Genomic DNA, 144179 nt, shown 5'->3' on the forward strand with positions numbered 1-144179 from the left:
TTGTAGGAATGGGTAATGGCTGCAACAAACCACCTGGCTTATAGTCATTGTCCTTATTCTGTTGACAAGGCATACACGTCATGACAAAGTCCTTGACATCTTTCCACAACGCTTTCCACTAAAAGCTTTTACTAATCCTGTCATAGGTCTTGATAACTCCAAGATGTCCAGCTAAAGGCAAAGAATGTAGTTCCTCCATAATTTTCCGTGTAAAAGAAGAGGTAAAAGGAATGACAATCTTGCCATTTAACCAAAAAATGCCATTTTTAAGCTAATAATGCAAGTTTTCTTCCATGAGACCTTGCTGTAATTTCTGAAAAATATGGCTGAGCTCTTCATCCAAAAGATAAGTCTCTTGTAATTCTTCAATCTAATCACTATGTAGTTCAGCCATTGCTGAAACTTTGCAAGCCCACATACAAGAAAGAGAATCAATCACTATATTGTCTTTACCCCTTGTATGAGTGATGTCAAAATCATAATTTTGCAGTGTAGCTACCTACCTATGCTGCTTAGAAGTGAGATTGGACTGAGTAAGAAAATACTTAAGAACCCTGTGATCACTTTGGACTCTGAATCGGCTGCCATATAAGTAATGGTGCCATTTCTTTACTGCATACAAAATAGCCAACATCTCCTGGTCATAAACATTCATGGTCATTTCTTTATTTGTAAGCTTACGGCTCTCAAAGGCAATCACTCCATGCTTCTGTAACAAAACAGCCCCAATGCCTCTACTACTGGCATCACACCGTATGGTAAATTCTTTCGAGAAATCTAGCATACCAAAATAGGAGCAAAAGTAAGGAGTTTCTTTAACTGGTTGAAACTACTATCTACAAGAGCATCCCAAAAGAAAGCTTCCTTCTTCAACCTGTCAGTCAAAGGAGCTACAATAGCCGCATAATGCTTGATGAATCGGCGGTAGAATGAAGATAGACCAAGAAATCCTCTAAGAGATGTAGTAGTAGTAGGTGTTGGCCAATCTTTTATACATTACACCTTATTAGGGTCAGTCTGTATCCCTTTCTCACTGACAATATGTCCCAAGTATTCCACTTCAATCTACATGAAAGAACATTTCTTCTCCTTAGCAAAAGGCTTTTGATATCTCAAATACATCAAAAACCCTCCTCATGTGTGATAAGTGATCCTATAGAGTCTTGCTGTAAATCAAAATGTCTTCAAAGAAGGCTAAGACAAACTGAAAGAGGAAAGGATACAAAATCTTATTCATCAGGCTCTGGAAGGTAACTGGAGCATTTGTAAGCCCAAATGGCATCGCTAAGAAATGATTGAGCCCGCGATTAGTCCTAAAAGAAGTCATGATTTCGTCACCCTCTCTCATGCGAATCTGATGATACCCTGACCTCAAATCAATCTTCGTAAAGAATCGATCCCCCTTGAGCTCATCAAGCAAATCATCAATCTTGGGTGTTGGATACATGTTCTTCACTGTGATCTTATTAAGATCCCTGTAGTCAATGCACATCTTGAAAGATCCATTTTTCTTTTTAAGTAACAAAAGTGGAGATGCATAAGATGAAGAACTTGATTCTATGAATCCCATCTCAAGAAGTTCCTTGATTTGCTTGGCTACTTCCTCCCACTCACATTTGGATAATCTGTAAGGTGGCTTATTGATTGTCTTTGAGTTGGGCTCCAAATCAATAGGGTGATCTACTGTTCTCTTGGGAGGCAATGAAGTAGGCACCTCAAACAAATCCCTATACTCCTCAAGAAGAGCTATCAAGGCTAGATGACTTACTGAATTATTAGGCTGATCTTCCATCTCTTTATTCAAATGCAAAACAAATATTTGTGAACGCCTCTTATACTCCCTTTTGAGTTGTTGAATAATGATAAGCTGAAAATCTGATCTACTAGGAATTCCCTGCAAAGAGATGAGTTGTCCATTGCAGATAAACTCCATATACAGTTATGAGAAATCCATAATGATTTTACCTAATGTCATCAACCAATCACAACCGAGTACAATATCTATAGGCCCCATTTCCAAGGTAATCATGTTTACTTTTGCTTCAAAATTTTCAGCCAACTGTAAAGAAACCCATGGGCATATTTGTGTGATGATTTCTTTTTCACCATTGGCCACTTGAACTCGTATGGGATGTTGTAAATCAGTGGAAAGACAGTTTAGCTTGTCCATAATGGACTTATTCACAAAACTATGGATACTGCCACTATCTATTAGGATGAACATAACCTTTCCATGAATGTTACCCTTCATATGGAGTGTATTAGGGCTCTTAGAACATATCCAAGCATCCATGAAAATAGAGCAACTAGTGGCAGCAAGTGGCTCATGATCAAAAGGAAAAGAGTCAGTTGGATCATAAAAATACTCTTGCCCAACTTCTTCCTCAAGATTTTCATTTTCAACATTAGGTGTAATTGCATTAGCTTCATCAATCTCATCTTTAGGATCCTCAAAGACTAATATACTCTGAAGTTTGGCTTTGGCATTTTTGTATGCATACTTTGCAGTATGATCAGGTGTATACTTTTTCCCACACTTGAAACATAAGCCTTTTTTCTTTCTTTCCTTATAGAGGTCCATAGGCATAGACTTAGGATTCATGTTGGCTGAAATGGATTTAGGCCTGCTATCCCCTTGTTTAAAATCAACTCTAGGACTGCTTGTTGTCCTAAACTTACTTTGAGGTCTTGAAGCATTGAATGGTGGATAAGTTGGCACCCTTAAGCCTTTAGTTGACACATGATTGCTGCCATAAATGTTACCAACTTGTCCATGTTTTAAAACAGTCCTTGGCTATCCAAAACCAAGCTGAAATGAAGATTCTCTTCTATATTTCATTCCATAGCGCTCTGCAAGCTCAATAGCTTTCAAAAGAGAAGTAGTGTTTTATACCATGACATCAGCCCCGATAAAGATGGCTCTAATCCATACATATACTTGTGGAGCTTAGCCTCATCACTAATGCTCTCTACATACATGGTTAGGTTGATAAATTGATCGGTGTACTCTCTTACACTTAGGCCTCTTTGCTCCAAACCATACCATCTCCGTGCCAAATTCTCTTTTTCAATAGGAGAGACAAAGACTTCAGCCATAAGTGTCTTGAAAGTTTCCCAATTCTCTACAAGTATGTTCTTCTTTTTAATATACCTCCATCAAGTATGTGCAAATCCCTCCGAGTGCAAGGAAGCAAAAATGAATCTTCATGTCATCAGTTCTAGGAAATATGCCAAAGTAAGATTCCATTTTGGAGATCCACTCCTCTAAATCAGATGGTAAAGATGACTGACCATTGAACTTGGCCAAAATGATATTGTCTTTCAGTTCTCTTTCATGAAATGGTTGTTGTCCCAAAATAGAATGATCATGAGTGCCAAGCATTAAACCCCCAAAGTGAGATGGAAATATCCCAATAGGTGGCTGAGAGCCACTATGCAATCTTCCTGTTGGTAGAGGGCCTCTAGGAAGTTGAGTATTCAGCCCAAAAGCTTGTGAGTTGGCTCCATTCAAACTACCCAAATAGTCATCATGCCTTTGTGAAGTCTCACCTACTTCATATTGCCTATTTGGGATACCTCTTCTTCCAATAATTCCATGACCTTGACCATTTTGGTTAGGTGGTTGAAGTGGGACTGAATGCTCACTGTTTGAATAAGCTTTCTCATTTACTTCTTTAGATCCCATTTGCATTTGCATTTGCATCCATTGGGAGAATTTAGCCATTATTTGAGCATTGGATTCCACTAACTTGTCAATAGAAGCCTTTGTTTGAGTCGTTAAATCCACTAATTTCTCAATAGAAGATTTCATTTTATCAGTAGATAAAACAATCTGCTCCACTCTTGATAATATGTCCATATGACATTATTGATGCCTTTGTTCATGTGCACACAAGGTATTATTAAGTACATTGATTTCTTGATGTTGCTGAGGCTCTTCAGTGCTCTCTTGGGGTGTATTCTCCAACATAGAATCTCTGATTTGCTGAGCATAATCATCCTCGACCTTATTTTTACCTTTATGTCCTACCATAATAGTGTAGTCTTGCAGTATCCCCTGACAGAAAAATAGCTATAACTTGGGTTAGAGAACTCCAATTCCAAAACTTTTTAGTTCAAATCGACGCCAAGAATGCCCTCTTTGAGATAAGCTATAGTACGCTATAACAGGTTTAGGGCAAAAAAATTTGCAACTCAATCTTTAAGTTTGAATTGTCCAAGCCTGCACCCTGTTTTAACCAGTGAATGCCCTGTTTCTACCCTGTAAGGTAAAATAGTAACCCCAAATAACTACTAGACCCTATAAAAGAGTGAAGAGGACCTGTGGGTACCCTATAGTACTTGAACCTGTACTTCAGTAATGAAGTTTGTACCTGTAAGAACCTGTAAATGCCCTAAAGTGTCCTGTAAAGTCCCTGTTTTACCCTGTTTTGCTCCTAAAGGTACTTGAGCCTTTGGAAACTCTTGAATCTTCAATTCTCCACTCCATGTATCTGTGTGAGGGATAAAACGGCAGGACAAACTCCCTTCACGTGCTCTAAATCACCAAGAGGTGGGCAAAGTTCCCCTCGGGTTGGTTGGTTGCACCCCTTCGGGATCTTCGATAGTGAGGGAGGGTCACCTCTCTTTTGTCCCACTATCTCCCCCGGAATCCACCTTTTTCCTCGGTGGGTACATCAACATGGCAATGGCATTCTATTCTAATCAACCTGCATGAAATGCATTTTTGAAATATTCATTCAACCCCTTTCATGAGATGCAATTTGGATGAAATATTGAAAAATTGGCTAGAAATAGGGTCTTACCAATGCAATTCAGTGACTCACTAATTGCTAATACTTACCATTTTACAATATTTTAGCTTGGGCAAAAGAATTTCAACCAAACAAGTCAAGGTTATGCATCAAACTTGGTAAATGATATCTATAATGAGATATGATTGAATCAATGTTGAAATTCAACAAAATGGGCTGAGATTAATAGGAATGATACTAATCTCTGATTTATTGATCAATTCAGAGAATTAATTGAACAATAATCTCTCATTAACAAGTGGAAAGAGCATTAGCAAGTGGATTATTGAGAGATTTCAGATATTAAGAAAGAGAAATACCTTGATTACGCTTGTATTGAATGGATGTCAACTCCAATCCCATTAATGAAAGAATTCTCTAACCAAGACAATATATTGCTTTCCAACTGCAATGTCAAGTACCCATGTAACATTTGCTTCAAGAAACATGTGCATTACTGATCCAATTCATCTGAGTCATAGACTAAGTCAATATATCATATTTTCATGATCTCTAATCATATATGATTCCCATAACCTCCACCTACTTCGATGACAAGTTCCACACAAGATTCTTGCCAATCTAACATGAGATGTAATGGATAGGAATTGAAAAGCTTTACATGAAGTGTGTTGCTGAAAAGGGTGAATAATATGAAAGAGGAATGGGATAGGGCAATACTCATAGCAGTAACTCACTGCTCATTACAATTCCAAGGTTAGGCAAGTGAGAATAAAGCATTACAATGAATTTAGGTGATTAGAGCTGAGAGGTAATACTCAATTGAAGCAAGGGAAGCTTTAGATATTAAAGATAGGCTTCAAGATCAGTGAATTAGAATTGAAACACACTCTTCCTCCTCCATTTCATCATGATAGTAATGGTTCAACAAAAGGTAATCAATAGGAGACCAAAAATGATCAAGAAGTACCTTGAATGGTTGATGAAGTGGAGAAGAGCATTGGTGGATGCTTTGGATGCTTCAAACCTTTCACATAGACTTGTGGAAGGTGTCTTCAGCTTGCAAACGTCCAAAAATCTCCAAAATCTATAGAAGAATCCAATAATTACTCTTCTTCAAATGGCAATGGCTACCCCTTCCATAATACCTTCAAGAATCCACATTATTCTTCCAATGTGATGAAGATTCCATGCAATGTTGGTTCTATCCTTTGTGTAAAGGCTTCAGGGAGTGATAATGATCAAAAGCCCCATGATCTTGATAAGAAATTTGCCAAAATTTTCTTGTTGTTCATAACAGTCCCTGTTAGGTTTTGTTGGAGATAGAAGAAGGCTCCATCCATGAAATTTCTTAAAGAAGATGAAGTTAGAGTTTTATGATCTAACTTTGTGGCCTCCAATGGTTGCCTAAGAGCTCAATAAGCCCTTCAAATCCCTATTATACTTTAGTATGTACTGCAGGTGCAAATCGCGGCAACTCAGACTAAAGTCCTACGTGATCAAATGGTGGCATATGAGCCATAAGAGTACTCTTTAGAAAGCTTGGAGCATGAAGACTTAAGTTCTCAAGTCCATTTAGGCAGTAGAACTCATGGGAGAGAGAGAGGATGGAGGTTTTGGCTATCAAGGTTGAAAAAAACTTGAAACTGAAGAGAGAAAGACTGTGTCTGAAAAGCAAAACCCTTTCCTCTCAAAAGTAACCCCCACTAAACTCAACCTCAACCCAAGTTACCAACATTGTGTCCGTCTCTCTTCATTTTTGGACCAAATTTGAACCATGACCTGCTAAAATTGACTGGAGCCCGCCATTGCTCACTGGATAGTGCCAAGATCCATAATCTTTAACACAATTTGAAGTAGTCACAATAGATCTAACCATAGTTTTCCCTATGCTAGTTACCCCAGCTAACTAGGCACAGACAAACATTGTTCTAAATCCAAACCAAACATATTGTAACCAAGTTTTTTATGACTGTGACCTCCCCAACAAGATCTAAATCATGAAAATGATGTTGCACAAGGATCAAAGACTCAAGCTCTAATACCACTTGTCAAGAAGTGGACTAGAGAGAGAGAATGAGAGAGAAGACTGCAGAAGAGAGAAGTGAACGCAAAAGAGAGAGAAATAGAGTGACGAGAAAGAGAGACTAAAATAGGAGAGAAAGAGAGGAAAGAGAAAAAAGCCATTCAAGCTGTGAACAAGGAGAGGAGAAAGACAGTAATTGTATTAATGTGTCAAAAGATAGGAAAAATTACATGTCCTCCTTTCATACCAATGTCAATGTAACATGGCATATCATCAATATTATTCACACACTAAATCCTTATTCTTCCCAGCTTCTTACATATGAGCTATGCATTTAGAAATATTAGATACATGTATAAGAAATGGATAATGCAAACACGTGGAATTAGTTGGTGTTGCTTTTCTTGAATAGTATTTTTTAAGTGTATATAGATGAAAAGAAGATATGCATTATGATAGAAAATCTTTGCATGTATTAGCAATATGATTGTGGATAGGAAATTGAATTCACAACATCTAAATGCATATATAAGTATTGCTTTAAGAGAATAATCAATTATATGAGTGGTAGAGCCTTGCAAATAAACAATGTAATATACATAAGGGGAATTAATATGTACCTACATAATATCAATAATAAGTCATACTTAAAAGTAAAACAATATGTTTGGTTGTATAATAGTCACAAAAGGATATTTAGCACTTGCAAGAAATCATTAGAGAGACAAGGGCTTAGATAAATTGGACATTCATGCATAGATCCAAATAATAATATTATAAGCATAAATTCTATATGAAAAGTCAAGGAAAACAAATAATTGCTTGTGTTTTCTTCATAAAAGTATTGATGACAATTTGTACAATAAAGGTACTAGAGAAATGATTACTTTCATGAGAACTAAAAATGTATACTCCTCTTTCAAGTCAAACATGAATGCAATTAATGAATGCATATGAAAATACGTGCATGTAGAGAAGAGGGAAAATACCATACCCATGAAACCTCTTGTGCTCAAGTGATACATGCACAAGAAAAGGAACACACATGTACATGGATAGCCAAATCTAGTTTATCTAAAGGATCATCTAACTTACAAGAAGAAATGAGATAGGGACTAATGGTGACCTAACAATCCCAAGTGAAATCCATCAAAATCTCTCCATCCTTGAGATGTCCACACACTTATTTCCTTTGTTACAATACTTTCTTTGCTCTTTGCAATATATATTAAACTAAATGTTATTCATTCTAGAGCTTTCAACTCCTATAGAACTTTCATAAGTCTACATTCCATAAAAACTAGCCATTACATTCTCCAAGACTTCTAGCTATACCATGAGAATTAGTGACTTTTGCACAACTCTTCAACATCTTCATCCACCCATTGTCATAATCAAATTATATTACTTATCATTTTTATATCATAACCAACTCCATACTCTAATATAAATGATGAATCCAAAGTATTATCTAACACCATCGATGCATTAAAACCAAAGGCAAGCAACACATAATTTACAAGGCTTATGATATGCATAAAAACTAACCAGCATCCAACATATCCTAACTACAACTACATGTGTAGTTAACATGTACATTATAGCCTTAAGGCTCCTAAGAATAACACTATTATATACATATTCGTCCTTCTTGTTTTTGTTTTTTGAGCCGTGTGCCTAATCAGACTCAAAGGTGGAACCCTGCGCCACTAGCTTATGATTTCACTACTTCCTTCAAGACCAAGATCCTTGGAAGACTCCTCCCAAGGGGTGGAGCGTGGATAGGCACCTAGCACCCCCGTTCAAAGGTCCAAGTAGTGCTACACTCTCACCAGCTAAAACCGTCAATCTCGACGGGTTTTCTTTTAGGGATGCCATATCCCAAGGTTAGGCGTCGGCTCAAAGGTGATGTCTTGTCGCACTCAAGCAAACACTGCCTCCCGATAGCATTCACTTGCTTGAGCAAGGCGATGCCATCATTGGTATGAGTACGAGCTTACTCACAAGTTCGCAAAGGGAGAATATTCGTCATTTCTTATGCATCAAGGTTTTTAACTTGCAAGCAACATATGGTTCTTGTTTCTTATTACCTTGGCATGAAGTGAAGCTTGTCCACCTCCATGTTGAGAACTAGGGCACATGAGCTGTCTTCTTTTTAATTGTGCTAGAGTTTGCTACTTGTTTTTAAATTATGAGTAAACTAGTAGCAAGCTATAATATTCCTAAGAAAAAGTGGTAATATTGCACAACCTTAGAAAGTATCTCAATATGCTTCACTTTAGGTGTGGCAATAGATATTGATACTATAGTTTCTCATTCTTCGAAGCAAAGTCTTACTAAATCTTAATGTGATTTTTTCAAACACACCATAGAGTGTTGAGAGATCATGAGATGAATAATCACCCACTCTCAAGTAAAAACATATACGAGTTAAGAAGCCCAATGGTGCCTACAAGGCTAGATCTCAAACATGCTCCCAATCGTTGTGTAAACCAACACCAACAATTGATCTTATAATCTTACAAGTTTTTGCAACCTAAATCTTTGGCAGTATTTTAAAACAAGATCTTTGCAAGCAACAAGTGGTAGCTTTACAAACATAGCAGGCCAACTATGTGTTAGTTAAAGAAATAATAGTTTTCCCAACTTCTTTCTAGAAATAATGAAATTTTTTAGATGGTTAGCATGGTAGAAATTTATGAAAGCTTGCAAGAAAATCAAGAGACCTTGTACATGGTTTAAATAGTCTGAAACAAATGACATCAATGCTGATCATACTGGCCTTAGCCAAAGTCACACCCTCCTTCAAAACTAGTTGACCATCCTAGAAGCGTCCACCTTCATCCTCAATCACCAACGTAATAGCACCTCACTTTCGTGAATTGCTAGCACCATATTATCCAAACAGACAAACATGAAGGATGTTCCTTACCAGCATCTCCAATATAATGCATGTGCTACTATTTGCACCATAGTTCCAACTAAAGCATCTAGAAGGCCAATTACGATGACAAGGTTGAACAAGCAGCCACAATTTGTAAAGACAGATATACCTTTTGTGCAACACAAGCTTCTTGGGTTCAGACCTAGTGCTTTGTATGAAGACATTCGTCAGTCCATTCCCAAATAATGAACAGCTTATAAAGTATTATGGTGCTTTATGTTCTAAGCCGAGCTCAAGTTCTTTCACACTTTTTCCTGTCCTAATAATTTTATGCTCCAGTAAGCTGCATGTAAACTGCCAGAATTTCCTAGTGCTTAGTAAATTTACTGGTCAAATAGCTATGCCCTTGAGTTCACAATAGAAACATAAGGACTGTAAAAAGCTACTTGTCAGGAGCTTGTTAATAACCCATCCTTCTACCTCCTACATTTGAGAGATACCGTTACTGAGTCAGCTGAATTGGTGGTAGCTAGTAACTATGAACACCTCAAATTTAGTCCTGATTATTATGAAAGGACTTTGTGCATCATGAAAAGAGATGCAAATTCTTTGAAACTTCAAAATGATTTCAAAGATGCTTAAAGAGGATATGGGCTCATCCAGAATTCTGAAAATCATCATAACAGCATGAAAAGAGGCAAGAGAAATTAAGACTCGGGGCAAACCCTGACAGGAGGAATGTATAGAATCTCTTCTTTAAGGTCAACACCAAATTTAAGCTTCACTTCCTCTTTGACAAGAGAGATCAAGTTGGTGATATCTGAGGATTGGGAGGTTCCTGTATTAACCAGGAAATTAGCATGCAGCTCTGATACCTTCGCTCCCCCGATCATGGTCCCTTTTAACCCTGCCTGATCAATTAAAAATGCTGCAGATGGCACATCTCCTCCAGGATTTTTAAAAACACAACCTGCTGTTCTCTCGCTGACAGGTTGTGTCCTTTTCCTCCTGCAACGTCAAAACATTACTGCATAGCAGTGATCTTGGTGTAAACTGAAAACAACTCTCCCTGTACTTTCTTAGTATGGCATTACTGAAGTGAGAATACAGGCAGACAAATGTGATATTAGAAGACTGCAGATGGCTAATAAAGAGCAAATCAGTACCTGTCCAAGTAATCTTTTTGTCGCTCTTTGCAAACTGATGATGGTCTTAACTCAAATGTGGCCGCTGCAATTGCTGCATGTGGTTGAGCTGCCTGGAATGGCGAAGTCCGGTAACTGAATGAAAGCTGATCCCGTGAAAACAAATATTTACTTCCACCTGTGCTGACTATCTCCACCGTCTTTAACGAGCCTGCAGTTTCCTAAACCAAAGAGCAATGAACTTCTAAAGTACAGCTTATGATAGGGGGATTATCATTTTATAGCTCCTGAACTTTTGAAGTACAGTTCTGAATTGCTGAAAAGTGGCATGGTTAAAAAGATAGTCTCAAATCATATATTGGGCCCCTTGAAACTCCCTTGAAACTCCCTCACTTTTAGGGGACATATTAGTACATTAGAAACACATATAAAAGTGTATGTTCCATTACACTAGGAAAACACTTTGATTTTAAAATTAAAGTCCTCTTAAACTAGAATACATTGCTTGTTTCAGCCTGAGACATTTCAGTGCTAGGCACGTCCCTACAGAAACACCAAGTGACATCACTAAATTTTCATGTATTTTCAGACATTCCCTTTTTTTTTTCTGCGAGGTGTTCAGGCCGGAGGTGAAACATTTTAGTCATAAACATGTTTTGCATTTTACCAGGCTGTGGGCACGCTTCATGGTTGACATGATTCTTGTGCATGTTATGGACCTCTATGATCTACCATAGAGACAGTTCCTGGACAAAATCTTGGGGGTAAACTGGCATGCTAATGTAAAAATCTTAGACTGGTGTGTTAAGCTTGATAGGACATGTGACATGGTATGTTCATGTGGTCTTACATGAAGGGTCCTCAAGGGCATGGTTATGCTCCAATGGAGAAACCCGCTTGTCACAACAACTATCCATTGAGCTTGTGTAGCTACAAGTTGTGCACTGACGGCTATTCTGACTACTACCACTTACAAAGGGATTGTGACATTAGAGAACTTCACTTAGATTGACAAGGCACGTCAAGTCTTGTAACACTAATATATCCATAGCACATCCTTGCCATTCCCGTTTCTCAACTCACTTGTGCTTTGAGAGATGTTGGAAGTCATTTCACTAAGTCACAACCACCCAAAGCTAATATATGGCTGGCTTCTTTATTGTTTATTTGACTTTCGCCCAATGTATTTTTGATAGGTTCTCCAGTTTTATATGAATCTCCTCCATCAAAGTACACATGGGCAATGATTTGCCAAGTTGCCCTTTCCTAAATCTTTGGACCCCTCAAAGTTCACAAAAAAGTGAGTTCTCCTCTAGTGGATTATTCTTGGAGAATATCGAAGGTCATTATCCTTTTCTAGTTTACCTTTCTTTGAGATTTATATAACCCCGCCCCCCCAATTAGTAGTCTAGTCAGCTCATGTACGAGTCTAGCTCATGTTTGATATTTCGAGGCATTTTAGGCATTTTATTATGGTCATTATGATGTGTATTTGGGCATTTATTGCTGGCCGACCTGCTACCATTTATGGCATATTTTGATCCTCCATATTCAGGCTCCTCCTCAGTCACACATCATCACCTACAAGTTCTGTGGAGAGAGGGAGCCGGTGCCATTTCTTGCGAGCCAATGACTCACTGTTGTACGAAACATTCTCATGTTCGGTATGTGGATTCAACTTCCCGAGCATTCCATATATGTTTGGGAGCCGGTGCCATTGCTTGCGACCCAATGACTCACTATTGTACGCAACATTCTCATGTTCAGTATGTGGATTCAATTTCCCGAGCATTCCATATACCAAACATTCTCATGTTTGGTATATGGATTCAATTTCCCGAGCATTCTTCTAAATTCGCTTATTTGCAGTGTTCTTCTATGTGTGCTCTTTCACTCTATTTCTGTATTGTGTTCAGCAGTCTATTTCAGCATTCTTTCATGCTTACATATACTTCTGACATGGTATCAGATTTCAAGATCTCCGTTTTGCATGTTGATTTCTGCTGATAACAAATCTGTGAATTCCATCCATTGATCAGGTGACTCTCTACTACTGCTGGGCAACCCATTTCTGGGCTTATCTTGTGGGGACTATGCTCTACAAGCTCCCTCCGGGGTTTGATGGAGTGGCCAATGCTTTGAGGGCTTAGATGTCATCAACACTTGTCATTTTTCTACAAATCTCCTCAATGTTGCTTGAGCATGAGACGTCTTTGTGTTGACAAGAGAGGCTTCCCTCATCGACTCGTGGGTCCAGTGAGGCCTTTACAGCTTCAGATAGGGGTGCAAGGAAGAGGGGTCAAAGGCCTAATGTTATCATTGTAGTAAGAAGGGACATTTACACAAGGATTGCAGAGAGTTAGTGGCTTGGAGGAAGAAGGAGAAGAAAAAGAAGCAAGATCGGGACACTCCTCTCTTGAGTCATCTTCTTCCTTAAACTTTAACTCAGATCCTTCGACCAAGGCCAAGGCACGGATAGGGACATCTTTTGTTGATCGCAAGAAGTGCTTGGCTGCCCCTTCCTCTATTGCTTTCTAGTAGAGGTGATGCGGTCATCCCTAACAACTCTCTGGTGCCAAAGGGAGTGTGAGAAGATGATGAGATGGGGTAAGTGAGCCTCATCTATACAAGTATACATGTGCACAAGTTCCAAAGAGGGACTTCCCTAACATATTGATCGAATTGGCAGGTTCAAATCTTGGACTAGGCTGACATCCAAATTCGTGATGAGCTATTACTTGACAAAGAGCAGGATAGGCTCCTAGTCTGAGCTCACATGAGAGGATACTTTGGCAGTCTTGGCCAAAGGCGGAGAATCCATGGTCATGTATGTTCAAAGACATTTTTGACAAGATGGTCTTGTATGCTACTGCGAGACATTGTTGACAAACACAGAGATCTATTATGGCTCTTTTCTATTTTTCAAGTTCCAATGCGATCAACATCGGCATCATGTCCTCTCCGAGGCACCTTGGTGATGCCTTGATCACCCACAGCTTGGATCTCCATGGTCCTATTCTAGTGGTTCTGTATTGTATGGACTATTATAAATTATTATTATCATATCATTGTATTGTATCAAATCACCCATGATCTGAGATAGGGTGTTAGCAGTCTGGTCAACTCATGTGTGAGTCTAACTCATGCCTCATTTTGATAGCTGCATGTACCAACAATGTTACTTATACAGTCAAAGGCATTGGAAAAATCCTTATCAATGCAATGAATGGGGATGTTGTCACCTTAAAGGATGTTTTGTTTGTATCTACCATATTCAAAATAACTTGTTATTTGTGTCAATCATTGCTACTAGTGGCTTGAAGTTCGCTTCATTCGGCCACAATGTGTGGTAAAGGACACACATGATGATGATATGATTGCCATCACTGGTACTTTATACCGTGGCTTGTACAAACTTAATAGTTATGACAGGCAACCTCATTCAGAAGCTATGGTTTGTTGAGCTCTTCATTACCCACTGATTAGCTCTTTAAAACACTCCCAAATTAAAAAATTACCAAAAGTTTCATTAAATGGAAAGTGGTTCTAGAGAGTTTCTGTGTCCCAGATGCAAAACCTTAATTTGGGAGGATACTTCCACATTTATAAATAGACAAGCTGCCCACTATTCAACCCCATCCTTGTCTTGCAGGTTTCAACTATTATCCCTCTTCCACTAGCTGTCTAGCTCCCAATAACCGCTGCCACGTGGTCTAGAGCTATCGTCCAATCTCCCATTGTTGTCAGTGATCAGCTTCCATCATCTATATCAAGTTGTTTTTGCATTTTCAGCACTTTTCTTCATCACTCTCTACTCCAACTAGTGGTTGCTGCACTCAGGATACATCTTCAGTGGGATATACATCGACACCCCCCTCAATCCACTCCCATGAGAGCCATCAGCTATTGGACAACTTTGCCCTTGAGCATTCCGTACATTCTCTCATTCATTTACAATATTCACTCATTCACTTCACAACTCTCTTTCTCCTCTATTTGTGTTTGTGTTTTTGGATTTTGCACTTTGCGTTTTGCGCTTGAGTTTTGCACGTCACTGTCTGAGTCTTTGTGTTTCGCTTATGATCGCTACTTTTTGTGTTTCCTCCATACAAACCCTAGCATATCTTCACATGGTATCAAAGCTGGTGCTCTTGTAAAGAGTATCCTGCAGATATTATGGAGACTTGGTTTTGTGTAAGGTACACGAACGACATGTAACTAATTCATAATGTCACAAACACCTTCTCAGGATCCCACAATGTCTTATCGAGCTTCTCCGTCATTGGAAACTATCACAAAGACGTGAAATTTTATTGTTTTGCTTAGATTTGATTAAAAGTTTTAAAAGTGTGCTAATGTGACTTGCACATCTGAGCTACAAATTAATTATTTCACAGTGTGGGACCCAAGACCTCAACATATTAGTTCATGCCAAAGACAAAAGTTATAAGTTATTCTTGATAGGTACTAGGTGGTACTCAATGTCAGATTTGAGCTTAGATCAATTTATTGGCCACTAATATCAGTGGTGACATTAGAGACTAGGCATAACTAATTAATAAATGCCATTCTAGGGATCAATAACTGCTTGTAACTCAAGGATACTTTAAACATAAAACAACCTAGTCAATTTAATTATTTGCTAGTGAAATTACTTTTTTGAGCACTAGACTAATCATTAAATTAATGTTCAGAATATTAAATAAGCTAGATAATGTCAGAATTAATATTTTAAAAATTAATTTAATAAGCTAGATAATGCTGAAAAATGGGATTAGAAGGATACTGCTTGGCAAAACTTGCCCGTGCAATTGGAAAAAACGTTTTTTAGGACTAATGGAAGTCTATTTCAACCATTTTGAGAGAAAAGGAGGTAGTTAGAGAGCAAGAATATGCTACTAATGTGATTTGTAACCGCCCAAGGACCATTCCTATCACAAGTGACAACATTTTGGAGCCCGCCAAGAGCAAGTCCTTACAGTACAAGTGACAACAAATAAGAGGGGGCAGTAGTCTTTTTGGTGGTTCTAAGCTGTAGGTAATAGCTTCCATGCCTCTTTCAGTAAGGAAACAATAGTTTATTAACATTTCTCACAATGAAAATCTGAAATTTCTCTCTCTACAGCATTCTCTCTCATTTCCCAACCATCTCTCAAGTTATCTCAACAGAATCCAAACATTTGAGTCATCAAACGTGAAGATATTGAAAATCCTCTCCTATAAACTCTAATTTACAACAAAATTTAGGGTTTGATAGCCACCTTGAGATATGTGCTTAAAATTAAGAAATTCTAGGGAGATTCAAGAGGCCAGCCAATATCAAATTTGGGGCTGAATCTATCTTTTAAGGAGCAAGGTAAAGATCAATCCCCAAGCAAACCAAGATGCAAATTGGTTTGAAAACTTACTAGTCAGTTTGATAGCAAGAGGTGCACTTGGATTAGTGGAGGAGATCAAAGAATCTCAATTGTACTCCATCCACTTGCAATAAAAGTTAAGCAAATACCACAAGGGACGCCAATTTTGGAGCCAACAAGCTGTCCATTGTCCAAGATTTAAGTGGTAACCTTTGTATTTTCAATTTATGTGAATTTTATGCTTACTGTAATTAGTGTCAAATTAGCTTATTTACCACTCTATTCGAGGAGGAAGGCTAGTTTCATGGTTCCATTGCCAAGATACCAGTGAATCCCTTGATTTGATGGGCTTGAGGCACCTGATTGCAAGTCAAAGCTTTGTGCTAGTGCTGATCTTTGTGCTTAATTGAGCCATTACAGCAACATGTCTTCATACAATGAGATGGAATCAAGCAATGATGATGCCTCTCAATATGGACATTCACATGGGAAAGAAGAAAATGCAATACCTAATCTTTGACAAGGTTCTCATGGACAGCAAGCTGAAAATGTTGTTGCGCAAGATACAAGGCCTTCAAGGCATAATGAGGTCGATTGTTGCAAGAGAGTGCTATGGAGTGCAAGACCATAGCAGCCAGAAATGTCAAAAACGTTTAGAAATGAAACGTTAGAAACATGTTTCGTAAGTTTCTTTCAAAAGGGGGTAAAATAAGAAACGCGGGTTTTTTTATATAGGGATTCTTAATAGTTTTGACTAGGGAAAGAGGTCCTAAACCCCTATGGAACTCTTTCTTAAACAAAGAATGGCTAATTGAGCTTGAGTGATAATAGAGTCAATTGAGAATAATACATTATACGTTACATATCCATGATCCATTATTGACTTGTCACTTATGTCAAAGTTAGTCTTTGGACAAGCTATACTATGGTTTATAACTCAAACATTATGATTCATACATATCATCATAGAGACAGGGAATGCCCGTTCCCGCACATAGGAACGGATTAACGCGTTCCAGGAGGTACGAGCCCAGGAAACGCTGGCGAAACGTTCCCTCCCGTTCCCTGTTCCCCGTTCCTTGGCCATTCCCTATTTGGAACGGCCATTCCAACAACAAAATTTTTAAATTTAAAAAAAACGAGTCACCCGCTACTCCCGCGCCTACTCCCGTCCACCTGTCGCCCGGCTATGTTGCGACTCACCTGCTTCTCCCACCTGTCGCCCACCTGTTTCTCCTGCTTGTCGCCCGCCTACTCCCACATCTCCTCGATTATTACCTGCTGCTCTACTTGTCACCCGCTGCTCCTGCTTCACTCACCTGCTCCGCCTGACACACCTACCTCGCCTGGGCCGTGCCTACTTCCGCCCGCCTATCTCTCCCACCTGCCTCTCCCGTCTCTCCCACCTACCTCTCCCGCCTACCTCACGTGCGGCCCACCTCTCTTGCTCGCTTGGCCTGATTCCCACCCGCGATTAGGTGAGGTCCGAGGAATCTTGATTCTCGACGCTCGTGTTGAAATTTTGGCTGAAATTTCTGCAATTTCATTGAACTTTCAACTTTGGTTGAAATTTCTGCAATTTCATTGAACTTTGACACATGGATGTTGAAATGTTGGCTGCAAATTTCTGTAATTTCATTGAAGTTTATTGATTATTTGTCACTTCTATATAGATGGCAGCATTGACATCTATGGGATCTTCATCATCCTCAGCGAGTACTTCGTCAACAACTGGACGAAGTCGAAGTACTACTTGGTCATGGTGGGATGAGGTAGATGCAAGGGTGCCATTGAGAGGTGGAGGGACTCACCTTGGAAATGCAAACTTTGCTCTTATGCTCACACTAGTGGGGGTGATAAAGTGAGGGCCCATCTTCTACATGAGGAGGGGAAAGAGGTGCGTTTTTGCACCAATGTATCAATTGAGAAAAGGCAGGAGTTACTTAACCGCATAGCCACTTCTATGGGGAATTCACATGCCAGGAGGACGCCAAATATAGCAGTGGATCCAACAACATGGACTCCAAGGCCAGCAGGGTATGGTGCTTCATGCAGAAGACCACCAAGATTAGTGGCTACGCAGCCTTCTCGTGGGCCATCAATGGCAACAGGTCGTGGTGTTAAACAGAGTTCATTGCATACTTCATGGGAACCAAAGAAAAAAGAGGAAACAGATGCAGTAGTGGCACGCTTTTTTTACTATGACCATATTGCATTCAAATCAACAAGGTTACCTTATTTTTTAAATATAGTGACAAAGATTGCAGAGTATGGACCCACATATAAGCCCCCTTCATCAAAAAATATCAAGACTACATTGCTTGAGAAGGAGAAAGCAACCATAGAGATTGCAACAGCAAATATTCGCAATCAATGGGCAAGAAATGGAGTGACATTGATAGCAGATGGATGGAGTGATACACGCCATAGATCCATACATGGTATTGTCGCATATTCTCGTGAGGATGTATACTTCATTGGTAGTCATGATGCTTCAGAGACTGAAAAGAGTCTAGATGTATTGGCATCCGGGTGGTGTGAGGCAGTGCAGGCTATTGGTGTGAGATGGAAGGATCGAGGTGCAGCTAAGAGTGCACTAGACAGTGTGAGAGTGAGAGAGACAGAGTGAAGTACGACACCCAATCCAATTGACTGAAAGAGTGTAACTAGAAAGTACAAAGTACAACCCTTAAACCTTAGGGTTGTAGGGGGTGTTCACACCCGACACACACTAAGTGCCCATAAGTGTGTAACATAAGCACATAAGCACATACGACAATAAGACTATAAGTATGGGGGAAAAAACCTCTCCTATCGAGAGTAAAAAGTGCCCCAGTATCCTACTAATCACCGACACTCCCATATGAGCGTAGGCGTAAGTGAGGCGTGAGTCAAATACCCAACAAACCTCCCTAGAGTGAAGAGTGATCAAGAGTACAATGATCATCCGCCACCAAAGGATATCAAATTTAAAGCATCGCGAAATGCTTTAAATTTGTCACGAGTAAGAGCTTTGGTAAAGATGTATGCCACATTACTGGTGGTAGGACAATAGACAAGGCTGATATCACCTGCATGTAGCCTCTCTCTGATAAAGTGATAATGAATCTCAATGTGTTTCATGCGGGCATGAAACACTGGGTTCCGTGCCACTGCAATGGCACTCTAACTGTCAGTGAACAAAGGAGTAGGCTCCGTAACAGATACATCCAGATCAGCTAGCAAGCGTCTAAGCCATACACATTCAACTGTGGTAGTGAAAGCTGCCTTGTATTCAGCTTCACATGACGATGTGGCAACAGTGGATTGTTTCTTGCTAAGCCAAGAAATGCAAGAAGAGCCAAGAAAGAAACAATTGCCACTAGTGGAGTGACGTGTATCATAATCACCAGCCTAATCAGAATCACTGTAAGCATGTAACTGCAGTGGTCCCCCCTTGGCATAAAGCAACCCAAGAGATCAAGTACCTTGCAAGTAACGAAAAACACACTTGACAGCTTGCCAATGTGACATACGTGGCTGATGCATATACCTGCTCAAAGCTGAAACTGCAAACTGTATGTCCGGCCTAGTGTTGCATAGGTAGATAAGGCATCCAACTACACGAGCATATGTATGTATATCAAACAAATCACTGTCATCATGTAATGACAGTTTTAGTCCACGTTCCATGGGGGTACAAACTGGCTTGCAATCTTGTAAGCCAAACTTCTCAAGAAGCTGCCCAATATACCTTGACTGTAATAGCCCAATACCTCGAGCATCATGTATGAACTGGATGCCCAAGAAGTAATGCAAAACTCCCAAGTCCCACATGTCAAAAGTTTGCTGCAAATTTTGTTTACACGTTTTTGCTGGGTCTACTGTTTGAAAAAGAAGTTAGAAGTGTATGATGCATTTTTGGCTTTCAGTGCACTTGTTGAAAATCAATCTGGATGCAAAATTAAGACTCTCCGTTCGGACCGAGGGGGGGAATACATGTCCTCTATGCTGAATTTTGTTTGAATGCTGAAATCTGATCAACATGTGTTCCAGTGAGCAAAAGGTCATCAACATAAAGACATATAATCAGCATAGATCCCCTTCTTTACATACGTAAAGGATAGACTCAGATGAGCTATTTAGAAACCCCTGACCAAGCAAGAAAGCATCTATTTTTGCATACCAAGCTCTAAGAGCTTGTTTCAAACCATATAGTGTCTTTTTGAGCTTGCATACCAAATGTTCTGAGCCTTCAACTGCAAAACCAATGGGCTGCTGTACATAAACTTCCTCCTGAAGTTCCCCATGTAAAAATGCAGTCTTGAGATCTAGCTGATGCACTGTCCAACCATAATGTGCAGCCAAAGCAATCATAGACCTAATGGTCGTCATACGGGAAGTAGGAGCAAATGTCTCCTCATAGTCAATGCCCTTTTTCTGTGCGTAGCCTTTAGCTACAAGCCGTGCCTTGTATTTATCAATGGATCCATCTGCTTTCCTTTTCAGTTTGTAGACCCATTTCGTTCCAATGGCTTTCTTCCCAAATGGCAAGGACACCAAATCCCAAGTTTGATTCTTAGTAATAGAATCTAATTCAGCTTGCACTGCTGCCATCCAATGCACACTGTGTTGTGCATCCTCAAAACATTCAGGCTCTTCATTATCAAAAGTACTTGCTGCCATAACAAACTCCATGGTATGTGCTGAATCATGTAAACGAGTTTGCCTTCTAGTACGACCAGCCATGGGTGCATCCAAAGGACTATCTTGCATAGTTTGCAAATACCATCTAGGTAACTGTCTAGCTTCCTGACTGTGTGCAAGCTCTTGCTGAATTTCAGTTTCAGCATTATGCTGAATATTCCGATCAGCCAATGGCTGAATTTCTGCACTTTCCATAGGAGCAGCTGGCTGAACATTAGGTTCATTTTCTGAAGCTCCAGCTGAATCACCAAAAGTAATGGGCAGCAGCCCTTCAAAAACATCACGGGCAGCCTGATATGTGTCCAAACCAGCCAAGGATAATTCTGATTCTTCATCAAAAAAAACATCCCTGCTGACAAAAACCTTCTTTGTAACGGGATCATAGAGTCTGTAGCCTTTGCTTTCATTGCTATATCCCATAAAAATGGACTTAACAGCCTTGTTGTCCAACTTTTTTCTAAGTACCTGTGGAATATGGGCATAGGCAAGACACCCAAAGGTACAGAAGTGACCAACAAAAGGTTTACGGCTGTTCCAAGCCTCAAAAGGTGTGATGGTCTTCAAGGCTTTGGTAGGGCATCTGTTCAAAATATGGCAAGCACACATGACTGCTTCCATCCAAAAACTATGAGGCAAGCTCTTTGCCTTCAACATACATCTGGCCATCTCCTTGAGTGACCGATTCTTCCTCTTTGCTACCCCATTCTGCTGTGGAGTATAGGCAGTAGTGTACTGTGGGACTATGCCTTTCTGCTTCAAAAAACAATTCAGCATAGAGGACATGTATTCCCCCCCTCGGTCCGAACAGAGAGTCTTAATTTTGTATCCAGATTGATTTTCAACAAGTGCACTGAAAGCCAAAAATGCATCATACACTTCTGACTTCTTTTTCAAACAGTAGACCCGGCAAAAACGTGTAAAGTCATCAACGAATGTCACAAAATAATAACAACCGCCCAATGACATGGTTTGCATAGGCCCACAAACATCTGAAAGCACCAACTGCAATCTGGTTGTTGCTCTGAAAGCAACATCACAGGGAAATGAGAAACGATGCATTTTCCCCAAAATGCATCCCTCGCATAAGTGCTCAGGAGGTCTCTTCAAGAGAGGTAAGCCATCCAGCATCTGAGTACGCTGCAAAAGCATCAAGCTGCCAAAGTTTACATGCCCCAAACGAGCATGCCATAACTCCGCCTGTATCATAGAAGAGTAAGAGTGGATGTCAAGTATGCCGTTTGATCTACTGAAAGAGCATCCAACTCATATAAACCATGACACAAAGATCCTGTCAAGACCAAAGTCATGCGTTCTTTATCTCTAACCATGCAACGGTCATCATCAAATGTGACCTGCAACCCACAACGTGCCAAAGAAGAAGTAGAAAGCAAATTATTCTTGATTCCAAGCACAAACAAAGCCTCCTGCAGGTGGAGAATAGAGTCATCAATGGCTGTGAGCTGAATCTCCCCAATACCACGAACAAGGTATGATGCATTATTGGCACACTGTACAGATTTCCCAACGGGAGGTGCACTAACTGAAGCAAACAGATTTTTGCGAGATGTAATATGTCTAGAAGCACCACTGTCAAAGAACCAAGTGTCACCATCCTCTGTAGAGCTAAGTGCTCTATCGGCCCAAGAGATGTCATAACTGCAAGTGTAAAAACAATAGTCCCTATCCACAACAAAGGACGCGGACTCACTAGCAGTGGAAGGAGTAGTAGAAACAGACATTCCTGACTCCTTCTTCTTCTCTTTCGCAATGCGCTTCCTGCACTCAGTGATATAGTGGCCTGGCTTCTTACAATAATGACATTTTCCTTTTTTAGCTTACGTCTCCCCTTGTGTCTGATTCTGCGATGTGCCCGAAGTACCAGAACTCTGTGGAGCATTTTTCACCTTGCTGTTTTTGCCTTTCTGTTTTGCCACAAAAGCCTGCTCAGAGACTATAGCATCCACACCACTATTTTTCCTTGTTTGCTCCTCCTCTAGAAGCAAACTAACCAACTGAATAAAAGTGAATGGGTGCTCAACAATCCTCATGGTGAGGTTCAATGCAGTATGAAAAGACAAGTATGAAGGAGGTAAGGAATTCAAGGTGGTGGATATCAACTGTGCATCCGAAAAGTACTCATCTACATTCATGAGCTGCTCCCTCAAGTCCTGAATCTTATTCAAGTGATCCTGCATAGAATCACCCTCATTCATCTTCAAAGTCTCTAACTCTTTCTTCAAGAAAGAGATTCGAGTCTCATTCTTTCCTGCAAACATATGCTCCAAAGTCAGCCATGCATCTCGTGAAGAAGATGCTGAACGAATGTGAGGGATGATGGACCGCTGAACTGCCAAAGCAATCAGCGACAAGGCCTGTGCATCACGTGTATCCCAAGCTTTTTGAGCTACAGTTCTTGGAGGAAGTGGCTGAGGTGGAGCGGACTGAGGTCCCCGTTGTCCACGTGCTCCTTGAGGAGGAGGAGTAACGGGAGCTACAACTCCCGGTCGAGTTTCCTCTCCACTGACATAATCCCATAAATTCTTGGCCACTAATACATTCTTCATCATGAATGACCATAGCGAGTAATTGTTTCCGTCCAATCTGTCTTCCTTGGATACATACGTAAATATATCACCTCCCTGATTTGCCATGATGACAAATTTCCAAAGACAAATAAGCAATGTCAAAGCAGTAAGGACTAGAAATCTGCAAATTTTCAGAAATTGCAGCAAGCACACTTCTACAATTAATGTGCAAGGGCGTACTCTGTCAAAAAATGTCTTTTAATGCATGCTTCCCAAGGTGCAAACAGTGCTCAGCAACACTGTAATATCAAAATCCCCAAAAAAAATTGCCAAAAATTTGTTCAAAACAGTCTTTCTGTGACTGTAACAACAGTTCATATGCAACTGTCCTCAAAATACATAAAAGCCCCAAAATTTCTGATGAATGTGCCCAGAAATTTGCATCAAATTTAGCCCACACTGGTATCCTGTTTGCGGTGCCTGCAACATATGAACCTCCTCTGCCAAAAATTTATTCTGGAATAAAATGATATATTTTTTTTGTTAAAAAAAACAAAAAAATATATATACCTGACGTGGTCAAGGCGGACGATAGTCTAGTCGCTGGTAGACAGTCAAACAACGGATTGCTGACGTGGATTACAGGCGGACGATCAAATGTCAGGTCGCAGTCTGACGGGGCAGTTGGGCGGGCGTTTGGAGCGGACGAACAGGACGGCGCAGCAGTTGTGAGGCGTCGCCCAAGTCTGGTGGCGACTGCGCCTGCAGCTGGCGTGCCACAAGCAGGCGGCCACAGGCAAGCGGCGTGCCAAACCTGGTGACAGACGTGTTGGAGCTGTCGAATAGGAGTAGGTAGACAAGCTGCACGCTGGGCTGAACTGTCAGCTGGGGCAGAACTGGCGTGAGCTGCAAACAGTGAAGGCTACAGTCTGCAGACTGCAGACCGCTCTGATACCAAATGTGAGATGGAAGGATCAAGGTGCAACTAAGACTGCAGTAGACAGTGTGAGAGTGAGAGAGACAGAGTGAAGCACGACACCCAATCCAATTGACTGAAAGAGTGTAACTAGAAAGTACAAAGTACAACCCTTAAACCTTAGGGTTGTAGGGGGTGTTCACACCCGACACACACTAAGTGCCCATAAGTGTGTAACATAAGCACATACGACAATAAGACTATAAGTCCGGGGGAAAGAACCTCTCCTACCAAGAGTAAAAAGTGCCCAGTGTCCTACTGATCACCAACACTCCCATATGAGCGTAGGCATAAGTGAGGCGTGAGTCAAATACCCAACAGTTGGGACAAAAAATGTAGTGCAATTTGTGGCAGATGGTGAACCTACAAACAGGGCAGCATGAAACATTTTAATGGCAATGTATCCACATATCACCTTTAGTCCATGCATGGCGCATTGCTTGAATAACTTGTTGAAGGATATTGGGGACTTGCCATGGATTGCATCTCTTGTTGCGAAAGGCAACAAGATTATCACATTTATATCTAATCATCAGTACTTGCATGCTGAGTTTCGCAAGAGAAGTAACAAAGAACTTCTTAAATACTCAGATACACAATTTGCATATAACTTTCTTATGCTTGGTCCATTGCACTATTACAAAGGCGCAATTAGGAAGCTATTTGCTAGTGATGAGTATGAAAATTGGACTGGGGCTGCCAATGCTACTGCTGTGTTATGTAATGCATATGTCTGTGATAGAGATTTTTGGGATAAGGTCAATCGCACCAACCAAATGGTTGATCCTATTATGCACATATTGAGGCTTGCAGATGGCTTGGATCCATGCATTGGGAAGATCTATGAAGGTATGGATCGCATGATTGAGAGGTTGGAGAGTTTGGAACCAAATGCAGATAGGTATGAGCAGATCAAGGAGTTATGCATAAGCAGATGGAATGAGTATGACTCTCCTATGCATGTTGTACCATATGTGCTTGATCTTGAGTTTTAAGGAAAGATGCAAGAAAGAGACCTTGAGGTGGTCAAGGCTTGGAACACATTGCTTGCAAGGCTTTATCCTAGCTGTGAAATGCAACGCAAAATTAAAAATCAGCTCTCTATATATCGGCAAACATTAGGGATGTTTGGTACAGAGGATGCACTAGAGAACATGACAAATATTGGGGCTGCTTTATGGTGGGAGGACTACGGGGCAAAAGCTCCAGAGTTGCAGAGTTTGGCTATTCGTATTCTTAGCCGAACAATTAGCTCTTCTTGTTTAGAGCAACTATGGAGCTCATTCAATCACATTCACTCAAAGAAGAGAAATCGTCTTGGTAGAATGAAGACGAATGACCTAGTTTATGTGAGCTCCAATCTTCGCTTGCTAGCTCGTGCATCAGTTACAAAGGCTGATTCTTTTATATGTTGGAAAAAAGATGATGATGATGATGATGATGATGGTGGTGGTGGTGGTGATGGTGATGGTGATGGGTAGGATGTTGTTCAGCAGGATGAGTATTCAAGCACAGTGGAGCCATCTTCCATGAATCAGAGCACTTAGTAGCTAGCCTTTTGGAACTTTAGAGTATTGACTTGGAAATTGGAGCTCTTGTAACTTGGATCTTTACTATTTAGGCTTTAAAGTTTAGTGCATATTTTGTGTTTTTGCAATGCACACTTGTTGCCAGTTGGACTTATGCAACATTGTTGATTACAATGTTGAATTATGAATGCGACAATCCATTGTTGGTTACAATGTTTTGAATCTTTATTATTGTTGAAACTTGATTATTCTCTCTCTCTCTCTCTCTCTCTCTCTCTCTCTCTCTCTCTCTCTCTCTCTATATATATATATATATATATATATATATATATATATATATATATATATATATATATATATATAGAATCTCTCTCTCTAGATTCTAAGACAAGTGTTGACTCTCTCTCTCTCTCTCTCTCTTTTTTTCGTAAAAGGTAATTGTATTAATTACGAAAAAAGTACTCTCTCTCTCTCTCTCTCTCTCTCTCTCTCTCTCTCTCTCTCTCTCTCTCTCTCTATATATATATATATATATATATATATATATATATATATATATATAGAATCTCTCTCTTTAGATTCTAAGACAAGTGTTGACTCTCTCTCTCTCTCTCTTTTTTTTTTTTCGTAAAAGGTAATTGTATTAATTATGAAAAAAGCACACACACACACACACACACACTCTCTCTCTCTCTCTCTACACACACACACACACACCCCGTTCCCTCACTTTGGGCATTCCCCCCATTCCAAGGGGTCCTGTTCCCATTCCCGTTCCTCGTTCTTGGTAACTATGCATATCATACAAAGAAAATTGAAATTAACATGTAAATAGCCTATCTATATTATGGACTGCGTGAAGTTGCAACATCACGATTCTCATTTCAAAACAAACTGACAAAATATCAAAATCGAGAATGAATTGTGTTATATCATAAATAACTCATAAATGAGACTAAAGTTGTATAATATTCAAATCTTAAGACAAGAATAGATACTAGATTGACAAAGTCCAATAACTAAACAAAATCACAAAAAAATCAATCCCTCGTCCAAAATCTTGAGCCATCACAAGTCATTACACATCATCATCATAATATTTAACATTGCCCAATAGTTTTTGTTTAAAAAACCATGTTTTGGGTTCCAACTCACCAAAAATATAAAATAAAATAAAAACGCCCACGTTTTTTACTCTAAAAAACGTTTCATACTTTAAGAAACGGTTGATAAGTTTCAAATTCAAAAAAACGTGTTTCTTAGCTACTATGTGCGAGACAAGAATGAGCAAAGATAGAACTGAGAGTTGAGAGTGAGGGAATCGAATGTGAGTGTACCAATGTGTTGCACGGTACACAAAAAAATAAAAATGTATTTATATGTTAGGGTACAAGTAAAGGGTGTATTCACACTCATAAGTTTGTACACACAAGATTAATGGGGGCTTACATCCAAAGGAGCTTTACACCCAACAACCTCCTAGAGGCTCGAAGTGGTACCTTTAAACTATCCAACTTCCACTAGTCGAATGCAATGCTCATGCTGAGCCTTTGCAAGACTTTTAATGAGAACATCTACAGGATTGTCTTCTGTTTTGATCTTAGTGTGTGTGACAAGGCCATCATCCAAGACCTGTCGAATGAAGTAATACCGAATATCTATGTGTTTGGTACATGCATAAAACATGGCATTCTTAGCCAAACATACTGCACTCTGACTATCACAACCAAGCACTGAAGTATGTGAAAAAAAACCAAAATCCTTGACCAAACGGCAAGCCAAATAGCTTCCTTAGAAGCTTTTGTGGCTGAAATATATTCAGCCTCTATAGTACTCAATGCTACAATTTTCCACAACCTTGAACACCAAGAAATAGCCCCACTAGCCAAAGTAAAGGCATGCCCATTGGTAGATTTTCTGGTGTCAAGATCTCTTGCCATGTCCGAATCACAGAATCCCCGTAACTCTAGTGTACCCTTTCCATAGCATATACACTTGTCTTATGTACCTTTTAAGTATCTAAAGATAAATTTCACCGCTTCCCAATGTGGTTTGCCAAGGTTAGACATGAATCTACTAACAACTCCCACTGCATGAGCAATGTCTGGACAAGTTGCAACCATGGCGTACATCAAAGAACCACAAGTTGATACATAAGGCATGCCTTTCATAGCAATAGCAATTGCAGCATCTTTTAAGCAATCAACTTTACTAAGCGTTGTATATGGTGGTAAAGGCACACCAAGAGACTTAGCGTCAACCATATTAAATTTGTCAAGTACTTTGCTGATGTACTTTTCTTGTGAGAGAAACAACAAGTGTTGTTCTCTATCTCTTTTAATGTGCATCCCCACAATGTGTTCAACTGCTCCTAAATCTTTCATTGAGAAAACTGAACTCAGCTACCCTTTAAGAGTATGTAAAGTACTCTTATGCTTTTCCACAATCAGCATGATATGCACATATAAAACCAGCACAATAAGGCTTCCATTATCAACCTTTTTAGTCTATAAGCATTGATTTGCATGACTACGTTTGAATCCATAGCTGAGCATAAAAGTATCAAACTTTTATACCACTGTCTAGGGGCTTGCTTTAACCCATACAAGCTCTATTTCAGCCTACAAACTAAATGCTCTTTCCCTAGAATAGTAAAACCTTCGGGTTGTTTCACGTACAACTCTTCGTCCAAGTCACCATGAAGAAAAGCAGTCTTCACATCCATCTGATCCAACTCTAAATCCAAGGATGCAATGAGAGCAAACCAAACACGGAGCATAGTCAACTTCACCACCGATGAAAACCCTCCTGGAAGTCTAAGCCTTTCTTTTGTATATAGCCCTTAGCAACCAAACATGCCTTGTATTTAGGCTTCCCATCAATACATTTCACCTTATAAACCCACTTATTAGGAATAGCTTTCTTATCCTCGAGCAAAGGTACAAGCTCCCATATGTTATTCGCATATAGAGACTTCATCTCTTCCTACATACCAAGCTCCCACTTTCTCTTGTTTTCACATGACTGTGCCTTTTTAAATGTCAAAGGCTCACCTTCATCAGTCAATAAAATACAATCCAAAGATGGCTGAAACCTTTGTGGCTGCCTACTGACACATGTAGACCTTATCCAATGATCTATATTCTTAGGCAATGGGCCTACATCCTCAAGTATGTGCACGCCATCGCTTGGTGGCTGATTTTCAGCATTTTCTTGCTGTTGTAACCTGTTTTCAACATGTTCTTCTTGCTGTCCTATTCCATCATGTGCATCAATTTGATGTCCATTATCTTCTGGCTGTAGCACAATAGGTTGTTGCTTATTTTCAGTATCGAAAGGGACAAAATGTTCGGCTAATGGTTTCTGAATGGCTGGCTATTCATGCTGAAATTTGACCTTCTTCTAGTCAAGGTCACCATGTATACCATTTTTCAGTAACTTTTCCTCATTAAATACTACGTCTCAACTGTGTACTATCTTCCTATCCTGAGGAAGCCAAACTCTATATCCCATCTCTCCCTCATCTCCATATCCCACGAAGATGCCCTTGATGGATTTCATGTCTAGTTTAGTACTCTGATTTATTGCAGTATGCACAAAGGCATCACAACCAAAGACACGCAAATGATCATATGAAGCAGGTTTACCTAACCAAACCTCTTGAGGAATGCCATTTTCCAATGCACGATTGAGAGAGTGATTGCACACATGAACTATATTTTTAAGAGCCTCTCCCCAAAACTGTTGCATGAGATTAGTTGTGGATAGCATACATCTAACTCTCTCACAAAGTGTGTGATTATATCTTTCAACCACGCCATTTGATGCAGGATTGTAAGGAGTTGTCAACTCCCTCTTAATGTCATGCATCTCACAAAATTTTTTGAATTCATTTGAAGCATACTTGCCCCCATTATCCGTTCTTATAGCTTTTAACTTGAGACTTTTCTATGTGGTAACAAAAGCATGAAATCTTTTAAAAGCGTCCAACACTTCCCTTTTGTTCTTTAATATATATACCCATGACTTTCTACTAAAATCATCAATAAAAGTGACAAAGTACCGTACAACCCCATGTGAATTAACATGGCATAGTGCACACATCAGAATGTACTAAGTCAAGAGCATTGAACTTCTTAACAACACCAAAGTAATAAGGAGACTTCACATGTTTTCCATATATGTAATCATTACAAATGTCGCATACATCAGAATATACTAAGTCAAGAGCATTGGACTTCTTAACGACACCAAAGTAATAAGGAGACTTCGCATGTTTTCCATATACGCAATCATTACAAATGTCGAGTCCAAAGCCTTTTACATCAAATCTCCCTAAAGAGGAGAGAACCTGAAGGCCTTTCTAGCTCATATGGCCAAGTCTTTTGTGCCAAAGTTCCATCTGTGAATGAACTTTAGCCACAACCAAAAACTTGCCAGGTAATGCTTTACAATGTAAATAATACAAAGTCCTCCTTTTACTGCCTTTAACAATCAACATGGAGTCCTTGTGGACCTTCCAAGATCCACCACCAAAGGTAGTAAAATACCCTCTTGCATCAAGCTGTCCAACTAATAGTAGACTTTTCTTTATGCTAGGTACATATCTAACATCTTGCAAAATCAGCTTGTAACCAGTTTCAAGGGCCAAGTGAATGATACCTACACCCTCTATTTCACATGCATAATTGTTGCCCAAGTAAACCTTGCCTAGGCAACTTGCATTGTATTCAGAAAATGACTCCAAAGAGGGAGTAACATGAAAAGAGGCACCCCTATCCACTATCCATGATTGAGACATCCCATCATGAGCTAAAAGTAAAGCATCAATTACCTCATTTTTAGTGATGTGCATATCACCTACTGCTCCCATAGCATCTACATCATTACATGAGGCTGCAATAAGTATCTCTCTAGTGTCAAAGAGCTCTTCAATGACCACACTAGATGTAGCATTTGCCTTTGCAACTTCTTTTGAGGGAGAGTTGTCTCATCTTTCTTGTCATCCTTTTTTTTCTTTCCTTGCTGTTTCTTTCTTTCTTGTTATTTCTTGCAATAGTAACAATTGGGCTTTTTATGCCCTTTACGTCCACACTAATAGCAAGTAACATATTGTTGTTTGCCCTTGCTTTTGCCTTTATTTCTTCCATTACCCCTCTTTTCTCACCTGCCTCTAAGATGATAGGCTAAACCACTGCTTTCTCCATTGAACTTTCTTCTAATCTTCTCATTGAGAACAGAGCCCTTGACACCATCGAAGGTTAAAGTAGGGTTGTTGCTCAATGAAACAACCAGAGACTCCTAGCTATCAGGCAAAGTCATCAACGAGAAAAAAGCCTTCAATTTATCATTGAAGGGCTATAAACCAGAGTCCTACCAATTGGTTCAAAGTCCCTATGAAAGCACTCAAATGCTGCAATGCTAACTTAGGCTCATCTAACTCCATGCATACCAGAGTCCTGCCAACTACCTCAAAATCCCTGTGAAAGCACTCAAAAGCTCTGATATTGGCTTAGGCTCATCCAACTCCATGTTTACAAGCTTGCCCATGAGATGCACTTGATTTACTAGAGTTATATTTTCATAAGTGTCCATCAACTTTTTCCATATGGCATAAGCTATATCAAGATGCTTAATGTCTGTAAGTACATCTTCAAATACAACCATTTTAATGTATGCAATGGCCTTCTTGTTGAGTCTAACCCAATCCTCATCTGTCATAGCTGCATGCTTTACTTCCAAAAGAGCATCATCACAATCCTTGAGAAACAAAATGCCTTGCAACCTGTTCTTCCACAAGTCGAAACTAGTGCTATCAAACCTCTTGATTTCAAGAGAATTTGACTCAGCTAAGCAAAATTTAATTGATATAAAAAAAGCCCCAAAACTTTCGGAGTCAATGTGCACAATTTCTGCAATTTCTTGGTCAGATTGTGTTGTTCTGGATCACCGTTCCCAAATCCAAGAAAAGCCCCAAAATTTTCGGCCAAGAAGGCACACTATGCTTGTACACGTGAACACCCGATAGAAAAAGAAGATAAAAATTGAAGATTTTTTTAAAAAAATTGGCTTGTCAAATCATTGACCTGTCCCGTCTGCCCAGTCAACCCCCCGGCCTGTCGCCCGCAGTTTGCCTAGCCCATCGCCCGTCAGAGCCGCCTCTGGCCTAGTCGCCTACTGTCCAACCCCGTCGCCTTGTCACATGCAACCAATGTCAATCATTAGGCCTGGTCATCTCGTTTTGGTCACTCACTGGTCAACTAACTTCGACCTGATCCATCTACTGCACGCGTCCTGTACTGGTTGTCTTCTCAACTGCTACCTAGTCGTCTTCTTGACTGCTGCCAGTCCCACGATCTGGCACACTCCTAGGAAGCGCGTACTCTTTAACCTAACCAATGCTCTGACACTAGTTTGTTGCGAGAGAGTATTATGGAGTGCGAGACAGGAATGAGCAGAGATAGAACTGAGAGCTGAGAGAAAGGGAAACGAATATGAGGGTACCAGTGTGTTGCACGGTACACAAAGAATAAAAATGTATTTATATGTTAGGGTACAAGTAAAGGGTGTGTTCACACCCGTAAGTTTATACACATGAGATTAATGGGAGTTTACATCCAAAGGGGCGTTACACCCAACATTGATGACCAACAAAGTGAAGAGGAATTTGATCACCAGTTCAAGAGTCGAATAAGGACAACATCAAATCTTTTTTATGACCAGTTCACCCAACTTTTGAATGCTCAGAAGAAGGACAATAAGAGCAAGAAAAGTTCATCTTCTACACCTTCAGGACAACAAGGTGCACCAAGGGTAGTGCCAAAGCCTTCATTTGAAGCTCCCAAAGAGACCAATGAAGCAAAATAGTTGGTACCTATGGGGCAAGGAATGCAAATATGAGGCCATCATGGAAGTGCCAATCCAATGGATTTTGAATAGCAAGGCATATATGCAATTATGGGACAGCCAGGTTACTTTGGTGGTGGCACTAGTTTCCATGCTATAGTGGGTCGTGGACAGCATACGAGGATGTCTAGCACAAATCCTTATGGTATGCAACAACTAATGTGTGGTGTGTAAGGCCCAATGTATCAAGGTATGGTTGGTAATATGCATAACCCCGTCTATAACAATGTTGGCATAGTGCTGGGCACAAAGTGGCAAGTTTGCTAATGCATAAATGTAACCCATTGTATTTGGGAATCATGATATTAATGATGGTCATGCAAATGCTACATTTAGTGTTGGTCATGAGAAAAACTGCAGCTAGTAATGCTTGCATGAGGAAAAATGCAGCTATTCATGCATGCAATGTATAGGAAAATGTATCTTGGTATGTCTGATAGTATGCAAATTCCCATGCAGAGTCACATTGCAATGGTTCAAAGTATGCAAATTTAAGTTGAAATTGCAACAATATGAAAGTTTAAATCATTGCAATGCTAAGGAGAAAAATAGGCCTAGAACCTAGTGGAGGTTTTGAGGCAAGTAAAGTTAGAGGTAAAGTTTCAATGATGCACTTTACCTATATGTGTTTTAGTTGAAGCTGACTTTGGATTGGGCTCCTTTAGACTCGGAAATTCTCCCTCATTTTTCAAAAAGCAACTTCACAAACATGGCAAATAAGGATGGATGGGGCTGAATCAACATCACAAACAGTGATGGCTGGGGTGAAATCAATAGGGATAGCTGGGGCAGAATCAACACCACGAATGGAGATGGCTGGGGTGGAATCAACATCACAAAAGGGAGATGGCAGTGTGTCTGAATCATCATCAAAGAGATATAGGAGAGAACCATATCATCTCCATGTTGAGCTTGATCTCACAAGTATGAGCCATTAAGGAAGAAAAACAAACCATGACTCATGTTTTCTACATCGAAAGAACTTTCTAGGTTGCAAGGAAAGAGGACTATAGATCTATGGACTAATGAAAAACTGTATCCAAAAGATCCTTTGCATAACTCTGTGGCTTTGTTCAGGGATATCACATCCTTAGTAAGCTTCATTGGAAATGGTTATAATGGCCTTTTAGGATACACTCAGCATTTGGATGCCATTAGCAATGTCCACAAGTTAGAAAGAGATTTGTCAGAGAAGGAGAATGTCTCTTTGAGGCAAACATTAGAGAAATGTAAGCACCAATGATTCCAAGACAAGGAGACTATTTTAGAGCTGGAGAATTAGAGAGATCAATTGAGGCCTAAAGAAATAATATTGGGGGTTCACAAGCATAGAAGGTCCAGATTATTGCCTAATGCTCAAAGGGGAGGTTGCACCTCCAATCCCCAAGTGATGGACAGCCCAATTATGTAGTGGATCTCAGATTTACTCGGTTTGCATCCAAGGCATTGTATGCTGACAGTATTTCTGCCATTGGGATCCCTATTCAATGTATTAGTCAGTTGAGTTGATACGCAAATGTATATGGTTTGCATCTAGGCTCTGAAACTATACATTTGCAAGGTTGCTAGCATGTGTGGAATACATGGAATGTACATTTGGATGTGATATGCATTTGCAAGTCATATATGAGATACATGGATAGCATGCAATATACATTTGTAGGTGATGCAAGAGACGTGCAATTGCATGAGTTACATGTGGTTTGCCCTTCTTGTATGTCTTACATGAGTATCATGTAGTACATCATTGCGATAAGGCATTGGTTATGTTTAGTTTATGCATTACAATGCCTTGGTGGCCAAAACAACATTGGATTTTGGCATGCGGATACATCCCTTATGGTTTTGACAATGGTTATTATACATGTGTGTGGAGCATAACCAATTTAAGTGACTGGAATTTTAGGTGTACAGAGGGCATGAGCCTAGTTGCGCAATAGGTACACACGTTGTTTGACTACAATGCCAACATATATTTCCAACAGTGACAACAGATACTTTGACACATTGCAGTGGAATCAATAATGATTACAAGGATTTCAAGGGGGCGGTCTATCACGAGGATATGAAATTGTATTGCTTTGCTTAGCATTTGATTAAAAGTTAATTAAACGTGCTAATATGACTTGTACATGTGAGGTGCAAGTTATTTATTTCACAGTGTGGGACATAGGACCTCGATATATCAGTTGATGCCAAAGGCAAAAGTTATAATAAGTTATGTCTGATAGGTACTAGGTGGTACCTAGTGTCAGATTTGGTCCTAGACCAATTTATTGGCCCTACTAATATCAGTGTGACATTATAGACTAGGCATTAACTAATTAATCAATGTCAGTCTAGGGATCAATAGCTAGTCAAGCATACTTGGAAGACAAATTGGCCTAGCCAATTTACATATTGGCTGATGGAAGTATTTTTTTTAGTACTAAAATAATTATGATATTTATTTGTGAATATTATTTTAATAAGCTAAATAATGCTGAAAAATGAGATTAGAAGACTGCCACTTGGCAGAACTTGCCTATGCAAGTGGAAAAAACGTTTTTAAGGATTGGTGGAAATCTATTTCAGCCATTGTGAGAGAAAACGAGCCTATTAGAGAGCAAGGAGATGCTGTTGATGTGATTTGCAACCGCCACGAAACATTCCTACAACAAGTGACAACAGTTTGGAGCCCTCTAAGAGCAGGTAACAACAACCCAAGGTCTTTTTGGCACAAGTGACAGTAGATAGGAGGAGGCAATAGCCTTTTTGGTAGTCTTAAGTTGTAGATGACAGCTTACATGACTATTTCAGCAAGGCAACAACAATTTTTCAACATTTCCCACAATGAAACTCTGAAATTTCTCTATAGCATTCTCTCTTATCCCCTAGTCATCTCTCAAGTTATCTCAAGCCTGCGTTTTTAGTCTTTCTCTCTCCTCACTGCTGTCTGCATCAAATCCAGCTTTTCACTACTGCGTTTGCTAGTGTTCGACATCCGGAGGCTACCTTGCTGCGATTCAGGATCCGTTCAGAGTACGACACACTCTCCTGCTCATTACCCCTGTCCTGATCCTTGAGATACATGAGTTCGAGGTTCAGTATTGATTCACTGCATAGTGTGTTTGCTACATGAGCATCGTATTATTAGTAGTCATATCATTTCATTAATTAACTATGTTCATTGTCTCTGAGTTACCCTAACCCTAACCCTAACTGTATTCATTTATCAGTCTATGCTTTATCGTACAGTTTCTGTTTATGGTTCTGTGTTAGGGTATTTTCTTTACATGGTATCAGAGCCTGGTACTCTCTGAGAAACCTAGGCCTTTGATTTGAGAGCTATTCGCAAGAAGCAAGAACAATAGTAGATTCAAATGACTTCGAACACATCAACACCGATTCTATCTCCACAACAGCCTATGCCGAGAACCGAGCGAGAGTGGACCCATCAGCTTGCTCCACAAAGTTCCGACATGGTGGAAGACACATCTGAGTACATGAAAGAAAAGATAGGCAAGCTAACCTCTGAAGAATATAAACTAATCATAGCCGATCGACGAAAAAAAATTGAGGAGCTCGATCGAAAAATTTCCCTTCAAGAAAAGCTTCTGAATGAAGATATACATGATTTTCACTCTTCAGATGTTGTGCATAAGTCTGATGATGTTGAAGGGCCGTCAAGACCTCCATCAAGGATAGGCCCCTCTCTTGGAGAGCAAGATCCAGAGTATTTTCCATTTTTTAGACTCTTCCGTCCTCTCCGATGCAAGGTACTTTTGATTCGTCTTTTGTGCCTTCTTTTATCTCTTCTGTTTTGCAATATACTGGTAAAGATCATGTGGAAGAAAGAGTCTAGTCTGTTGACTACGGAAAAGGTCCTCTTGAGAACCAATTCTTATATGTTAACACACATCGCGGGGATTATAAAAAAAAGTCAAGTACCTCTTCTTTTGCCCTTCCTTCTTTTCCGTCTACTTCACATAATCAGAATGAATTTGGTGTTCCTTTCACTTCATTACATGGTGCATCAATATCTTCACAGTTTCATTTTCAGTCTTTAAATGATACAAATGAACAAAAAGAATCTGCACCTCATACACCTCACTTTCAAAACCTACCCATCCCACCACATTCTTCCGCTGCTTCACCACTTCCATTTACACCATTTACATTTCCATTTCAAACACCTCATGTCGCACCGCACATCACATCGGGAGGTTATGGAAACATAGGCACATCCTTTAGGACCTCATCATTTCCTCAACCCGATGGTATTCCACCTACCTCATACACACTTTCAGAATCATTGCAACCTGGGTATCCCACTCAGTCTCTCCCAAGTGTGGATCAGTTGCCTCCACAGTTTGTCTCCATGACATTGCCCAGTGGACCTTCTGGTCATCTTGTTGTGTCCCAACCTCACTTTGGACAAGGCTACCGTGTCTCAGTGTCTCCACCTACACCGACATCTTATAGAAACATTCATGTTCCAGTGCCTCTGTATCAATCGGCACTCATTGGACACTCACAGCCTCCTTCTACCTTCTCTTATCAAACACACCCACCTCCATCATCTTTCCCACCATCATCTTACACCACCTACCCGACACCTCATGGTTCTAGCTCATCTTTTGCTAAGAATGCATTTAATGGCAAGACTCGTTTTAACGGGTCAAAATTTACTACTTGGTCGAATTTGATGAGACATGTCCTTGACTCACAGAACCTATGGGATCTTATGCAAGGGTTGGAACCCCAACCCGATCCCGCATTTGTTCCATACGAGGTCCTCCACTCATGGAAGGCTAGAAATGCCTCTGCTATTGTCGAGTTGATATAGGGCTTATTGCTTGAGTTTCATTCTCAGCTTCAACATTTTGACTTAGCGTTTGAGCGATAGGCACACTTGACTGACCGCTATGCGGCTCGGGATAGGACCCGTCGTATTAATCTTGACCATGAGCTTCAGCTTTTCAAAATCACTGACTAAGATGACTTGAAAGTCAAGTTGGTTGAGTATCGGCGTCTCCTCACTGAATTCTCCACTATGGGGACTCCCAAGTCCTCTGACGATCAGGCCGCATTGTTCCTCAATAAACTCCCCAAGAAATACTTCAATTTTGTGGAAGGAATAGTTTCAAAGCCTACCATGCCTACATTCTATGAATTTGAGTGACAACTATTGCATTACGCACGGTTGTTCGATTAGTTTCGTATGAATTTCTCTTCAGAGGGGGCTCTTCTTGCTCATTCTCAGAAAGGGCAACAAGAGAAGGGCAAACCAAACCAAACCTTCACTCAAAATCAAAATCAAACTCAAAAGCTAAATCAATCTGGGGATTCTCAAGGAAACTCCCAATCACAACTTAAACCAGGGTGGTAGAATGTACCTACAAAGAATAGGTATTGTCAACATTGTCAAAAGGTAACCATTTTGACGACAAGTGTCGATCAAAGGGACGAGGCACAGCACCAAAACCTAAGTCTCAGACCCCCGCCCCTCAATCGGGCAACCCCCAGCAAGGGAGGCAAGGTGATGGCAAGGGGCAATTTAAGGATTGGACTCACACTACCACCGCACACCCATCTTAGTCGACAACGTTCTCAACTCCAGAGGGCTTGTCTGACTGGTCTGCAGAGGCCTACATCGTCTCCGTAGAGAGATCCGATGCGAGTCTCATTCACATCTGTGAGTTGCCTCTTGGCGAGGTTACTACAGAGGCCGCAGCCGAGCACTTCAGCTCCAATTTGGATTGTGGACAGTGAAGCTACACATCACATGACTCCTATAGAGGACATTTTCCGTAGCCGAGCCCCTGCAACTGGGCGGGTCCGCATAGGAAACAACTCCTCGGTCAAGATTCACACTCAAGGTTGCGTCAGTTTTGCCACTGACAAGGATCCAAATCTGGCTTCGCTAAACAATGTATATCATGTCCCTCAGCTTGGGGTGAACTTGTTATCTGTTCAGCAACTTTGCCGGTTGGGGCGAGTATTTTTCTTTACAGCGACCACAGTCAAGGTCCTTGACTCTCAGACTGGTTTAGTGATTGCTCGCGGTGAGGCATAGCTTAATGGCCTATACCACATGACTCATTTTCTCACCGAGCCGACTGCCAAGGGCTCATGTTCCATAGCTTCCAGGCCTTAGCCACATCTTAGGAGCCTATGCACAATGAGCATCTTTGGCATTTTCGCTTAGGGCATCTTGGTTATGACTCACTTTTTGAGTTGTCACGCCTTGAGCTAGTTAAGGGCTTTCCACGCCTGAAGCTAGCTTGAGATGTTTGTAAAGCCTGTCAACTTGGCAAGCAACACCGTACCCCATTTCCTCAGCAATCTACACATAGAGCTGAGAAGCCTCTTAGATTGATTCACGTTGATCTTTACGGGCCGACATCCACTGCTACTTTGAGCGGCATGCTATATTTCTTTTTAATAGTGGATGATCATTCTCGATACATATGGGTGTACTTCCTCAAGCATAAGTCAGATGCTTTCACATATTTTTTTGCTTGGGTGTTGTTGGTTCATAACCAAACTGGTCATCGCGTCGGGTGCATGATGAGTGATAGCAGTGGTGAGTTTATCTCCCACAAGTTTTCCGAGTTTCTACAAAAGCATGTCATTTCTCGCCAACTCCCCCTCTCAAAATGAAGTCGTAGAGCATAGGAACCACACAGTCATGGAAATGGCACGCTCTATACTATTCGCAGCAGAGCTTCCTGAGCGCTTTTGGGTCGAGACTGTTAACACTTTGATGTACATCCTCAACCGGTGCCCGACTGCGGCTCTTCCTCAGAAGACCTCCTATGAGGCATTTTTTAGCTCTCGGCCTGTTATTTACCATTTCAAAGTCTTCGAGTGTCGTACATACACACACACGCCTGATGACAAGATAGGTAAGCTTACCACTTCGGATCAAACACGGCCAATGGCCTCGTCTCTTGATCCTACTGTCCACTTGTCGAAGGATACCCTAGGACAGCCCTTCGATGCACACACCTATCGTTCGGTTGTAGGAAAAGTTATTTGGTTAATTCACACTAGGCCAGATTTAGCTTACTCAGTTAGCATACTCAATCAATATTTCACAGCACCTAGGATGTCACATTGGATTGCACATCTTCGTGTATTGAGTTATTTGCGGTGTACTTTTTCTTATGGCCTGACATATGATTCTAATTTATGTTTGCAGGGTTACACTGATTCTGATTGGGCAGGAGATCCTGACACCCGGCGTTTCCATGGCGGCTACATTTTTACCTTGGGCACGGCTCTCATTTCTTGGTCCAGTCATAAGCAAGAGACAGTGGCAGCTTCCACGGCCAAGGCTGAGTACCGGGCTCTCTTCGATGGCACCATTGAGGTCATCTATCTGAGGAGTTTACTGGCGGCGCTTCATTTTCCATGTGACTCTCCCACAATTGTCTACTGCGACAACCAGAGTGCCATTGCTCTTGCGGGCAATCTGATCATCACACCACGGACACCCATGTGGGAGTCCACTTCCATTTTTCCAGAGAGCAGGTTGAGCTAGGCACTATTCGCCTAGAGTTTGTGCCTTCATCAGATAATTTTGCAGATATCTTGACCAAAGCGGTCAACCGGCCCGTTCTTCAATACATGCTACCTAGGATCAGCTTGGATACACCCTCCCCTACTTCTTCAGCTTGACGGGGAGAGGGTGCTTTTCTCTTGCTTTCCCTTCCACTTTGAGAGGGGGTGGTTTCTACTCTTGATCGTGACAGTGATGATGTTTACAGTTTTTAGACATTACATTCACTTACTCTTTTGTATTGTATTATGGGCATTTGTAACTTCATCCGCACTGTCAGGATAACCTGATTGTAAAAGGAAACTTGGACAAGTGAACAATTCCCTTGCGAGGGCACTGTCACAGTGGCACTGTTGCATAGCATATTACATGAGCATGACATCTTGTATCTCCCTTTGCATTATCCCATGCATTGGCATTCTGTTCATGTAAACATGCATATGTGCGCATTTATCCCTTTTTGGTCTTTTGGAGTGGTCGACTCTAGGATCCACCATATTCATAGCATAACACATGGTAGTTCTCCTAACGGTAGTTTCCCTATCCTTGCTTGCTTGCTTGTTTTACTTGTCTTGCTAAGCCCACCATCTTTTTTTTGCCTTTTCACATATTCACCACATGATTGGCACATACACACACTTATTCTCGTCCTTAGGCACTTATCCTAGTCGATGCGAGGGATTGGTCTACTAGTTTGGTGCTTGACTTGGGTTTAAAACTCTCTTTATCTTTTCCTATTTGTCACTTAATCGGCCATTGCCCCTATATTACTTATGTATTTTCAAAATATTTTCCCAAAAAAAAAAAAAAAAAAAAAAACATTGATTCTATCCACCTTTGTAGGACTCGGTAGGCCCTTGGGCAGCCGTCGAGCACCCTTAGTCCGATACCCTAGCCTCTCTGGGGTGATCACTTGGGCTCCCTTGGTAAGATAACCATCGCCTCTATAGTCTTGGTAGGCCACTAGGCAGTTAACGTGCACCCTTTGTCCGATGCCCTGGCTGTTTTGGGGTGGGACGCCTTGGGGTAAATCAAAATTTAGGTAGGCCTTCTTTTCTCGCCCTATTTTGGGCCTAAGAGGGGATATTGTGCTAAGAATTGCTCTTAGCCACTTAAACAGCCCCAAAACATGCTTATTTTAGGCTTATTTTAGCCAAAACCCTAAAGCAGGGAGCAGATCGAGAGAGTTAAATGGAAGAAGATCTAGAATCCTAAATTTCTATAAATTGGCAGCCAGCCCTCCACTCTTCCCCGAATCTCGTTTATGCAAGTTTCAAGTGTTATCAGCTTGTTGCCCACACCCCATTCGCAGAGGACGTCTCAGCCCTTGTTGTCCATCACTGTTCCCTACAGTCTGGCGCCTGTTTCCAGCCCTCCACACGCTGATCGGTGCTGTTTTTGCCTGGTGACTGACTGCTGATCATCTGCACTGCTGTCGTACAGCCTGCCACGTCAGCAAACTGCTGTGTTTGCAGGCCCCAGCTGCCGCCCTGATTGTTGTCTCTTTCCTACTGCAGTCACTACAGTTTTTCTCTCTCCTGTAGATTATCCTGCCTGCGTTTTTAGTCTTTCTCTCTCCTGCAAGCTGTCCTGCCTGCGTTTTTAGTCTTTCTCTCTCCTCACTACTGTCTGCATCAGATCCAGCATCTCACTGCTGCGTTTACTGGTATTCGACATCCAGAGGCTACCTTGCTATAATTGGGGATCCGTTCGGAGTGCAACACACTCTCCTGCTCATTACCCCTGCCCTGATCCTTGAGATACAGGAGTTCGAGGTTCAGCATTCATTCATTGCATAGTGTGTTTGCTGCATGAGCATCGTATTATTAGTAGTCATATAATTTCATTTATTAACTGTGTTCATTGTCTCTGAGTTACCCTAACCCTAACCTTAACTGTGTTCTTTTATCAGTCTGTGCTTTGTCATACATTTTCTGTTTATGCTTCTGTGTTAGGATATTTTCTTTACACATACAACCCCTTTGAGTCGTATGAATCAAAACCCTCTCCTATTTATCCTTTTGCTCTGCAAGATCCAGATGATTTTCTATATGAAAACTTCAATAAAGGGGGTTGTCGAAGCATACATCATTCATTAGGTATATCTACATCTTCTGTTTCATTTGAGCATGTAAACAACTCTTCTCAAATCCCTTTCATCCCATCCTCTTCTAATCCACACCTCGAATTTCTCTCTTCTTCATTCCAAAACCTTGGATTGCACTTCACTTCCGCATCCAGTACACTAGGAGTTGGATTCTCCATCTCCGCTCCTAGCACTTTCTCTTTCTCCACACCATCTTCTACTTACCCTCACTTCACTACTCTTTTGCACCCTAGTATATCATAAGGAGGAAAGGCTACCCTTTAACACTATGCCTTTCACATACCCACAAGTAAGCACTTCTTTTCAACCTAGGATGGTTGGGATGGGAATATTCCCCTCACTACCCCCGATTACTCACCTCCCCATTCATTGACCTTCTCAATGCACGGATTCCCATCCTCTAGACACTTCATGGGTCACTTCTATATAGGGCTTTCCATCCTCTACTCCATGTGTTCTTATTTCTCCTCCATGGGCTACTCATGCAATCACCATATCCATGCCTAGTCATCCCATTTCCACCTTTGGATCCACTATGCACACTTTCCACACACATGGTGGATACTCTAGGATTAATTCCCAAGTATACTCCACTTCCCCACCCTACCCACCTTTTCCCTCCTATAGCACTACCACTCCTGTTGCCAAGGCCAAGAATGCCTTCACAAATAAGACTCGTTTCAACAGGTCAAATTTCACCACTTGGTTGAACTTCAAGCAACAAGTGCTTGAATCTCAAGGACTTTGGGACCTGGTAATCTTGAGCCTATGATGGACCCTCAACTGGATCACCTTAAGCACATCAGTCAATCGAAAGCCCATAATGCAACGATAAATATTGAGCTTATACAAGGGTTCCTTTCTGAGTCCACTCTCGCTTGCAGCATTTTCCCCTCGAATTTGAGGGTTGAAGTCATCTCATTGACTGTTATGCACCACGAGATCACAGTGGCGTATCAATCTCAACTTTGAGCTTCAATAGTTTTCCATTAAGAAAACAGATGATCTAAAAGTCATGTTGACTGAATATCGGCAGTTACTCACTCAGTTTGCCACTACTGGCTCTACGAAATCAGACAACGATCAAGTTACATTCTTTTTAATAAGCTTGCTGGAAAATGCTTCCACTTCATTCAACACATTACCTCGTTGCCCCAATTGCCGACCTTCATGAGTTTGAATGTTAGTTTTTGCGTTACGCAAGGCTACACAATCAAGTCTGCAAGAAGTCCTCCATATACTCTTATTTAAAGAGAGGTTTGGTTGCCTCTTCTTCACAAGGGAAAACTAGTAGTGACACAAACTCACAAGATGCGAAGGCAAGTCAAAACAAGGGTGAGATCCCTTCTTCTAATAGAACCAAAGAAACAAAACCCATCTGGCAACAACTCCCTAAGAAAAATAGGTTTTGCACACTCTCGCAAAGATTGGGCCATATAGATGAGAAGTATCGTACCACAGCCCGTGGTCTTTGTCCTAAGAAACCCCAACAAATCGTTGCAGCTACCTCCACTCCTACTGGACAATCCAATGGGATTATGTCTCCCACATCTGCCCCATCAGCTCCATCTATCCCAGGGGCTACTGGACATGTGTCACGCAAATAGCCTCAACGTCCTATATCTTTCAGTGATCCTGAAGGATAGCTAATTGTTCTGCTAGTTCCCTACCCATCGTACTCTTTGCATTCATTCCTAGGTTATCCTCTACATCTTCATCTAGGATCACTTCTCCATCTTATCAGGCATCTCATTAACAAAGACCTGCTAATGGATGTACATGATGATGGCCTTGTCCTTAGTTTTTCCTTCTTCACTCTTCTTTTTGCATTCACTCACACATACACCCTCATTACATACTTTTCATTTAGCTTCACTTTCTGTTTTGTTTTTACTTTGGAGAATCTCACTACTGACCTCTATTTTGTAGATTCTCATCTCTTTTGTAGGATTTTGTATTTCAATATCAAGCTAACATGCAAGCTTGCATTGGTCCTTCTTGGATTTGAGACATGGAGTGCACATGTAACCAGCCTTTCTTCCGTGGATGGATGGTAAATCTGTGATTACAACTTAATTACAACACCAAATAATTAATGCAAATCTGAAAATACAAATTTACCTACTGATCTTGGACAATGCACACTCAATTGGCCCCAAAATTGATGCCCCTTTTGGTATTTCTTTAGCTTTATTGAAGAAGAAGTTGATTTACACTAGGATTCTCCCGATCCCCTTTGCAATCAAGACTTCCCTTGCTGTCCCAAGCGTCCAACAAGTCTTCAATCTATTTTGCCTCTTGATTCGGGCACTTAATTGGCCTTCACTCACTTCATAGACGATAGAAATGCCCCAAATTCAATGGTTGACTAGTCCTCCACCTGAATTTAGCTGTAATTCACCTTCAGCCTTGAAAAATCCAAGTCTTGGAGCCTCCAATTTTTGGCACGCTTCTCGAGGCTGCTACTTAACCCTAATTTCTGCTGTAAATTAGAGTTTATAGCAAAGAAATTCGCAATTTCTCAGCCTCCAAGGGTCCAAATGCTGAGATCTATGGAAGAAGGCTGTGAAATGGCAGGAAGATAAGAGAGAAAGCTGTAGAGAGAGAACATCAAAGTTTTGTCATGAAGAATGACTGAAAATCAGTCAAATGCAACTGCTGCCCTGTCACAACAGCTTGTAGATGCAAAGAACTGAAGAAAATCAGTCATTTACTCCTACTGCCCTGTCTTAGCAGCCTGTAGATGCTATCACCTATTGTTGATTGGTCTTCTCTTGCCCCTGGCTGCCTCTGAAAGTCCTCCAATGGCTGCAAATTAGACCAGTAGCATCTCCTCTCTCTCTCTTATAGGTTGAATACACTAAAAAATGCCCCTCTCCAACCTTTAAAGACGTTTTTCAGTCTTGCATGGGCATTTTTGACAGTGGCAACTTCCCAAATAGTTTTTCCAACACTATCCATATTTAAATATTAATTTTCAGTTTTTAAATACTGAAAATTAATCTAATAACTATTTCGGTGACCTGAAAAATAATCTGACTGGCCAATAATTAAATTGGCTAGGTAACTTCCATTCCCAAGTGTCTTTGTGCCATCTTTGACCATCAGATTGGCGCTAGGTACCAATAAATGCGACTTCTCTAGTGTCACCAACTCACACTTATGGCCAAATGAATTTCCTAGGCCAATAACTAGCACCAGATACCACCAAGTACCTGTGCGGCATAACTTACAGCAACTTTTGCCTTTGATATCCTGTGATTTCCTCGGGTAAAATGTGCAACATTTACTTAACCATGTGATTAAAAATTAATCCACATGTTAAGTGAGGTTTCAAAAATACATGTCCTCATAACAGCACACCATCCTTTTCATGGTTTCATAATCCTAGGAGATTTGCTCTTCTACTAACATGGAGGCCTCTCTACCCAAGGTGGATCATGCAACACATCTCTTGATGCTAATGGCCTATACCTTGCTCTTCCAGTCAGGGTGCTTTATCCTCATCTTCATCTTCATGGTTCTCGACACCACACAAAGGCCAACATCAAGCTCCTCTTCCACCTTCGACATCAACATCCAACGTTGAGAGAGGATTGCTACCCTTTCATGGTATTCTACAAGATTCGGCATTCGTCTTCGACATTAGCCTCCCCCCCCCCCTTATTGTACCTTCTTCTTAGCATTGCATGATCTCATTATCTTTGTAAAGGGTGCTTGGACAAGAGAAGAACTTTTCCACGAGGGACACTATTCAAGTGGCACTTGTTGCATGCACATCCTCATCATGTAGCATACTCCTTAGCATCTCATTGTACAGAGCACCCTTGAGCGGATCTTGAGCTATCTTCACTAGCGATTATTCGCATGATTTACCTAAAATGTCTCAAACTCGTAAGCACATACGTGAGAGGTGTTTGCTTGGTGAAATGCATAGATCCAACTTTCTCTAGGATGGAAGTATAGATGCCACATGGAAAATACAGCTCATGCATAGTGATGAATGCGGTCCTATGCATACTCCCTCTCTTACTAGATCCGTCTACTTTATTACCTTCATTGATGACTACACACGTTACACTTGGGTGGATGGCTTGAAGGCCAACTCAAAGATATTCCCATGCTTTCAGCAATTTATTGTCATGGCTGAAAACTCTAATGGCTGCAAATTGGTTACTCTCTACACTAACAACGGAGGGGAGTATATGTCAAAGGAATTTGCAGCATTTCTTTCTTCTAGGGGCACTATTCATCAGTGCACTACGCCTTCTACTCTACAACAAAATGGTATTGCTAAGTGCAAGAATAGATCACTTATGGAGATGGCCAAATGTATGCTTAAAGAAAAGTCTTTGCCAGATAAGTTTTGGTTGGATGCGATTCATACAACTTGCTATGTGCTGAACCATCTACCTTTTCAAGCATTAAAGACTCTCACACCTTATGAGGCATTGAATGGCAAAAAGCCAATGGTTGCACGCATGTGTACTTTTGGATGTCTTGCCTATACTCATGTTCCATCTCAAAAGAGAGACAAGTTGCAAGACAAAGAGATTAAATGCATTTTGATTGGCTACAATATTCAGAGCAAAGGATATCAATTGTATCAACCGGTTACAAGCAAAGTGTTTATGAGTAAGAGATGTTGACTTTGCTGAAAATTCAGAAATGTCTTCAGATAATTGCAAAAAATCAGCCCACTGTTGTTGAGCATGCACCCACTCAATTTCATGCACCATCACAGCAAATTCAGCAACCTGTCCATGCTGATTTTCAACCTAATTTTCTCTCCATTGAGTAGATCAGGATGATGCATAGACCACAAAGAGGGCTGCTATTCAGGCAGCAAAGATTGTGCCTAGATGGCTGTTGGATACCTTATGGGACAGCAAACAGGCTGCCCCTCTTTCTAGATGTAATAGAGCAGCTTCTCATCAAGTACCAGGGCTGCTATTCAAGAAGCAAAGACAATGTCTAGATGGCTGTTGGATACCTTATGGGACAGCAAACAGGCTGTCCCTCTTCCTAGACATACTAGAGCAGTTTCTCATCAAGTATCACGGAACTTTATAGATTGTGCTTTATTAGCCACTGCTTGTGGTGAAGAGCCTCTTTGTGTTGAGGATGCTTTGGAGGATACACATTGGCTGGATGCTATGCAATTATAGTTGTAGAGCATTGAAGATAATAGTACTTCCGAGTTATGTGACTTACCTAAAGGTGCCATTGGCACTAAGTGGGCCCTTAGGCTTAAATGTCATGCAAACAGTAGCATTGATCGCTACAAAGCTAGACTTGTGGCAAAGGGTTAACCATCCATACATTCGTTGCTTTGGCTGAACATCATGGCTGGAGTGTACATCAGCTTGACATTAAGACTACTTTCTTACATGGTGACTTGAAATGAGGAAGTCTATGTCAGCCACCAAGGTTTATAAAGAGAGGGTATGGAAAAGAAAGTATGCCATCTGTAGAAAGCCCTATGTAGGCTAAAATAGGCACCACGGGCATGGTACAAGAAGATTCGTTCTTACTTGATTGGCCTTGGATTTTAGAATGGCCTGATTGAGCGCGCCTTTTATCAGATCTACATATTGCACTTCTGTCAACTACATGTATCTACACTGACAATCACAACTCATTGGCAATTGCACGAAATCTAGTATTTCAAGCACAAACAAAGCACATTGAGGTGCATTATCACTATATCAAAGAGAGACTCCATGCAAGGGGGATTGATTTGATCTATGTGCCTACACAAGACAACATACCACACAGTGGTTCGTGCATCATTCTTACAAATTGCCCTAGCCTCAATACATTTAGTCATGTAATCCATGGCTACGATAATGTATCGAGCCTATGCAATTGGCCTGATGGGTCAGATAAAGTCTATACCCCATTTTTCAAAAGATTGGCATACAATCATTGGTGTGAGTTCCATTTTATCCTTTCGGATGGGCAACTTTGTTCGTTGGCACCCATCACAATTTTTGAAAAACCTAGCTACATCCTTAAAGCTAGTGGGCCACTAGAATTGGGCTTGAAGCACTTTTCAAACTATGGTATTCATGTCAAAGTATCCTCCAACAATGCCACCATATACTACTTGTAGCATATCCTCAATTTCATGATTGGAGGTGCACAGCTGAAGAGGACCGTCTTGCCCTAGGCAATACAACTGGCCAACCATCAATTGATAGGGTCGGGCCTTAATCAGGAGGCGTGTTAGTCGAGGCTTTTCAATTGGTTGTTCTAGTAGGTCTTGCTCGAGAATATGGACAATTTCATCGGCCCAATGAGACAAGCAAACATGTTTGCCAAGGCTCTAGCCAAAGAAAAGTTTGAAGCTTTTCACAAGGCTTCAGACTTACTTCCATTTGGGGATTGATCTATGACATCCCTATTTCGTTCACATCATTCACTCTGGGGAAGTTTGTCATATACACCTTGTATTTTCCTCTGAGTCATTCTAGTGTGAATGCAACCTATCCATGGACACTTTTTATCCTCCTGCAGAGGAAGGGTCTTTTCCTTGTGTGAACACGCTTCAGTGTGTAGGTCTATATAACCTTAGAGTTGTACCTTGTATTCTCATTCTTGTGATTCATTTTAGTGAAGGTACTCTTCCACGCTTCTGTCTGTCTATGCTCACTCTCACTCTCTACTCCATTTCTTGTCCATTGAAACATGCATCTCATGACGTGCTGATATAAAATCTATATATTCCACTGTTCTTAGTCTGCCCCTGCTCTCATTGCACAAAAAGTCCATGTCCCAAATCCTAGCCAACAATGATTCATACCCACTGGTCACTACTACAGGAACTGCAAGGACACCTAACAGCTCAGAACTAAGGTTGCCCATTAGTAGGCACCATAGAGTGACTGATTTAGATGATAGAAAGACAATGCTGAAAGTCAAATTGGACTAGACTAACTGGCCAGACAAATGGATACAAAGTATGATGAAGGCTTAGAGCAACAAATCAAAATGCCATGTTGTCAGCAGCATTTCCATAAAAGTCTTCGTTTCAAAGGGGTATAAATCATGTATACCTTAACATATAACATGAAGACCATCATTAGCATACAATATGAGAGTCTTCTAAGCAATACGAGCACATATACCAGAACATGCTAACACAGATTCACTTTGACCCTTGAACAGTAAGTTATAAGATTCACCAAACTCCACGAGAAATGTTATGGATTGTGAAAGAAGACTACACCTAGTGATTCTTGAATGATAAGAATTTCCTTTCACCTGTCCATCGGCTCCAGCATTCATAAAAATTGCCCCTCCAACAGTTCCAGGTATGCCAGATGCAAATTCAAGACCAGTAAACCCATCTTTTGAACACTGCATTCCAAAAGTATTGTAAGGATAGCCACTACCCACACGGTATAAACCAGGAGCAGTTTTTTCAAGAAAACATATCTGATTAAGGATAATACAGCCATCAAACCCACGATCATCAAATAAACAATTTGATCCCTTGCCAATAACAAGAAAGTGAATGCCATGCTGGGTGCAGTATCTGTAGAAGAAAAGTCCAAATAATGTATTTTGAGCTTTTACCCATTTGTTTACAGACCATGTAGACTAGAAAAAGGGCAACTTGACTGAGTTTATTTCTTTAGGCAGCCACAAAAAAAGAAATAAACTATCAATAGCCATAGTTCAGAAAGTACAGAATCCAGAAGGCCTCACTTCATATATCATAATTTAACTATAAAATAACTAAACAATGTGCTTTATTTAGCATACAATGATTCTGTTTTGTTGTCTTCTTTGTGCATACTAGACAAGAAGTGTTCCTTTCGGTTAGCTTGAACACTGGTTAGATTTACCAGTGCTAATTCAGAAAAAACATGATACTCCATAAATCTTACTGTTGCTAATGTTTCTCAAACAATCACAGCTTGACATTTATGTTTAACTGAATTTTCATTGGCTTAGGGCTGAGCTTGTTTTGCTCTATCATATATGAAGAGTAGACTACCTTTAGGTTGAGGAGGGCCTCCTCCACACCTTGGTTTACTATGTCAATCATATGGTAAGTTTATGGTGTTCCATCCAGTTCCAAGGACATGTTCAGCTCATACACATCCTTTACAATGGGCTCTAAGAATCAACTCTCCCTCAATCTATGCTGATGATGCCAAGTGAAATGATGTGATTCTCTGGAAAAAAAAAAAGAGTGAAATGATGTGCTGCAAATATCCCTCATTGTATAAAATACACTTATTTTCACAATTTGACGTAGTTCCCTGAAAGAATCTTCAACTAGAAGGGTTTGTGAGAGTGCACAACAAAAAGAGGAAAGTGCACACAGAGAGGAGACAGAGAGAGAACGCAAGCAAGAGAAGGAACAATGTGACTGCAATGGCCGAAGGTACAAGGCTGTAACAATCAGCCCCAACATGCAGCTCTACGCGCCAATGTGGGCACCAAACGGTAGTACTGATCACGAAGGATGAATGATGGATAATGAGAATGGGAGGGCAAGCCGCCTATATATAGGAAAACTAGGGCCAAATGTAGCCAAGCCCTAAAGCATATAAAATGACAAACAAATACAATGTCAGAGCTCCTAATGTCCTTGTCTGACTCAAACTGAGGTTCACAGGTAGGAGATGACCACACAAGAAACACAACTACTAACACCCCCTCTTAGATCTTGGATGTGGCAGAATGGCAAAGGAAATGTGGATCCGAGAGTGGCAAGAAGAGTGCCAATGCCGATGAAGTCCATCAATGAAGAAAGCCAGTCAAGAAGCAAGACCCCCTCTCTAGATAAAAATCTGATCAAACAAAAGGCCACCAAAGGGCTAAAGAAACTTAGAGGCCTCAAATGGATCACTCTTTAAAAATACAGTTGGGCATGGGTGAGACAAGTCTCTAACCCAACTCGGAGATGATAATGAGGAACTATCCAAGGCACCATAAGTTGCATTGAAACAATAGGAACCAAAGGCCAAGCAACAAAGCATGGTGGCTCAATGATAAAAAACAAAGATAGATGCATAAGGAAAAGGCCCAAAGGAGAGTGCAAAACTTAAAGGATCTCCTCACAATCCTAGAAAGTTCCCCTCTAAAACACAATGGGCCAAGAAATCCACACCTGTATCATCGATATCGTCTCCCTTTGAAAGGAATGGGAGGTATGAGGAAATCACCAAAGGAGAGGATGGGGGATGGGATGCAACCTATGAGATAAATGGTGAAGAATCAAAAACAAATGCAACTATAAAAAGTTGCCTCGGAGAGCCCTACCCAAGGGAAGGGAAATGGAGCATAGATAGTCCCCCTCTCTTGCCAACCTGTCACAAAAGTGGCTCCTATAGAAGACTCCTCAGCAAAGACAGGTCACAGCATGCTTAGTGAAGACTATGTGGGTCCCAAGACTAGGAAGGCCATGAAATGAAAAAAGAGAGAAGCCCAAGTCTAGAATATGTAGGGCCTCAAAAATAGAGCTCAAGGACGGTAAGACAATAGAGGCAAGGTACCAACACCACTAATCAGCACCGAAGAGATGTCACTAGCAGTGACGATACCCTCTGACATACAAAGATCCTTCAACAAATCAACTGGGGGAGTCATAGGACTCAAGGCACCACTCAATGAGCCAAGGTTGCTCAAAAGACGAGACACTCATAGAAGGCTCCTCCACCTAATAAATGTGTAGAAATGAAACCATCCTTTCTTTTCGGAAAGGGTGGTAATTACTGATCAAGCGCTTAATTACAGCAATCAACAAATAAACATAAACTGAAAGTGCACAATTTACCTTAAAATTCTTAGACAATAGACACCCTGTTCGCCCCAAAACTAGCTCCCCTTTCGGTATTTCTTTAACTTTATTGACTAATGGATTGGGTACAAGCTGAGATTCCACAATCTCCTTGGCTGATCCAAAAGCACCTTGATATAGATGCAATCAACACACAAAATGGGCAAATTGCCCCCTGAATTTCACTCAAGACTTGCTCTAATTGGACCCCAAAAGGCCAAATGTTGCCCCAAATTCACAATGGATGGGCTAGCATTTGAATTCCCTAGTAGTTCCACAAATGTCAGGTACTCAATTCAGCATTCAATGCCTTCTACTGATGGTATGGGTACTGGGGTGGCTGTTAAACCCTAATTTTTGTAGAAAAGTAGCTATAAAAATTAGGATTCACAGCAGACTTCCCTTTGCTGTCCGCCAAATCTGGCTGAGATAAGCTAAGATCTTTTAAGAATTGATTGAAGGAGGTGAGAGAATGCAAGAGAGAGAGAGAGAAAAAAAAAATTTTCAGAGACTTCTCACAAAGAAACCCTCCAATCTACCTGCTGCCTATTTCAACCAACAAGAAAAGTAATCGCCTATAGCCTGGGAGCATCAAAATGCTGTCACCAGCCAGCTAATGATGCCATCAGCCCTTGATGGGCCTTCTCTTGCTATGGACTTCCTAATGGACAGACAAGATAGTAAGAAATGACAAAAAGCAATGCTATTAGAGATGGAATCTCTCATGAAGAATGGCACTTAGGATTTGGTACATTTGCCAAAAGGACAAAAAGTGCTACCCTGCAAATGGGTTTACAAAATGAAAGTCACCTTTGGTTCTTTGCCCAAGTACAAGGCATGCTTGGTTGCTAAAGGGTACAAGCAAGAACACAGAATTGATTTTGATGAAATCTTTTCTCCTGTAGTCAAAATGACTACTTTGCAAACCATCTTGGACTTGGTTGCATCTAAGGATATGGAACTCATATAAATGGATGTAAAAAATGTCTTCTTACATGGTGATCTGCATGAGGAAATCTATATGCAACAACCTAAAGGTTTGCAACAACCTAAAGGTTTTGTTGCAAAGGGAAAAGAACACATGGAAATCTTTTCTCCTGTAGTCAAAATGACTACTTTGCAAACCATCTTGGACTTGGTTGCATCTAAGGACATGGAACTCATATAAATGGATGTAAAAAATGTCTTCTTACATGGTGATCTGCATGGGGAAATCTATATGCAACAACGTAAAGGTTTTGTTGCAAAGGGAAAAGAACACGTGCTATGTAAACTCAACAAAAGTCTGTATGGGCTAAAGCAGGCACCACGAGAATGATATCACAAATTCGATACATTTATGCAATCTCAAGGATTTCATCGTTCTCAAGTTAAAATCACATAGACTTAGATGATTCTTTCCTCCACCTTTAGGCACATTGCCTTTAGGTGGGAGGTTGTTGGGAATAAAGGCTTACCATGCCTTTTACCATGTTCGAGTGTGAATGCACCCTTTCACTTTTTGTACCTTATATATTCAAAACCTAAAAGGTGGTACACAGGTCTTTGTACCAAACATCAAGTGTCGTACTCACTCTCTCACTATACTGCTCTCAACTTTTTGCACCTTTACTCTCAGCTCACGAACAACCTTCTCAACAACTTCCTCTTCTCTTTCTGTTGCATGGCTTTGAAGGACGCAAGAGGAACTACTCAAGTAGAGTGCACATCAATCAAGATATATTCAGCTATGCAATGCAGAGAGAGAGAGAGAGAGAATGAACAGTCAAGAATGTGTACCAATGTGGTACACACAAAGAACAAAACAATGTATTTATACTTAGGGTACGGTACACTTACACCCACAAGCTTGTATTCACATGTGTAAATAAATATATACATGGGAGTAGCATAAGGACATTTACACCCAACAACCTCCCACTTAAAGGTCCTCAACAAACCTTTATTCAGCTCCCACTAGCTGAATGCAATGCTCATATTGAGCCTTTGCAAGACTTTTAGTGAGAATATCTGTAGGGTTATCTTGTCTTTTGATCTTAGTTCGTGTGACTAGACCATCATCTAGAACCTGTCTGATGAAGTGATATCACACATCAATACATTTGGTATGTGCATGAAACATGGCATTCTTAGCCAAGCATACAGCACTCTGACTATCACATCCAAGTACAAGTGTTCTGGTGGACAGCCCAAAATCCTTGACCAAACGACCAAGCCAAACAGCTTCTTTCGAACCTTTAGTGGCTGAAATATATTCAGCCTCAGTGGTAGAAAGTGCTACTATCTTTTGCAATCTAGAGCACCAAGAAATGGCCCCACTAGTAGTAATCAAGGTAAATATGTACCCACTAGTAGACTTGCGAGTATCCAAGTCACCTACAATATCTGCATCTACCTCTGCAGATCTAACGTACCCTTTCCATAGCAAATACATTTTCTTTACGTGCCCTTAAGGTACCAGAAGATGCATTTCGTTGTCTCCCAATGTGCTTTGCCAAGATTTTACATAAACTTGCTCACAACTCCCACTGCATGAGCAATGTCAAGTCTAGTGGCAACCATAGCATACATGAGTGACCCACAAGCTGAAGCATAAGGAACACCCTTCATAGAGTTGGGTGCCTTATCATCTTTTGGGCAATCTGCTTTGCTAAGCTTAAGGTATGGCAGTAAAGGAATACCAAGCGGCTTAGTATCTGTCATAGAAAAACGATCGAGTACTTTGCTGATATACTTTGCTTGTGAGAGAAATAAGAGTTGCTGCTCTCTATCTCTTGCCACACGCATGCCCAAAATGTGCTCAACTCCACCCAAGTCCTTCATGGAAAAGGCTGAATTCAGCTCTCTTTTCAATGCATTAGCCTGGCTTTTATGCTTACCAACAATAAGCATATTATCCACATAAAGCACAAGTATTACAAGCCTTCCATCATCAGCCTTCTTTATATATAAACAATGATCTGCATTGCTGTGAGAGGGTTGAGAGGATCGAAGCTCAACTGAGAGTGCAGCAGACAATGTGAAGAGTAAAGCATGACACCCAATGCAATAGACTGAAAGAGTGTAAGATAAAAGTACAAGGTACAACCCTTAAATCTTAGGGTTATAAGAGGGTGTTCACACCCGAAAGTGTGTGCAACATGATAAGTACCCGTAAATGTGTAACATAGGCACATACAATAAAGAGAATGAATCTAGGGGAAAAACCCTCTCGTACTGAGAGTAAAAAGTGCCCCAATGTCCTACTGATCACCGACACTCCTCTGTGAGCGTAGGCGTGAGTGAAACCCAACAAATCCCCCTGGAGCAAAGAGTGATCAAGATACAAGGGTCATCCTCCACCAAAGGATATCAAACTTAAAGCATTGCGAAATGCTTCAAATATCTCAGGAGGAAGAGCTTTGGTGAAGATGTCTACCACATTACTGGTGGCAGGGCAATAGACAAGGCTGATATCTCCTGCATGTAGCCTCTCTCTGACAAAGTGATAATGCATCTCAATGTGTTTCGTGCATGCATGAAACACTGGGTTTCGTGCCACTGCAATGGCACTCTGACTATCAATAGACAAAAAAGTAGGCTCTGTGACAGATACATCCAGATCGTGTAGCAAGCGTTTAAGCCATACACATTCAACTATGGTAGTGAAAGCTGCCTTGTATTCAACTTCACATGACAATGTGGAAATAGTGGACTGTTTCTTGCTAAGCCAAGATATGCAAGATGAGCCTAGAAAGAAACAATTGCCACTAGTAAAGTGACGTGAGAATCATAATCACCAGCCCAATCAGAATCACTGTAAGCATGTAAGTACAATGGTCCCCCTCTTGGTATAAAGCAATCCAAGAGATATAGTACCCTACAAGTAATGGAAAACACACTTGACAACTTGCTAATGTGACATGCGTGGCTGATGCATATATCTACTCAGGGTTGAAACTGCAAACTATATGTCCGGCCTAGTGTTGCATAGGTAGATTGTTGGAGCGCGCGGGTAGCAGAAGCGTGAAGATTTGCAGCAGAGGAAGTGAACAGGTGAGTGAGAGTGAGAGTAAGAGTGACGAACAGATTTAGGTGTACCAACAATGTGTTGGTACACAAAGAATAAAATGTATTTATACTTAGGGCCCGTAAGGGTACATTCACATGTACAACATAACAATACACGTGTAAAATACACAGAGGTGAATAAAGGACCTTTACATCCCAACAACCTCCCACTTAAAGGTCCGGAGTGAACCTTTAACCAACTCCCACTAGTCGTATGCAATGCTTATGCTGAGCCTTGCCTAGACTTTTAGTGAGAACATCTACAAGATTGTCCTGTGTTTTGATCTTGGTCAATGTGATTAGACCGTCCTCCAGAATCTATCTGATAAAGTGATATCGCACATCAATATGCTTTGTGCGTGAATGATACATGGCATTTTTAGCCAGATACACAGCACTCTGGCTATCACATCCCAACACTAGAGTACTCATAGACATGCCGAGATCCTCTGCGAGTCTGCTCAACCATATAGCTTCCTTAGAAGCTTCAATAGCTGATATGTATTCAGCTTCAGTAGTACTCAGTGCGACAATGTTCTGCAACCTGGAGCACCAAGAGACGGCCCCTCCAGCAACTGTAAAGACATACCCGCTAGTGGACCTGCGAGTGTCTAAGTCACCTGCCATGTCTGCATCACAATAACCCTACAAATTAAGTGCACCCTGCCCATAGCAAATACACTTTCTTTGTGTACCCTTCAGATATCTAAGAATACTCTTGACAACCCCCCAATGTGGTTTGCCAGGATTTGACATAAACCTGCTAACAACTCCCACTGCATGAGCAATGTCTGGACGAGTAGCCACCATAGCATACATAAGAGAGCCACAAGCTGATGCATAAGGGACTCCCTTCATAGCATTGGCTTCCATGTCATCTTTTGGGCTGTTGGCTTTAGTAAGCTTAAGGTATGGAGGTAAGGGTACTCCGAGAGGCTTAGCTTCAGCCATGTTAAATCTGTCCAGTACCTTTTCAATGTACTTTTCTTGAGATAAGAACAGCAATTTCTGCGTTCTATCCCTACGAATCCTATGCCCAATATATGCTCTGCATTCCCCAAATCTTTCATGGAAAAAGCTGATTTCAGCTGATCTTTGAGAGCATCCAAGCTAGTCTTTCTCTTTTCAGCTAACAACATATCATCCACATACAAAACAAGTATGATAGGGCTGCCATCTGTATCCTTTTTCATATACAAACAATGATATGCATAGCTGCGTGTAAACCCATGTGAGAGCATAAAAGTGTCAAACTTTTTGTACCACTGCCGTGGTGCTTGTTTCAGCCCATATAAGCTGCGTTTTAGTTTACACACCAACTACTCTTTTCCAAGAACTACAAAACCCTCGGGTTGTTTCATGTAGATCTCCTCATCAATGTCACCATGCAGAAAAGTTGTTTTCACATCCATTTGGTACATCTCTAAATCCAATACAGCAGTGAGAGCAAAAAGCACACGTAGTGTGGTCATCTTCACAACAGGTGAGAAAACCTCCTGGAAGTCAATCCCTTCCTTCTGTGCATACCCTTTGGCAACCAATCTTGCCTTGTACTTGGGTTTCCCATCAACTGTCTTTACTTTGTAAACCCATTTGTTTGGAAGAGGCTTTCTTCCTTTGGGCAACGACACAAGATCCCAAGTATCATTAGCATACAGAGATTTAATCTCTTCCTGCATAGCTAGCTCCCACTTATTGCTGAATTTGCATGACTTAGCCTCTTTATATGTCAGAGGTTCACCCTCATCAGTAAGCATCACATAATGCAAAGAGGGGTCATACCTATGTGGCTGTCTTCTTGGGCGTGTAGACCTGTGTACCCAATGATCTACATTCTCAGGAATCGGATCTACATCTGGAGGCATGTTATTTTCAGCATTTATTGGCTGCTGTAAGCCATTTTCAGCATGCTGTTCATGCTGTACAGCACCTTCATTTTCATTTCCAGCACCTGCATTTTCATAATCAGCAAGTCTATCTTGCTGTCCATAACCTCCCTGTGCTTCTATTTGGTGTCCATCATCATCTGGCTCAAAGATAACCGGCTGATCATCAGTTTCAGCCTGTGGTACAGCACCATGAGGCTCATCATTTGAAGTAATAGGTGGCTGCAAATTCTGAAATTTGACCTTTTTCATGTCTTCATCAGAGGGTAAAGTACCTTTCAGCAACTTTGCCTCATTAAACACAACATTACAGCTGCGAACAATTTTCTTGGACTAAGGTAGCCACACTCTATAGCCAAATTCACCCTCATCACCATAGCCCATGAAAATGCCTTTGGTGGATTTCGGGTCAAGTTTATTCCTCAGCTCATTTCTAACATGCACAAAAGCATCACAGCCAAATATTCGTAAATGGTCATATGTGTTAGCCTGCTCTTATTCAGTCTCAGTCTGTCATCTCCTGGTTGTGAGCTCCTGTCAGAGTCTGACAGGAGACAGAGGAGCTCTGTCAATGTGTTTTTAGGCTGCTTTTGTTAGTATGCAGCCTTGGGCATTTTACAGCCCAATTTGGGCTGTTTCTGGGCTGACTGCCCATTATTTTGGGCAGTCGGACCAGTTCTGGTCAGTCGGACCAGATCTGGCCATAGTCGGCCAGATCTGGCCAGGTCGGCCAGTTTAGCTGGTCGGCCAGTTTGCTGGCTGGGGGCTATTTATAGCAGCCCCCCCAGTCAGACCAGCATTCACTCTCTGCAGGTACAGCACTGCTTCCTCCGTCTCCGTCTCCGGCATTGGTGCTGCCTCTGCTTCCAGTCTGTCCTGGTTCCCTCACTGACGCTCCGGGCTGCGTGCAGGGACTGTTCTGTCCATTCCAGTGTATTCAGCATTCATCTCAGTCAGTGCAGACTTTCTTCCTTCATTCTCTGCTTCTTCTCTCCTCTCCTCTGTGTTCGTGTTCTTCTTTCGCTGCACACTCTCACATGGTATCATCGCCTGATTGAGAGCACGGAGGACGAGAGAAATACCTTACTGCTGCTGCCCACAGTTCCACAACAGCCAGGCGATTGCTTCAGGCGGCTGCCAACAGGTCCATCCCAGCCAGGCGACTGCATCAGGAGGCTGTACAGCCTGCGTTTGCTGTACACAGGGGCTGCCACGTCATCCAGTGACGCAGCAACCCTGCGTTTGCTGCCAGGCGACCTCTTCTGCTGCAGGGCGACCTTCCTACAGCCTGCGTTTTGCTGTTCTGCAGGTCGCTTCTACCCCCGGCTGCTCCTTTCCTGCAGGCGACCTCTGTCTGGGCTAGTTCCCCGTGCTGGTGGTCTCGATTCTGGTGTTCGACATCAGATCTATTTGCGTTTTGCAGATCCAGGTGTTCGTAGGCACTCTCTGCCTGCGTCTTGGTGGTTGGTGACCACATTGTTGGTCCTATTTCGTCAGCGGCACAACTTTCTTTGGTATTTTGCAGATTGGAAGATGTCTTACCAGTTTTCAGGCTTTGAAGACTCAGAGGATGAGCTTCTTTCTCATCATTCCTCTGAGCGGAGGCGGGACTATCGTGAAGTTCGACATCGGGAAGACCCTTCTCGCACTCGTCCTTCTTCAGTCCATGCATCTCAGAGGGTTCCATCTATTGCGAAGGTTTCTTCAGTGAAGACTGCATCAGATGTGCGGATGCCTTCCTTGATTCCCTCTATCCAGGTGCCCATTCTCCCTTCCTTTCCGAAGGAAGACAAGTTGGATGGTTCCAACTATTCCCTATGGTCATGCAAGGTGGCTTGCATCCTTGATACCTTTGATCTGTGGGAGCTTGTTTCTTCGCCCATCGACCAACCCCCCGTGGATTTGTCCGATGGCACCTCTATGGACCGTGCAGCCTTATGGGATAGGCTCAACTCTCGAGCCCGTTCCTTTCTTTTTATGAGTCTCCATGATTCTGTTCTTGTACATGTTCACAGGTTAAAGACCGCGGCGGAAGTATGGACAAAGCTTGCATCTTTGTATCAGCACAAGACATTTGCCCACAAGATTTCCCTGGAGAAGAAGTTGCGGATGCTCAGTCTTGATGGTTCTTCTTCCATGAAGGAGCACATCACGAAGATGGAGGATATGCGAGGCGAGCTAGCCTCTCTTGGTCGTCTGATATCGTCTGAGGATATGGCGATGATTCTGTTGACTCAGCTGCAATCACCCCGTTATGATGTCTTCTACACCAGCCTCATCACTACGAGAACCCGTGAGACTCTCCTATGGGAGGAGCTTTCCCCGCTTGTCTTGGAGCATGACGAGCGACTCAAAGAGGTGGGAGCTAGTGGCTCCACCAAGGCATTTACGGCTGGCACAGGTGGTGGCAAGAAGAAGAAACAAAAGAAGGAGAAGTCCAAGGACAAGAAGGAGGAAGATAAGAAGGATGCGAAGGAGAAGAAGCCCAAGTGTCCCCATTGTGGGAAGGGCACTCATCCCGAGGAGAAGTGTTGGCAGAAGTATCCCCATTTGAAGCCTAAGGAGAAGGACTCGAAGGCGGCCCCAACCACAACAGAATCTGCGTTTGTGCATCTCTTTGTTGAGGAAGACACTGCCCTAGCTTCTACCACACAGGAGAAGCCTTGGCTCGTCGACAGTGGAGCATCTTCACATATGACCTTCCGTCAGGATTGGCTTCAGGATCTTCGTTCCAGAGGGGGTACAGTCACCATTGGTGACAATTCTACAGTTCCTGTTCATGGAGTGGGGACTTTACCTATGTTTTCTGACAGGCGGTCTTCCTCCGCCAAAGTTCTCTATGTGCCTGATTTGGGCTTTAACCTATTATCTGTGCATGGTCTTACTCAGTTAGGTACCCGAGTCATTTTTACTCAGGATGCAGTCACAGTGGAGGATGCTTCTACAGGTGATGCTCTTTGGACAGGTACACAGGAGGGTGGGCTTTATACGCTCACAGCCTTGGCTGCGCGGACTTCCCATGAGCTTGGGCTGCTCTGGCATGCTCGGTATGGTCATTTGAACCTCGATTCTCTTCGCCGGGCTTCTAGGAGGAAGATGGTGGAGGGACTTCCTGATTTCCCTCCTCTTCACACTTTGTGCCCTAGCTGCTTGAGGGGCAAGCAGCACCGGCAGCCTCACCCGAAGGTTGCTTCTAGGAGGGCTACTTCTCCGCTTGAGTTGGTTCATACCGACCTTTGCGGACCTATGGGCACGGCCTCCCTTGGGAAGGCCAAGTATTTGATGCTGATTGTGGACGACTTTAGTCGTTATGTGTGGCCTTATTTCTTGGAGTACAAGAGCGAGGCGTACTCCCGTTTCTGTGAGTGGCAGGTGTTTGTGGAGACCCAAACAACTTCCAAGGTTCGTGGTGTTCGAGCTGATCACGGTGGAGAGTTCACTTCTCACCTTTTCTCTCAGTTTTGCAGGGATCATGGTATTCGGGTGGAGTATTCCCATCCGAACACACCATCAGAGAATGGTGTGGTGGAGCGTACGAATCGGACCATGATTGAGATGGCCCGATCTATGCTGGAGCATAGGAGTCTTCCTCATTTCCTTTGGGGTGAGGCGGTGGCTACAGCGGTGCATATTCGCAACCGCTCTCCAACTTCGGCGTTACAGGACATGACTCCATATGAGGCTTTCTTTGGAAAGAAGCCTTCCGTGTCCCATTTTCGCATCTTTGGGTGCGATGCTTTTGTCCATGTGGCCAAGAAGAAGAGGAAGACGAAGTTCGACTCTAAGTCGAGAAAGCTTAACTTCGTTGGTTATAGTACGACCACGAAGGGATATCGGCTCTACGACCCGACGACTCAGCAGATTGAGGTGAGCAGGGATGTGATCTTTGATGAGGCTTCGGCCTCTGAGGATCCGATTGATGGTTCTATTACAGATGTTTCTTCATCCTCGACGGACCCCCCCCCCCCCCCACCTTCTCTCCCTTCACTTCCTTCCAGGATCACCCTTAGCACCCCCCCTATTCCTCCTCCTTCGGCTTCCCTTTCCCCTTTGGTGGATGTGCCTTCGTCTTCTACGAGCTCTTCTACCGCCACTTTGGGATCTTCACGGGATATACAGCCTTCTTCAGATGCAGAGGATTTACCTTCACTCGGTGAGGGGGAGTCCCTCTCCGATTTGGGTGCTTTACAGGTTCCGGAGACCCCCCGGTCTCCCTCACAGAAGGAGTCTCTCAGGATTCCTTTATGGTATCGCCGGCTCATGCAGGATTCAGGTGTTACTCACTTTCCTGCTTCTTCTACAGGTCCTCGTCGATCAGCCCGTTTACAGGCCCAGCGGGACAGTTCACTATGTGTGAACTATGCTCTTATGTCACAGATTCTTCAGGATTCCGAGCCTTCCACTATGGAGGAGGTGCACAGGATATTTGGAGACAGGCTATGCAGGCCGAGCTCGACTCCATCGAGCGAAACCATACGTGGGAGCTTGTACCGCGTCCCGCGAAACGAAAGGTGATTGGTGTGAAATGGGTCTTTAAGACCAAATATCTTGCAGATGGCTCCTTGGACAAGCATAAAGCTAGGCTTGTTGCCAAGGGTTTTGCCCAGCGTGCAGGGTTGGATTACTTTGAGACTTTTGCTCCTACAGCTAGGATGTCCACCATCCGAGTGCTTTTGGCTCTTGCTGCTCATCACCGTTGGCCTGTCTATCAGATGGACGTCAAGTCTGCTTTTCTGAATGGCGTTCTTGAGGAGGAGATTTATGTTTCACAGCCTCCTGGTTTTCTTGTGCAGGGGAAGGAGGATCATGTCTACAGGCTGCGGAAGGCTCTTTATGGCCTAAAGCAGGCTCCTCGTGCTTGGTACCAGCGGATTGACCGCTTCTTTCTACAGAGTGGCTTTGCGCGCTCCGCTTATGATCCCAACCTCTACTTACGGGTTGTGGATTCTCTTTCGGTGTTCCTCATCTTGTATGTGGATGATCTTATCATTACAGGGAGCGACACTCAGCAGGTGGAGCATACACGGTCCATTCTACAGCAGGAGTTTGACATGACGGATCTAGGGATCCTTCACTTCTTTCTAGGTCTGGAGATCTATCAGATGGCATAGGGCATTTTTATCTCGCAGCACAGGTACATCTCCGAGCTTCTTTCAGAGTTTGATATGGCTGAGTGTCGGCCTATCTCATGCCCTATGGACCCTGAGTCCAAGCTTTTGACAGCTGGAGTTCCTCTTACCGATCCCACCCGTTACAGGTGCCTTGTCGGCTCTCTTATCTGGCTGCTTCACACTCGGCCGGATATCTCCTTTGTGGTGGCTTTATTGTCTTCCTTTATGCAGACTCCTACCCAGGATCACTGGCAGGCGGCCTTGCGGGTTCTTCGCTATTTGCAGGGGACTCGATCCTTTGGGATCATGTATGGAGATGGGATTACCCTTTCTGGATGGAGTGATTCTGATTGGGCAGGTGATGTGGATTCGCGACGATCCACTACAGGTTATGCTTTCACCCTTGGATCTGGTGATGTCTCTTGGAGCAGCAAGAAGCAGCCTACTGTGGCACTTTCTTCTACAGAGGCTGAGTATCGGGCCCTATGTTCGACCGCTATGGAGGCAGTTTGGCTCCGTCGCTTACTCGTGGAGATTGGCTTTTCCCAGACCGGACCTACGGAGCTGCGCGTGGATAACCAAAGTGCTCTTGCTCTGGCTAAGAACCCGGTGTTTCATGCTCGTACGAAGCACATTGAGGTTCAGTATCACTATGTTTGAGAGCGGATCGTGGATTCGGAGCTGGTGGTGGTCTATTGTCCTACGGTGGCCAATGCAGCTGATCTCTTTACGAAGCCGTTGCCTCAGGCTTCTTTGCTTCATCACATGCGGTTCTTGGGTCTTCAGACTCTCCCAGGAGTTGAGAGGGGGTGTTAGCCTGCTCTTATTCAGTCTCAGTCTGTCATCTCCTGGTTGTGAGCTCCTGTCAGAGTCTGACAAGAGACAGAGGAGCTCTGTCAGTGTGTTTTTAGGCTGCTTTTGTTAGTATGCAGCCTTGGGCATTTTACAGCCCAATTTGGGCTGTTTCTGGGCTGACTGCCCTTTATTTTGGGCAGTCGGACCAGTTCTGGTCAGTCGGACCAGTTCTGGTCAGTCGGACCAGATCTGGCCATAGTCGGCCAGATCTGGCCAGGTCGGCCAGTTTAGCTGGTCGGCCAGTTTGCTGGCTGGGGGCTATTTATAGCAGCCCCCCCAGTCAGTCCAGCATTCACTCTCTGCAGGTACAGCACTGCTTCCTCCGTCTCCGTCTCCGGCATTGGTGCTGCCTCTGCTTCCAGTCTGTCCTGGTTTCCTCACTGACGCTCCGGGCTGCGTGCAGGGACTGTTCTGTCCATTCCAGTGTATTCAGCATTCATCTCAGTCAGTGCAGACTTTCTTCCTTCATTCTCTGCTTCTTCTCTCCTCTCCTCTGTGTTCGTGTTCTTCTTTCGCTGCGCACTCTCACAATATGAGGCCAGTTTGCCAGACCAAACCTCCTCAGGAATGCCATTATTTAGGGACCTGTTTGGAGAGCAGTTGCAAATGTGAACCGCAGTTTTAAGTGCCTCTCCCCAAAATTCATGAGGGAGATTAGCAATGGACAGCATGCACCGCACTCTCTCACATAGAGTCCTATTGTATCTTTCAGCCACACCATTTGAAGAAGGGCTGTAAGGGGCTGTAAGCTACCTCTTGATCCCATGCAAGTCACAAAAGGACTTAAATTCATTAGACGCGAACTCACCCCCATTATCAATTCTCAAGCATTTCAACTTTCTACCTGTCTGAGTGGTCACGAATGCATGAAAAGTTTTAAAAACAGCAAACACTTCACTTTTCTTTTTCAACAAATAAACCCAAATCTTCCTAGAACAATCATCAATAAAAGAGGCAAAGTATGCAGCACCACCCAACGATTTCAAAGGCATGCTACATACATCAGAATGCACCAAGTCCAATACATTTGACTTACGAGAGACACCAGAGTAAAAGGAATTTTTCATTTGCTTTCCAAACTGACAGTCATTACAAAAATCAAGTTTAGAGCCTTTTCCATCAATCCTCTTCAAAGAGGTAAGAACATCAAGTCCTTTCTAGCTCATATGGCCTAATCTCTTATGCCATAACTCCAAATGACAATCAATTTCAGCAACTGCAAGAAACTTGCCATTCAAAGCTTTACAGTGCAAACAATACAAAGTGCCCTTCTTGGTTCCTTTAGCAATCAGCATGGAACCCCTTTTTAATTTCCATAAACCACTACCAAACAGTGTGGTGTAACCATGCAAGTCAAGCTGTCCAACAAATAGTAAACTCTTCTTGATGCCAAGCACATATCTGACATCTTTCAACACAAGTTCTTGCCCATTATCCAAAGACAAGTGTATGGTGCCAATCCCATCAATGCTGCAAGCATGATTATTTCCAAGGTAAACCTTGCCATAACAGCCTGCATCAAAAGTAGCAAAACACTCCAAGCATGGAGTCACATGGAAAGAGGCACCAGAGTCTACAATCCAAGTCTGAGTGACACGATCATCAACTGACAAAAGTGCATCAATCACATCAGCCTTGGTGATCTGCATATCCTGCATGTGATATACAAGGGCATCATAATCCACTGCACATAACACATCAGCCTTTGCATCTGAGAGCTCTTCTATGACAACACTAGAGGCCACATTGGCCTTTTCCTTGCCTTTACCTGCCTCAGATGCATCTGTCTTTTCCTCTTTCTTCTTTTTGTCTCCTGCATTCTTCTTTCTCTCTTGTTCCTTCTTGTAATACCTACAATCAGGCTTCTTGTGGCCCTTCCGACCACACTAATAGCATGTAACATCACTATTTTCTTTTCCTTTTCTCTTGCTCCTGCTTCTCTGTCCAGCATTTGCATTTTTCTTTTCAGCCCTGCCTCTAACATTATAAGCTGAGTTGCTGCCTTCTCCACTAGACTTACGTCTAATTTCTTCATTCAAGATCGAATCCCTCAAACCATGATATGTGAGATTGGGGTTATTGCTGAGAGAACCAACCAAAGTCTCCCAAGAGTCAGGCAATGTCATGATCAAAAAGATCGCCCTCAACTTATCATCAAAATCCAAACTTGCATCCTTGAGCTGATTTAAAATGCCAATAAATGCACTCAAGTGCTCAGCTGCAGGCTTGGACTCATCCAGCCGCATATTCACCAACTTACGCATTAAATGCACCTGATTGACAAGTGTAGTGATCTCATAGGTAGTCTTCAACTTCTCCCATATTGCATGACCAGTGTCTAAACCCTTAATGTCTGTCAAAATGTCATCAGTGACACCCATCTTTATATAAGCCACAGCCCTTTTATTGACTTTGGCCCAATCCGCCTCAGACATTTGTGCGGGTTTATCCATTTACAAAGCATCCTCACAATCCTTTAAGAACAGTATGCCCTGCATACGATCTTTCCAAAGATCAAAGCCTTGACCATCAAACCGCTTGATTTCCATCAAACTTTTAATGTCAGAACTGGAAGAAGTTGCAGCCATTTTTTCACAAGTATAAGTGTAAAAGCACTGAACTGCAAGAGCACAGGCTAAATCAGCAAATACACTACTGTTCTTGCATAACCAGCAATAATCCTCTGCTGTTTTGACATAAACCAGCCACTGCACAGGCAAATAATGCAGAAATTTATCAAATTCTGCACAAAATCCCAAATTTCCAGGTCCAAATGTGCGCAAATGTCAGCCAAACTGACTCAGCTGAGCAAAATTGCATCAATACATGAAAAGCCCCAATTTTCCTTGGTCCAATGCCAAGAAATTTTACTCGGATGAGCAAAATTCCAACAAATTTTGAAAAATCCCCAAATTAATTGAGGTCAATGCGCACAATGTCTGCAATTTCTGACACAGATGTCACTGTCAAGCATAAACAGCATCAAATCTGGGAAAAGCCCCAAATTTCCAGGTTCAAATTTGACCAAATCTGAGAACTGTGGTTGCGCGCGCGAACTCCCGTCAGTGGCAAAAGGGTTCCTTGCAGTAAACCTTAGAGAAATTTAAAAATTTTCTGGAAGAAAAATGTGTCAAATCACCCCGTCACCAGCCGTTGACTGTCGCGCTGCCCGTCAGATGCCACGCAGTCTGCGTGAGCTGTCGCCTGCAGTCGTTGACCTGCGCCTGATGCCACGCAGCCTGTCGCTGCAGTTTCGTGACTTGTGCAGCCTGCGCCTGATGCTCGTGACCTGCGCCTGATCAAAAACGACCTGTCCTAGCTGCTCGTGACCTGTTTGACTGCCGCCTGATCAAAAAACGACCTGTCCCTACCTGCCAGGTCAAAAACGACCTGTCGCCTGTCTATCAGGCTATTGCTTGCACAAAACGTGACCTGCAACACTATCGCTTGACTGTCCAGCACATACACGTGCCTAGAAACAGTGACGCCCTGACCTGTATGAGTGACGACTTACTGATTTCTCGCGAGCGAAGAGCTGGTGTTATCTCACACGGACTTCGAGGAGCGCGAGCACCTTAACCTCTGCTCTGATACCAGTTGTTGGAGCGCGCGCGTAGCGGAAGCGTGAAGATTTGCAGCAGAGGAAGTGGACAGGTGAGTGAGAGTGAGAGTAAGAGTGACGAACGGATTTGGGTGTACCAACAATGTGTTGGTACACAAAGAATAAAATGTATTTATACTTAGGGCCTGTAAGGGTGCATTCACATGTACAACATAACAATACACGTGTAAAATACACGGAGGTGAATAAAGGACCTTTACATCCCAACATAGATAAGGCATCCAACTGCTAGAGAATATGTGTGTATATCAAACAAATCACTATCATCATGCAATGACAGCTTCAGTCCAGGTTCCATTGGTGTACAGATTGGCTTGTAATCCTGTAAGCCAAATCTCCAAGGAGTTTACCAATGTATCTTGATTGTGATAAACCGATACCTCTAACATCATGTATGAACTAAATGCCCAAGTAATAATGCAAAGACACCAAGTCTGACATCTCAAAAGTTTGCTGCAAATTTCGTTTAAATACCGAAATTTGATCAGCATGTGTCCATGTAAGCAAAAGGTAATCGACATATAGACAAATGATCAGCATGGATCCCCCCTCTTTACATACGTAAAGGGTAGACTCTAATGAGTTGTTTATAAATCCTTGGCTGAGCAAGGCATCAATCTTGGTGTACCAAGCTCTAAGAGCTTGTTTCAAGCCATATAAAGCCTTTTTCAGCTTGCAAACCAAGTGTTCGGATCCCTCAACTGCAAAACCAATGGGCTGCTGTACATATACTTCTTTATGAAGTTCCCCATGTAAAAATGTAGTCTTAATATCTAATTGATGCACAATCCATCCATAATGGGCAACCAAAGCATCCATAGACCTCATGGTAGTCATGCGAGAGGTGGGAGCAAATGTCTCCTCATAGTCAATGCCTTTTTTTTGTGCATGGCCCTTGGCTGCAAGCCTTGCCTTATATTTGTCAATGAATCCATCTATATTCCTTTTTAGCTTGTAGACCCATTTTGTTCCAATGGCTTTCTTCCCAATAGGCAAAGACACTAAATCCCATGTTTGATTCTTAATGATAGAATCAAACTGAGCTTGCATTGCTGCCATCCAATGCACACTATGTTATGCATCCTCAAAATATTCAAGCTCCTCATCATCAACTGTACTTGCTACCATAACAAACTCCATAGTATGTGCAGTATCATGCATACGAGCTTGCCTTCTAGTACGACTAGTCATGGGAGCATCCAAATGACTATCTTTCATAGTCTGTAAATACCATCTAGGCATTTGTCTTGCCTCCTGACTGTGCACAAGCTCTTGCTGAATTTCAGATTCAGCACTTTACTGAATATTCGAATCAGCCAATGGCTGATTTTCTGCATTTTCCAATGGAGCAGCTGGCTGAACATTAAGTTCACTTGCTGAAACTCCAACTGAATCACCAAATGAAATGGGCAGCAGCCCTTCAAATACATCACGGGCAGCCTGATATGTGTCAAAACCAGCAAGGAATAATTCTGATTTTTCATTGAAAAGTACATCCCTACCAACAAATACCTTTTTAGAGACAGGATCATGTAGTTTGTATCCTTTGCTCTCATTGCTATATCCCACAAAAATACATTTGACAGCCTTGTTATCCAACTTTTTTCTAAGTACCTGGGGAATGTGTGCATATGCAAGACACCCAAAGGTACAAAAGTGCCCAACAGAAGGTTTCCGGCTGTTCCAAGCCTCAAAGGTGTGACATTCTTTAATGCTTTGGTGGGGGATCCGTTTAAAACATGGCAAGTTGTAACTAGCCTTCCTTTCGTGGATGGGTGGTAAATCCTTGATTACAACTTAATTACAGCACCAAACAATTAATGCAAATCTGAAAATACAAATTTACCTACTGATCTTGGGCAATGCACACCCGATTGGCCCCAAAATTGGCACCCCTTTCGGTATTTCTTTAGCTTTATTGAAGAAGAAGTTGATTTACAATGGGATTCTCCCAATCCCTTTCGGTATTCCAACTCCCCTTGCTGTTCAAAATGACCAACAAATCTTTAATCTATTTTGCCCCGTGATTTGAGCCCTTAATTTGTCTTCACCCACTTCATAAACGATGGAAATGCCCCAAATTCAATGGTTGGCTAGTCCTCCACCTGAATTTAGCTGAAATTCACCTTCAGTCCTGTTGAATCCAAGTCTTGGAGCTTCCAATTTTTTGCACGCTTCTCGGGGCTGTTGCTAAACCCTAATTTCTACTATAAATTAGGGTTTACAATACAGAGAAATTTGCAATATCTCAACCTCCAAGGGTCCAAATACTGAGATCTTTGGAGCAAGGCTGTGAAATGGCTAGGAGATAAGAGAGAAAGCTGTAGAGAGAGAAAATTCAGAGTTTCTTCGCAAAGAACTAAAGAAAATCTATCATTTACTGTTGCTGCCCTGTCTCAACAGCTTGTAGATGCAAAGAACTGAAAAAAATCAATCATTTACTGCTACTGCCCTACCTCAACAGCCTGTAGGTGATGTCACCTACTGTTGATTGGTTTTTTCCAAACCCTAGCTATCTCAAAAGGTCCTCCAATGGCTACAAATCACACCAGCACCATCTCCTCCCTCTCTCTTGTAGGCTGAATACACTAAAAATGCCTCTCTCCAATCTAAAAACGTTTTTTAGTCTTGCATAGGCATTTTTGACAAGTGGCAACCTTCCCAAATGGTTTTTCCAACATTAGCCATAATTAAATATTAATTTTCAGTCTTTGTCTACTTCAAAGGTACCTGTCAACCAATTTAAAGCAAACATTTGCTTGAACTGGACCCAATGGTAGATGACTTCCCTTGAATAAGAAGTGTAGTCCACCACTACAATGCATTTCCTTTCAAAAATGTGGCTGCCTTGCGTATCTTAGATGCCTATGTGAAGTTGTCTCCAAAATAGGCTGCATCAAACTGCTGAATAAAAACAAGTGCTTTCAACCCATCTTGTGCACCACTAAAAGACTCAAACTTCACGCTTTTGCCACCTTCATCATAGCACTATCTGAAGCACCTACATGACCAGCACCAAATCCTTGTACTCCAACAATCCCTAGGGGTGTCAATACATATCCATATGGCCCGCTTTGTGCCCCAAGCATCATGCCTATGCTGCTATACATGGGATTAGGCATTCCACTTGCATTACCCGGATACATTGGGTGTTGTGAGCCATGCATTGGCTGTTGCATACCATAGGGATTTGTGCCATACATTCCCGATGCGGTGCCTATCCAATCATAGCATGAAAAATGGTACCACCACCAAAGTATCCTTGTTGTCCCATGCTTGCATGTGCATAATTGCCTTGCTGTCCATGTTCCCATGGATTGGCACTACCAAGTTGGCCATGCATTTGCACTTCCTGCCCCATGGATACCAACCGTTTGTGCTCATCAAGCATTTTGGGCTCTTCTAAAGAAGACTTGAGCATTTCCTTTGATTCTTGTGGCTGTCCCTAAGCTATAGAAAGTGTCTTCTTCTCTTTGCCTTTTCTATCCTTCTTTGGGGCATTCAAGAATCGAGTAAACTCGGGATCCTTTGCCAATTCAGCAAAAAGATTTGTTGCCATGCGCATTCGATCCTTGAAGCTATCTTCAAATCCTTCAACCCCTTGCTGGTCATCGGTCTCTTTATGCATTGAAGTGCCAACATTTGGGCCATTTCCCACATTTCCAGCATGTTGACCATGCTGAGAACCATGCCCAACATCAGTCATTGCATTTCCCCCTTCACCACGTGATTGACCAAGCAATGATGCATCCTCTCCACTTGATCCCGTATCACCATGTGAAGACATGCTTGCTGTAATTCACTGCTGAGAAAAATTTCAGCAATTATGTAATAGTCCCAAGTTGCAATCAAGTACCACGGGCCCACCAATTCAAAGGATTTGATGGTATCCCGGCAATGAAACCATGTAACCAGTCTTCCTTCCGTGGATGGGTGATAAATCCCTAATTACAACTTAATTACAGCACCAAACAATTAATGCGAATCTGAAAATACAAATTTACCTACAGATCTTGGACAATGCACACCAGATTAGCCCCAAAATTGGCGCCCCTTTGGGTATTTCTTTAGCTTTATTGAAGAAGAAGTTGATTTACAATGGGATTCTCCCAATCCCTTTTGGTATTCCAACTCCCCTTGCTGTTCAAAATGGCCAGCAAGTCTTTAATCTATTTTGCCCCTTGATTTGGGCATTTGATTGGCCTTCAGCCACTTCATAGACAATGGAAAGGCCCCAAATTCAATGGTTGGCTAGTCCTCCACCTGAATTTAGCTGAAATTCACCTTCAACCCTGTTGGAATCCAAGTCTCGGAGCTTCCAATTTTTTACACGCTTCTCGAGGCTGCTGCTAAATCCTAATTTCTGCTGTAAGTTAGGATTTATAGCAAAGAAATTTGCAATTTCTCAACCTCCAAGGGTCCAAATGCTGAGATCTTCAGAGCAAGGCTGTGAAATGGCTAGGAGATAAAAGAGGAAGCTATAGAGAGAGAAAATTCAAAGTTTCTTCGCAAAGAACTGAAGAAAATCTTGTTAGAGGTAGAGTCATCCCCTGGACAGACTGGTTTAGGGTTTCTCTGTGGACAGCAGCACGGCAGAGTGCAAAGGACACGTCACCAGCGTGCAGTACAGCAGGATGCCACGTGGCGCTGGTCCAGTCGAACAGCAGTTTTCTACACAGTCGGCCAATTTTCTGTAGTCAGCTGCATTTAATGCAGCCAACCTGGTGCTGTTATTTATTATTTATTGGCTCTTTATAGCCAGTGTGTGGCACACTCCATTTATTATTAACATTCAAATTCTGGTCTTCAGATCTGTCGGTTGCGACAAACTGTGCTCAGGCTAACGGAAATCGAGGTCATCAAGTCAGAGACACACGCAGATATTTCCTCTACCCCCGTGTACATTTTTGCACTCTTATACACCATACTACACTGCAGATTTTCTGTGTTTACATTGTCTCCTTTTCTTGTTCTCTTTCTATGTTCACTCTCTCTCTCTCTCAGCCTTTGTCATACGCTTCCGCATCTCTACACTCTGACAAATCTGTCATTTACTGCTGCTACCCTATCTCAACAACTGGTAGATGCAAAGAACTGAAGAAAATCAATCATTTACTGCTGTTGCCCTGTCTCAACAGCCTGTAGATGCTATCACCTGTTGTTGATTGGTCTTCTCCAACCCTTGGCTGCCTCTGAAGGTCCTCCAATGGCTGCAAATCAAACCAACAACCACTCCTCTCTCTCTCTTGCAAGCTGAATACACTAAAAATTACCTCTCCAGCCTCTAAAGATGTTTTTCAGTCTTGCATGGGCATTTTTGACAAGTGGCAGCCTTCCCAAATAGTTTTTCCAACATTAGCCATAATTAAATATTAATTTTCAGTCTTTAAATACTGAAATTTAATCTAATAATTATTTGGGTGCCCTAAAAAATAATCTGACTGGTCAATAATTAAATTGGCTGGGCAACTTCCATTCCCGAGTGTCTCTGTGCCATCTTTGACCATCAAAGTGGCGTTAGGTACCATTAAACGCCACATCTTTAGTGTCACCAACTGACACTTATGGCCAAATGAATGACCTAGGCCAACAACTGACACTAGATACCGCCAAGTACCTGTGTGGCATAATTTATAGCAAGTTTTGCCTTTTACATCCCGTGATTTCCTGGAGTCCCGGGCTCATAAATTTACTCTAACCCCAGTTGCACCTCACATATGCAATGTTTACTTAATCATGTGATTAAAAATTAATCCACATGTTAAGTGAGGTTTCAAAAATACATGTCCTCATGACACAAGCACACATAACGGTTTCCATCCAAAAATTGTGTGGCAAGCTCTTTGCTTTCAGCATACATCTAGCCATCTCCATGAGTGACCAATTCTTGCTCTCTACAACCCCATTCTATTGTGGAGTATAAGCAGTAGTGAACTGATGAACAATGCCCTTCTGCTTCAAAAAAAAATTCAGCATAGAGCATATATATTCCTCCCCTCAGTCCAAACAGAGAGTCTTTACTTTACAACCAAATTGGTTCTCAACAAGTACTACAAAAGCCAAAAATGCATTATACACTTTTGACTTTTTCACTGAAGAATAGACCCAGCAGAAGAGAGTAAAGTCATCAGTTAAAGTCACAAAATAGTAACATCCACCCAATGACTTTGTCTGCATAGGGCCACATACATTTAAGTGCACTAACTGTAACCTGGCTGTGGCTCTAAAAGAAACATCGTGGGGAAACGAAAACCGATGCATTTTCCCCAAAATACATCCCTTGCATAAGTACTCAGGAGGTCTCTCCAAAAGAGAGAATCCATCTAGCATCTGTGTACGTTGTAAGAGCATCAAGCTGCCATAGTTCACATGCCCCATGCGAGCATGCCATAACTCCGCCTATAACATAGCAGGAGTAAGAGTGGACGCTAAGTATACTAATTGGTCAACTGAAAGAGCATCCAACTCATATAACCCATGACATAGAGTGTCAATCAATACCAAAGTCATGTGTTTCTTATCTCGCACCATGCATTTGTCATCATCAAAGGTGACCTGCAATCCACATCATGCCAAAGAAGAAATAGATAGCAAATTATTCTTTATATCTAGCACAAACAAAGTATCTTATAGGTGGAGAATAGAGCCATCAATGGCTGTGAGCACAATCTCCCCAATACCTCTAACGGATATGATGCATTGTTGGCACATTGTACAGACTTGCCAATTGGAGCTGCACCAACAGAAGTAAATAAATCTCTACGAGATGTGATGTGCCTAGAGACATCACTGTCAAAAAACCAAGTGCATGCATCCTCAGTAGACCTAAATGCTCTATCAGCCCAAGAGCAGTCATAACTGCATGTATAAAAACAATAGTCCCTGTCTACAACAAAGGACACTGACTCACTAGCAGTGGAAGGAACATCAGAAACAAACATCCCTGACTCCTTTTTCTTCTCCTTGGCTATGCACTTTCTACACTCAGTGATGTAGTGACCTGGCTTCTTGCAATAATGGCATTTGCCCTTCTTGGCTTGCATGCCCCCTTGTTTCTTATTACCCTGTGAAGTGCCTAAATTTCCAGAGCTCTGCAGAGCATTCTTTGCTTGGCTACCCTTGCCCTTCTATCGTGCCATAAAAGCCTGCTTAGAGACTATGACATCCACACCACTGTTTCTTCTTGTTTGCTCCTCCTCTAAGAGCAAACTGACCAGCTAAAGAAAAGTAATCGACTATGGGGCAATCCTCATGGTGAGGTTTAAGGCTGCATGAAAGGCTAAAAAAGAGGGCGGCAATGAATTCAATGTAGTTGATATCAATTGTGCATCTAAGTAATACTCGTCAACATTCATAAGCTGATCATGCAAGTCCTGAATTTTATTTAAGTGATCCTACATAGAATCACCCTCATTCATCTTCAATGTCTCAAGCTCTTTCTTTAAGAAAGAGATGCGGGTCTCATTCTTACCAACAAACATCTACTCCAAAGTCAGCCAAGCTTCTCATGAAGAAGCTGTAGACGAAATGTGAGGGATGATAGACCGCTAAACTGCCAATGCAATCAGCGACAAAGCCTGTGCATCCCGTGTATCCCATGCCTTTTGAGCTATTGATCTTTGGGTAAGTGGCTGAAGTGGAGCAAGCTGGGCAGGCTGAGGTGCCCGTTGTCCACATCCTCCTGAGGAGGAGTAGCAAAAGCCACAACTCTGGGCCTAACTTCTTCTCCACTTACGTAGTCCCAAAGATTCTTCGCAATCAACACATTCTTCATCATGAAGGACCAAAGTGAATAGTTGTTACCATCCAACCTGTCCTCCTTGGATACATAGGTAAATACATCACCTCCTTGATTTTCCATAATAATCAATGCCAAAAAGAGCAAAAAAAAAGTAATGTCTAAGCTGGACCAACCTAGAAATCTCAAAATTTCCAAAAATTACAGCAAATAGGTTGCTGCAATTCGCAAACTGAAGTTTACTCTGTCAAATTTGTCTGTAATGCATGCAGTCCAAGGTGCATTTAATGCTCAGCAACACTGTAGAAGCAAAAGCCCCTAAATTTCTTGCCCCAAAATGCCCCAAAACAGTCTATTTCAGACTGAAACTGCAAGACATTTGCCAATCTCTGGACTGACAACAAAAGCCCCAAAATTTCACAAAATCTCTCCGTGAAATGTGTCCCGGACACTTGCAAATGCAGAGATGTTGCCCAGGCACAAGCCTTTTCCTGCGAATAAGACTTGAAACAAAAGTTTGATAAAAATTTTTCATTTTATCTTGATCTTCGCTGTCAGGCAGGCTCGAACTGCTGGACCTGAGTGTTGCTGAGGCATGGAGGGCAAGAACGGGCCAGGGGTGCAGGAAACAGTGGTGGCGGACTGGCAAAGTGGCAGCACTCACAGGCTGCAGTCGTGTGTAGCAGGCGGGCTAGAGGAGGACAGGCGGACTGGAGGAGGACAGGCGGCGCTGACCAGGGACTTGGGCAGCACAGTCCAGGAGGAGCGCCACAGGAGCAGCGCACAGCAAGCGCTGGGGGCAGCAAGCGACTCAGTCAGGCGGCGCCAGCTGGGCAACGGCGGCAGAGGGTGGAGCAGGCAGGCGCAACGCTGGACTGGAGGCAATCAGGCACTGCTGGCGAACTGTTGCAGGGGGACGCTGGCGGTCTTCAGCTAAGGCTTGTGGTAAGGCAGCTGATGGGGCAGAGCAGGACTGAGCAGGGACTCCTAGAGATTAAGACCAGAAGAGAGCTAGGCTGAGCTCCGATACCAAATGTGAGAGGATTGAGAGGATCGAAGCTCAGCTAAGAGTGCAGTAGATAGTGTGGAGAGTGAAGCACGACACCCAATGCAATAGGCTGAAAGAGTGTAAGATGAAAGTACAAGGTACAACCCTTAAACCTTAGGGTTGTAAGAGAGTGTTCCCACCCAAAAGTGTGCAACATGATAAGTGTCTGTAAATGTGTAACATAGGCACATACAATAAAGAGAATGAATCTGGGGGAAAAAACCTCTTGTACGGGGAGTAAAAAGTGCCCCAGTGTCAGAGACTAATCACCAACACTCCTCTCTGAGCATAGGCATAAGTGAAACCCAACAATTGCTTCTTCTAAACCCATGTGAGAGCATGAAGACATCAAAATTTTAATACCACTGTCTAGGAGCCTCTTTCAAACCATACAAGCTTCTCTTAAGCCTACACACCAAGTGCTCCTTTCCTAGCATAACAAAGCCTTCTAGTTGTTTCATGTACAACTCTTCTTCTAAATCGCCATGCAAGAATGCAGTTCTAACATCCATTTGATCAAGTTCAAGATCCACAAATCCTACGATAGCAAACAATATCCGAAGAGTGGTCATTTTGATAACAGGTGAAAAGACTTCTTGAAAGTCAATCCCTCTTTCTGTGTATAGCCCTTAGCCACAAGCCTGGCTTTGTATTTGGGTTTACCATCCACACACTTGATTTTATAGACCCATTTGTTACGAATAGCTTTCCTATCTTTAGGCAATGGAACCAAATCCCAAGTATCATTCTATTGCAATGACTTCATTTCTTCCTGCATTGCTAGCTCCTCCTTTTTCTTTAACTCGCATGATAATGCCTCTTTATATGTGAGAGGCTTACCCTCATCTGTTAGTAAGATGCAATCTAACGAGGGATCAAACCTCTATATAGGTCTCCTGACACCTATAGACCTCCTCACCCAATGATCTATGTTGTCAGGCAATGGATCCACATCCAAAGAAATCTCAATGACCTCATTATTTGGCTGCTAAATTGCATTTGCATGTTGTTGTAATACATTTTCAGGCTGCTGTAATGCATTTTCCGCATGCTGATTGTGTTGCCCAAGCTGATTTTCAGCATCCCTTTGCTGCCCATTTTCATTTGGTTCAATTATGATACACTCATTATCATAACCAGTATCAAATGGAGCTGAATTTTCAAGGGCTGATGGCAATCCAAGTGGCTGATCACGCTGGAATTTTACTTTCTTTTTGCCTAAATCACTAGATGTGGCGCTTTTCAACAGCTTTGACTCGTTAAATACCACATCCCGGCTGCGTAACACTTTTTTAATGCTTGGAACCCAAACTCTATAGCCCATTTCACCTTCATCTCCATAGCCCATGAAGATGCCTCTATGGGATTTCATGTCAAGTTTGGTTCTACTATCAATAGGTACATGTACATAGCAATCGCAACCAAAGACTCTTAAGTAGTCATATGAAGCAAGTTTACGAGACCAAACCTCTTCAGGGATGCCACTTTCAAGTGCACAATGTGGAGATCGGTTGCAAATATGCACCGCGGTTTTAAGTGCGTCTTCCCAAAATGATTGCGGAAGATTAGCTGTGGACAGTATGCACCGAATCTTCTAACATTAAGTGCGACTCATTCACTCAGTCACACCATTAGATGATAGATTATAAGGAGTTGTAAGCTCCTATTTAATCTGTCATAAGAACATGTATTTTTGAAACCTTACTTAACATGTGGATTAATTTTTAATCACATGATTAAGTAAATGTTGCATATGTAAGGTGCAACTGGTGTTAGAGTAAATTTACGAGCCCGGGACCCAAGAAAATCACAGGATGTCAAAGGCAAAAGTTGCTATAAGTTATGTTGCACAGGTACTTTGTGGTATCTGGTGTCAATTGTTGGCCTAGGTCATTCATTTGGCCATAAGTGTCAGTTGGTGACACTAGAGATGTGACGTTTAATGATATCTAACGCCGATCTAATGGTCAAAGATGGCACAAAAAGACTCGGGAGTGGAAGATGCCTGGCCAATTTAATTATTGGCCGGTCAAATTATTTTTCCAAACATCGAAATAATTATTAGATTAATTTTCAGTAATTAAAGGCTGAAAATCAATATCTAATGATGGATAATGTTGGAAAAACCATTTGGGAAGGCTGCCACTTGGCAAAATTACCCATACAGGCTAGTAAAAGGCTGAAGAAGAGGAAAAACGAGATCATTCTTGTTGTAGTAAATGTGGGAGAGCTGTGAGCAGCCATGGCTAGCCTATTGTCAACCATTGCAACCAACCACAAGTGACTTTGAGGAGGTGATTGCAAATTCGAACCCTCCACAGCTCGGCGATTGCATCCAGGTACAAGGTGACTCCCTTTGACTGATATTCATCAACCTAACGATGAGGTTATCCGAATACCCTGCCTTCGAGAACCTCTTGATGAAGAGGCCTTAAGGCGAACAAAGTTCGTATGTTCTGCGTCATCTAGACTAGAATACCAGGTCCTCCCCTTATCGCCTAAGCACAGGCCGAAAGCTTGAGCTCGCTGCGCAGGGTCTGTAAGACCGTTTGCCTCACATAGTTGTTCGAACTGCTCCATGAAGCTGTACGGGTCACTGCTAGGTTCGTATCTAGCTAGTTGTTTTACTACGAGGGGGATTCTAGCCTGCCCTTTAGCCCCTTGCGTGACTCCCAATCCCGATAGTAGCGCGGTGGCTAGGGTAGTAGCGCTTTGTTCAATGGATGTATTGTCCAAGAGTCGCTTTGCTACCAGTTTGCTCAATGTCATGTCAGCCTTTGCTGCCCAAGTAGTTATACGCGACAGCATTTAATGTTGTTGTGGCAAGGCAACAGTTTGCATTAGACTGATTTTCAGTCATTCTTCGCGACAAAACTCTGAATTTTCTCTCTCTACAGCTTTCTCTCTGATCTCCTAGCCATTTCACAACCTTGCTCTGAAGATCTCAACATTTGGACCCTTGGAGGCTGAGAAATTGCAAATTTCTCTACTATAAACCCTAATTTACAACAAAAATTAGGGTTTGGAAATAGCCTCGAGAAGCATGCCAAAAATTGGAAGCTCCAAGACTTAGATTTTTAAAGGCTGAAGGTGAATTTCAACTAAATTCAGGTGGAGGACTAGCCAGCCATTGAATTTGGGGCATTTCCATTGTCTATGAAGTGGGTGAAGGCCAATTAAATGCCCGAATTAAGGGGCATAACAGATTGGAGACTTGCTGGTCACTTTGGACAGCAAGGGGTGTTTGGATTACGAAGGGGATCGGGAGAATCCCATTGTAAATCAACTTCTTCTTCAATAAAGCTAAAGAAATACCGAAAGGGACGCCAATTTTTGGGACCAATCAGGTGTGTATTGTCCAAGATCAGTAGGTAAATTTGTATTTTCAGATTTGCATTTATTGTTTGCTACTATAATTAAGTTGTAATCAGGGATTTACTACCCATCCACGGAAGGAAGGTTGGTTTAATAATCCCATTGACATCACAAAACTTAGATACATACTCTCCACCGTTGTCTGTTCTTATGCAATTTAATTTTAAGTTCTTTTGAGTACTAACAAATGCATAACACCTTTAAAAGGCGTCCAATGCCTCGCTTTTCTACTTAAGCAAGTAAACCCATAGCTTTCTAGAATGGTCATCAATAAAAGACACAAAATAACGAAAACCACTATGAGTTTTTATTGGCATGGTACATACATCAGAATGGACTAAATCCAAGATACATGCCTTCCTTGAACTCTTTACATGTTTTTCCAAAACATAGTCATCACAAAAGTCAAGCTTTGAGTTTTTCACATCAACTCTTCCAAGTGAAGAAAGTGCTTGCAAACCCTTTTGGCTCATGTGTCCAAGACGCTTGTGCCATAACTCCATGTGTGATTGCACTTCAGCAACTGCAACAAACTTTCTAGGAAGTGCCTTGTAGGGTTGCCTCCGTACGTAGTACACACTAATCTGTACGATACGATACAATACGTATCCGTACGGTTTAGTACAAAAAATTAAGCACTTTTTGGCCACTCTCCTTCAAGTCTACAACTTTCTTTTTTTCTTTCTCCTTTCTTTTTTTTTCTTCTTTCTTTCTTATTTCTCCCCCAAGCCTCTCTCTCTCTCTTTCTCTCTCTCTCTCTCTCTCTCTCTCTCTCTCTCTCTCTCTCTCTCAAGCTTCTCACACCCTCTCTCAAGCCTCTCCTCTCTCTCAATCTTCTCTCTCTCTCTCTCTCTCTATCTCTCTCTCTCTCTCAAGCTTCTCACACCCTCTCTCAAGCCTCTCCTCTCTGTCTCAATCTTCTCTCTCTCTCTCTCTCTCTCTCTCTCTCTCTAGCCTCTTCCTCTCTCTCAACCATAGTTGCACTAGTACCACGAACGAAAGGTTTGATACTATACCATACTTTAGGTACCGTACCTTACGTATTAGTACCATAAGATACCAACTTAATGGATACATCTTTCCCATTCGAACTACACTTTGGGACGACTAAATGCTCCTTATATTAATATGATTCTCCCATGAGATTAGATTATTTGAGATTCAAACAATTTCTCTCAACCTTATCTCTCTCAAGCCCACACTTCTCTTATTTGTATGATTATGCATGTATGATGTATCCACTCCCATCTATGAAGTTATAAGTTATAGATAGCAGTAGCACATGTTGCACATGTAGCATTAGGTTTTAGCATATTACCCTCAAGTACTCATCTTATATACTCTAATAGCATTGCTATTTAGACTTGAAATATCTATTCTATTATCTTTTGTCCAAAATAATCACGTTTTTTTTTCGTACTAATATCGTATCGTACCTTATAAAATCTTAAGGTACCATTTAGTACCGTATTTTATTATACCAAACCGTATAGTACCTTTCGTACCTGACAACTATGGTGCCTTGCAGCAGAGATGTTATAGAGTTCCCTTTTTACCACCTCTAGTAACTAGCATAGACCCTTTCTGTATCTTCTACATTTGACCACCAAAGGTAGTGAAGTAACCCTTGTTGTCTAGTTGTCCAACAAAAAGCAAGCTCTTCTTAATGCCAAGTACATACCTAACATCATGAAGAATCAATTCCTGACCATTTTCAAGAGCCACGTGTATGGTGCCTATTCCTTTAATATCACATGCATGGTTATTTCCTAGATAGACTTTCCCAAGGTTATCTTCTACATAATAATAAAAAACACTCCAAAGATGGAGTTACATGAAATGAAGCACCAGTATCAATAATCCACAATTGTGACAAACCATCATGAGCAGACAACAAGGCATCTATCACATCCCTTTTAGTGATATACATGTCTTCCACTGTCATAGCATGTGAATCTGAAGACGCAACCAACAAATTAGCATCTTTATCTTCTTTTATCTCCTCGATAACAACATTAGATACCACATTTGCCTTTTTTGTTTCTTTAGGGCTAGAGTTGTCATCCTTCTCATTATTTTTGCCTTTTGCATTAGCCTACTTCTTGCGTTCTTGCTCCTTCTCATATTACCTGCAATCAGGCTTTTTATGCCCTTTGCATCCACATTGATAATAAGTGATATCTTGCTGTTTTTCCTTGCTTTTGCGATTTTTGTTCTTATTTGAAACATTTAACCTCTTTTCAGTTTGTCCTCTTACATTGTAGGCTAATCCACTGTTTTCCCCACTTGCCTTGCGTCTAATCTCCTCATTGAGAATAGAACCACGCACACCATCAAATGTCAAGTTGAGGTTGTTGCTCAATGACACAACCAATGCTTTTCATAAATCTAGCAAAGTCATGAGCAAGAAAATAGCCCTCATCTTAGGATCAAAAGCCAGTAAGCCTGCATCCTATAGGTAACTCAAAATACCAGTGAAAGTATTTAACTTTCACATGAGATGGACCTGATTGATAGGAGTTGTATTCTCATACATAGCCTTGAGTTTCTCCCAAACTGCATAAGCAGCGGTAAGTCTCTTGATATCAACCAAGATATCATCTATGAAAACCATTTTAATGTACTTCAAAAGGTATCCAAGAAGCTGATATTTTGCTGCAATTTCAATCCCAAGAGCTGATTATAGCATGTATATGAATCAAATCTAATACATATGCATAAACGACAACTCCCACTTCAATAATCATCACCATAACGCCCAAATGCAATAACCCAAGTGTTGTATGTACCACTGTTTCACTGCATAATGAGTATCACCATAACGCCCAAATGCAATAACCCAAATGCTGTATGTACCATTGTTTCACAACATAATGAGCATTCGGCAATACATATACCAAGAGAAGCTGTCCTTTTACAGCATTTAATACATCCCAAGTCCAAATTAATCCTACTCAGCAATGAATCTACTGTAATTTCACTGACAAAGCACAAATTGACTCAAAATGCATCACTGATGCGAACAGTCCCAAAATTTTTGCAATAAATCTGGCCCAATTGCATTAATTCATCATCCCGAGTGTCAAATACAGGCAAATGTTGTAGAAATTTCACAAATTCTGCAAAACCCCCAAATTTGAGGTCCAAATGTATACAAATTATAGTGAAATTGGCTCAACTAAGCAAAACTTCCCTAGTATAAGAAAAGCGCCAAATTTTTGAAGCAAATGCACACAATGTTTACAATTTCTAGGTCAGATGTCTGCAATTTCTAGGGCAAATGTCATCGTTCTACATGACCAACATCAAATCTAAGAAAAGCCCTAAATTTCAAACATAAATCTCCACGGATCTGGGCCCTCTGCTTGCGTGCAAGAATCCCCATTAATGAACAGGGAGCTTGCTTGCAAGAAATTAAAAAAATGTGAAAAAATGCCAGAAATGTACCGTTGTGACCAGTCGCCACCTAGTCACACTTGATTTGCTGGTCATCGCCTGCTTGTGGTCTCCACCTAGTCGTCACAACTAGCATCCTATCCCATTGACTACTGGAATGCACCGCCCGCTGCAATTTATGCCGTGCGACTGCTCCCGACACTTGTCGCCTACCTAGCACAATTGCACATGGCTTTCAATGTACCTAGTTAGAAGACACATCCTGCACCTCACGTCAGCTGCACCAGCTCCCGTCTGGTCAAATTGACCACTGCTGACTGGTCTCGACTCCCTATCGACTCACACTCACATGCAATCTACATAAAGACTGACCTGCACAATTCTCAAGAAGCGCACACACTCTTGCCAAAGCTCTAATAACAGTTTGAAGGGCACAAGAGGAAGTACTCAAGTAGTGTGCGCATCAATCAAAATGTATTCAACCGTGCAGTGCTACTGTGAGAGAGTGGAGAGTCGAGAGATGGGTGTGTAATATCAAAAGATGACGTACCAGCGAAACGGTAGGGTTTGCGAGGAGGAACACAGAGTGAACTCGGAAAACATGGAGAAGAGAAGAGAGATAGGAAACTCTAATAAATGGAATGATGAAGTTTTGAATCATGGAGTGAATGTGATACAAGGGAACAAGGGTGCCGTAGCACAATGAAGATGATGCAGACAGCCACAAACCACGAACCGGGACCCTCATCATTGATGATGTCATCTGGAAGTCCATATAATCTGAAAATGTATTTAAGGAAGAGTCTAGCGATAGCTACGCCTGTGATGGTCTTGGTGGTAGGGATGAAATGTGTCATTTTTGTGAACTTGAGTCATATTTGTCTAATTTGGGAAGATCTGTTATGAAATCCATGGATAGAGAAGACCAGGGTCGCGCTGGAATGGACAAGGGTTGTAAAAGGCCCTGTGGTTTGTGACAAGGTACCTTGGCCTTATTGCAAGTATCATATGATTTTATATATTCCTTAACTTCTTTTTACATCTAGGGCCACCAAAAATCTCTTGAAATAAGCTCTAAGATCTTATTAACTCCAAAGTGTCCTACTACTGCTGGGGTGTCATGATGTTGTTGAAGTACCTGGAGTCTCAACTTTCTTGGAGGGATGTAAAGTAGATCCTTATAGTATAACAATCTATTAGTTTCCTGAAACTCACAAACTTCATTTCCTTTTCCTTCTTGAATTTTTGTCTTAACATTGTTGGCCAAATCATCATGTGGCAGAGGTTCATGGATTACCTAGATCAAGGTAGGGTTGTCTTGGTGACAACTGGAGATGGTTGTTGGTTGGAGGTGCTCTAGCTTCAGTAGTATTACTCATTGTTGGTCAAAAGCTTTTTCTCCCTTCTTAGGTGCCAAGCAGAATCTTAATAAAGCATCTGATTGGCATTATTGGCGTCCTTGGCGTCCTTGGCGATAGGTGATGACAAAGTCAAACCTAGATAAGGAGTTACTCCAACGAGATTGTCTTCGATTGAGGACGCAAGTTGTCATAAAGTATTCTAGATTTTTGTCATCTGTATAGACGATAACTTTATGGACTGCAACCTCTAGGTGATGATGCCAAGTACCAAAGGCATCTACAATGGCAAGGAGTTCTTTGTCATAGATCTCATAGTTTATCTCTGGAGGGTAAAACTTCCTCGAATGGAATGCCACTAGATGCATATGACCATCATCTCCATGCTGGGACAAGATGGCTCCTAAGGCATAGTCTGATGCATCAGTCTCCAAGAAAAAGGGCCTTGCAAGATCTGAATGAACTAGGATTCGGGCAGTGATGAAAGCGGTCTTCAAGGTCTGAAAGGCCTTCTCAGCTTCTAGGGTCCATGAGAACTTTGACTTTCCTATGAGTCTAATGAGTGGTGTGACTATCTTTCAGTAATTCTTGATAAATATCCTGTAGAAGTTGGCAAAGCCAAAGAAGACAAGTGGGATGACTTGGACGTGCTTGCTCGCTCTACCATTGAGCTCTCAGTGTCAAACAACTTGCTCTTCAACATTGAGAATCTAAATTCAGCATATGCAATGTGGCAAAGGCCTGAAGAATTGTATGCTCAAAAAAGTGCAACCAGCAAGGTTTATTGGCTGAAAAAACTGATGGACTTTTGTTAGCAGAGTATTTGTCAGCTCATGTGTGAGTCTGAGCTTGAACTGGGCTGGGCATTTTTATTAGGTATTTTAGGTATTTTTTTGTGTGGCATTTTATGCCATTGGGGCATTTTTATGCACCAGTCGGCCAGCATTAATGCTGTCCGACCAGCATTATTGCTCCCCACTTTTTCAGCCTATTTATACTCAGTGCTCCTCCTCAGTCAGTATCATCATCATCTTCACCATCTGCAGACTCTGTGGAGAGAGGAGTCAGAGCCAGTGCCAGTGCCAGTGCCCACGCAGCCAGTGACTCACTGTTGTATGCGACTGTCTCGTGTTCAGATATATGGATTCCATTTCCCGTGCATACATCTAAGTTCTCATCTGTATCGTGTTCTTTTCTTTTCTCTTTTTGTCTTGTGTTTCAGCAGTTTATTTCAGCACATGTTTATGCTTCCACCGCTGCTCCACTTCTGACAACTTTCGCATGAAAGAGGGTACAGCTATGTCTGTACATTTGAATGAGTTTAACTCAATTTTCAGTCAGCTGATTGCTTTGGATTTTCATATTGATGAAGAGTTCAAAGCTACCTTCTTGCTATGCACTACTTGAAAGTTGGGATACTTTCAGGACATCTTTGAGTAATTCGAATGCTCAACTATTATACTCTGATGTGGAGAGTTCATTGCTGATGAAGGAACTCAATAGGCAGAATAACTCAACAAACAAGTCTTCAAATGCATTACACACTAGAGGCAGATTTCAGCATAAGAGCAGTTTTGAAAACAGAGCACGCAGCAAATCTCGTGGAAAGAATGTGGAGCGCCATCATTGTGGCAAAAAGGGACACTATAAAAGGGATTGCTTTCAACTGAAGAAAGAGAAGGACAAAAACAAAAACAATGAAGCCAACAAGGCTGAAAACAAGGACAGCCAGCCTATCAAAAAGAGCAAAGTGAAAATAGAAGAGGTTAATGCAATCACTCATGATAATGATGTGATGATGATGTAGTTCTAGCTTCTTTTTTGAATACACATGTATTGATTGCAAATTTTGAAGATGATATTCACACTTGGATACTTGATTCAAGTGCATCCTTTCATGTCACACCACATCATGAGTAGTTCTCTAACTACAATGGTGCTGTACGTGGTGTTGTCCACTTGGGGGATAACTATGCATGTAAAATTGCAGGCATTGGCAGTGTGAAACTCGAATTTCAGCATGGCTCCGTGTTTGTTTTACATAATGTGAGACATGTACCTCAGCTCAAGAAGAGCTTGATAAGCACAAGGCAACTAGATGATGAAGGCAATCACACCACCTTTGGGGATAGCAAATGGAAAATATGTAAGGGCTCCCGCATTGTTGCCAAGGGGTCCAAAAGTGATACTCTGTATCCTTTGCATATATCTAGTGTGCATGACCATGTTGTCGCCATAACTGAGCAGCCCAGTGTTTCTTTGTGGCATAGCCGGTTAGAAAACATGAGTCAATCTGGAATGAAAGTACTCTCTCGTTTGGGTTATTTACCATCTTTGAGATATACTAATTTTGAACAGTGTGATCATTGCATTTATGGTAAACATGCTCAAACGTCACACAAAAAAATCTCTTTCTCTAAAGTCTTCACCCTGAGTTAGTATATTCAGATGTATGTCAAATGCCAAGGTTATCTTTACGGAGGGAAGAAGTATTTTATTACCTTCGTTGATGATGCCACACGCAAAGTTTGGGTTTATCCAATCCGTCGCAAAGATAAGGCCTTGGATAAATTAAAGAAATTCCTAGCCCTTGCTGAAAATCAGACTAGCAAGACATTAAAATGTCTTCGCTCTGCCAATGGTGGGGAATATGTATCCAAAGCCTTTCAAGACTTTTGTGACAGCAAAGGCATTAAAAGGGAGCTTCCTGCTCCTCATAATCTGCCCCAAATGGTGTTGCAGAGCGTATGAATAGAACCATTCAAAACAAGGTCCGTATGTTGCTGTCACATGCTACTTTACCCCATGGCTTTTGGATAGAGGCTGTTATGACAACCGTACACTTAATTAATCAGTCACCAAACAAGCCTTTGGAAAGGGGAGTTCCCCAAGAAGCGTGGTCGGGCAAGCCATCTTCGTATGCACACTTGAAAGTGTTTGGCTACGAGACATTTGTGTACATATGCAAGGAAGAACGCAGCAAACTTGAGCCAAAGTCCTATAAATGTATTTTCCTAGGATATGGTGATGAAAGTGAAATGGGTTATAGATTATGGGATCCCGAGAAAAGAAAAGTAGTACGCAGCAATGATGTCATCTTCCAAGAAGATCGCATGCACAAACAACCCGAAAGAACAAAGGAGGTCCGAAGGGTTGTATTCCAGGAGGATATACCAATAGGCAGAATGCCCATTAGACAGCAGCAAATACCTACTGAAAATGTCCCTAAAAATGCAAGGAATGATGTTGTAAATGATCAACAGGATCTTGCCCATGATGTTCCACAAATTCAGCAAGAACATGTACACCTGGAACAACCTGAACTAGTTATACAACAAGCTGTACCTGCAGAACAGCAAGCTGTTAATGCAAATTCATAGGCTGAACAACCAGCAAATTTTGACCACTGGGTCCGTAGGTCGACCAGAGTGCAAAAACAGCCAAATAGATTTGTTCCTAGAGTAAACTATGTGGCTGATTATGTCATGTTAACAGATTGTGGTGAACCATCATGCTTCCAGGTGGACAGACACGATAGTAAGAAATGGCGAAAAGCAATGCTATCAAAGATGGAATATCTCATGAAGAATGGCAATTGGGATTTGGTACAATTGCCAAAAGGACAAAAAGTGCTACCTTGCAAATGGGTTTACAAAATGAAAGTCGCTTCTGATTCTTTGCCCAAGTACAAGGCATGCTTGGTTGCTAAAGGATACAAGCAAGAACATGGAATTGATTTTGATGAAATCTTTTCTCATGTATTCAAAATGACTACTTTGCGAACCATCTTGGGCTTGGTTGCATCTGAGGACATGGAACTCATACAAATGGATGTAAAAACCATCTTCTTACATGGTGATCTACATGAGAAAATCTATATGCAACAGCCTGGCAGTTTTGTTGCAAAGGGAAAAGAGCGCATGGTATGTAAACTCAACAAAAGTCTCTATTGGCTAAAGCAGGCATCACGCGAATGGTATCACAAATTTGATACATTCATGCAATCTCAAGGATTTCATCATTCTCAAGTCAATCACTGCTTATATACCAAGAAGGCAACAAATGGCAGCCTTATTCTCTTGGTATTGTATGTGGATGACATGCTAATTGCAGGCAAGGATGTTCATGCCTTGGACTCCTTGAAGCAAAGTCCACACAATAGCTTTGATATAAAAGATCTTGGTGAGGCAAATCACATTCTTGGCATGCGTATACTCAGAGACAAATCAAAGGGTCTTCTTTATCTGTCACAGCAAGAGTATATTACCAAAGTTCTGCAACGTTTCAATATGGAGGGGGGGAGAGCTATCAGTGTACCATTGCCTCCATATGTGAAACTTAGTGCAGATGACAGCCCTACATCAGATGATGGAAAGGCTGAAATAGCCATGATACCCTATGCTTCAGCTGTTGGTAGCCTGATGTATGCTATGGTTTCTACACATCTTGACATTACATTTGCAATGGGAGTGGTTAGCAGATACATGGCATATCCTGGCAAAAAGCATTGGGAAGCAATGAAAGGTATCATGAGATACCTTAAGGGCACAAAGGATTTGTGTATCTACTTTGGCAAGCACAAGTCGTCTGTTGTTGGTTTCACGAATGCAAACTATGCTGGCCATCCTGACTACAGGAAGTCCACTTCAGGATATGTGTTTATGTTCACAAGAGAGGCAGTCTCTTGGATATCTAGGCTGCAAAAAAGTGTTGCACTGTCTACTACAAAGGCAAAATATATGGCTGCTATAGAGGCATGCAAAGAAGCTTTATGGCTCTCACATCTGGTGACAAAGCTTGGGATTACAGAGGTTCCGATCCTCCACCGTGATAGTCAAAAGTGCTATCATCCTAGCACAGAATACAGTCTCAAAGACAAAGCACATACAGGTGAAGTATCACTTTATCAAGGATGTACTTGACAGCAAAGGCATTGAGCTTGTCAAGGTACATACAGATGATACTCCTGCAGACCTTCTTACGAAGGGTCTTCCAGCCAAGCGGTTTGCTCATTGCCGCCAGATGATGGGGGTTGGATAGTATATATGTCTTTCAGCTTTGTACATACGTAGACATAGTTGATTCTTTCCTCTACCTTCAAGCATGTTGCCTTTAGGTGGGAGGTTGTTGGAAATAAAGGCTCACCGTGCCTTTTACCGTGTTCGGGTGTGAACGCACCCTTTCACGTTTATACTTTATATATATTCAAAACCTAAAATGTGACACACAAGTCTTTGTACCAAAACATCAAGTGTCAGGCTCACTCTCTCACTCTACTGCTCTCAACTCTCTGCACCTTCAATCTCAAATCAGCTCACGAACAGACCTGCACAACATCTATACACGTATATCGCTGCACAAGTTCCAAAGAGGGACATCCCTAATGCATTGACCGAAGCTTGGTAGGTTCAAATCTTGGAGCTGGGATTGATATCCAAGTTCATGATAGACTAATATTTAACAAAGAGCCGAATTGGCTCCTAGTCTTGTGCTCGCGTGAGGGAACGCTTTGCCAGTCTCAAGAAATCCATGGTCACATATGTTCAAAAGCATTTTTGACAAGATAGTCTTATATACTACTACAAGACATTGATGATGGGCACCGAGACATGTTATGGTTCTTCTCAATCTTTAGGAGCTGGTACGATCGACATCAACATCAAGTTCTCTCCAAGGCACCCTGGTGGTGGCTTAATCACCCACTGCTTAGGTATCCACGGTTCTACTCTGGTGGTTCTATGTTGTATGGACTATGATGAATCATTATCAATAATCATTGTATCATTGTATTGTATCAGATCACCCATGATCTAAGAGAGATATTAGTGGGATTGTCAGCTCATGTGTGAATATGTGCATGCCTATCAGGGGCTGGCCACAGTCGTTTATTTAGGCAGTATTATAGTGATTTATTTGTATTGTCAGCTCATGTGTGAATATGTGCATGCCTATTAGGGGCACGGCACAGTCTTTTATTTAGGCAGTATTGTAGTGATTTATTTATAGCATTTGTGGCATTTTATACCAATCGGCCAGCATTGACAAACTGCTATTTTAGGCCTATTTCATGCCTATTTATAGTGGGACTCCTCCTCCTCAATTATCATCATCATTCAATGTGAGGACTTCCTATTGGAGAGAGGAGCTAGTGCTAGTGCCACACAACCAGTGACTCACTGCTGTATGCAACTATCTTGTGCTTGGTAAATGGATTCCATTTCCCGAGCATTCTTCTGGTGCCAATGCCCACGCAACCAATGACTTACTGTTGTATGTGACTATCTCGTATTTGGTATATGGATTCCATTTCCCGAGCATCCTTCTAAGTTCTCTTCTTTATACTGTTCTCTCTTTCTTTTTCTTCTATCCTTGAGTTCAACAATTTATTTCAGCACTTGGTTTATGCTTCCATTGTTGCATCACTTCTGACATCTTGATGAACATAGTGAATATCTATGATGCTTCTCTGTCAAAAAGCTTTTCTATTGCAAGCTATTCTCCACGTTTTGAATCTATAAGAGTATGCAATCAGAGAAGAACATGAACATGGAGAGAGAAGAGAAAAGAGGGACTGATGAAAATGCAAAAAATAGAAGGAAAAAACTCCAGTAATCTCAATAGAATATTGAATACAAAGCAAACTAACCAATCTCCCTAAACATAGCCCAAAGCTTCAGTGAGGACACCGAATCAAGCTAACGACTGAAAATGCACCAGACAATGGAGAATGTTCCCCCCATGACAAAGAGAGTGTTGAACTCTACAAAGTGCTGAAAAGAATGAATGATCAGCCAAGTGTGGACTGCCTTGAATAGGCAATCGTCCAAAAATTGACTTACTAATGGTAGCTAGTGTAAAATGCATAAAAAGACTAAATCACCAGCATCACAATGTGAATGCAAGCAATGGGCAACACAAAATTGTAGTGCACACCCTAAAATAACAAGCTATCAATGTAAACACACACCTAAATACTCTGAAATTGTAATGCAAGGGTGCCACTTCCGTCCAAAAAGTACAAAATGACAAACATACAAAATAGCGAAGCTCCTAATATCCTCATCTAACTCAAACTGAGGCTCACAACTAGGAGATGGTTATGCATGACACATGTCCACCAACAAAATCCAAGTCTAGTTTCGTGACATGTACAGCATCTTAATAAGCCAAGCTTGGTTAGCTTTGGATGTGTATCAAATCGGGGTGAGAACAGAATCAAATGCACTTGTAATGATGGCATAGAGTCTCCAAGCACAAAGAAGAGTGGGATTTGGTAGGTAAGATTGCTTGGATCCTGTGTTGCAACCAGTTCAACATCAATGCCTAAAATTGTTATTCGGAGCTTATTTGAGTCCACAATGGTGCTAACCTTGAACTTCCACAAGGTACAAATTATTCCATCGAGTTTGCCTAGGCAAGTAGGCAAATTTACAAGGTTTACATTGGCACATCCACATTGTTGCTTCTTCCACTACTGCTGCCACTACCACCAATTAACATCACTCCTGATGTGCAATTTGTTCAATTGAGTTTGCCTTCCATAAAGGTGGGTACACAAATTCACAAGGTTTACACTGGCACAGCGACATTGCTCCTTCCACTACTATTGCCACTACAACTAGTTGACATCACTCCTTAGACTTTCCTACTATAAAAGTTGATTATGCTTGCCCTAAGTTGTTACTCAAAGCAACTAGCACTCTGATACCCTGAAAGAAAATACAACCCCAGAGAAGATAATAGCAAAAACAAGTACAAGAGAGAGAATGGAGAGAACTAAAATATTTTTATCTTTTGCCAAACTCATACAACTAATGGCTGAAGGCTTTGGCCACCCATGTGCTCCTACAAGCTTTGATGGTAGTCTAGGCAAATATTGGATGCAATACAGTGTGTAGAAGGTATGAGTGCTCAATAGCTATAATTATACAAGAGGGCAACATTGCCTATGTATAAAAAGTGTTGGAGGTTGATTAGTCATAGAAACACATAGATTGTTCACCTTCACTCACCATCCACGCAATCTAACTCATATGACATATGAAAGTCTAGGAAACATTTCCCATATCATAGGACCAAGGGCAAGACTCCCACCGGCCACCACTCACGTATATGACATATGAAAGTCTAGGAAACATTTCCCATATCATAGGACCAAGGGCAAGACCCCCAAGCCAAGACTAGCCCCAAACCCCATGGACTAGGTGCATCTACTAGCTTGTCACCCAATGTATACCATTGCCTTCATCAACTATTTCCCACTTGACCCAATGGTTAAGTACACATAGGCCATCTCACAACATTTCACCTTTGAGGTTAGGCCCCTTCTATTTTCTAAACAAGGAGCTTTGCAAATGCCAAGTGTCCATCATGATTTCTTCTCATTTGGGGGCCTTACGACATTTGGCATGGAGCATAGAGCGGTAATTGAGAGATGGGCATTTGAGTGACATCCAATAGCTTGATCTGAGTATTTTATCATTTTTATAATTGCTCTTCAATTTTCTTGTCTTTTGTTCATGTGTTCCTTCTTTTCTACCATGCTAATGTAAGAGGTGAGAAACAATGGCCCAAACCACTATTGCAAAGTAACCAAATGGACATATCTTCATTTTCCACACATCCAAACACCCTCTTGTATAATCAACTTGATGTTTCACAAGCATGAAAGGACGATGAGAAAGATTCTGTTTCTTATGTGACAACAAAGCCCAAATACACCCTCTAGAATGTGATCTACTCGACATGACACTCGGAAACTTTTGGTTCATTTAGAGGCTGTCAGTTAACTTTTGGTTCCGTTTGAGGCTAACGTTCAATTTGGGAATAAAGATGGTAATAATAGAAGTACCTCCGATACAGTCATATGTGGTGGGCCAAAGCCATTAAAAAGAGAATAAGAGCTAAGAAACAAGAGAATGGTACCGATCGTCAATGCATATAGAGCTTAACTTGAATTGCAAGTGTATGGTATAGCTTTCACGCAGATACGTTGACATAGGTGAGTGATCACCAAAAGTATGATGAAGAGTTTCATAAGGTTGAATCAGTGATGTTACGGCGTAATGAATAAAACATATTATGAAACCTCTGCCAATGAACAGTAAAGGCACTGAAATTATAAATACGCGATGTACGAATATGAAATTCAGAGGACTCGTGCGTTAAAAGAGCACGCAGTTTTGGAATCAAATGTAGAACGAAGAAGTACCTCATGGCCGATGCAAGCTGAAATTCGTCGTGCACTTCGCAGAACAATTTGGCAGGGCCGCCGACGCCCCATGTGCAGAGCCCGCTCAGAAGTTTTCCATGCTGGAAGGGAGGAAGGTGGACATGCTCCGGTGAGTGCAGGAGCTGAGATGCCAGCAATGGTATGGGGAGTGGACGAGGAGGAGGAGGAGGAGCCTGTTGTAGAGATGCAAACAATGGGAGCCCGCAAGCACGCTGCCTATTGATGACGACGGCCGGCACACTGATGCAGGAAATAGGTGGTGATGTGAAGGACGGGGAGGCCATGCCTCCTCGCAGAAAATTTATACCGAATCAGCACCTGTGTCTCCTTTGTGTGCGCGACACTCGTACAAGGGTGCTCCTACATCATCCCCTGATTTACCGAGCTAAGCACAAGTGAATCTCACTTGGGCGTGGCACGGCCCTTACCAGACTTCGGACAGCCAGACCTGGACTGTATACCCAGCAGGATTTAGGTAGAGCAGCCTTTAAGGCATCATCTGTGTATGTTGCGTAAGAAGCCAGGTCCACTTCCCACCCACAACCTAGGACCTGCTGGATTTCAAGCTCATTATTTATGGGATGCAATGAGAGTATCTAATAAACGGCCAAAGATGGCATCACATCAAGCATCCTACTGAAATTTTTTTAAGAAATAAATAAACCATATTATTTTTACAAGATACTATCACACTTTTGTTTACAGAAATCTCTCAGCCTACCATGTAAAAATCTATATATTATACAATGGGGATGTCCATGTAAAATCTCTCAACCTACCATGTAAAAATCTATATATTATACAGTGGGGATGTCCATGTAAAAAGCTATATTGTACAATGGAACATCCATGTAATTACCTACACAAAAACCAAATAAAAGAAAATAGGAGGTGGTCTAAATAAAATCGATCCTTGCACTACTATTGCACTTGCTTTTATGGTTGTGGTGTAAGGGTTTCCAATATTCAAGTTTAAATCTACAAGGGTTCAAAATTTGAATCATGGAATTACCTTAAGCCATCTTGGAGGCTTTGGACCATCACGTTGAGCCATGGGGTATGGGGATGAGAGATGTCTAGGGTTGTTCTTGCTTGAGCTCAAGAAGCATAGGAAGACCATCCTAAGACAAAGGAGATTAGTGCCTGTAACCTATCAAGAGAGAGGGTGCTCATAGACTTCTTAACCACAATTAGCACTAAAGCATTATTGAGATGTTGAGCTTTACATGTATCCACTACACGTCTTGATAATGTGGTAGGATATTTATTATTCACTAGCATGTTAGCTAATCCTATAGCTAGACTACACCCACATAGTCCATCCTTGGTTAGGGCACATTCATCGTGCCACCTCTTCTTTTCTTAGTGGGTTCACACTTAGTGACCGTATATACATGTGTTATAGTGCTCCTATTTTAGTCTTTGATCATGTTTCAGACTTAGTTTTTTTGTGTGGAAGAAGAATGAAAAAGAAGAAGATTTTAGCTCTATATCTTTGTGTTCTCAAGTCTCCATTACTTTTATATGTGTGCCCTTAGGTTCTTTACCTCTCTCCCCTCTTGTCTATTTTCATGATTTAGAGCTGTCCCATGACTATGCAGAGCTCAATTGAAGATTGAGGTGAAGGCGTTTGAGCATGAAAGCAAGCAAGTAATAAGTTAGAAGTTCTTCTACCTTGCTTGGTTTGCCTTAGGTTATAGCCGCAAGAGGCTCCTAAGGCCGGCAAGGTTATAGCTTTCGAATGCAATGAAACTTGGTGAGCAGGAAGAACAATGTATATACTGCAACAATATCTTTTATGGCTTAGGCACTATGATTTTTAGCATTTGAGATCATTTCGGCCTCCTTTTTGAACCTACCAATGGTTTCAACAACAAATTTTGGGTATATTGTAGTTTTGACTGTGTTGGCTATTTACAAGTGCACATGTTACACATTTTGAATCTATAAGGTTTCATGTGTTTGTTGGGTTGCAGACATAGGAGGCATTTGCATATAAATGATAGATTATGGTTTTTGTTATGTAATCAGTGAAAAAGACTGCATGTTTAGTTATGGTGCACTTTGTATCAACTTACTTGTTGTAGATTGCAATTTTTTACAAGTTTGTTGTGCCAAACTGGTTGACAACTTCAACCAAATTGTCAACAAGAAGCTTGATAAGAACAATTATCTTGCATGGAAATTCAAGATGACAAATTTCTTGAAGGATAAAGGTGTTTGAAATTACATTGTAGGAGACATGGTAGGAGCATCCGAAGTTCCTATGTGAAATGCTATTACATAAAATTAGTAAAGGCTAGGAAAGATTGGGAGCAGACACAGAGTAAAGTCATGTACTGGTTGTCTGATAATGTCACAAATAGCATGATGGGCTATTTGTAGGAATCTAATACCCCCACTATTGCATAGAAAAATCTAGCAAGCCTATTCGAAGTAAATACAAAGGCTAGAAAGTTGTATCTCAAGTTAAAGTTGAATCAAGTGAAAAGAGAAAGCATGTCCATTAATGATTATGCCTTGAAGATCAAGAGTATTGCGGAGGCTCTTGGATCCATTAATGTGATAGTTGATGAGATGATGATATTATGTGTGCATGCTTAGATGGACTTGGAGATGAACACAAGAGCTTCGGTCATCTATGAATAGGAGGGATGATATTCCTGATTTTGCAAACTTGAATTCTATGCTAATACTTGAGTTAAAAAACCTTGGCTCGGATTCATCTATTTCTCAAAGCAAGAACAAGTCTAAACATGTGTTTTACTCTACAAGCTGAGGTTGAGGTTGAGGCAGAGGCCAAAGTGGTAGTTGTGGTTAAAGTTATGATACATAGTAAAATAGAGAAGGATAGTTATAACGAAAAGGGACTCAAAGAGGCCAAGTTGTAGATTCTAATAGGCAACATAATTCTGGTGATAGCAAGAATGCTGGTATTGTGGTCAAAAAGGTCACATTTCCAAAACATGTTTCAAAAGGAAGGCTGAAATTAGAAATTAAAAAAAAGCAACAAGGTAATTATACATCAAGCATAAAAAACAATGATGACAAAAGTGAACAATGATTTGTTATGCATCAGTTTATGAATACTATGATTGCTAATGGTTCATCAAAGAATGATGTATGGTACGTTGCCTCAGGTACCTCTAATTACACGACTTCTCACGGAGAGTGGTTTAGAGAGATGTGTAGTCCAAAGTCTCCAAGCTACGTGGAGATAAGGGATGATATAACTCACACCCATTACTCATGTTGGAATGTTCTTTTGAGTATGCAAAATGGTAAAACTAAGTACTTGATTGATGTGTTGCACGTCCCAAATATTACTTAAAACTTGGTTTTTATTGGTCAAATAATAAAACAGGGATTGTAGGTTCAGTTCACAATTGATGGTTGTTATGTAAAAGATCTAAAAATTTATTACAGGTTGATTGCAAAAGAAAAACATGTTAGCAGTGAATGTGTACGGACTTAATGATATACAGTCAAAACAGATTGTGGATGGCTTGTCCAAGGTTAGGATTGATGGGATAAATAAAGTATGTTAAGCATGTTAATTTAAAAAGCAAGCAAGACATGTGTTTTCACATAAAAAGCATGTATGTAAGAAGCCACTTGAAGTGATACACTTTAATGTATGGGATCTTATAAAGACTACAACTTTGAGTGGTTGCAAGTATTATGTTTCGTTCATTGATGATCATCCTCGCAAAGAATGGGTTTACTTTATGTATGAGAAAAGTGAGATGTACACTCACTATAAAAGTTTTAAGGCTTTGGTTGAGAAAAAGACAAGGTTGCATATTAAATACCTAAGATCCGATGGAGGAGGAGAATATCTCTCTAATGATTTTTCTCATTTTTTATTTAAAAATGGTATACAAAGGCAATATACATGTAGATATACTTTGTAGCAAAATAGAGTTACTGAGCTAAAAAACATGCATTTTGCAAAGGTGGCTTGTGCATTGATGTTAGAAAGAAACTTGCCTCATTACTATTATGTTAAAGCAGTTGCTACTACTATATACATTATGAACAAGGTACCCACTCTATTGTACATAATATGACACTTAGAGAGAAGTTTACAAGTAGAAAGACAAATCTGTCCCATATGAAAGTATTTGGATGTATTGTTTATATGCATATTCCTGCTGAGTTGCACAAAAAATTGGATCCCAAAGCAAAAAAATGTATACTTGTGAAATATTCTCTTGAGTAGAAGGGATATAAATATTATAACTCTATCACACATGAGTTGAGATTTAGTATGGATTTTTTTTTTCATAAATGAATAGCTAGTATAGTAATGTATAGAATGCAATTGGGGCTGATGAGCATGAGAGTGTGGTGTGTGCACAAAATAGGTCGGCAATCACAATTATTGAGTGAACCACAAGAGTCTCTTAGTCATGGTTCTATTGATAGACCTTGAAGTGGTAGATTGAGGTCATAAGTTACTCCACCAAGTACATCACAAATGTCAAGAAAATGTAAAGAGAAAGTTGGGGACTCACTTATTATGACAGATGTATCATTAGGTTTCTCTCACATTGATGTTGATTCAGATGGCTCTGAGTAGATATTGGATAAGGAGTTTGGGATTCCATCTATTAAAACACATGATGCGCGGAAGGCATAAGAGGATGCTAAAGTAGCTGGTAGCGATCTAGGTCCATGCAAGTCAAGTAGGATAAGAAAGCTGATACATCAATTAACATATGATAACTATGTACCTCATTACCATGTATACACGGGTAAGGTTGTGCAAGAAGTGGAGCATACTTGTTTTGAGGATGTAGTGGAGAATGAGTATTAGGATCGTGTTATGGATGAAGAAATGACTACGCTTAAGAAAAACGACACATGGGAGTTGGTGCCTTTATCTTAAGGCAAGAAAACTATTAGTTGCAAATGGGTTTGCAAGATCAAGATGAATCTATAAAGCGTTATAAGTCACGATTGACTGCCAAAGGATATGTGAAAAATCATAGTATTGATTATGAGGAGACTTTTTCTCCAGTGGCTAAAATGGCTACTGTAAGGGTTGTCATAGCAATGGTTGTATCAAAAGATTGGATTGTGCATCAAATGGATGTTAAGAACTCCTTCTTACAAGAGGAGTTGTAAGAGGAAATTTATGTGAAGCAACCACCTAGTTATATGGAAGAGAGTCATCCAAATTATGTATGTAGGCTTTGTTAGGCCTTGTATGGGGGTTGAAGCAAGCATGCAGGGCATGACATGACAAGATTATAGAGTCTCTTATCAGCATTGGATTTTGCAAAGCACAAGCTTATTACTCACTCTATGTATGTGAGAGTGATGCAAATATTGTGGTCATTACTATATATATGGATCATTTTATCATTGTGGGTGATAGTGAGTTAGAGTTTGATCATGTGAAGGATCTCCTCAAGATTGAATTTGAGATAAAGTATTTGGGAGAGCTACACTATTTCCTCAACATAGAGATAATCAGGACTCCAAAGGGTATATGGTTGTCACAATAATAGTATACCTTGGAGATGTTAAAGAAGTATGGTATGGTTGATTGCAAATCTATTTATATGCCTTTAAATATTGATGCTAAGATTAGTAGCTTAGTGCACATGAGGGTGACTTGATTGTTTAAGAACATCACTATTTATTGAAAGATTGGTAGCCTTATTTATTTGATTCCAAACCTAAACTACACAGTTGGCTTGGAGAGTCTTTTTATGTAGTTTCCACGAAAGCCACATTTGGATGCAATGCGGTGCGCATTGTATTATGTCAAGTCCACATTGGATTATATCTTATTCTATGGTGCAAGTGTACCATTGGACTTACATGCTACATAGATGCAGATTGGGCTGGTAGTATTTTAGACAGGAGATCTACCAATGGTTTTATATTTTCCTTTGGCAGTGTTGTTGTTACTTAGAGCAGCAAGAAACAACCAATAGTCGCCTTCTCTACTACAAAGGCAGATTTTAGAGGTGTTGCGATTGCAACATGTGAGGTAGCTTGGTTACACAACTGTTGATTTGGGGATATATGTGGATAAGAAGGTTATCATCAGTAGATGATAACCTTAGTAGTATTCAATTGGCTAGGAGCCTAGTGTATTATGTGTGGACCAAATACATATAACTCCATTACCATTGCATGTGGCAGCAGGTTGTAATGGTAGATAATATTGATTTGGTTTATGTCTGTAGCATAAAGGATCAAGCTACAGATGTTTTCACCAATGCCTTGGGATTTGAGAAGCTTTAATGCTTTAGGACTATGCTTGGATTTCACAAGCTTGTACTGAGCTCAAGGGGAAGTGTTGAGATATCAAGCTCTACTTGAGTTAGCATACACTACTTGTCTTGGTGATGTGGCAGGATATTATTCACTGGCATGTTAGGTGACCAATATGAGGATACACCAGTGATTCTAGAGCTAGACTACACCCACATAGTCCATCCTTGGTTATGGCACATTCATTGTGCCACCTCTTCTTTCATTAACGAGTTTACACTTAGCGACCACGTGTACATACGTTGTGGTATTTTCATATTAGTCTTTTATCATGTTGCAGACTTAGTTCTTTTGTGTGGAAAAAGAAGAAGAAGAATTCAACCCTATCTATCTGTGTTTTCAAGTCTTCATTGCTTTTGTGTGTGTGTTCTTGGATTCTTCATCTCTCTCCCCTCTTGTTTATTTTCAAGCATCACCCTCTCCCTCAATGGTAGACTATTCACATTTAGGCAAGTCATTTTCTTGAGGAGTCACCTTGGAGCAAGCCATAGCCCTATGCCAGGTGAGGCATACTCAACCTCTAGGATAATGACCCCTTCACCCCCATTACCAACATATTCAAGCCATTATCACCTGCCATAGGAGACAATCACATTGAGGTACTTCACCCTCCCCATGTTGGAGCATGTGTTGCAATACTTTATGAGGGAGGTCTTGGGATCACTTTATAGGATGTTATATACTCTTTCCTTTGTTATAGATTTCTATATTGTATTTTCACTTCTAGTCATATACTCTAATTGTAGTCCATGACAAGGTACCATTTTAATCATACTTTATGGTACTTTATGATTAGGTCTTATAGACCATATTGGCCTCTTGGAGATCTCTCTCTCTCTCTCTCTCTCTCTCTCTCTCTCTCTCTCTCTCTCTCTCATGATTCTATAGCCATGTCCTTGCAATCAAGAGTTCAAAGGAATTATAGATATTTATTAAAGTATGTGATCACCACCCTTGCAAGAAGGGCCATGATTTTGGTAATGTTGACCACCCCCATGTTGTGATCACCAACGCTCTGTAGCAAGAAGCTGCCTTGTTATGGAAGTCCCAATGGAAAAATAAACTCTGGGAGAAGAGATGATTAGGAAATTTGGTGTAGAAGACATCAAATCAAGTAGTGATAGCTTCATCATGACTCTTTCTATGCTTATCAGCAAAACAATACTAATGGCTACAACGATCCAAAATACAAATCTATTAATTATTTTCTATAGAATAAAGTTATGTTTTCTAGTTGGGACTACTTCCTGTATTGCATCTATACAATAACCAAAAATTATTCTCTTAAGAAAATTCAAAGTTTAGCTTAGTCACCTCTTTATCTTTACCTTGTACTACTTACGTGCCCTACTCAAGAAGAGTTGCAATGCTTCCTAGCATTGCAAGGGTGTGGTGTGGTTGATGGCTTGAGTGCTTCCTTACAGCATCTACTGTGTATTTTTATTAATGTATAAGCAAAAAGTTTTAGACTAGGCCTTAGGAATCCACTAGTCATAGAACTTTAGGTTACATTGTAGTTTTACTAAGGAGTTTAGGTTGAATTATCGACATTAAGATAAGACAAAAAGATAGGTTATGCTACTTAACAACAAGTTAGGTGTTTACCAATGCGATTTGTGACAACAAGTAAAGGGTGGTGCTAAAGTTGTAGTTAAGAGTTCAAATTAGGAGCAAGGATTATCAATTGTAGAGAAGTTATTGTGTAGTATGTAGGTTCGTATTAGAGTGCCCTCTAATAGCCCTTCATTGCTTAGCATTACCCATAGGATGGTTATCAATATAAAAGCTTTCAACCCAATATTTGTATCACTCTCTCATGAAGGATCTTTTAGCATTTGATTTCTATTTTAGCTCCTTGACTTTAGATTCATCCTTGATCTTTGTCATGGGTGCATAAGGCAATATGAGTTGAAGAGTCCTCATCTCCTTCTCTGTTAGATCTTTAGGAATTCCTCCAAGATTTGCATACTTTTAGTAAAGATGTGTCTATAATCTACCAAGGTCGTAAGCCATTGAGGCATGACCTCAATGACATTATCATTGGCAATACCATATTGATCATTTCATAGACTCTTCCTAGAGTTTTGAGATATTGTGTCGAGATGGACAAAGCATTTTGTTATAGTGATTTTCAAATGTAACTAGGTTTGATCCCAGCTAGGGGCTATGGTTTGACAAGAATTTCAAAAGAGTAACGTTGACCATAGTCTTTATTAGAAGATTAAAGAAAATGATATTGTACTTGGCTTGCTTTATGTGGATGATTTGATTTTGATAGGAAGAAATTATGCTTTAGTGGAATATATAAAGTCCAAACACTCTCACGACTTTGAAATAAAAGACCTTGGATACCTATGTTATATTATTGGTATTGAAATTTGCATGATGAAGTCAAGATATATTTTCATTTCTTAGTAGTATCTTCCATATATCCTTGAAAATTTTGGTATGACTAGCTCCAAAGCTATTTCTACATCCATAGAATCAATCCTCAAGCTAAGTAAGGATGAAAATAATGCTTATTGTGATGCTATTGCATACATGCAACTCATTAATTTACTTAGTTCATGCAGATTCCAAGGATGCCTCATTAGGTGGTAGCTACAAGAGTACTGAGGTACTTGAAAGGTACTCAACATTAGGATATATATTATACAAGTGATAAGTTGAATCTACATGGATTTGGTGACCACCCTAATTATGTAGCAAATTTGGTGCCCCAAGAAGCAATCTCTTGGTGCTCCAAGAAATGGAGCAATCTCTTGGTGCTCTAAGAAGCAAAATACAATTAGTCTCTCATCTATAGAGGCTAAATACAAGGCCTTAACTATAGTATCTTGTGAAACTATATGGTTGAAGAAATGCTTGCAAGAACTTGGGTTCTATGGATCCTTTGATCCCACTCATATCCTTTGTGATGACATCTCAATTGGATCTTTAACAAAGAATCTAGTCTTGCATCAAAGGACCAAGTATATTGAAGTAAGAGAGCACTTTATTAGAGAAAAAGTGCATAATGGTGATATAGTGGTGCACGAGAATGTTGCAATTTGAGAAGTAAGTGAAGGCTCATTATGTAATGCATGTTAGCTAACATTGTTAAGTAGCATATAGAAAATTGTTATTATGCAAGAAAAGAGGAGCAAAGAAGTTGTATTCAAAGATGTAATGAACTTGAGGGAATGTGTGAAATATAAAAGTTCGCACCATCTCAAAGGTGTGAACATTACTCTTTGGTTTAGCTGACACATAACTACTAATTAGCATACATGCAATTACTATTATCATATAGGACATCAAACATATCATTGCTATTTAGCATAGAAAAAGGCAAAACAAATCACTACTAAGTAACATATAATAGAGCAAATATGTCATTCCTGGTTAGCATATAGGGTAGCATAGAAGTAACTGCTAATCAACATATTACTAACTAGCATACATAACAACACACATTACTCCTAGATTAGCATACAACACACCGCTAATTAGCATATAGTTCTTTATTTATAAGATGATGTCACAATGGTGACACCATATTAAAATACATTCCCAAAGTCATATATTTGAATTTTGGTTATACTTTTAGTTGGAGAAAAAAGTCTCCCTAATCAAGGTTAAAATTTCTAGTTACTACTTTGGTTGTGAGCACTTTTGCAAAGCAAATATATTTCAATTTGACCATTAACTTTTGGAGAAATAAAAAGACAAAAAGTTCTTCTACATATGTACTATAGCTTGACTATTGGAATCATCTAGTCTAGACTTTAGAATATTTAAGATAGCCATAAAGTTAGCTAGTCACCTAACTGCAAAAATCTAGGATCACCTAGCTGCCTACTTTGGGAGCTAAATAATTGGAGCTACAATGGTTATCTCGAAATGAACAATACTTAACTTGAGTTAAAATACTATTCAAATCAAGAAAATAAAAAAATATCATTTGAGACAACTAGCCATATCCATGCCAAAGCTAAGCTTTGCATTAAACTATAGCATAGGGTAGCCATAGCTAGATTGAATCAAGTACAAGGAGAATCAATATGATAGGTTGATGCAAGAAATCCACCTCTTGCAATGGTAGGTATTGAGTATCCACTCTCAATATTGGTGGGATATATAAAACCCTCAAGCTCCAAGAATGGAGAAGGTTACAAATGATTATCAAAGATGTGTTACATTGGCACCCTCTTGTCTTTTAACATTATCAACCAAACTAAAAGGGTATGAAATTTGCTTTATTGCAATCCATCCCTACCCAAAAGTTTTGTCATCAAAACTTTGAAGAAATGGAAAATGGATCGTGGATATGAAGAAGTGTGAGTCCAATGCCAAAATATCATTGTAGAATTTCTCCATTGAAGAATGAAAAAGAATCTTCCATTGGAAAGAAGCACCATCAGAAGTTCAAAACAGTGAAAGTCTAGAATGCTATCTTATACAAGGTAACTATAGAAAATGGCCCATAAATTTGGACAAGAATGTCGAATTGGCACATATGAGGTATAGAAATGAAGTAGAATTCCTAAGGTATCCATTATACCATCAAAATTCAGCTTTGATGCCGATAAGCCAATTATTTTCATCATAGAAATTTCTAAGTAATAAGTTATCCATTGCTCAATGAATTAAGTATCTTCTTGAAGAAGCCAGAAATTGATCCAAATATAAAGCATGTTAGCAAAAGACTCTTCCATGGGCAAACCCTTCCACTTAACAAGGTATTCCATGACAATACGGTTTCTTAAAATCTTCTCCCTCTTGCTAACAATCCTTTTGGGCTCATAAATGATCAAACCATCCTCATCAAGGGGAGATAGTTCTTCAAGAACTTGAATGTCAATGCCAATGTACTTCTTTAGAGAGACAAGAAAGACATTGTAAATGTGTGTGTGGTTGAAGGAAAATCAAGTTGGTAAGCAAGATTTCTAACTTTCCATGTGATTTGATGTGGACCATGTAGTGATGAGCGAGCTTATTATGTCCTCCCTTAGGAGATGCTACATAATAACAAGACTTAGGTACTTTCAAGGATACCCACTCCCTCTTCAAAATCTACATGCCTTTGTTTATCATCTACATAGGATTCCATAGTCTCTTGTGCCTTTTTGATATTTTCTACATTGCTTTATTAAGGACTCTATCTTTTCTAACTCTTCTTAAGCAAGAGGATTCACTTCATCGTGAAATAATATTGAGGGTACTTGGACTTGCCTATACTCATGTGTGTTGAGAATTTAAGCTCAACTGCTCATATGTATGTGTGTGTGACCAACATTACCTATAGCTGTGTCCAATTGTACTCATGTGTGGGACATTAATTAAGTCGGTGTTGACTTAATCACAGTTAGTCATGGTTAGTGGTAACTAGTTGTACTATCTCTTTCAGGTTAGTAGAGATTGAATAATGAAGATGAATGAGATGAGCTGACTGCTCACTCTTTGGCTCCACTCTGTCTCTCTTATCTTTAAACATGGTATCAGAGCCAATGTGAATGGGCTCTCTGGAGCATGGCATTGAAGGAGTCTGGATCTAGAGCTTGAAGATAATAGTCTCTACTGAAAAAGAAATGCTGCCATTATTCTTGTCAAGGTATGCATCAGGGTTTATGCTTTGTGCTTGTGAAAGAGCTTGTTGTGGCTTATTTGGGAGCTTCATAAGGCTTCATTGAGCACCTGTGAGTGACCATTTGACATCAAAGACATCAGATCTAAAAAAAAGGTCATCAAAGGAGAATGTGCCTACAACTCTCTTTTTTTTTGTTTTTGCAGAAGCCATATCTTGCTACGAAAATGGATTTTGGAGAAATGGCCTACTATTTTTGACCATTTTGACGTGGTCTACAACTTTATAGAAGAAAGGTTTTTCAAATTCTTCACAGATTTTGAGATATTTAGCATAAACCTGTGTAGACTGGTTGTTTACTGCAGTAAACAATAGGTGGTGGTTCAGGGCCCTGGTGGCTTTCATCCTAACAATGTATATGCCCTTATTCTCATGCATTTGAGCATGGTTGTGGAGTGTCAAATGCTCAGCTTTGGAAGGTTTTAATAGGATGGAAATATATCCTGAACTGTGGACAACAACCATCTATTACTTCTTGAAGTAATCTATGACATTGGATAGTATCTACGGACCCTAATTATGGGCATATGTATGTTGGATGTTGTATGAACTGAAAAGAGCATTGAATACTGACTTTTGGAGCTAAAAATCAAATGCATTGACATGATTATTGGCTATACATGAATAGTACAAGAGTTTTATGACATTGGTTCTTGAAGACATGGCATGTATGAATATCGATATGATCATGTCTTGGTCTCTACATGTGTTGGCATATGTATGCTATGATTTGGGAATCTTTTGAGCTTGGATTGCTCTTGTTTTGGCTATGTATTGGATGATTGTTATGAGTTGAGAAGATATTTGGCATTTGTACTTGATGTACATGTAGTGCAGTGTGAAAGGTCATGTATGGACTCCCGCATATAGTGGCAAATGTCTAGGATGCTTTGGGGGATGTTTGACACATAAATATCTCTGTTTTGACTGAGAAAAGGTTGTTGGTCATTTACTGGTTGCTGATTACAGACTGTATGTTTCTTTATTGTCAGTAAGATTGAATGTACATAAGGTATGCAACAACTACTATATGCTCTATGAACTGGTTGATGCACCTACATGCTGTGCCACTTGATTATGGATGTATTTGACATGTTTGTGGGCTGAAATACTGTGATTTCAACAAGGATTTTGTTGCAAAAAATTGTCATAAAAGTTGAAGGCTAAAATTGGTCAGTAAGATCTTGGTTTTCAGGGAGTTGGGCATTGATTAAAAACAGTCTGTTGCAATATGGCAAATGCTCAGGGCACTGATAACATCACCCAAATTGTTAGTGATAAACTTGATAACAAGAACTTCACACTATGGAAGTTCAGGATGCATAATTTTCTGATTGGCAAAGGATACTGGGATTTATGCACAGGGACTGAAGTTGAATCCGAATTACTTGAACTGAATCCAACATAGGATCAGCGAAGAGCTCAACGACAGTGGTCAGAAAGAGCTAGCAAAGTACTGCATTGGTTCTCTTTGTGCATTTCTAATTCAATGGCTATGTAGATTACCCGTTGTTGTTCCCCGAAAGATGCTTGAGATACACTTATGAAAAATTATGGAAATGTCACGCATGCAAGGAAGATACAGCTTAAGCAACAATTTAATAATATGTCTAAAAATGACAGGAGCATTCAAGCATACACGATGGAGATAAAGACCATAGTCGACCAACTGGCCACTATTGGGTCTAGTATTTCAGAGGAAGATATGATTGCAGTGACATTGAATGGGCTTGGTAAGAAGTACAAGGCATTTGATAATTCTATTTCTATAAGAGCAAAACCCCCTGATTAGGATGAACTACTTGCATTACTGTTGCATGAAAAAGTAAAGCTTGGTCTTAACACATGTTTCAGTTAATCTCAAGGTAGAGACACTGTTCTCTACTCTAGCTAGTGTGGCAGAGGCCATGGTTCTTTTTGAGGTCAAGGAGACACTCGAAATACCTATGGACAATAGCAACAGAATGCATGGAATAGCTCAAATATGCAAGGCCAGTGAGAGGATCTGGCGGTTTTAGAGGTAGGGGGAGATCACCTAGAGGTAGAGGTGGTGGATCTTGGCAGTCAAATGAGCAGTCTAACAGGGATAAAGACTGTCATTATTGTGGTAGATATGGGCATATTGCCAAAGATTGTCATAAGAAGCAAGTAGACATAAAAGCAAAAGGTAGACAACATGAAAATTATGCATCTTCCAATGGTGCTCATGATGATTAGGGAGGCAGGTTGTTTGCTATACAGCATGTATCAAAGAATGTGCCTAAGCAAGGCAGAGATGAGAAATGGTACATAGATTCAAGGGTCTCTAAACATATGACACCCCATGGAGAATGGTTTGATGAGTTGGTTGTAGGTTCTCATGGATATGTATGAACTTGGGATGATACCTAGCATGATATTCAGCATACAGGTGTGGTCCCATTGCTCATGCCTGATTCCAAGAAAAAGAGTCTACATGATGTGCTTCATGTACCATCGACCACTAAAAATATTTTGTCAATTGGACAGATGGCAGAGCAAAATTTGTAAGTCAGATTTAATAAGGATGGATGATTTATTGAGGAATATGGTAATGGCTGCAAATTGATTGATAAAGGCAAAAGGAATGGCAGAATGTTTACGTTGGATGCATCTATTCTGGAATTGAAGGCATCCATGTTTGCCCATAATGATGGAGTTGTACGGGATGTTGAAACATGGCACAAACGTATTGGTCATGTAAATGTTCAGAAGCTGAAATCTATGCAACAAAAAGAGGTTGTACTTGGGTTAGATCTTGGACATGTATGCTCTGCTTGTCAATTTGGGAAACAAGTAAGGTTTCCTTTTATGAGACATGTTAGGAACAATTCTCGTTCATTGCAGTTAGTACACTCAAATGTATGGGGTCTATCTCATAATGCTTCTTTCGGTAGTGCTCGATATCATGTCTCTTTCATTGATGATTTTAGCAAATACACATGGTTGTACATTATGAAACACAAAGATGAAGTGTTTGATGCTTTTAAAGACTTCAAAAAGCATGTTGAAAATGAACTGGGATATTATATCTCATGTTTAAGATCAGATGGAGGTGGATAGTATGTATGTAGAGAGTTTGACAAGTATCTTGCTAAATATGGTATAAAAATACAACTTATTTGCAGTTATATACCACAACAGAATGGTGTAGTAGAGAGGAAAAATCGTGTGCTTATGGAATCGGCAAGGGAAATACTTAATGAAAAGAGTTTGCCAAATGCTTATTGGGTTGAAGTGGTGGTTACTACTGTTTATTTGCTAAATAGAACTCCTATAGCTGGGATTCATGATGTAACTCCCTATGAGAAGATGTATGGACACAAGCTTGACATTAGGCATCTTAAGGTGTTTCGTTGCATTGCTTACATGCATGTACTTGATGAAAAGAGGAAGAAATTGGATCCAAAAGTTGTTAAGAGTGTTTTTCTAGGTTATGCACAAGACAGGAAGGCTTACAAATGTTATGTATCGCCCACTCATGAGACCTTGATCAACAGAGATGTAGTTTTTGAGACGAGCTAGCTTCATGGTATGGTAATCCTATTGCAGTGGTTTCTGATGGATCAACCAGCACTACCAATGCTAAAAATTCGTCTTCACCAAGTACTTCTATAAGTGGTCCTACATGTGATGCTTCACATCTAGAGTTAGAGGGACGACTGCATAATCATACTCCTACATCCATTGACATGTGAAAGGTGAGAAGGATTGAAGCTTGCTTGGAAGTGAGCTATGGCGAAGAGCAAGAGCAAGAAGAGAGAGAGACACAAATGGGAACTCCAACAACCACAATGTGTGGCCGGGCCTTCCTTTATTCAAATTGTCACTAAAAGAATAAAGAATAAGTGAATGTGACGGGCACTCGCCACCTGCAGTGTGCAGTGGCGGGTATTGTTAGTGTAGTAATACACGGGCGGCTAGGTGGAGGCGCCTTTACCCCCAACAACCTCCCACTTAAAGGAGAATCTACCCCAGTGAGAGAAGAAAAAAGAAAAGACAGTACAACATGTACAGATGTACAACAGGATGAGGAAAAAGACGTTATCTCATCCAATGCCCATCAATCTCCCGAGGAAGGCAAAGCGCTCAGTAGTGAGGCTCTTCGTGAGCAAGTCTGCATGATTCAGCTCAGTTGGAATCTTGACAAGGTCAACAGATCTGTCCACAATGACATTACGAATGAAGTGATACCTCATCTCAATATGTTTCGTCTTCGCATGGAAGACTGGATTCTTGGCCAACTGAATGGCACTCATAGAATCCGAATGCAGTGTAGGCATAGCATCTGTCATACCAAGGTATGCAATCAAAGGGCCTAGCCAGATAGCCTCATTGCAAGCCTCTGTAGCTACAATATACTCGGCCTCTGTAGTAGAAAGGGCCGTACACTTCTGCACCCTGGACATCCAAGAGATAGCCCCTCCAACATAAGCAAACACATAGCCAGAAGTGGACTTCCTACTATCTGCATGTCCTGCATAATCAGAGTTAGTATACCCCACGACTCCTGTATCCTGGCTACCATAACAAAGACACATATCTGTTGTGCCCTTCAGGTACCTCATGATATTCTTCACGGCATCCCAATGTTTCTTGCTTGGTGTAGCCATATAACATGCCAAAACGCCAACTGCAAAAGCAATATCTGGACGGGAGTCTATCATGGCATACATAAGTTTGCCCACGATTGATGCATAGGGAATCTTGGCCATCTCGGCCCTTTGCTCATTTGTCTGCAGACAATCGGCCTGTGAAAACCTTCACATGAGAAGATAATGGACAGCCAATAGGCTTAAGATCCTACACGCGGAAGTGCTCAAGGACTTTATGAATGTACTCCCTCTGTGATAGATAGAGTAGTCCCTGAGATCTATCGTGCATAATGCGCATACCAAGTATATGAGAGGCCTGTCCCAGATCTTTCATCTCAAAGCTCTTTTTGAGCTGAGACTTAAGAGCATCTAGCTCCACATGAGTTGTCCTTGCTAAAAGCATGTCATCCACATAGAGTACCAAAATCAGTAAAGAATTGTCACTTCGTGTACAAGCACGAATCCATAGCACTGCGGCTGTAGCCCTGCGACTGTATGAATGCATCAAACTTATGGTACCATTCCCTAGGTGCCTACTTCAAGCCATATAGACTCTTCTTGAGCTTGCACGCTAGGTGTTCCCTGCCAGGGTTTGCAGAGCCCTTAGGCTACTCCATGTAAATCTCATCATGCAAGTCCCCATGTAGAAAAGCCATCTTGACATCCATTTGGTACAAGTCTAGGTCAAGCTATGCAACCAAGGCCAAGACTAAGCATAGGGTGGTCATCTTGACCACATGAGAAAAGACTTCATCAAAGTCAACACCATGCTTCTGCTTAAAACCCTTAGTAACCAATTGAGCCTTGTATGCTAGTTTGGGGTATCCAAGGGTACTTTTTAGCTTGTACACCCACTTTCATGGCAAAGCCTTCTCACCCTGAGGTAAGGAAACCAAATCCCAAGTCTTATTCTTATACAATGAGTTAAGCTCAGACTGCATAGTCCTCTCCCAATAGTGACAATCACCCCTACGCATAGCCTCATCATAAGTAAGAGGCTCTCCTGCATCTGTAACCAGCACATAATCCATAGAGGGTGAAATACTGTTAGGAGGTCGTCTATCTCTAGTAGAACGCCTCAACCCAGGCTTTGCTACCTGACTGACATCCTATCTAATATCAGCATGTCTAGCATCTGGGCCATGAGCATCAGGTGATGCTGTGCACTGTCCAGCTGGCTGTGGAGCGGGCTGAATGGGAGCAGGTGGCTCCTCAATAATTCTGCGTACCTCAACCACTTTCTCAAGTTGCATATGCATTTTGTCCTCATGAAAGATGACATCATGGTTGCGGATTACTTTCCATACCTGCGGATCCCATAGATGGTAACCCATCTCTCCTGCATCTCCATCGCCAATGAAAATGCATTTGACACTTTTAGGATCCAGCTTATTGCCTTTGTCCTTGGGCACATGGCAGAATGCCTCACATCCAAAGATACGCAAATGATCATAAGAGGGGGGCTTGCCTGCCCATACCTCCTCTGCAACCTGAAAGTCAATGCCACTGCTAGGTGACCTGTTAATGAGATGCACTGCAATAGTAATTGCCTTAGCCCAAAAGTGTTTCGGTAAGCTAGCTTGGCTAAGCATGCTACGGACCCTTTCCTAAATGGCCCTATTCATGGGTTCAGCCATACCATTCTGGGGTGGGATGTAAGGGGCGGTCAATTGACGCTTAATACCCCACTCATCACAAAACTGCTCAAAAGCACATGATACATACTCACCCCCATTATCTGACCTTAGGCATTTGAGCCTTTTTTCAAATTGGTTCTCTGCAAATGCAAGCCAATGCTGAAATGTGTCTAAGACATCGGATTTTCTCTTTATGGGATAAGCCCAAACCTTATGTGAGTAATCATCTATGAAAGTAATAAAGTACTTTGCCCCACCAAGTGACTGACAGGGCATGGGCCCACATACATTTGTGTGCACAGAGCCAAGAGCTCACCCATGCATTTCTTACCAAACTTTTTATGTGTATTTCTAGTATGCCTGCCATACAAACAATGATCACAAGAATCAGAACGCGAAGAGTCAAAAGGTGGAAGATACTACAAAGCATGGAGCATTTTCATTCCTTTAAGAGACATATGCTCCAAACGAGCATGCCAAAGGGATACATGGGGAATAGAATCCACATACAAAACATGATCCAATGTAGCTCCTGATACAAGTAAGAGATAGAGGCTGCCAGACCTTGCACCTCTTGCAAGTACAAGCCTGCCATGAGTAATCTTCCATGTAGAGTCTCCAAAAGACACAAAATACCCTGCACCATCAAGCTATCTAGCAAACATAATGCTACGAGTCAACTCAGGTACATGGCATACATAATGCAAAACAAAAGAACTGCCAGAAGGAAACTGCAACCTAACATCTCCAATGTCCACAATGTCAAGAGACCTGTCATCACCAAGACGCACAGAACCAGACATGGTACGATAGGTATGAAACCAATCTTGACAGGGTGTCATATGAAATGCCGCACCTGAATCCAAGAGTCAGCATTGCGCATACATAGAATGTATCTCAGAAGCCTATAAGGTATCGCATGAAGAAGCTACAAGTATGTAATCATCATCTGAATTAGTGGCCTGCATGACATTAACCTCTTCTATCTTCACACTGGACTTTGTAGGTACAATACTACGCTTAGAAAACTTTTCCTACACTTTTTCTTTTCCCTTTTCTTTGTGCTTATCATTGCACATTTTATGGCACTATGGCCTAATATGTCTTGCTTTCCCACAATAATGATAGGTAAGATCACACTTCTGTCCACGGGACTTATGTCGACCATGTGACTTGGACCTAGACTTCTGAGAGTCCCCGCCCTTATGATCATTATCATGCTTGCCCTTTCTGCCACCTCTAATGGTCAATGCATGTGAAGAGGCGGAAGCATCATTGTTTTTCCTGTTGATTTCCTCAGTCAATAAAGCACTCTCAACATCTTTGATTGTCAGCCCATCAAGCTTGTTCGTGCATATGGCAGTATGGAAGACATCCCATGATTCAGGCAAGGTGCCAAACAAAAACAACGGGTGCAATTGTCTTTGAACTCAATACCCTGTGACAACAAAGTTTTCATGATAGCATGAAACTGACTGAAATGATTGAAAGGGAGGTCCCCTTCTTCATGCGAAGGTCCATTAACTACTTCAGCCAATACATCTGTGACACAGGACTCTGCTACGCATAGAGCTCCTAAATCTTCTCCCATAAATCCCATGCACTCTGATTCTCGTCTTCAACAACATTATGATGGACCTCTTTTGAGAGTGACAAAATAATGGTAGACTTGCATAGCTTATCAACTTCCATCCAAACATCATCATCCATATCCTCAGGTTTAACACCCTTGAAATGTAAGGGTTAAATCTGCAACTTATGCATCAAAACATGCCATATTTGGGACTTTCAATATCCAAAGTTGGTACCATCCAACTTGGCAATGTTAAAGAGAGCAGTGTCTTTCAAATGACCAGCCATACTGTCCCAAATGAAAGCAAAAAAGTAAAATTGCACGTTGCTGTAATTAGTAGAAAATGCACTAAAACCACTGCTAAAACTAGCTGAAAGGGTGGATTTCACCAAGAGAAGCACCTGTCTACCAAATATGACCAAGATAACATCAAATAGTAAGCATTAGCCTCATAGAAGTGCTCAAAATCTGAAAAATTTTTAGCTTGTTGTAATAAATGACAACAATATGTAAAAGTGTCCCAAAATAAAGCAATCACTAATACATATGTCACTCCAATAGCCAGGTAACAAGATACATCCAACAATGAGTTTCCAGGGGCAAGAAGGTACCAAGAACTATCAAACCAATAACCTGTCAGGAAAGAGACATCTCATAGGTCTAGAAGTCATGCATGTAATGGGTCTCGGGGTAAGAGAAGAGACCAAGCACAAGCACAACTGATAAAGTAAGAAGCTCAATACATAACCATCCAAGATGCATACAAAACTAACAAACCTGTGACAGAGATAGGTGCCTGCCCCAATAGGTGTATCAAATCAGTCCACTACAGACAAACTGCAGACATAAAGCTCTCAAGAGAGCAAATGCATGTAATTGTCCCACAAGCTCAAGCTCAAGTGTAAATAAGACTCTGTGTACATCTGAATATATCAAGAGGCTCCCAGTGGAAGAGAGCAAGCAACGCTCTAATACATCAAATACATAGCATCAGACATGCCAAATCCCAGTAGGGTACATCCGGAGCATAAATCCCAAGCTATCTCATAGTCATAAAGCATAAGCCTGAAATCATTCAAAGAGCATGTAACGGACAACCAAATGTAATGTCCAATAGATCCAAAATGCTCAAATACATCCGAAGATGAAGCTCCAAGTAACTTCAAGAATGGGAAAACCAAGTGGCATCCATATCTGACCAAAGCATAAATGCAAGAGGTCTAAATGTCAAGCAATGACAATAGGCATTGTGGGAGCTTTTGCTCAACTGCCAAGACCCACGGACCGCTTATTGTTTCAAGTGTTCGAAGCCGAGCACTAATGGCTACCTCTCACATAGCCGATGCACCAGCCATATCTACGGGTGTAGTGAGCTTACCTCCATGCCGTTTGAGTTACCTCCTCTCCCGTGCACTTCGGTAGCTCCATGAACCAAGTGCAAGCTTCAAGTAAGCTCCATCCTCAAGCTTCACGCTCCAAGCTCCATAGCCCCACGAGCAAGAGAAGAGAAGAGAAGAGAAGAGAAGAGGAGAAGATAGAGAGCTTCTCCTCCCCGGTCCCTCACCCTCACACACTCACTCCCTCACACTCTCACACTCCCTCTCTCAAGCACAAGCTCAAGCAAGCAAGAAGCAGAAGAAGAAGAAGAAGAGGAGAGCTACTTTTGGCCACACACAAGAATGAGCTTCTCATTCACTTTTCAACTTTATATACAAAACCCTAAATCCCTTTTCGGCGGTCATCCCCTTTTCCTCTTTTTTACATGGTCGCCCGTAGCCTAGGCCATTTTCCCATTGTCCCTCTATCTTCCTAGCTTCCTTTCCACTACCCGTCTACATTTACAAATTGCACGGGTGAGAGCCCGGCACTCCTTGAATTAAACCATGATGTGCTTGCACTCTTTTACAGAAGTTTTGACTTGGGCTTTTCCTTGTGCGCCTTTGTCTTCCGTTTCTCTTTGCCTTGGCCTTTGTCTTTGCCTTCTGTTTTAGTTTTCTAGATTTTCCACTGCCTGGCACTCTTTTACAAGATTTCAGGGTGTGCCTTTGTATTTTAAAATGCACCTTTCCCCTTTTGCATTTGCCTTGGGCTTTTTAAGGTTGCCTCTACGCTTTTGGCATTTTCTCCTCTTCTTTCTTCTATTGGGCTACCTTTTTTCCGCCTTTGCACTGCGTCTTTTTTATTTCCTTTTGCTTTCTTCGTGTTGGGGTTAACATGCATAGACCAGTCCAAAGCATGCCAACTAAAGCCAAATGCTAGTGAAGAACAACCAAATTGGAGCTTAATACAAGCTCAAAAGCATTTCGGAACCAAAGACAAGCTCGATGTCATACCCCGAAGGTCAATACTTCATTGCATATCCCAAAGACATAGCCCAAAACCAATAGGCATAACCAAACATGAGATAATAGGCTTCAACACGCTATGGTATAACAGTGATTTACTATTCAAAACTAAGTATTTTCAGCAAGAAAATTAGTCCAAAATGATAGCATAACATGTGCCTTGCATCCCCCAAACAATCGGGCATCAATAGATACCAAATTGGTTAAGTAGAAGTGCCCAAACAAGTAGAGCATTAGATGCCAATGTTACTTCTGCATAATATGACTGTGGGACTATTATAAACAGTCCTGAGAATGTACAGATCAGACCCAAAATTGATGCCAATGATCAAGGAGGCTTCAACCGAAGTTAGAGACCATTGCCAAGTGCATTGCCAAGCTCGAAGAAGCATGACATAGCCATCAATGAGGAGTAGGTGAGATGTTGTAGTGTGCTATTCAGAACAGTAAGAAAAAATGGTGTAAATTTGCTAATCCCTTCTTCTGCTCATGTGCATCCATGTGGCCTCAATGGTAGTGGTTGGAGGCTTCGGGGGGTGCCTAGGGAGGCCCACAACAAGTCTCAAGTGCCCAAATGCAAGAGGGAGCAAGATCCAAGCTCCAAGGGTTTGAGCTATGGTTGCCCTATTTGATTGCAACCTGAGAACTAAAGAAAAAACACTAAAAGTTCACTTCAATACCTCTGTAGCAATGCCGTGAGGGTGCCTCAATAGGCCGGGAAGGTGCTCGGAAAGCCAAGAAGTGATGGGAGCTCGGGAAGGTCGTCTATGGCTATCGGCAAGAAGACCCAATGCTTTAGGTATTTGAATGGAGACCCATAGCTCGAGAAGGTCGGCTATGGCTATCGGGAAGAAGACCCATAGCTCGGGAAGGTCGGCTATGGCTATCGGGAAGGAGACCCAATGCTATAGGTATTTGAATAGAAGCTAAGAATGCCATGAACCAAGCTCAGGAAGTTGGAAAGCCTCGCTCTGATACCAGTTGAAAGGTGAGAAGGATCGAAGCTTGCTTGGAAGTGAGTTATGGTGGAGAGCAAGAGCAAGAAGAGAGAGAGCGACACAAATGGGAACTCCAACAACCACAATGTGTGGCGGGGCCTTCCTTTATTCAAAATGTCACTAAAATAATAAAGAATAAGTGATTGTGACGGGAGCTCGCCACCTGCAGTGTGCAGTGGCGGGTACTGTCAGTGTAGTAATACACAGGCGGCTAGGTGGAGGTGCCTTTACCCCCGATAACATGGATATGTCAATGAGGGGGAGATTGGAAAAGAAAAGGAAAAGATGTTTGATGATGTGATTGGTCCACATATAGTAAGATATGAGTCACCTGGCAGTGATAGTTTGGACAGTGAGTTGGGAATACCTTCAGTTATGACACGTGGTATAAGGTAGACCATGTATGTGCCACCTCATGAGAGGCAAGCTTAGAGTGAACCACAGTTAAGAAGGTTTGAAAGATTCAGAAAACCAGTTGACAGGTTGACATATAGTGGATATTTAGCCCGTCATTATGCTTACATGACTAGAGTAACAAGTTTCAAAGAACCTACGAAGTTTGATAATGCAGTTTTTGTAGATGAGAATTGGTGTGCTGCCATGGATGAAGAATATGCATCACTGGCTAAAAATGAAACATGGGATTTGGTCAAGTTGCTTGAAGGCAAAGTACCTATTGGCTGCAATGGGTCTACAAAGTAAAATGCAAGTCAGATGGTTCACTAGAATGGTATAAAGCTAGGCTGGTTACAAAGGGATATGCATAGCAATATTGCTTGGATTATAAAGAGACTTTCAGTCCAGTTGCATTTGGTAGCATCTAAGGGCTGGAAATTATAGTAGATGGATATTAAAAATACTTTTTTGAATGGTGAATTGCTTGAAGAAGTGTATATGGAGTAGCATGAAGGCTATATTCATCTTGATTTTCTGACATATGTGTGTAAGCTAAAAAAAGCTTTATATAGGTTGAAATAGGCATTGAGAGCATGGAATGCTCAGATAAATAGTTATTTACAGCAGCATGGATTTCAGACAGCTCATGCAAATCACAGTCTATTCACGAAGAAGATAGATCATGGTTATGTTTTTTTGGTGGTTTATGTAGATGATATTATCATCACTAGAGATGCTGATCAAGGGATTGCTGAAATTAAATTATTGCTATAGGCTGAATTTAAAGTTAAAGATCTTGGAGAATTGAAGTATTTTCTTGGGATTGAAGTTATATCTACACCAAAGGGTATATGGGTGTTGCAAAAACAGTATGCTCGTGATATGTTGCAGAAGTATGGCATGACAGAGTGCAAAGCTATGGAGACACGTTTGGATCAAAATGTCAAGCTGGCAATTGATGTTGGGAGTGAAATAGAGAATGTAACTATATATAGACAGATGGTGGGCAGCTTGATCTACATTACTATCACTCATCCTGCTGACTTGAGTTATGCAGTGGGGCTGATCAGTCAATTCATGAAAAATCCTCATAAGCCACATCTAGGTGCAGTCAGGAGGATTATGCGGTATGTGAAGAATACTGTGGATTATGGGTCGTTTTATGAGTATGGGAAATCCCTTGACTTGACAGGTTACATTGATGCTGATTGGGTTGGTTGTGCCCATGACAGGAGGTTAACTAGTGGTTATGCATTTGGTTTGGGCAGCATTATGATCAACTAGAGTAGTAAGAAACAGCCTACCATTGCTTTGTCTAGCACAGAAGCGGAATACAGGGGTGCAGCAATAGCGGTATGTGAAGCAGTTTGATTGATGAAACTGCTGAATGACTTGGGGATATAGTTGGATAGCAAAGTCAGGTTGCATTGTGATAATCTTAGCAGTGTGATGTTAGCTAGCAATCCCATCTATCATGCTAGATCCAAACATATCGAGGTTCATTACCATTTCATCAATGAAATGGTACTTGTAGGGCAGATTAACTTGTTGCATGTGAAGTCCGAAGACCAGGTAGCAAATATCTTTACCAAATCACTTGGTAAAGAGAAGTTTATCTACTTTAGACAGCTACTTGGAGTTCAGCAGAGTTAGTTTAACCTTGAGGGGGAGTGTTGAGACTTCAAGCTCAGCTACTCATATGTATGTGTGTATGACTAACATTACCTATAGCTGTGTCCAGTTGTACTCATGTGTGGGACATTAAATAAGTCGATGTTGACCTAACCACAATTAGTTCTGGTTAGTGATAACCTAGTTGTACTATCTCTTTCACGAGTAGAGATTGAATAATGAAGATGAATGAGATGAGCTAACTACTCACTCTTTGGCTCCACTCTGTCTCTCTTATCTTTGAACAATGTGATGAGTATTATTGTAACAAAACTTTGCAAGATGAATCCAATGATCCCATGCATTTTGTGTATCATGACAAAAGTGTCTCAAACCGACCTCTATTCATTTATTGACCTATTCAGCTTCTTCATCTATTTGTGGATGATAGGCACTGTTTGGAGTTACCTTGGTTTCCATGGAAGTAAAGGGGCTTTTCTAAAAATTTCCTATGAATTTTGTATGCTTGTTAGAGAGAATATTTGTAACCCATGAAATCTGAAAATTCTTTACATGAACTGATTTGTCAATTGTTTGGTTGAATATTGGACTTTGGTAGGTAAGAAGTGGGTTGATTTGGTAAGATAATCAGCCATAATAAAAATATTATTCCAACCCTATTTAGTGGTAGGAAATCCTATAATAAAATCCATGCTTATGTTACCATTGGGAATGGGTTATGGCTGAAGTAGACCATTAAGCAACAAATTAGAGTCTTTATTCTGTTGGCATGGTAAGCATTGCATCACATACTCCTTGACATCTTTCCAAAGTTCTTTCTAATAAAAACATTTATAGATCTTATCAAAGGTCTTAAACAATCTAGGATGCCATGCCAAAGGATAAGAATGCATCTCTTGTAATATACATTGCATAAATGGTATCTGAGGAGTAAAGTACACTCTCCCTTTGAACCAAAGAAGTCCATTTTGCCAATTGAAATTGAAAACTTCAAATTCATTGCCTTGCTATAATTTCCTCATTGTATTGGTAGTGTGCTTATCTAACAAGTATTCTTCCTAAATATCCTAAATTCAATCTTTGTATATGGTAGAAATAGTAGAAATAAAATATGCCCACATCTTGGATAATGCATTTGCCACTACATTATCTTTGCCTGCCATATAAAAAATCTCAAAGTTATAGCCTTGTGGTACAGCTAAGCACCATCTTTTTTTGGAAGAAAGATTAGGCTATGAAAGAAAATACTTCAGCACTCGACAGTCACTCTTAACTTTGAAATGGTTGCCATAAATGTAGTGATACCACTTTTTAATGGCATGAAGAATGGATAACATTTCCTACTTATAGACATGGAGTTTCCTTTCTTTATAATCTAGCTTCCTACTTTTATAAGTAATAACACCATGATCTTGACATAAAATAGTCCCAATACCATAACCAGTAGCATTAACAAATATGGTAAACTCCTTGGAAAAGTCTAGGCACACTAGAATAGTGCTGAAATGAGAAGACTTTTCACCTCATTAAAGTTATAGGGTCCCAAAAGAAAGCTTTTTTCTTCAATCTATTAGTGAGAGGAGCTGCTACATGTTGGGGGTAAAGGCGCCTCTGCCTAGCCGCCCGTGTATTACTACACTGACAGTCACCGCCACTACACAATGCAGGTGGCGGGCGCCCATCACCATCAGTTTATTCTTTATTCTTTTAGTGACAGTTTGAATAAAGGAAGGCCCGGTCACACATTGTGACTGTTGGAGTTCCCATTTCTTTTCTTTCTCTTTCTTGCTCTTGCTCTCCCGCCATAGCTCTCGAGTCCAAGCTTCGATCCTTCTCTCCCTTTCAACTGGTATCAGAGCTTGGCTTTCCGACTCCTGAGCTTGGTTCATGGCATTCTTAGCTTCCAATCGACTCCCCAGTCGCATTGGGTCTCCTTCCCGGTAGCCATATCTGACTCCTTTGAGCTCCCGTCACTCCCCAACTTCCCGAGCACATTCTCGGGATTGTTGGGCACCTTCAGGGCATTACATCAGAGGTATTGCTTCATTTTCCACAGGGGTTTTACTTCAGTTTTCGGTTTGTAGGTCTGAGAAGAGGAACGGGCAGCCACCATTGAAGCTCTAATGCTTCATATGCCACTCTATATCCCTTGTGGCTACTTGTGGCCTTACATAGGCCTTCTATAGGCCTTACTCAAGCCCCTCCTCAACCCTTATCTGCCACATTTTGCAACAGCCCCTCTAGGAACATTCACGCTGTTTGTGCGATGTGCAGACCTTTTTTATTAGCATTTGACAGCCATAGTTCATGATTGGTGGCTTATACACTAAGTTGGGGGCACACTCTTGATGCTTGGTATGTTTTAAACCCTTGGGAAGGCTGGGAGCACTCATCTTTAAGCTCTTCTTTGCTGGAATACATAGCAGACCTGTTGTTCACAGGTCTGGGCAGACTTCTGTAGGTACATTGAAGCTCATACATACACCCCATAATGCATGTATGCTATCAGATGACTACATATGCTTGGTGGATGTTATGGTAATGCTTTGCCATCATATTGGTGATGATTTGGGCCTACAAATACACAGTCTGGAACAAAAAATCACTGCTATAATAAAAGCGGGCTGCTAAAGCTATTCTACCTGCTTTGGGTTATGCCTATTGGTTCCGGATTATGTCTTGGATATATGCCATGAAGTATTGATCTTTGGGGTACGACTTCGAGCTTGCAGAAAATGACCAAAAAATCACAAAAATCGAGAGAAAATGGCGAGAAAAGTGGAACCAATGCTGCTACCCACCAAGTACTAGTGAAAAATCCATATATATTCTTGCTGTAATAAATTACAGATTTCAGTAAATGAGAGCTAATAGTGCAAAAATCGGATCGCAAGGCAATCAGATACTGCCAAGACCAAACCCGGCAACATGCGAGCATAACATAAGTATATGACGATTGATAAGCATGAATCCAACACCCAAGTATGTCATACAAACATTTGCCAGTGAGTAGGCACACCCCCCCAGTCAACGAGGCAAAGTGTTCCGAATTAATCTTATTAGAAGAGCCAGATTTGGCAGGTGTTGGTGCAGAAATCGCAAATCGAACCTTTGAGGTTGAGTGGGCATCCGCCTGCAACTATGCCAAATGAGGAATGGCTTGAGCTTGATGAGTTATGCAAGTCCACTATTGTATTGTCTCTCACAGAACAGGTTCATTACAATGTCTTTGAGGAAAAATAGAGTGCATGGTAGTTGTGGGATAAAATCAAGAATCTTTATGACAAGAAAAGTCTAGCGAGTCAGATGTATTGGCTAAAGCAGCTTATGGATCTGCGCATGAAGGAGAATGTGACCATGTCTGCTCACTTGAGCCAGTTCCATGCTATACTCAAGAACTTGACTTTGTAGGATATCACTTTTGCAGAGGATGTCACTCCTATTTTCTTGCTTGGTACTCTTAATGAGTCATGGGATGTATTCTGCACTGCATTATGTGCCTCTATTGCTACCTTGAAATTATCTGATGTTCAAAGTGCTCTTCTGCAGGAAGAGCTGCAAGAAGAGGTTAACCGTAAGAATTTGGATGCCTCTCGTGTGTCGCATGCTATGATAGTTAGAGGCAGGAATGATGGATATGGAAAGCATGGCAGTGGCAGTGGTCGTGGACGGGATTCTTAGAAATCTCGGTCCAAGTCTCGTGGGAAGTCATGTAGCAAATCCTGTGGCAGGAATGCAGATGTTACTTGTCACCATTGTGGGAAAAAGGGCCATATTAGGACACAATGCCATGAACTACGCAATGAAAGGCGCAAAGATAAGGGGAAAGACAAAGTGTAGGATAAGTCTTCCGATCGTAGCATAGTGCCTGCAAAGTCCAGTGTTAAAATTGAAGAGATCAATGTTATGCAGCCTGAGGATGTTGATGATGATGATTATATCCTAGCACCTTCTTCTAGTGCTTCGTAGATGACAGAGATACACTCTATGTATACACAGTGTTGGCTCTTGGACTCAGGTGCGTCCTTTCATGCGACACCTTGCCGAGAGTGGTTTCATTCATACCGTACTGTTTCGGGTTCTATGCACTTGGGTGATGACGACTCTCTTGATATTGTGGACATTGGTGATGCTAGGCTGCAGTTTCCTTCTGGCAGTAGTTTTGTTATGCATGATGTACATCATGTACCTGCTTTGACATGCAGTCTCATGTCAGCTGGACAGCTTGATGACCAGGATATCATGTATGTTTTGGAGACTCTGCATGGAAGATCATTCATGGTAGACTTGTGATTGCGAGAGGTGCCAAGGCTCTCAGTCTCTATCCCTTGATTGTATCAGCTTCTTCTATTGATCATGTTTTGTCTGTGGGATCTATCCCACATGTATCTCTTTGGCATGCCCGTTTGGGCCATATGTCTTTGAAGGGAATGAAAATGCTTTCTGGATTGCAGTACTTACCGCCCCTTGATTATGCATGTTTTGATTCATGTGAGCATTGTCTTTATGGCAGGTAGACTAGGTCTACGCATAAAAAGTCTGGTAGGCCACGCATGAGTGAGTCCTTGGCATTTGTACATTTGGATGTTTGTCGGCCCATGCCTTGTCAGTCTATGGGTGGTGCCAAGTATTTTGTTACTTTCATAGATGATTTTTCACGGAAAGTTTGGACTTATCCCATTAAGTTGAAATCCGATATCTTGGTTGTGTTTCAGAGATGGCTTGCATTGATTGAGAACCGGTTTGGGTATAGGCTAAAATGCCTAAGGACGGATAATGGAGGTGAGTATGTCTCATGTGCTTTTGAGGAGTTATGTGATGAGAGGGGTATTAAGCATTAGTTGACCGCCCCCTACATCCCCCCCCCCCCCCCCCCAAAGAATGGTTTGGCTAAGAGGATGAATAGAACCATCTAGGAGTGTGTACGTAGTATGCTTAGCCATGTAGGCCTACCACAGAGCTTTTGGGCTGAGGCAATTAGTACAACTGTGCATATCATAAACAGATCACCTTCTAGTGGTTTGGATTTCCAGGTTGCCGAGGAGGTATGGACTGGCAAACCTCCCTCTTATGCGCATCTCCGTGTCTTTGGATGTGAGGCATTTTTCCATATGCCCAAGGACAAGCGAAGTAAGCTGGATCCTAAGAGTGTCAAATGCATTTTCCTTGGTTATGGGGATGCAGGCTAGATGGGTTACCGTCTCTGGGATTCGCAGGCGCGGAAAGGTATCTGCAGTCATGATGTAGTCTTCCATGAAGACAAGATGCATAGGCAGCTTGAGAGAGTTGTTGAGATCTACAGGGTCATATTTCAGGAGGAATCGAGAGCTCCCGCATAGCCAGTTGGACAATCTATAGCTGCAACAGATGCTCATGGTCAAGGCGTTGGCTGGGCAGGTAGCAGAGCTTGCCGTGAGATGGTTTACTAGAGATAGACGTCCACCTGATAGATTTCAGCCCTCGATGCATTCTGTCTTGGTTACAGATATAGGAGAGACTTTCACTTATGATGAGGCTATGCACAGGGGTGATAGTCACTCCTGGGAGAGGGCTATGTAGTCTGAAATAGACTCCTTGTATAAGAATGACACTTGGGATTTGGTTTCCTTTCCTACAAGCAAGAAGGCTTTTCCATGCAAGTGGGTGTACAAGCTGAAAAGTACCCCTGGACACCCCAAGCCGGCATACGAGGCTAGATTGGTAGCAAAGGATTTTAAGCAAGAGCATGGTGTGGACTTTGATGAGGCCTTTTCTCTTGTGGTTAAGATGACCACCCTGCGCTTAGTCTTGGCTTTGGTTGCTCAGCTTGACTTGGATTTATACTAGATGGATGTCAAGACGGCTTTCTTACATGGGGACTTGCATGATGAGATTTATATGGAGTAGCCTAAGGGCTTTGCAGAACCTGGCAGGGAGCACCTAGTGTGCAAATTGAAGAAAAGTCTTTATGGCTTGAAACAGGCACCTAGGGAGTGGTATCATAAGTTTGATGCCTTTATGCAGTCATAGGGCTATAGCAGAAGTGCTATGGATCTGTGTCTTTACACGAAGAAAGCCCGTGATGGTTCTTTATTGATTTTGGTACTCTATGTGGATGATATGTTGATAGTAGCAGGGAAAGCTCATGATGAGCTAGATGCTCTTAAGGCTCAGCTGAAGAAGAGCCTTGAGATGAAAGATCTGGGACATGCCGCTCACATACTTGGTATGCGCATTAGATGCGACAGGCATCAAGGACTCCTCTACTTGTCACAGAGAGAGTACATTCATAAAGTCCTTGAGTGCTTCCACATGCAGGACGTAAAACCTATTGACTGTCCATTGCCTTCTTATGTGAAGGTATCACAGGCTGATTGTCCACAGACAGATGAGCAGAGGACCGAGATGGCCAAGATTCCCTATGCATCTGCAGTGGGCAGCCTTATGTATGCCATGATAGCCACTTGTCCAGATATTGCCTTTGCAATTGGTGTTGTGGCACGCCATATGGCTACACCTGGAAAGAAGCATTGGGATGTCGTGAAGGGTATCATGAGGTACCTGAAGGGCACCACAGATATGTGCCTATGCTATGGCAACCAGGATACAAGAGTCATGGGGTACACTGATTCTGATTATGCAGGACATGCAGATAGTAGGAAGTCCACTTCCGGCTATGTATTCACCTATGCTGGAGGTGCTGTTTCTTGGATGTCAAGGATGCAGAAATGCACAGCCCTTTCTACTACAGAGGCCGAGTATATTGCAGCCACACTGAGGCTTGCAAGGAAGCCATTTGGTTGGGTTGTTTGGTTTTGCTGACCTCGGTATTGATGCTATCCCTACACTGCATTCGGATTCTATGAGTGCTATTCAATTAGCCAAGAATCCGGTCTTCCATGCGAAGACGAAACACATTGAGGTGAGGTATCACTTCATACGTGGGGTCATTGAGGACAAGTCTGTTGACCTTGTCTGACCAGAATCCTGCAGATTTGCTCACGAAAAGCCTCTCTACAAAGCGCTTTGCCTTCCTCAGGAAGTTGATGGGCATGGGATGAGATGACGTCTTTCTTCATCTTGTTGTACATGTGTACATGTTGTACTGTCTTTTTTCTTTTTCTTTTCACTTCTCACTACTAGGGTAGATTTGCCTTTAAGTGGGAGGTTGTTGGGGGTAAAGGCGCCTCCGCCTAGCCACCCATGTATTACTACACTGATAGTCACCGCCATTGCACATTGCAAGTGGTGGGCGCCCGTCACCATCACTTTATTCTTTATTCTTTTAGTGACAGTTTGAATAAACGAAGGCCCAGTCACACATTGTGACTGTTGGAGTTCCCATTTCTTGTCTCTCTCTTTCTTGCTCTTGCTCTATCACCACAGCTCTCGAGTCCAAGCTTCAATCCTTCTCTCCCTTTCACTACATGGGTATAATTCTTAATGAATCTCTGATAAAAAGAGGATAGTCCTAGAAATCCTTGCAATGAAGTAGAATTTTATTGGTATGGGCCAATTCTTAATGCATTGTACCTTCTTTGGGTCCACCATGATCCCCTTCTCACCAATTATGTGATCCATATATTCTACTTCATTGGCCATAAAAGTACCCTTGCTTTTCTTTGCAAAAAGCTTATGCCTACTCACTATGAGGAGGTATTCTCTGACATGCTATAAATGATCCTCTCTATATATGGGGATATCATCAAAGAATATTGGGATTGATTTATATAAGAATGATTGTAAACTCTTTCACGGGAGCTTGGAAAATTGCAGGTGCATTGAAAATCCCAAATGGTACAACAACAAAATTAATAGAGACCCCTTTTCTCCTAAAAGCCATCTTATACTCATCACCTTTCTTCATCTTGATTTGATGGTATTTTATCCTCAAGTTAATCTTAGTGAGAACTTTTGCATCCTTGAGTTCATCTTATAAATCATCAATGTGGGAGATTGGGTACCTATTCTTTATGGTGCTCTTGTTAAGATCTCTATAATCCATGCACATCTTAGAGAAACCATATTTCTTCTTTACAACTAATACAGAGGAAGCAAAAAATGACTAACTAGGCTAAACAAACCCCATTTCCAGCAAGTCTCTCAACATGTTTTTTCACTTCTTCTCTCTCATACTTTGACAACTTGTAAGGTGGTTTATTGATAGATTTAGTGTTAGGTGCCAATTATATAGGATGGTCCACTTCCTACTTAGGAGATAATGATATAGGAGGCTAAAATATGTCCTTAAACTCATCCAAAAGTTCACATAGATATGGTTCTTGCTTATTGGGTGAAGAACATTGTTGATTTTCATCCACCTTCGAAAGGGAAAGTATGAAAATGCAAGATATAGCATTGATTTTCTTCTTCATTTTCTTCTTGCTAATTATTTTGATTTGTTTCCTCTCTATGCCATTGACTATTACTTGCTGCCCATTCCAAGTAAACTCCATAATCACATGATTGAGATCCAAAGAAAATTTGTCAAGCTGTATGAGCCAATTACAACAAATAATGATATCAATGGGACCCATATCTAGGACAATCAAGTCTGTCATAATGGTACGAGACTAAGATAAATCCATAGAAGTCCATAGGCATATCTCCTTGCTCAACTCTTGAGCTACATTTGTAACTTATACCTTCAATGAAGAGTCCATTTCTTGAGGCAATAACTTTAGCTCATGTTATGATTTGGCATTAACAAAGGTATGGATGTTGCCCGTATCCATGAGAATATGAGCAACCTTAGAATTGATAGTGCCTTTGGTTGAAGTGTACTCGCTCCTTTGCATCCTATCCATGCATCTTGAGTATGGAGCATAATATGGGTAAACATAAAATAGTCAAAGAATCATCCATCTATAATCCACTAGGGTAAATGAACTACTTGGATCAAATGCAAATATATTAACTAGCTCTAAATCCCTATGAGTGTCTTAATCATTATGTTCATGTGATCAGACACTGTTACTAGAGTCCGATTCCCATAATGGACATGGATGGTTCGATTCCTAGAATCGGATGGTTTGATTTTCGGACTCGGACATACCTATCCTGTCCGATTGAACATACATTGTCCGCTTTTGAAAATCAGACATTCCAAAATCGGACACACGAAAATCAGACCAACCAAAATCAGACATCCCATAATCGAATGCGAAAATTAGATCATCCAGAATCAGATACCCCATAATCGGATGTCCAATTCCCAGAATCGCATGCATGAAAATCGGACACACAAAAATCGGACGGCGGACACTTGTCAAATCGAACGTCTGATTCCTAGAATTGGACGCATGAAATTCGGACCATCGGACCAACCCAAAATCGGGCGTCCGATTCTGATAATCGGACTCCTGAGAATCGGATAAAAAATTGTCAAAATTGGACAAGTGAATAGAATACAGATTTGACACATCTAGGCCTTGAAATAAACCTAGAGACTATATAGAGCCGAAAGCACATCATAGATCTATCAGCATGCTGAAATCTAGAGTAAGTAGTTCAAAACTTGGCTATGAATGGTCCTTCAAATCACGCATGGTATTTAGCATAATGGCCAGGCAGGCTAGGGGGGACCCCCCTCCCCCCAAGACCTCAGCAGGGGAGGGCTATCCCCCCTCCGCATCTCCCCCAAGTAGGCTGGAGAGAAAACATGCAGCATGACAGGTCCTCCAAATTAGATCCTAGCGTAGTAATGGCTCTACATAAGCATAGATTCTCACTTGCAAAACAACAACCAAAAGCCCATACCCAAATAAAGACAAATAGAGACCCTAGAACCTCAATGGGCCAATCTAGCCAAGAACGGAAAAAATTCCACACCACAAAAACATGTATAGGCTACATTTGGACTGCATCTAGTCAAAGCGGAATGTAACAACATCAAGCTACAAGTGTGAAAATGAGACATGACAGTCCTGACGATAGATGCACCTTGAACTGCACTTCACAAATGACCCAAGACATCAATAGAGAATCCACATTTTTTTGTGTAGTTGGGGACTCAGCGGCATGTATCAGAAGGCTTGAATTTATAAGCTAAGACCCAGAAGATGAAGACATAGTACCGCCTGCTTATCTTAGGGTCAAACTCACCGCAAAAAGAGAGCACATTGTCGATGCTCTCATCGATGAAGGAGCTGATTTTAATATCTTGACCTATGAAGCATGGACCCTACTAGGCCAACTAGAGCTCACACTGACTGATGGAACTTTTAGTCCTTACGGGGGGACACTCACAAGCACTTATAGGGAAGTGCAGGATCCTTGTAACTATTGAAACGGAAAGCTTGCCTATCCTATTCCATGTTCCTTCAAATAGTGCTAATTGTGGAAAGGAAACCCTCCTAGGAAGACCCTTCAAAAGGGCGACAAAGTGTGAGGCTAATTATGTAGCACAGAGGATACGCTTGAAACTACCGGGTGTGAGAATAATCACAACCTTTAATAAGGGTGACCTCATCAAAAGGGCGACAAAGTGTGAGGCTGATTATGTAGCACAGAGGATACACTTGAAACTACCGGGTGTGAGGATAATCACAACCTTTAATAAGGGTGACCTCATCAAACCTTGGGGGAAAGACAAGGAACATTCTAACATACCAGGTAAGCCTAGTAACGAGAGCAGGGACTAATTGAAAGAGTTGATACAAGCGCATGTTGAACATAAAGAACCAGTGAGCGAGGCCATGCTTAAAACAAGAAGGTCAGGAGACAATGCCAAGGATAGGCTTTGGACTTACAAATATCGTAGAAGACCACAAAAGAAGCCCAAGCCTTATAGACGAAGGTATAGATAGAGAGCCATCACAATGCCGCGATGGATATCCAAAGCATTGCTATGTGCTCAAGGGTATTATGCAGGTAACCAATGGAGTTGGGTGCCAAAACCCCCTGCTAAATCACCTCTGTCAGATGAAGGCCAGATTGTATCAAAAGCAAAGAAGCATAGGAGGAAATCTAGACAAAAATCCAAGTCTTTCACTCAACAAGGTTGGAGTGACTAAGCCCCTCACGATTGAAATCAAGAAACCAAATAGGACTATTCGAAAGGTAGATCCTCAGCCTAGCATGCTTCACACATAGATATCAAATGTAATCGTTGAGGGTACACAAAAGTCACTAGTGCCTAATGAGCCCTTGATTTCCCAAGAGGATAACGAGAATCATCGGTGCAACATTGCTCATGGTAAGGTTGATTGCTCAACAAAGCAAATGGCAGAATCATCTAACAGCCCCACGAGCAAATCTTCCAGCTAGTGTCAAATCCACTTAGGAGTCCCAAGTCTCCTACACCCTCTTTTCCTAAATGGATATAGGACTCACAACAATAGTCATCAAGTGCAGCTAATAATCCCAATCTCTATCTCCATCTAAGCTTCCAAATGTCCAAGAGGTGGGACGTGACACCACCCTTAGCTCTCAGCCTAAGGATATGCATGTACAATCCATTATGACTAGCTCAACTGATGCTCGATCTGCATAAGGGAATGCACAAAGGGAAACAAAAGACATGACCACTTTTGATCTGCTTAAGGACTTGACACCGCAGTCTACCAATAGTGGCCAGTCCACTGAAGTAGCCGCTACTACTTCCAATCAGGAATCACAGTAGTCACAGCCTTTGGCCATGACAATGCTCCTTGCGGAACGTGTCCTTAGCAATTTACATGCAGAAAAGATGTCACAACCAACATCCGTGACACCTCCAGCACTTCCAAAGCACCTAAATTTGAGGATTGAGGAGAAATCTCTCAAGGATTTGGCCAAGGAGATGGTGCATCTGACCAATGAACAAGAGATGAAGTGCCTCATGAAGCTTGATCACAAGCTGACAACCATCACATGTGTGTATATCCATGTGAACATTGGAAGGCCAACACCAGAGCACACAAAGCTTGTAGCCGAACCCTTGAATTGGGACGTGCAACAACATGTTTGCTCTCGCTATCTAGCTGTTGCTGAGGAAGTCATAAAGGATATCCAAAAGGCCACAGCTAGAGAATTGCGCCCAATACCCTCACTCTATACTGCTCAATGTGAGACAAACAAGGAAAAGCTTGAAGCAATCAAACAAGAAGGGAAAGGACAAGGTAACTTTGCGCAGAAATGGTACTCCAACCAGAGTTTGGCAGCCAAAATTGGCCACTAACTAATGACAGTCACTGAGCAAAGGAAAGCCCTTTGGACATCAATACATGATCCCACGTACATTGCCCCAACCTCATTAAGAGTGTTGGCAATTTTCCATGAGGTCTAGCTTTCTACCACTATTAAAAAACATCCCTTGTATGATAAACTGCTTCTAGAAGAAGATATACGTGGCTATTAGGCTAGGAGTAGGGAGCATGGTACTTGATGTTAGTACATATGTCTTCTGCCTCACTCAAGACCATGCAATCCTAGATCTCTATGCTTCCCATCAATACAACCCTGCCTTCTTCAGCTAGTTCTGTCCAAGCCTACATGATAGGAACCCTAAACCATCTCTTGGTTCTACACTAGAGTCACCCGAACCTCCAGAGCAAGAGAAAAACAACTCTAAACACAACACCACACTAATAAGAAGCAATGGAGGCATGTTCCAATGGGTAATTCTAGAGCAAAAACCTAGGAGCAATTTTCAGTGTAAACAGATGAGGGGCTAAATGAAAGAGAATTAGTTGAAGAGCTAGACTCTCCAAGAGGAGAGGTAATTGTACCCTCACAACCTAGGAAGGCTGTTCAGCAGGCTGCAGCTGTCCTTTGAGGACACATTAGAGAAAGAGAAGGCTGATGCCCACCAATCAAGCATATCAATGGCTAACCTAGTTTAGAGTCCAGAATCTTTAAAGGATACACCTCAATTTCCCATGAAAAAGAGAAGAAAACAATGAAAACAATGAGAGTTGCAAGTGGTTGTAGACACCAAGAAGATTGAGACCAAGAGTGCTGAAGAGCTGAGGAATAAAGCATCGAGTAGACCCATGAATGAACCCATTGCCATCTCTCCTAATAGTGGTGAAACCTCAAACACATCCATGTGTTCTGATAAGTCAAAGCAACCATTATCATCAATAGTTGCATACAACACTCAATCCACTAACAATAAAACATACATTGACTAATCAAGAGTGGATACAACATTGTCACAATAAGCGGACAAAACTATACTGGTCACATCCAAGGAGAACCATGACACAATAGTAGCAAAGCCTCATGAGAAACATGGAAACCGCGAGGACATGAGCAATCCTAGCATTGACCAATCTTGCTCATCTAGGCTTGAGCCCCCAACTATGCTAAAGCCTAGGGAAACTCCCAGAACCTTGCATGAGATAGCAACCGAGCAAGCCTTCATAGAACATAGAAGTGTCACAGAGTGCTTCACTGAGTTGGACGCTAAACTCAAATTATTCGCATGTGTCTACGTCCTTGTAGACATGGGCACATTCCCTAGGGAGCAGCTTGAGGAATACTTGCCATATCCGCTATAGTGGGAAGAGTAAGAATATCTTAACAAGCACTATGACAAGATCCTACATGAATGCATGCAACTCATCTTTGATGAGGAGGCTGATAAACTACACTTAACTGTGACATTCAATGAAGTGCTTTGCCAACCTAACCTCTTTGAGATAGAGCAACTAAAACGACAATCAAAGGGTAGAAGTCAATTTGAAAAACATTGGTCTGAAAACCACACTACAATAGCTGAACTTGGAGCCCAGAGCTCAGATTATGACAGGTCTCAGAGGAACGATTGGCCAAATGGTAGAGATCTAACCTATGTGGCACCAACTTCCTTTCGAGTACTAACTACCGTTCAGGGTAAGGACTTAGCCAGAGTTAGCCAAGAAAACTCTTTGATTGATAAAATTCTCATTGAGGAGGAGCTACATGTTGCCAGTAGACTCGAACAAGGTACCATGCTACTTGATGTTGCAAAATATCTATTGTTATTGAGTAGGGTGCCACGAGTACTAGATATGTGTGCCACACTTCAATACAATCCTGAGTTCTACAATTGGTTTTTATCCTCATGAAGTGACATGGATTTATAAACGTGTATATAAATAAACAATGTGTTTTGTGACTATGTATAGATAATACCAAAAAAACAAAGCCAGCATACACACAAGCAATGATAATCAAGCACAGGTGATATGCATCGAAGTCAACACCATGGGATTCAGATAAGTGATGTCTCTTTGAGCTACACCTATTCATTATGGTTGAAGCATAAGACTTGCATGTACTCTCACGAGTTGCCAAGTGAATGCAAGATGACACATGTCTCTGTATGAAAGTGTTCAATGTCCAAGTCACCAAAGACCACCAACCCCACAAAGAACCATTATGGAGAAAGCGACAGAAATACCAAGAAAAAAGAGCCATGACAGAATTTCCACGGGAAGAGAAGATCACCCCTGCAGAAAGCACACATTGCATTTGAGCATGGCCCAAAGCATAGTCATCGGCTACTTCCTCTTTCTTGGCCAAACTCTACATCGGGGTAGGAGCCACGCTCTCAACAATGACAAACATTTCTTCATTAACCAGGATTCAATTCACCGATGATCTATTCCTCGCCCATGCATAGCTCACTCTAGTTGCTACCTCAATTGTATCGATGTCTCACATGTTACAAAGAGGTTTGCAAAATCTCAAGTGTATCTCTCCATCTCAACAATTTTTCCTCTAGCATCGAGGCTAGTAACACAATCAACTTTGTAATATCCATTTTTCACAACCTTTGGATCTCAACATTTCTTGATCCAAATGAAAGACTGATAGCCTCAATATATTGCATTAGTTGTATTCATTTTATCCCAAAAAAAGAAAACAAAAAGAAAAAAAAACAAGAACAGAAAAAAAAGAAAAGAAAAAAGCACTCACGATCATAGCACAGCACCTAGGGATCCTCAAGTTAGGTACGTCCAGTGACTTTGGTTGGCTGGCTCTGTCCCTAGTCCCCTATCCCTTTACACATCCCCCACAATGGTTCAGGGCACATCAAGGGCAGGACATACCTAGGGCGCTCGTCTCGCCTATGGTTAGACATGCCACCCTGAACCATTTGCATAATTCTTTTTCGCACTCCATCTCAGTGCCATTGCAATCAACAGTGGTAAGTAAGGCATGGAAGACCATGGAAAGTACACTGTACTCTTCAACCACTAATAGTAGCCACCAGCTACAAAAAGATAAGGTGTTAATGAGCTCAAGTATGCTACATCATGTTGTCAAAATCACAAATGATATCTCAAGAAGCCTTTAAGTGTACTCCTCCTCAACATCAATAATTTTTTCCACCCCATTGAACCATTGCTTCATCCACACACTGCTATGAGGAACCTAACCAATAGTCTTCTAACTACATACTATCTACGTATGCACATGCACTCACATAATATCTACATCACAATATATACATAGTTTGGGTCCTCAAGTGCAAGCCAATACTCTCAGCTTTCAAACTGTCTCCCAAACTAATCAAACTACGTCTTGTGCATGATAAGAAGACTAGCACTACCCCCAGGGAGAAACCACATATGAGAGGTTTTCAATTGCAGGTATTGAAGACTCCAACGAAAGTACAGTCAGCTCTTCATCAACACTCAACTTTGAATTCTTATCCTTTATCATCTTGCAAGCCCACCAAAGAATCATTGCCCATAGAATCCCCAAAACATCAACACCGGTGCTAGCCATGAGTGCAATTTCCAATAAAGAACAACCCTATCACCACCAACAACCCTACCACTAGCCACCTAGGCCAACAATGTGCCCCCAATGACCTTCATTTGCACCACCACCAAAAATTCTCCAAGGCAACCACAGATGTTCCTTCCATCCACGTCTTCGGTGCATGCCAAAGCCTGCTACTTATGATGATGAGTGCTATGGGACTGGCACTCGTCTAGGAGGGGGGTAATGTTAACCCTTAGATGAACAAGGCGGAGAATCCAAAAAATCTAATGCAGAAGACAAGGCCAAGGTAAAAGTGAAATAGAAGATGAAGGCACGCCAAGAAGAATTTGGAAACACAAGAAGTGCAGGAAAATCCTAAATCAAGGAGAAAGGCGCATGAGAAAAAGCGCAAGTCAATACTTTTGTAAAAGAGTGCAAGGCGCACCATGATTTATTTTAAGAGTGACGGGCTCTCACCCGTGCAATTTGTAAAGGTAGACGGGCGGTAGGAAGGAAGTTAGGAAGATAGGAGGACAATGGGAAAAAGGGCCTAGGCCACGACCATGTAAAAAAAGGGGATAAGGGGATGGCTGCCCAAAAGAGATTTAGGGTTTTGTATGTAAAGTTGAAAAGAGAATGAGAAGCTCATTCTTTTGTGTGGCCAAAAGTATCTCTCTTATTTTTCTTCTTGCTTGCTTGAGCTTGTGCTTGAGAGAGGGAGTGTGAGAGTGTGAGGGAGTGAGCGTATGAGGGTGAGGGACCGTGGTGGAGAAGCTCTCTATCTTCTCCTCTCTTCTTCTCTTCTCTTCTCTTCTCTTCTCTTCTCTTCTCTTCTCTTCTCTTCTCTTGTCTTGCTCGTGACAATGGAGCTTGGAGTGTGGAGCTTGAGGATGGAGCTTGCACTTGGATCTTGTGGAGCTATCGGAGTGCTCAGGAGAGGAGGCAACTTGATCAGGCATGGAGGTAAGCTCACTACACTCGTAGAGATGGATAGCACGTCGGCTATGTGAGAGGTAGTCATTAGTGCTCGGCTTGGAACGCTAGAAACAATAAGCGGTCCGTGGGTCTTGGTTGTTGATCACCTCTACAACTGTAAAGATAGTAGCACATTTGATTAATAAGTTTCCTAGCAAGCCATTGGATGGCAAGATACTAGGGGAGTTATGGTTTGGTAAGAGACCTAGTTATGATCACTTGCATGTTTTTGGATATGAGGTATTTCTGCATATACCTAGAGACTAGTAGACTAAACTCGATCCTAAGAAATGCATTTTCCTTAGTTATGGAGAGTTATGTGAAATGGGCTATTACTTGTGGGATCTTAAATCAAAGACGGTATTATGCAAAAATGGTATCGTCTTTAATGAGGATATGATGCATAAGTAGCTTATCAAAATAGTTGACATCTGGAGAGTACTATTTCAAGAGGATGGGTAGCTAGCACATGATTGCAACACATGGCCTTTCCACATGATTTAGAGCTTAGATAGCCAACAAATGTTGGGATGGGTCTACCACGGGGGATGGTGGAAAATCTCATGTCTTACATGAGAATAGAGAGATATAACAACTAGAGATTCTTATTGAACCAATTTTATATAGGTCTATGAGGTTTTCTATATTACCAAATAGATATATTTATCTCTATTCTATGTCATGATCATGGATTATGGTGAGTCTTATTGTTATATGGATACTATGACTAGGGATGATAGCTATAAGTAATAGAGCGTTATATAGTCAAAGATAGATTCTCTGAAAAAGATTGCTATTTAGGAGTTAAAATCCTTTGCCTAAGGGCAAACACACGCTTCTATGTAAGTGGGTTTATAAGCTTAACATATCTCTATTTGATATATTACCTAAGTACAATGCAAGATTGGTGGCTAAAGGATTTAAGTAGGAGAAGGAGATTAACTTTGATGAGATGATAGCCTTATGATCTTGATACTTAATGTGGATAATTAGCCTTATGATCTTGAAACTTTATGTGGATAATATATTGATTACTAGGAAGCTAGTCATGGATGTAGATGCTTTGAAGACAAGGATGCATGAAACCTTTGACATGAAGGATTTTGGGGAATGTTTCTTGGTATGCATCTTATATAAGATTGAGCTATAAAGATACTTTACTTGTCTCAAAAGGAATACATTAGAAAGGTATTGGAGTCTTTCAATATGCAGAGGGGGAAAGCTATTAGTATTCCATTGCCTCCATATTTGAAACTTTGCTAGGAGGAGGATAGCTCCAAGTTAGATGAGTAGAAGGTTGAAATGGCTAAGGTTCCTTATGCATTTGTAGTTGATAGCTTGATGTATATTGTGATTGCTACACATCCAAATATTTCCAATATAATGGGAGTGGTTATTAGCATATATATGGTAAAAAACCCTAGTAAGAAGCATTCGGAGGTAGTAAAGAGTACTATGAGATACTTGTATAGTAGTAATTCTATGTATATATGCTTGGAAAGGAATGATATATTTATTCTTGGATATATAGAAACGAATTTTGCAGGGAGTGTCGACTATAGGATGTCTACTACAAGTTTCGTCTTTACTTTTACAAGTGGTGTAGTCTCATGGGTCTCTTGATTGTAGCCATTTATGGCTTTATCTACCATTGAAGTAGATTATGTTATTTCCGTTGAGGCTTTCAAAGAAGCTATACCTTACTCATGTAGTGGAAGACTTGAATATTAAATAAGAGATGCATATCTTGCACTAGGAAATTTAAAGTTCCATTTAGTTGACACAAAATCCTATTTTTTATACGAAAACAAAGCACATTGAGATGAAATATCACTTCATTAGGGATGTGATTTATTAGGAGAAGCACATTGAGCTTGTGAAGATGAATATGGATGATAACATTAGGCCACACGCACTTGGTCATACCCAAATCGACCATCCCTACTCTAGCATCTCATACTATAAGGGAATTGGGCGACAACGATGGCTATTTATGATGTAAAATAGCATCGTTGGTATATGTGTTGTTGAAAGCTTCGCTAGGTAGTGATGTATATAGGGATGCATTGCGATGGATTTAGCAACACATATAGCAATGCTACTCTAAGAAAAAAAAAAACACCGAAAACCCATGCACAACATTTGCTAAGAACATTTGTATGTGAGAGAGAGAGAGAGAGAGAGAGAGAGAGAGAGAGAGAGAGAGAGAGAGAGAGAGAGAGAGAGAGAGAGAGAGAGAGAGAGAGAGAGAGAGAGAGAGAGAGAGAGAGAGAGAGAGAGAGAGAGAGAGAGAGAGAGAGAGAGAGAGAGAGCTCATCATTACCATCACCATCTGACCGCCATACTTGAAAAAGAAGGAGAAGTGTGCAAGTGAGAAGGGAGAGAATCCGCGAAGAGGACGTGCAAATGGTTTCATCTTCTCAGGTCTTTGAGGTAGGTACATTGCCTCTTCTTGCTTTATTTTTTGTTTTTTATTTTATTTTTAAATTTTCTTTATGAAAAGATAAATTTAAAGAGAGGGAGAGAGTGAGAAGAAGGAAGGGAGAGGAAGAGGGAGAGAAAGGGAAGAAAGGAAACAAAGAGGAAGAGAAAGAGAGAAATGAGAGATGAAGGGAGGAAGAGAGGAGGATGAGTGAGAGAAGCAATGAGGGAGAGAGTGGGGAGAAACAAAGAGAGAGGAAACAAAGAAAGGGAAAGAGAGAGAAAGAGGAGGGGAGAGAAATAGAGAGGGAGAGAGAAGGAAGGAAGAGAGAAGGAGGATGTAGAAAAGAAGGGCGAAGTAAAGAGAGGAAGGAGAGTGAAAAGAAGAGAGAGAGAGGGAGAAAGAGAATTCGAAAGAGAGAGATAGAGAGAAAAAAATAGAGAGTAAGAGAAAGAGAGAAATAGAAAAATAATTCCTTCATCTATACTTGTTTAGATTTACAATTTGCACAGGAGGGAGCTTGGCACTCTTTTACAAACTTTTGGTGACGCCTTTGCATTTTAAAATGCGCCTTTACCTTCGACTTGACCTTTTGTACTTTTGGCCTTTCCTCTCTTATTAGTTTGCAGGGCTGCCTTTTTTTGCATTATTCTATATTTTTAATTTTCTTTTTTTGTCTCGTATTGGGGTTGTTAACACCATCATACCACACATGCAGACCTATATATGAAACTTGCAATGGTGCACTCCACCCAGTGCATTGCATCCTCGCACACTCACATGCACAGAAAACATCATTATATACCCTACATCTGAACCACCACAAGCCACGATTACATCCACCATCCTTCCTTCCATTAGTCCACTCCAAGTGCATTAGTGCACTTGTTGGTGCACAATGCATGATGCATAGTGCACATCGTACACGTGCACATGGGCACATCTCCACTTCATCTAACTTTCCTAGTACACACCTAGATTCTACTACCCATCCATTAATCCTAGATTACTAACCTATCATCTTATCACATAGTACATGTAGTACGTGATGCATAGTGCATGGTGCACACATACACATAGACTAGTGTATGATGCATATGCACAAAGCCTCACACCTTGATCCACCTACCTGCCACACATCACCTAGACTAACCTAGGAAAGACTTAGGATACAATTGCATGTAGAACATCACACAATCACTTAAGTTCATCTAGTGCACATGTGCACACATACATAGTACGCGGTGCACAATGAACATTGCACATACACCCAATGCAAGTGTATGCACACAAATAGACCATTCACACATACAAAGTCACCTCCATTGGAGACAAGCTCTACTATCCCATTCTCGATCAATTCATGCACATAATGATACTGGATCTTGATGTGTATATGAAAAAGTGGATTTTTGGCAACGGTGATGTAACTCTGATGGTCATATCTTAGCACTATTGGATATTCATCCATATGCTATAGAAACCTCCTTGATCATATTGCTTTACATGCAACAAAACAAGCTACCTTGTACTTTGCTCTAGTAGAAGACAATGCCATAGTTGGTTGCTTTTTATTGATTCAAGAGAAGATTCTTGAATCCTAAGATAAAAAAGATCCAAAAATTGATTTCCTTGAATCATTATTACCTATCCAATCTAAGTCACAGTTTCTTACAAAGAGCACTTTTGAAACTGTATGTGATACCATTGTCAAGAGTTCTCTTCAAGTATTTCAACACTCGCATCCGAGATTTCCAATGACTTTCTTGTGGTTTGTTTGAGAACCTACTCAAAACACCAATAGCAAAATTGATATCTAGCTTGGTACTACATAAGTAGGTGACATTGCCAACCAACTTCCCATACCTCTCAATGTTCATTTTCAGTGCTAATGTATCCTCAATGGCTAACTTCACATTAACCTTCGTACGTATAGCTATCTCCTTACACTCGATCATGCCAAATGGTTTTAAGAAATATATGAATACTTTTTTTCAGAGATGAAGATTTTATTAGACTTCAATTCCTAAACAATAATACAAAAAGTCCAAGTCTGTTATTTCAAAATTAGATCCCAAAGCCTTTCAAGTTTAATGGATCATATATTCATAGTCACATGTAATAATAAGAAGGTCATCCATATATAGGACCATCACTACTACAGGCTTTTCACCATCTCTATAAATATACAAGTTAGCATTTGAGGCATATCTTTTGAAGTACTATACTCTAGAAACTTGTTTTAGCCCATATAATGCCTTCTTTAGCTTACAAAACTTTGTGCCTAGAATGGAGGGTGTCAAACCCTAGTGGTTGAGTCACACACACCTCGTCCTTGAGGTCACCATTCAAGAATGCCGATTTAATATCCATTTGTGCAAATTAGCCACTTCTTATGAGCGGCCATTGCAACAATTGTGCAAATAGTGGTCACTCTAGTAGTTAGAGCAAATGATTCTTGAAATCAAATCCTTTAACTTGTGAAAATCCTTGTGCAACTAATTTAACTTTGTACTTTTATAAGCTTTCATTAATCCTATATTTTACCTTCTGGGTCCACTTGGTGCCACTAATCTTCCTCTTTTTTGGCTTATCCACTCCCTCTCAAGTATCATTCTTCATTTTTTTGTCATACTTATTAGCTTGCATAGTTGCTCTCCATGCTAGATCGGCAAGTTCTTCTTCCAAGATTGCTAGCTCCTTTACTTCTCTCATATAATCAACCAGTAAGGTCATATTGACTATATGAGCATAAGCCTTTCTTTTACGGGGGACTCACTAGTAGTAATAAGGAGACGTCACTTGCATGCAAGAAATATATGAAAATACCCCTTATCTATCCTCTATTTATGGGACCTTACCCTATTAAATGTACCTTCCTTCCCTTAAATAACCCCCCTCCCTTACACTCACGTGGTACCATACAGTAAACCCTAGTGAACCCCTGGGCTTTCTTTACTCCTCTATTCTGAGAGATATCCTCGGTCCATTTACCTTTTCCTCTCAATGATAGTAGGTATAATATTATTGCAATCATAGAGTTGCTTCACCCATCACGATGTCAATGGCATGATGGCAGATTGGTGAACTTTTTCCTCATCATCCAAAGATAATGCTTTCTCCTTCTTGACGATAGGGATAGCTCTTAGGACATATTCATAGTGGAACACTTGTTCATTGGATAATAAAGTGAAAGAACTTATATTCTCATTCTCCATTTTATGTGGATGCTCATTGAAAACCACATCGATGATAGGCAAAGAGCCCAAGGCTAGCTGAAAGAACTCTGATTGGGTGAAAGATAGATTGACGGTGGTTTTGGAGGGGTCTTCCTTTTATAGTCCAGGAAGGTAGTCTAGTCAGCCTGTTATGAATCTTCCTTAGTTGATGAGGGAATATTCTAGGAAATATTTCCTTTATTATCAAAGATATCTTTACCAAAGCATTCGGTATAGATAAGTTTGAGTACTTTAGAAGTGCATTTGGGGTATTGTATCTACAAGCTCATTTTGAGCTTGAGGGGGAGTGTTGAGAAATATAAGATAAGTCAAATCTATATCTTATATATGCACTAAATAAAAGAGAGGCTATGTGTAAAGAGACTATAGAGTGAAAAGGTATCCATCACTTTAGGAAGATACTTTGTGGGTAGACTATTGAATGGAAGATAGAAAAGAATGAACAAGAAGAAGAAAAAGATTGGTTGAGCCTCTATATCTTGTGCCATCTCCATTTTGTTATACATCTAAATTAAATCCTTTCACTCTCCCACATCTCTTATTTTCCACTACATCGAATGTGAGAAATGGGTGCTCCTCAATGAGCTCTATAAGCTTGTATAATCTCTTTGTGATGAAACGAAGAAATGAGAAATTAGTATTTTCAATCTTTCTCTCTCCTCCACAACCATAGTGCCGCATGTTTTTTAATTCTTTGAAAATATTAGGACATATAGTGTGATACATTTTTGCTTACGATGGTAGGAGTCAGGAGGGCATAATACCTTAAGTATGCATAGCAACAATGAAGCAATAGAAATAGATGTGCGTATGGAAAGTATAAGTATTGTTTTCACACTTGCATATTGATTTTCTAAATAGCTTGTTTGAGCACATGCATTCAACTGCTACACTAAATGTTATATCTTGCACACACTGATGCATTGCAATTGTTTTTTCTTGATTGAGTGTATATGAGCATGAGCAAGTTGTAATACGTTCATGGATGTCAAGAGGGTTCAGTGAGAAAGAGTGAAAATAAGTGACATATTACAAAAATGACATGGGATCTAGTGGAAACCAACCCTAACCAATTTGAGGACACTTGTAATAGAGGCCATAACACTAAGTTGAACTTTACAATAGGGTCTAAGCTTAATTATTGTATGTTTGCCTCTTTGCTAAGAAGTGACGAGATATTTGCTCAAGTAAGAATGAGAGTGAAAACTAGAGACGTCTCATATTTTAGAGAGGAGCATAAAGAATGATTAGGGGAGACAAGTAAGATACTTTATAATTCCCTTGATTGTAGTAGTTCCATTTCACTTAAAGTCAAGGGTTTTATAGTGTCCCAATGCACATGAGAGGGAGTTTACCCCTCTCCAAACATATCGCATCTCCTAGGCCAAACATATCACATAAGAGTGGGACTTTACCCCTCTTGCTAGTAGCCAGACATATCACATCTCCTAGGCCTATTCATAGCAATGGATTAACTCCATCTACTAGACTTTCTACTCCTATTTAAATAAATGTATTAAGTATGGCACTAGTGCCACCATTGATACCTATACAAGCAATCCAAATCCCAGTAGGGATGCCAACTCTATTTGCTTTAGGGGATCCACTATTCATATTTAATGATGGAACAAATGAGAATGTTGAATTACATATCAAGGCCTTCCAAAATTTGATCTTTAACTGCTAAATAAATAAAAGATCCGATCACATGATGTCTTTTAGGTCATGATACTTAAGGCCTTCCAAAACTTGATGTTTAACCACTAAATAAATGAAAAATCCCATCACATAATGTTTTGTAGCATGATACTTAAAGAGAACATATCGTAGTGGTATTATTGCCTTGCGACTTATTTGCCTGCCACTATGTAAGAGTTTTTACCTCTTTTTGTAGGAAATTCTCCACAAAAAAGATGGATAATATTGGTTGTGTGTACTCAATAAGACTCACTAAGAGTTTAATGAATTAAAGTGTAAAGGCATATTCTCAAAAGCTATGTGAGGTGTTTCATTGCTTAAACATAACTAGTTCATTACCTCTACTAAGGATGATCAGGAATGAGAGCACAAATGGAACCAAGAAGCAAGACCTATGGAGATTGGAGGAAGAAAAAAAAACAAGATCGTACGTGGGAACTCCATCAGTCATCACAATGTGTGACATGCCTTCCCTTATTCTATTGTTATAGTAAAGAATAAAGAATAAAGTGACAACGATAGGCAGTTGTAACCTATAGTATATATATATATGCAAGCAATAAGTACAAGATACATATATGCAGCTAGGCATAGGTGGCATTTAACCCACAAGAACCTCCCACTTAAAGAAAAATATGCCTAAGCGAGTAGGTAACAAGAAAAAAAGTGACAAAGCATGATGCATATTTATAAGTGAGGAGGTAATAAGAAAAAAGTGACAAAGGACAATGTATATATATAAGTACAATTGGATAAGGAATAGATGTCATCTCATCTGATGCCCATCATCTTCTTAAGACATAATGTTCTACTAGGGGACTTTTATAATTAGATTAGCAGGATTCTCATCTGTAGATATACTAACAAGCTCTATCTACTTTTCTCAACCACTGTAACGTATGCTCAAGCAAGGATAGCCCTTGGTTCATATGCAAGTTGGGGTAGCCCTTGGTTCTATGAAGTTTCTAGAAGATTCTAAAATGTTCTAGAAATCACTTACATATCACTGATGTCAGTATGCCATGTGCTAGGATGCATGTCATGCCATGTGTCAACATGCATGTCATACCATCTAGCATCTTATTGTAACAACATGTGTTCTCGTTAACTTCCCTAGGCTATAGTGTAAATAGGGGTCATGGGCTACAAGTCCTTTAGTCTTGCAA

General features: G+C 41.1%; 1 protein-coding gene across 2 annotated transcripts; it reads right to left on the reverse strand.

The window, feature by feature from the left end:
- Positions 1-9997: 9997 nt before the first annotated feature.
- LOC148020366 (uncharacterized) lies at positions 9998-94462 on the reverse strand. Of its 2 annotated transcripts, XM_087700671.1 has the most exons (5): positions 93888-94462; positions 49882-49981; positions 49708-49803; positions 10831-11030; positions 9998-10672 (listed from the first exon to the last, which is right to left on the reverse strand). In XM_087700671.1, exons 1-5 carry the CDS (start codon positions 94190-94192, stop codon positions 10372-10374), a joined length of 1002 nt encoding a protein of 333 aa, XP_087556797.1. In that variant the 5' UTR covers positions 94193-94462; the 3' UTR covers positions 9998-10371. The 2 variants fall into 2 exon arrangements, with proteins under 2 accessions (XP_087556797.1, XP_087556796.1); XM_087700670.1 differs by having other exon boundaries at positions 49708-49981.
- Between the last annotated feature and the right edge of the window lie 49717 nt (positions 94463-144179).

The sequence above is a fragment of the Lygodium microphyllum genome, chromosome 19 (assembly GCF_053477565.2).
Source record: "Lygodium microphyllum isolate KBCC chromosome 19, Lygodium_microphyllum_v1.1.10, whole genome shotgun sequence".
In the NCBI taxonomy this organism is placed as follows: Eukaryota; Viridiplantae; Streptophyta; class Polypodiopsida; order Schizaeales; family Lygodiaceae; genus Lygodium; species Lygodium microphyllum.

What these genes read in the sequence shown, in the direction of transcription:
- LOC148020366 (XM_087700670.1), bottom strand. Translation starts at nt 94,192, where the DNA reads ATGGCCTCCCCGTCCTTCACATCACCACCTATTTCCTGCATCAGTGTG. An exon ending in CAGCTTGCATCGGCCATGAG is followed by an intron (nt 49,982 to 93,887) that starts GTACTTCTTCGT and finishes TTTCTTCTACAG; the next exon opens with ATACTGCACCCAGCATGGCA. An exon ending in CAAAAAGATTACTTGGACAG is followed by an intron (nt 10,673 to 10,830) that starts GTACTGATTTGC and finishes TTGACGTTGCAG; the next exon opens with GAGGAAAAGGACACAACCTG.